Source organism: Panthera leo, chromosome C2 (genome assembly GCF_018350215.1).
Source record: "Panthera leo isolate Ple1 chromosome C2, P.leo_Ple1_pat1.1, whole genome shotgun sequence".
In the NCBI taxonomy this organism is placed as follows: Eukaryota; Metazoa; Chordata; class Mammalia; order Carnivora; family Felidae; genus Panthera; species Panthera leo.
This window is the reverse complement of record NC_056687.1, coordinates 15,904,091-16,048,269: the sequence shown is the minus strand read 5'-3', so window position 1 is coordinate 16,048,269 and position 144,179 is coordinate 15,904,091. Positions and strand designations below refer to the sequence as shown.

The 144,179-nt window shown below is 38.3% G+C and overlaps 2 protein-coding genes and 2 long non-coding RNA genes across 8 annotated transcripts in view; 1 reads left to right on the top strand and 3 right to left on the bottom strand.

Annotated features, from left to right (window-relative positions):
- The window catches only part of LOC122198477, a 267,549-nt gene extending 245,991 nt beyond the window's left edge, over window positions 1-21,558 (bottom strand). Inside the window, exon 1 of the long non-coding RNA XR_006193000.1 lies at window positions 21,516-21,558. This is a non-coding gene — a long non-coding RNA (uncharacterized LOC122198477). The remainder of the gene's footprint in view (window positions 1-21,515) is intronic.
- An 89-nt stretch (window positions 21,559-21,647) lies between these two features.
- On the top strand, window positions 21,648-41,516 carry N6AMT1 (N-6 adenine-specific DNA methyltransferase 1). 3 transcript variants are annotated; one of them, XM_042956138.1, is made up of 8 exons: window positions 21,648-21,787; window positions 23,729-23,815; window positions 25,551-25,641; window positions 25,997-26,095; window positions 29,632-29,715; window positions 32,741-32,882; window positions 33,939-34,059; window positions 41,454-41,516. In XM_042956138.1, exons 1-7 carry the CDS (start codon window positions 21,654-21,656, stop codon window positions 34,055-34,057), a joined length of 756 nt encoding a protein of 251 aa, XP_042812072.1. In that variant the 5' UTR covers window positions 21,648-21,653; the 3' UTR covers window positions 34,058-34,059; window positions 41,454-41,516. The 3 variants fall into 3 exon arrangements, with proteins under 3 accessions (XP_042812072.1, XP_042812071.1, XP_042812073.1); XM_042956137.1 differs by lacking the exon at window positions 41,454-41,516 and having other exon boundaries at window positions 33,939-34,563; XM_042956139.1 differs by lacking the exons at window positions 25,997-26,095; window positions 41,454-41,516 and having other exon boundaries at window positions 33,939-34,563.
- LOC122230335 lies at window positions 29,623-37,186 on the bottom strand. 2 transcript variants are annotated; one of them, XR_006207381.1, is made up of 7 exons: window positions 37,098-37,186; window positions 35,639-35,760; window positions 33,573-33,743; window positions 31,656-31,734; window positions 30,790-31,029; window positions 30,400-30,511; window positions 29,623-29,707 (listed from the first exon to the last, which is right to left on the bottom strand). It is a non-coding gene; the product is annotated as an uncharacterized LOC122230335 (long non-coding RNA). The 2 variants fall into 2 exon arrangements; XR_006207382.1 differs by lacking the exon at window positions 33,573-33,743 and having other exon boundaries at window positions 31,656-31,738.
- Window positions 41,517-71,345: 29,829 nt separating the features above from the next.
- On the bottom strand, window positions 71,346-133,119 carry LTN1 (listerin E3 ubiquitin protein ligase 1). Of its 2 annotated transcripts, XM_042954642.1 has the most exons (30): window positions 132,960-133,119; window positions 127,933-128,136; window positions 127,333-127,431; window positions 126,595-126,825; window positions 124,170-124,222; window positions 123,295-123,475; window positions 115,796-115,969; window positions 115,036-115,226; window positions 114,155-114,290; window positions 112,294-113,094; window positions 110,220-110,261; window positions 107,519-107,708; window positions 106,790-107,029; window positions 105,827-105,980; window positions 104,908-105,052; window positions 104,227-104,413; window positions 102,579-102,738; window positions 101,608-101,712; window positions 98,339-98,481; window positions 85,841-85,976; window positions 85,493-85,637; window positions 84,192-84,405; window positions 83,096-83,333; window positions 82,686-82,760; window positions 80,169-80,355; window positions 76,899-77,070; window positions 75,604-75,824; window positions 74,027-74,221; window positions 73,170-73,337; window positions 71,346-72,681 (listed from the first exon to the last, which is right to left on the bottom strand). In XM_042954642.1, the coding sequence occupies exons 1-30, from the start codon at window positions 132,999-133,001 to the stop codon at window positions 72,619-72,621; spliced, it is 5,292 nt and encodes a 1,763-aa protein (XP_042810576.1). In that variant the 5' UTR covers window positions 133,002-133,119; the 3' UTR covers window positions 71,346-72,618. The 2 variants fall into 2 exon arrangements, with proteins under 2 accessions (XP_042810576.1, XP_042810577.1); XM_042954643.1 differs by lacking the exons at window positions 71,346-72,681; window positions 73,170-73,337; window positions 75,604-75,824 and having other exon boundaries at window positions 74,136-74,221; window positions 132,960-133,085.
- Window positions 133,120-144,179: the final 11,060 nt, after the last annotated feature.

Below are 144,179 nucleotides of genomic sequence, written 5' to 3'. Positions count from 1 at the left end.
GCAGGGGCACCTGGGTGGCTCAGTTGGTTGAGTGTCAGACCTTGGCTCAGGTCATGATCTCACAGTTCATGGGTTTGAGCCCCGTATTGGGCTCTGTGCTGACAGCTCAGAGCCTGGAGCCTGCTTTGGATTCTATGTCTCCTTCTCTCTCTGCCTCTCCCCCTCTTGCACTCTGCGTCTCTCTTTCTCTCTCTCAAAAATAAACATTAAAAAAGAAAAATTTGAAGTTGGCTTTGCAGATAGTGCTCAAGAAACATTTATCAACTTTAGTCATCTTGTCAGTTTAGCAATTTTAATCAATTTATCAACTTATCAATTAAGTCATGCATAGTTTGTCACTCTTCTCCGGATACCAAGCATTTCCAAAAATGATTTGTTTATCAAATCAGATCTTCATACTGTGGAGACCCTACTTAATGGAATGAAATTCAAATCAGGAGTTTGTGTTATTTCTTATGGACAACAAAAGAAAATCTGCCTTTATTATCAATCTCTACAAAAATATGGTAATGTTCTAACTTTCAAGGAGCTTCACTTGAAAATTTACTAGAGTATTTATGGGAACAAGAAAGATGAACACCTGAACAGGCTGGAAAACGTATCGAGCACAAATGCCTGAGCTCATAGCAAAATGTTTGGCAAGAAAAAGAATGTTAATGTTAGTGTGAAATACACAGTGGATTCAGTTATTAATTTTTCCATCAAAGTTTTACTTCAAAAAACAAACAGTGCAGACTAGTTAGTGTTTCATAATGGAAAAAGAGCATACCTTAGGAACTAGTTCAGGGAGATATTTTAGTTACTTTGCTTTGTTTTTCAATTAATCATTTGCCTATTTTGTGCACTTCCTTTCCATGGGGAAATATTCTGAATCTGATCCGATTGTTTTTTTTAAGCCTATTCGTTGTGTGCAAAATACTTTTGGTATTTGCAAATTTACAAAATGTTCTTAACCCCAAGAGAAAACAAATAACTTAGAGAAAATTAAAACAAGTCCAAGTCATTAACTACATTTTTTGAAATCTCTCAAGTGTAGGAAGAATGTAGGTAGAATTGAACAATAGTCTGGCTTGGACCAGAACCTAGAGAAATCTCTGAAAACGTCAAAAATGATTTCATATGAATAATTGTGGGTTTTTTTCTTCTTCTTCTTCGGGACTTCTTGAAAAGAAGGGGATAAATTGGAGAAATGCATGAAAGAGGCAAGCTTATCAGAATTCAAATTTGGCTAGGATATTTTGGTATAATTAGCCTTCCCCAGTCCATCAAGTTTACCATCCTAGTGATAATTCAGTTCCTTTCAAATCAATGGATAGGTGCCATGCACGTACTGAGGGTGAATAGAAGTGTAAACAAGACTGGATTCTCTCCCACACAATTTTTTTAAGATGATGAAATGGGGTTAAAGAAGAAAAAATAATATCATAATGTTGTATACATTTATAATATAATCATATTACAAAGAGGATTTTCAAGGTCATCTCCTAGAAATCAAATGGAGATGAACTCTACTTTTCACCTTTTAAGTCCTTCCTATCCCTCCCGGGCAGTTTTGGTCCTACATCTGTTTCAGACTCTACAAAACTTTCTAACTTTCTTGTTGTTTATACCACAAATGTGATTCCATTGTAAACATTCCTTGATTTTAGTTCTAAAACCATGGAATGAGTCCCTTTTGCCCCAAGCAAAATGGCAGCATAACACACAGGGCAACAGAGCCTAGTGGCTAAGAGCATGGACTTCAAGAGCCAGATGACTTTGGTACAAAGCTCCAGGTCACCATTGGGAAAGTCACTCAATTCCCTAAGCCTTGGTTTCCCCATCTCCAAAATGGGAATGTTAATACTTCCTACCTCACAGAGTTGTGAGGATCAATAAGGCAGCACTGAGAAAACTATTGAGCATGAATGTTAGCTATGATTAATGTCTCATATAGGTATATCTATTACTGCATTCCTCAAGTATTTCCTGAGTGCCTAGTCCGTGTCAGATACCATTCTAGACTCTGTACCCTAACAGTGAATAAGATCGACAAGTTTCCAGACCTCAAGGAGCCTCCACTCTCATCTCAATAAGAAAATGGGTTCCGCTAGGAAAGAGTGCATCAGATACCATTTTGTATCTCCCAGGGTGCTTTGCACAAAAGAGACAATAGGTATTTGTAAAGGAATCCTAATGAGTGGAAGAAGGAAGACATGCTTCGACAATCTTGCTTCACCCCTGGGCAAATTAAGTAATTATGTGGACAAACCAATGGTATTCTGCTAAGGAGATCTGGAATCTAATGTTTTCACATTTCTTAAAAGTCAACTGCTTGGTATTTGAATGGATTACACAAAGTTTCCAGTGCACCATGCCATGTTTTGCTCACAAGGCAGAGGAATGTGTGGCAGGGAGCATACTTCTGGATTGTGGGGTTCAGCCAGGTGAGCCCAGATCACCTTGGGTTTCATGGCCATTCAGTCTGTATCATCTGACTGCCAGTTAAGAGGCTCGGCTTTGCTCTCGACCTTAGAGCCACAGGAGGCAAAAATGTGGCCAGAGTGACTGCGGGAGGCCCAGAGACACCTAGCTGAAGAGTTTCACTCCTTTAAGATTTGAATTACACATGTTCCTCAAGGACAGTTAGTAATGTAGCCAATTTAATTTTCATTCCCTCTTCACAGCAAATAAGAATCAGATATTTTCTTTCTTTAAAAAAAAAAAAAGAACTTTAGGAATTCTTAGTCTAATTACAAAAATATGTCTTGGGGAGCCTGGGTGGCTTGGTTGAGCGTCTGACTCTTGGTTTGGGCTCACGGCGTGATCTCACAGTTCATAAGTTCGAGCCCCAAGTCAGCCTCTGCACTGACAGCATGGAGCCTGCTTGGGATCCTCTGTCTACCTCTGTCTCTGCCCCTCCCCCACTCAGTCTCTATCTGTCTCTCTCAGAATAAATAAATAAACATTAAAAAAAAGGGATGATGTCTTTTTTAAAAAATATGTCTTATTCATTGCAAGAAACTGAAAGCTTTAACTTGACACACATACACACGTACTTTCTAAAGAGCAAGTTTTGAGAATTACGTAAAAACCTAGAGGGAACTTGCAGAAGTCAAGAGATTTGGGTTTTAGTGTTGACTTAAGTGAAATCTGGACCCCACTTTCCACATCTGGAAGATGGAGCATGAGGTACTCCTTCCACCTCTGTTTTTTTTAAAGTAGATATTAAATAATGACCTACCATGTCCCCATCTCTTCCATACATTATTTAAAACAACTTTATATGATAGTTACATTTTACAAGGAGGAAACTAAGGCTCAGAGAAGCTTGTTGATTTACCCAAGGCTACTGAATATGGGCAAAGGTGTGGTGTAAGGGTATCTCCTGACACTAAGTCACATCCTCTTCCTAGAAAACTACAGCTGCCTTTAATTTACTAGGATACAAAATGGCTCTGGGTTTGAGAAGAATGACCCTGACAACAAAACTTCATTGCCTACTTGACCCTTTGCCTAAGATTGGCTCTGCTCTGTCACTTACCTGTAGGAAATCTATGGTTTTCAACTGTGAGGTAGACAGGTTAGTAGGCTGAGTCTGAACTAGAGAAGGCATCTTGAGTTTCACTGACATTCACAGACATTCAAAAGATGTGCTCTCCAATAAAGAGGGTCTTTGTCTTTTTTCTACCTGTGCCTCACTGATTGTGGAGAAATGTAATCACAACATTTAGATCAATGTTGGGCATATAGATCAAACCCAACCACAACAAATTCCCAGGGACTAGCAGACTTATTGGCCTTGCCAATAAATGCTTACCCAAACAGACCAGAATGCCTCCTGCAGGAATCAGAATAGTAATATACAGAAAAGGCCAGCCATTTGGTAATCATTGAGAAGACACTGGATGCATAATGACTTCACCTTACAGTTGGACACCCAGAGTGAAATTAATAGGCTCCTACTTTTGAGAACCTCAGACTTGTCTTTGATCCCAAAGCATTTTCTAGTTCCTGTTCCATTTTCCACAGGGATTGTTCTACTCTTAACCCTGTTCTTGGGTTTCTGAGACACTATCTTCCCAAGCAATATATGGTTACTGCTACATTAAACCTTCATAAAATTTTTGGAATACGTGACTCTAGTCTTTACAACACAAACAGCTAAATAAAACTCTGCACAATCATTTTGTTATACTATATACCACTAACTTTTATATATCAAATAAGACTGAAGTTAATGGGGATTTGGCACATGGTCTGCAGATTACAAGGCCTGATTCATCATTGCTATATTATACTTTCTGTCACCCTTTTGGCTACTCCAACTGGCTCAATTATAACCATTGACAATCTTAAGAATTCAATACGATCTACCAAGAGGAGACATCTAGTCCATGACTTACCTATCAGCCCAAAGATTACTTCCAAGACCAATTCCATATTCTCTGGGAGTAAGTTTGAAGCATTTGGTTTTAATCCATCCATACCTTCACCATTAAGAAGCCAGATTTGGAAAAATGTGATAAAACCATATATAGAAAGATGTGTGGTGATTGTTTATGAAATAATTATAATAATATTTATTAAATATTATTTATTTATATATGATTTATAATGAATGTTCTCGCAGTAGGGTAAGCAAGCTTCTCTTCAGAGAAACTCTTTGGCCAAAAAAGTTGAGCCAAAGATTTCCAACCCCTGACTTATTTGAGGCACTCAGCCTTGTGGATTTCATTTCCATCAACAATAATGAGTTCTGCATGCCTTGGAAAAGAACAAAGTACTTGGGGGGCACCTGGGTGGCTCAGTCGGTTGAGCGTCCGGCTTCGGCTCAGGTCATGATCTCACAGTTTGTGGGTTTGAGCCCCACATCGGGCTCTGTGCTGACAGCTTAGAGCCTGGAGCCTGCTTCTGATTCTGTGTCTCCCTCTCTCTCTGCTCCTCCCCCGCTCATGCTCTGTCTCTCTCTCTCTCTCTCTCTCCTTCAAAAATAAATAAAAACATTAAAAAAAAAAAAGAACAAAGCACTTGGTTCTTTCCCTGAATTCTGACTTTCAGTGCACCTACTGCATCTAGCCTATCTGATGCTTACAGGGATCCTCCTTCACATATTTTAATTTAATGTTAACATTTCCTTCCCTGGCTTATTAACTGCTCTCCAGTGCAGGTTAACCAATGAACTCCGAAAGAGGTCTCCAGTTGCTCTGCAAGGGTGATGAGCAATTCTCACCCTGCACTTGAGCCAACAAAAATGTTGGGCCATTTTACAAGCAGCAGAAGTCCCAGAAGGCTACACGGTTCCATGGCATAATATATGCAGAAAAAATAATAAAAAGTTTTATGGCTCAGAGAGAGCCAACCGGTCTTAGTAGGGCCCCAAGGCAGGTAAATCTGGTATGTCCTCACTCAGCCTCATAACTTGACAATTTTAACCAAGAGTACTCAGGTTTTGAAGTGCCTGCTTTGCAAACATAAACAGTTCTGGATTTGGCATAACAACTGGCAAGAGGTCCTGCCTAAGGGCATTTATATCCAGTCGGTATCTTATCTAAGAAATCAGAAAAATTATTTCTTTCAAGTCTGAAAACTAAGTTATTTTAATGAATGGGCTGTTTTAATATCCTTGGCAAGCCAGGAAATTTACACTCCACTCCCAACGAGGAAAAAAACAAGGACATTTGCCGACGGAAGTCCCCTTGGATATAAGCCTCTGATAGCTGACTTCCATCCAATGCCAGTAGTCTTTGGAAAAGCTTTTCCTATTCCCTGATAACTTTCCTGTACATGTATCACAATGACATATATACACAGGGATATTATCAGGAAGTAGGGAAAGCTTTTCCAAGGCTACCGCTTCATAATAGGCCACTTGAGATGGTCGATACCTACACCACATGGGAGATACTGGGTGAGGCAGCCCTTACACAATAAGGCAGTGAAATGGGGATGAGGGAGGTTGATCCAAGAAATTACAGAGAAATCCTCCCACTGAGAATGACTTATAACATTTACTCACTTACTGAAATTTTAAAGTTGGAATAATTTCCTTAATATATCGATTTACTCATGCTGAAGGTCAAAGCATGATCCTCGTATCCTACATGATATTTGGCATTCTGAATATGGCACGAAGGACCCAGGAGGCAAAATCTGTCTTTTTACCAAATGTTCATCATTTTGCTTTTGCACTTATATAACCGTATATATGTATGTGTTAGGAACATATATATTATATATATATATATATACATATACATATGTAAGTGCACATATATATACGCATACCCATATATTGTACATATACATGATATATATGCATTGATATATATGTATATTTAATTCTAAAACATACACATATTCTATATATACAAGCATATATATTCCATATATATATATGTGTGTGTGTATATATATATATATACATATATATATATATATATTCCTAATACACATATATAGTTTTTTCCTCTCTGAACTCTAAGGTAATCATCACCCCAAATATAATTGCTTACAGATTCTGTCTAGTTTCCTAAGATTTCTTGATCTTACAAACATTAATCTGTTCCAGGAAATTACACTGGCTAGATGCCTTCATGAAACATTAACTGGATTTCAAAAGAAATTGTATTTCTTCAGGAAGAGAAAGATGTGATGTCCATGAAGACAGAAATACTCATACTATCTGCAGGTAAAAATGCATATGTATCCCAAATGTTGAAGCTGTTATACTGGCTTTCTCCATATTCCTAAACTATATAGAAATCAACCAATGGTCTAGGCATCTCTAACCTAATCACTCATTTGACAGCCTGTTCTGTTTTCATCCAGGCACGTCTGTGTTCCTGAGCCCAGAGGATTTAGCTTTTTCTGAGTGGCTTCAATTGGATTATTTTATCCAGGCAACCTGCCTCTTCTTTTTAATTCTAAACCTTCGCTGTGAGTATTCCTATATCAGAGGAAAAACATGTTTCGGCTGTTACAAGAAACATCACCTAAAATTGAGGCTTTCCTAGTAACAATGTCTTCAATTTAACACACACCTTTCCTTTCTTGGAAAAACAACAACAAAAAAACATGTGCAAAGATCACTTTCATCCACCACAGAAAATAATGTCTTTCCTCATGCAAAAATGCTACCTTTGAACTGCTAATAGTATTTCCCACATCCCTCAGGTTCTCCGTCTAGATTTTCTTTAAAGTCTGACTTAACTCACCACAATTTAACTTGAGATTGTGGAGATCAGATTCTAGGAGGATGGGACTATAAAAAATGTAGATAATTAGTTTTAAAATGTGTAAAATGTATGAAAATAAATCCATTAACTCAGCTGCATTGTTATACTCATTACTCAATAATATACATTTTTTTAATTTTTTAATGTTTATGTATTTTTTAGAGAGAGGGAGGGAGAGGCAGACAGAGAGACAGAGCATGAGCAGGGGGAGGGGCAGAGAGAGAGGGACACACAGAATCCAAAGCAGGCTCCAGGCTCTGAGCTGTCAGCCCAGAGCCTGACTCGAGGTTCTAACCCATGAACCTCAAGATCATGACCTGAGCTGAAGTCAGATGCTTAACCAACTGAGCCACCCAGGTGCCCCATTATTCAATAATATATTAATCAACATGGTAAATAATCTATATTATGTTAATTACATCACTACATAGAATTATCTGCTTAATTTTTTTTTTTAGACTGAGACAGCATGATGAAGGGAAAGGGAGACAGAGAGACAGAGAGAGAGACAGAGACAGAGAGACAGAGAGAGAGAGAGAGAGAGAGAGAGAGAGAATCTTAAGCAGACTCTATGCTCAGCGTGGAACCCAATGCAGGGCTCCATCCCATGACCCTGGGATCATGACCTGAGCCAAAATCAAGAGTCAGACACTCAATGAACTGAGCCACCCAGGCGCCCCTAGAATTACCTGTTTAGAGCAGCACTGTCCAATAGAAACATAATGTAACCCACAGGTGTAATTTAAATGTTTTCATTTCACATTCAAAAAGTAAAAAGAAATTGAAATTTAATTTAGTAATGTATTTTATTTAACCCAATTTATGCAAAATAGTATCATTTCAATGATAATGTGGTCAATATTAAAAAGTTATTAGTGAGCTATTTTACATTCCTCTTCATAAAATCCATGGTGTATTTTAGGCGTGCAGCACAAATCTCCTTTCACACTGGCCACATTTCCAGCACTCAGTAGCCCCAGGTGGGTGAACAGTGTGAATCTGAAGCGTGTTGAGCAGTAATGGACAGGTACTGTGTGCTCACTACCAGCTCTCCCAGCTTTCGATGTTCGAGTACATGTCAGAAGGGTAAATTAGCCAGTCTCATGTCCACCATGCCTGTTTCTTTAGAGACTTTAAAACTAGTGTCTAACGTTTAAATTGCTTTTAATTGGTGTTAGCTGTACCATGTGAAGAAAATGAAATCAGTGGTGATTGATGCACTATTTCCCTATTGCTGCTGTCACAAATTACAAACTTAGTGGCTTGAAACAAAACAGGAGTGCCTGACTGGCTTAGTCCACACAGCATGTGACTCTTGATCTCAGGGCTGTGAGTTCAAGCCCAATGTTGGGTGTTGAGATTACTTGCAAACAAAAACCCCACACATTTATTTTCTTCTAATTCAGGAAGTCAGAAGTCTAAAATGAGTTGGCAGGGCTGTGTTCCTTCTGGAGGCCCCAAGGAAGAATCCATTTCTTTGCCTTTTCCAGCTTCTAAAGGCACCTACAGGGGCGCCTGGGTGGCGCAGTCGGTTAAGCGTCCGACTTCAGCCAGGTCACGATCTCGCGGTCCCTGAGTTCGAGCCCCGCGTCAGGCTCTGGGCTGATGGCTCGGAGCCTGGAGCCTGTTTCCGATTCTGTGTCTCCCTCTCTCTCTGCCCCTCCCCCGTTCATGCTCTGTCTCTCTCTGTCCCAAAAATAAATAAAAAATGTTGAAAAAAAAATTTAAAGGCACCTACATTCTTTAACTTGTCCTCTTCCTCCAGCTTCAAAACCAGCAGCCTAGCATTTTCAAATCTCAACATCTTTGGGAGCCTGGGTGGCTCTGTTAGTTAAGCATCTGACTTTGGCTCAGGTCATGATCTCACAGTTTGTGACTTTTGAGCCCCGCATTGTATTGACTCACTACGGTCAGCAGGGTCAGTTCCCAGCTCACACGTGTGTGCCTCTGTCTCTCAAAAATAAACATTTTTGGGGGCGCCTGGGTGGCTCAGACAGTTCAGCGACCGACTTCGCTCAGGTCACTATCTCGCGGTCTGTGGGTTCAAGCCCCGCGTCGGGCTTTGTGCTGACAGCTCGGAGCCCGGAGCCTGCTTCTGATTCTGTGTCTCCCTCTCTCTCTCTGCCCCTCCCCCACTCATGCTCTGTCTCTGTCTCAGAAATAAACATTAAAAAGATATTTAAAAAATAAAAATAAAAAAATAAACATTTTTTATCTCAATATCTTTGTTTCTCTTCCCCCTTCTCTTTTTCTCTCTCTCCCTCTCAGTCTGACTTCTGTTTTCATCACATCTTCTACTCTGACTCTGCTTCTTCTCTCTTAGGAGACTTATGATGATATTGAACCCACCTGGAGAACCCAGCATAATCTTCCCCTATCAAAATTATTAATTTAATCACATATGCAAAGTCCCTTTTGCCAGATAAGGGAACATAGTCACCCATTCTGGGGATTAGGATGTGGATATCTTTGGGGACCTTTATTCTATCTATCACAATGGAATATGTCCTACTTAGGTCTATAGGCAGAATTCTGTCACATTTAGTAACATTTAGTTATAACACAGATCTGCATGTGACCAAAAAAAAAAAAAAAAAAAAAAAAAAAAAAAAAAGACCTATGTCCTAGATGAATCCCTGCTTATTTGAAGCAATATTCCACAAAAATAAAAATGCAGTATGACAAATATTAAACATATGCATTTGTTTTTATTCAGTAGGATTTGGCATTTTCTAGAAGCAATTTAAGCTGGAAGTTTGTACCTTTGGCCAGCCTCACCCAATTCAAAAGGTGCAAAAATGTTGAAGGATACAAACTTTTATTTGTAAGATAAATATGTTCTGGGAATGTAACATACAACATAATGATTATAGTTAATAATACTGACGTGTATATTTAGAAGTTGCTACAAGGGTAGATTTTAAAAGTTCTTATCACAAGAAAAAAAAATTGTGACTATGTGAGGTGATGGACATTCACTAACAACATTGTGGTGATCACTGCAGGGTTATATGGCAATTAAATCTCAAAAAGGGGAGGGGGGAGAAGCAAAGTAAATATATGCTCTGATGACTTAGGGAAAGTCAAGATAATAGGTACCTGAGTCAAGGCTGGAGAGAAAGGGTCTCCAGGTGTGTATTACCTACTTTTAAGCTGTGTTTCCAAATTTGCCAGGGCAAATCTTCACTCTCACTCCCAAGTAATCAGTGTCACATCTAGTATGAGTGAGCCATAAAGGTATACTTTCCCACAAAAATGTAATAAAGATTTTGATAGGACTCCTATTCTTTGCTAAATTTATGCCATAAAGTAGATCAACAAATATTTATGTCAAATCAACAAATATTTAATCAGAATATTATCAGGAAGGCATGGTATCCAGTTCAGAATATTCCATAACTTAACCTATAAATTCAACTTTCTTCAAATTTTTTTAAGGTTTATTTATTTTTGAGAGGGAGAGAGAGAGTGTGAGTGGAGGATGGGCAGAGAGAGAAGGAGACACAATCTGAGGCAGGCTCCAGGCTCTGAGATATCAAGACACAGCCTGAAGCAGGCTGTGCTGACAGTGGTGAGCCTAATGCAGGGCTCAAACTCATGAACCGGGAGACTGTGGCTGAAGTCGGTCACTTCACCAACTGAGAGAGAGCATGAGCCGCCGGGTTGGGGGAGCAGAGGGAGAAAGGGAGAGAGAATCCCAAGCAGGCTCCGTGCTGTCAGGGGCTGAATGTCATGAACTGTGAGATCATGACCTGAGCTGAAATCAAGAGTCGGAAACTCAACCGACTGAGCCCCCAGGCACCCCATAAATAACGTCTACTTTTTAAATTTCCTTTCATTATCAAAAATCAGTACAGGCAGAAAGGTAATTGACTTACAAACTCTTTATTGATCCCACCAGAATGCTGTGCTTCTAATGCCATCTCTTCAACTGAATCTTCTTCTGCGGTTCTATTGATACACTAGAAGAGAATACTGAACCAATAGCGAAACTTTTAAAACATTGTGTTCCTGAACTGCGTAGACCACCATCTGAATTCCCCACTGCACCTTTCCCGTGTACTCAGGCTTCAAATCTCCTGTCTTTGGAGGATGGATTAGTCAGCCACTTCCATAACAAAACATGGTAGACTGGGTGGCTTAAACAGCAGACATTTGTTTCTCACAGTTCTGGAGCCTGGAAACCCAAGATCAGGGGACCGGCATGGTTGAGTTCTGTTGAGAGCTTCCCTCTTGGCTTGCAGACGGCTGACCTCTCACTGTGTGCTCACATGGCAGAGAGAGAGAGAAGCAGCAGGCTCTCTGAAGTCGCCTCTTACAAGACACTAATCCCATCATGAAGGCATGCTGTCTTGTGACATAATATACACCTACTTATCTCCCAAAAGCCACACCTCCAAACGCCATCACATTGGGGTTTAGGTTTTCAACAAATGAAGGGGGAAGCAGAGAGGTTGCACAATTCAGTCCACAGGAGAAGAGACGCAAGATCCAGGCAAAGAAGACCTGAAGAATGATGGCAGGTGCTCCGGCAGACCTGATTCAAGTCCGCCCTTTAGTTATTCTCCAGCTCTCCTGGGGATTCCCCCAGACTGGGAAACATGATTACTGCTGAAAGCTCATTACTCGGGATGACTAAACGAGCCTCAATGTGTAACTCCAAAGGACGTTTCCACCCAAAAGTGTAGCTCTGCACTTGAACAGTTACATCCTGGGGGTGCCTGGGTGGCTCAGTCGGTTAAGCATCCGACTTCCGGTCACGATCTCATAGTTCGCGAGTTCAAGCCCCACCTCAGGCAGTCAGTGCAGAGCCCTCTTTGGATCCTCTGTCCCCTTTTCTTTCTGCCCCTCCTCCACTTGTGCTCACTCTCCCTCTCAAAAATAAACATTAAAAAAAAAAAAACTGTTACATCCTGAAATGATGTCTATATGGAGGTTGAGTTTTCTTGAAATGACATCTCTAAGGAGAAACCAAATGCCTAGGTAGCACTATGACTTTCCTACCTAATCTTACTCTTTAAAATATTTTCTCTTTTCTTAACATAGAAATGGATAGGGTACGGTTTCCCAAACCAGGAGAAAGATTTAATTTATGATTCCTAAACTAAAACACCACTGTGCTGTAAAGAGAAGTGAAGGATGAGTGTCCATGAAAATCATTTCCGTGAAAACTCAGTTTCAAAAGGACACTGAATTTCATTCATGATTTATCTTTAAGAGAAAGGAAAATATAATTATTAACCATAGAGATTAACTGGAATGGTTGTCTATTCTGTGCTTTATTCTGTATAAACACAATGTAATTATGACTTCTGTTGTAAATTTCAGTAAAGCATGATTTAATACTATAGCAAGGGTGCCATTAAAATGTGAATATTAACTTTCCAATAATTTCTAGAAATTGAAATGGAATCTGTTTGGCAATAACATGACATTTTGACACCAATGAAAATATTTTATGTAGTTATGTAAGCAATAAAAATAAATGTTTTATAAAAATTTATCCAGAAGGACTTATAACTAGGAAAAACAATCATAATTAACAAGATTTCATAAAGTACTCAGCAGCCAAAGATAACTTTTAGACCAGCTGAAGGTGATGAGGTCATTGCTGGTCCTAAGTTCATAAGATCTGACCACCTGTAGAGATTTTTTTAAAAGCACTTAAAAGAATTAATTTTCCAACTATGGACAGGCTGAGAGAGTCTCTCTCTTTTATGCGACCTTCTATTGTGCCAAAGTAATGGAATTGAATGCACCCTTCAGCTCTTCGAACAGCTGTTCCTATGGTGTAGGAGTAAATGTGTAAACCCTACCAGGACCAGCTGGAAAAAAGACATGAATCCACTATTTCTGAATGTATTATGGAGCCTAGATTTTGTTTCCAGGACAAGATGTGTCCAAAGCAACCAAATTTAAGAAGAGGGTTGTGAAATAACCCAGTGGATGAGTAACCCTCTTGACAATTCGACTGGCTGTAAATACAGCTTTACTGTACTGGCCAATGCTGTATTAAAGGGATTCTTTTCCACACTTTTAACTGAGGTCATTATAGCATGAAAATATTAATAGCAACATCAGAAGACAAAAAGCATTGTTGTCAAGTATAGATATGTTTTTTCTCAATGTGAACATCACTGATCTCTAAATTTCTAAAGCCTACTGAGGATTTTTTTAAGTAAAATAGTAACTATTATGATAATAGTGATAGTAAGAGGCATTTTATCAACTAACATGCTTATCTTTTAACTCTACCTTTAAGTATAATTTTAATAAAAATACTTAAAATTACCCTGTAAGTCTAACCATATAACAAAAACAAACAACAATATGTGTTATATATGCTAAAGATTTTATTTTGGGGGCACCTGGGTGCCTCAGTCGGTTAAGCGTCCACCTCTTGATTTCAGTTCAGGTCATGGTCTCATAGTTTGTGAATTCGAGCCCCACATCGGGCTCTGCACTGACAGCATGGAGCCTGCTTGGGATTCTCTCTCTCCCTCTCTCTGCCCCTGCCCTGCTCTCTCTCTCTCTCAAAATAAATAAATAAACTTAAAAAAAATTTTTTTAAGATTTTTTTAAAAAGAAACCTCTACACCCAACAAGGGGCTCAAATTCATAACCCCAAGATCAATAGTTGTGGAAAATCAAAAAGCTATGTCCTGGGTTAGGAGATTATAGGGAACACATTGCAAAGCAGAATACTGCTTTCTGGCCTTGCTGAAAACAGTGGGTCATGTTTCTCTTATCTAGTTAATATATATCTAGGGGTTAGGTACTGCTTGTGCTCATAAATTCCTTAGACCACGTTATCACATGGAATATTTTATCCTGTCTTAACTTGTTTTTCTGCACGTTTTCAATACTCTTTCTGGCACATAGCCCACTGACCTACTGCACATTGTTTCCCTGAATGTATGCTTAATAAATAAGGGAGCTTGAGAGCAGCTGGGGGAGACCTCCCTTAGCCTCCCTCTCACCTCGCTTAACTTGCATGGAGTCTTGAGTAATCTCTTCTGCCGTCTGCTGGACAAAGCCAAAAGCCAAACCCACAAATGGATGCATGCTGTACCGACTGAGCCAGTCAGGTGCCCCTAAAAAATATATTTTTAATTTGTCCTAATGTTTCCTTTAAATATACTTTATATTTTAAAGCAGTTTTAGATTTACAGCAAAATTGACTGTAAAATAAAGAGTTCTCATATACCTCCTACACACACACACACACACACACACACACACACACACACACACACACGAGAAACATTTGTTACCATCGGTGAACCTACACTGATACATTGTTATCACCTGAAGTCCATCGGTTACACTAAGGCTCACACTTGGTGTACATTCTAAAGGTTTTATCAAATGTATGTATGTATCACCATTATAGTATCATACAGGATAATTCCACAGCCTTAAAAATCTTCTGTGCCTCACCTTCATCCCTTTCTCCTCATTAACCCGTAGCAACTACTGATCTTTTTACTGTCTCTATAGTTTTGCCTTTTCTGGAATGTCATACAATTAGAATCATACCATATATATAACCTTTTCAGATTGGCTTCTTGTACTTATTAATACACATGTAAGTTTTCTCCATATCTTTTCTTGGCTTGATAGTTCACTTCTTTTTAGGGCTAAAAAATAGTCTATTGTCTGGATGTATCACTGTTTTACGCATCCATTTATCTACTGAAGGACCAAATAATCTTAGTTGCTTCCAAGTTCGGGCATTATGAACAAAGCTGCTATAAACATCAGTGTGCAGGTTGTTGTGTAGACAGAAGTTTTCCACTCAGTTGGGTAAATAAATACCAAGGAGTGTAATTACTGGATTGTATGGTAAGAGTATGTTTAATTTTGTAAGAAACCACCAAACTGTCTTCCAAAGTGACTGCCATTTTGCATTTCCACCAGCAGTCTAGGAGAGTTCCTACTGCTCCCATGGTTGTTTTAACTTGAGATTCCCTAATAACATATAATGTTGAACATAGCTTCATATGCTTATTTGGAATCTGTATAATTTCTTTGGTGATGTGTCTGTTCAGATCTTTTGCCCTTTTTCTTAATATGATTTTTTTCTTATTGTTGAGTTTTCAGATTCTCTGTATATGTTGGGTAAGAATCCTTTATCAGTTGGGTCTTTTGCAAATATTTTCTCCCAATTTGTCTCCTGGTGTGTTTTTGGTTTTTTTGTTTGTTTGCTTTTTTGTTTTTAGAGAGAGAGCACAAGTGGGAGAGAGGTGCATAGGGAAAGAGAGAGAGTATCTTAAGTAGGTTTCACACTCAGCATGGAGCCCAAAGCAGGGCTTGATCTCACAACCTTGGGATCACGACCTGAACCAAAATCAAGAGTCAGATGCTCAACGAACTGAGCTACCCAGGCACTCCTGTGTTAATAGTGTTTTGTAAGTGTAATGATCAACCTTGAAGGATTGATGCTTTATGGAAATTTAAAAAAAAATTTAGAATTCTTTGGTTGTAAAAATTTAGAATAATTTTTAAAGATGTACTTAATATTAGCTATTTTAGGCTTATGAATTATTTCACTAACTACTAGACTATGGTAGAATTAACTAACACCCCCTACAAAGTCCCCTTATATCAAGAGGAGACTTGTAATCAAGTTAAGATTTGGGCCACTCTTGGATTCATGGAGAGCTCCAGCTGCAACTTGTGGTTTCTACTAAAACACAAGCCATGGGATGCTTGGGTTGCTCAGTCGGTTGAGTATCTGACTCTTGATTTCAACTCAGGTCATGATCCCAGGGTTGTGGGATCAAGCCCCACATTGGGCTCTGCATTGAGCATGGAGCATGCTTAAGATTCTCTCTCTCTCTCTCTCTCTCTCTCTCTCTCTCTCTCTCTCTCTCCCCCCCTCTCCCCCATTCACACACACTCTCTCTCTCTCAAATTTTTAAAAATGCAAGCCAGGCTTAGGTGTGATAAGAACCTGCTAAATAACTGTTGCCAAAAAAAGGGAGAAGGGGAAGGGGAAGGGGAAGGGGAAGGGGACGGGGAAGAAGAGGAAGAAGAGGAAGAAGAGGAAGAGGAAGAAGAAGAAGAAGGAGGAGGAGGAGGAGGAGGAGGAGGAGGAGGAGGAGGAGGAGGAGGAGGAAGATATTACCTTTTATACTGCAAGAGGCTTGGACCAAAATCTTTTTAAGAGTAAACATCTCTTGTTACAATATGCTATTAAACTCTGTTGTCTCGGAGTAAAGTGAATCCTCACTAGGAAGATGAAATCAAAATGCCTAAACATGTGATCCTAATACCATACCGCCAAAACCACTAGCAATACCCCTAAAATCTAAAACATCTTTGAAATAAGAAAGCTGTACTGTAATATACCAGAAAATGCCATGAATCCTCATGTATCAGTGAGGGTTTTATTACATACAAAATCCACTCCAGTTTGGTTAAGCTAAAAGGAATTTATTACAGGATATCTAATGGGTATCATAGTCATGGGAGGTCTGAAGAAGATCAGCTCTCGGCTGAGCTTCAGGGAATACCTCTTAAAGCCACGTTATAGAACTGAGCTTGTGGCCCTGCCAGAAGCAACTGGCTGCTGCAGCTGTTGGCTCCAGACCCAGGCCACCTATGACACCATCCACGGCATCAAAATAAAGAAGCTATGCCCTGCCTCTCACCTATGAAGCTAGAGCTTTGAGAGCCCTGCCACAGTCATTGCAGGAAAATCAAGCTCCTCTACAACCTGTCTTGCCAGTTAAAATAACAGAGGCAACAGAAGTCAACCTCTACCTCAGCGTGTTGCCTGTGTGCCTTCTAAAACTCATGCAATGCTTAAAACCCAGTTGGTTAAGTGTCCGGCTCTTGACTTTGGCCCAGGTCATGATTTCACAGTTCATAGGTTCGAGCCCCGTGTTGGACTCTCTGATGTCCAAAGAGCCTGCTTCAGTTCTTCTGTCTCCCTCTCTCTCTGCCCCTCACCCACTAGTGCATGCATGCATTCTCTCTCTCTCTCTCAATCTCTCTCTCTCAAAATAAATAAATAAAATCTAAAACTCCTACGTTGTAAATGGTTAGTGGGACTTAAATCACATCCAAAACTAGAGCTTCAAGGAAATCTAAAAAATGTAGTTCTGAAGGTTCCGGCCTCAGTATTTCAGGAAGGCATACTAAAAGAAAGATGGAAAGGATATTCAGTGAGGTGATACAGTGTCCCATCTATCTTGAAAAGAGAGTACAAGGCATGTGATTGTCAAAGGAAAGCTGGGAGGGATTCCAGAAGAACTCCACGTGTAGAGGCTGTGGATGCAAGTTATTGGAAGGAATGCTGGAATAACTACCAGGGTGGCTGATTTCATCAACCCACAACCAGAGCAGGGACTGGAGCACTAGGTGTGAATGTTGGGCTGGGCCAAGCTCCGGAGGAGGGGGGAGCTCCAGTTTCCAAAGAGAAGCCACCGTATAGCACTATCTGGCAGCTAAACGCGCCCTCTTCTACAATCCCTGTGGCTGGCTGTGGTGCACATACCACCTTCACGCGTAGGCTAACCCAATCTCAACTACAAAGATGGGCACGCAACCAGAAAGTAAACATCTAAAGTAAGCAAATACCATGAAAGAGTAACATGCAAGCTAAGGAACAAAGGAAAGGTCACCAGATTAGAATTTATACAGCAAACACCTGGAAACTTTGAAAAGAGTATAACTGAAAACCTCAGAGGGAGGAGAACCGATGCTGCATTCATAAAACAAAAGATTAATTGTAAGAAATTAGAGGGGCGCCTGGGTGGCTCAGCCGGTTGAGCATCCGACTCTTGATCTTAGCTCAGGTCTTGATCTCAGGGTCATGAGTTCAAGCCCTGTGTTGGGCTCTGCACAGGATGTGAAGCCTACTTAAAACAAAACAAAACAAAACCCATATTAGAAAAAAAATGCTTACCAAATAAAAATCTCAATAGATAAGCCAAAAAGCACAATATATTCAACTGAAGAGAGGATATGCTAGTTGGAAGCCTGAATTTCTCTCAAAATGGCAGAATGGTATAATGGGTACTGTGGTGCACTACCCAGATTCCCCCTGGGGGCCAAGGCACCAGTGCTGCCACCTGTTGGCTGCTGGCAGCTCACAGGCAAGTCTCTCTCCAGGAATTGCCCTTGGGAAAGAGAGCTACTTTGCCCAGGGTTATGTCCTTAAGAATTTTGAGTCATTCCCGAAGTCCAGTAAACATTTCTTTTTTAAAAAAGTGTTTATTTATTTTGAGAGAGAGACAGCACTCACGAACTGGGCAGGGGCAGAAAGAGAGGGAGAGGGAGAATCCCAAGCAGGCTCCAAGCTGTCAGCTCAGAGCCCAATGTGGGGCTCAAATCCATGAACTGTGAGATCATGACCTGAGCTGAAGTCGGACACTCAACAGACTGAGCGCCCAGGTGCCCCTCAACATCTTTAAATGTATCGGGATGGGGTAGAGGGCAGACAGGGGGTAAACAATTAGAAAAACCTATGCAAATGACAGCATAGCTACTACTAGGTGTTGTGGGTTAAGTCACATTCCTCAAAAAGATATGCTGAAATCCTAAACTCTCCCCCACCCTGCCCCTATATACATATATGTGTCTTATTTGCAAGTAGCGTCTTTGCAGACGTAATCAAGTTAAAATGAGGCGGGTCCTAAATCCAATGACTGGTGTCTCTTATAAAGAAAGAGGCTTGGAGACAGAGAGACATACAATAAAAAAGTCTACTTGAAGACCAGGGCAAAAATGCCTCAAGCCACGAAATGCCAAGGATTACTGCCAACCACCCGAAGATAGAAGAGGCAAGGAAGGATTCTTCCCTAGAGGCTTCATAGGGAGTACGGCCCTCCCACCACCATGATTTCAGACTTCTGTCCTCCAGAAGTGAGAGAATAAATTTCTGTTTTAAGCCATCCAGTTTGTGGTCATTTGTTATGGCAGACCACGGAGATTCATATACCAGATGATTATTAGCCTTAAGGAAAGCAAAAAGTTGCGCAAGGACAAAAGTAACTGGTGTCATACAGATATCAGTTCCAGGGAGCATTTCTGTTCCAGGGAGCATTTCTACAGACAGAATAATGTAAAAATAAACAAACAAACAAATAAATAAATCATGATATACACTTATTGGGCAAATAGGGAGAGGGGACCTGGCTGGCAATTACATTTGTTTACTAGAGGCAGGAGAATCAAATGCTTGCCTTCTATCACGCAAACTTTACCTTCTATCATGGGAACAGATAATGCAAAAATTGAGAAATGAAGTAATATCATTATAAGCTTGGTATGCAGAGACGTGGATAAATAGCCAAAGAAAGAGCTAAAAGTTGAAAATGGTCACCACTGGAGCAAGACACGTGAGAAACTGGATACTGGTGTACGAGAGTGGACTGGTTTTTGTAAGAAATCATGGAGAATTATTTGGCCTATTAAATTATGCATGTATCAACTTTGATGAAAATAAAAACAAAATTAAGAAGGAAAAATAAGCAAAAATGAATAGACAATTCACAAAGAAACTCAAATAAACAGCATATAGAACACATGCCTAAACTTAATTAGCAATTAGACCATTTCCATTTAAAATAAATAAATAAGTAAGTCTAACAATATTAAATCAAATACTAAATCTGCCACCAACTAAGCACAATTAGTTTGGAGAGAAACCTGGAAACTTGAAAATGTTTAGTAAAATTGACAATGTGTATACAACACGATTGATCCACTCTGGCTTCAATCCTAGGAAACTTTCGTACAGGCCCAGAAAAAAACCATGTTTGACAAAGTTAATTACAGTGTTGTTTATAATAGTGAAAATCTGGGAAGGATTAAATGTTTACCAATAGATATTTATCCATTCCAGATAGGATATTTATATTTTCATGTAATACTCTCTCTGGCAATTAAAAGGAATAAACTAACTTTATATATATGAAAACATAGAGCGAAAATTTTGAGTGAAAAAAAATGTGAAGAACCATATGTCCAACCCATTACCAGTGAAACAAATCTGGTAACACACAAACCATATGCTGCTCATGATTATCTGAATGTAAAAGCATAAAAACATTGACTAGAGACATACTTGCTAAATTCATGAGAGCAGTTAAGTTGGAGGAAGGGTTACAAAATGGAACTGAAGGCGAACATCCACTTCAGCTGTAATATTTTAGTTCTTATATTTAAAAACTCTTTTGGGGCGCCTAGGTGGCTCAGTCAGTTAAGCGTCGGACTTCAGCTCAGGTCATGAGCTCACAGTTCCTGAGTTCGAGCGCCACGTCAGGCTCCCTGGTCAGCGTGGAGCCCAATTGGGATTCTGTCTTCTTCTCTCTGCCCATCTCCGTATCACACTCTCTCTCTCAAAAATAAATAAACATTAAAAAAACCAAAAACAAAAACAGTAACACTCTTAAAAACTCTTTTAAGGATGGGAAATCGGCTCTGCAGATTTTGATTTGCCAGTCTCCATAACCGTGTGAGCTAATTCCCTATAATAAATATTATATTTAACATACATATTAAATAATAACATATAGTATGATATAATATGTACTTAAAAAAGTAAAATAAAAACTTTTAAGGAAACATGAAAAAGTACTATTAATTGTAAATTCCAGGTGGTAGGTACTTAGGGTTTTAAAAATGTAAACTATATTTTTCTGTATATTTATTACTCAAATTTTAAAAACTAGATGTAAAAATGTTTCATTGGGAAATTTCAAAAATTGACTCAAAAAGAATGTAAATGCCTGAATAGCCTAATAACCTATAGAAGATGATCCAAAACATCAGAGAACCACCCACTAATAAAAACACTAAGCCCAGCCAATTTTATGGATGAGTTCTACCAAATGTTCCAGAAACAATGTCCTAACTCATCCCATGAGGATAGCATAATCAAAACAGAGCTAGATTATAAGCATTCCAAATTCAGCAGGGTATTAAAAGAAAAATTATCTTGCCTCAGTGAGGTTTATAAAAAGAGTGCATGTATGATTTAACATCAGGAAGGTTATTTTTATAATATACAACAGTAAAAAAATTAAATGAGAAAAAAACCTTAAGTGTTCAGTTAATGTAACAAAGGTAAAATTTAGTAACCATTATGTCTTTTTTTAATTCTTTGCAAACAAGGAACAGAAGAAAACTTCTAAATGTAGAAAAAAGAAAAAAACCACCCCCCTTAGTCAAAAACAATCGAGGATGCCCTGCATCAACTGCTAATCCATAAAATGAAACAAATTTAAATACTCGAAATAAGAAAGCAAATATCAGCAGGTGCAGATTATATAACTGTTCACTTACAAATTCCAAAAGCATTTACAGAGACTGCTAGAAAGAAGCCCCGATTTGCCTCTCCGCCTCCGAAGCCCCTCCCCCCCACTGCCGAGCTTGCGCACGCGCAATTTTGGCGCATGCGCGTGGGACGGAGAGAGAAGCGGGATGGCGGCGCCGGGTCTCCCGACGCCGCTGCACGGACATGTGGGCCGGGGCGCCTTCAGCAATGTGTACGAGCCGGCGGAGGATACGTTCCTGCTGCTGGACGCGCTCGAGGCGGCAGCGGCCGAGCTCATGGGGTGCGAGGAGGGCGAGGGTCCCAGCGGGAGAGGGCTCGGGCGTCCTAGAGAAGCGGTAGCGAAGGAGGGCCAAGGAAAGGACCGACGCTGTCTGCCGGGAGAGGAGGCAGTGTCAGCCCACTTAGCGAACACTGAGACCAGAACGCCGTTATTAGGGATTTGCCTGTAGATACATGTAATGAGCGTGCCAGGGATCTGTCTACTTTTGCCATTTGTTTTGGTCTCAGGAGCTCCATAGCTCCCTACCACGCTAGGATGGATCTTTTCCTTCCAGCTGTTAGTATGCAGAACACAAAGCCCTGGAGCGCAGCGATACTATAACACGTCCAAAAACCAACATTGCTTATTAATATTACATTTTTTAGTAAATGTTAAAAGCCGTGTGGCACTTAATTTACTCAATACACAGAAGCACCCTCGAGCAATGGAAGAGCACAAAAATGAAATGAAGTGAGATACTGGCTTGGGGAAGTATTTTTAAACCCATTGAAGAGCATGCTCTGTAGCAGTTGCCTGTTAGACTTGTGTGGCTACCGAACACCTGAAATGTGGCGAGTGCGACTGCAGAACTTAATTTTTCATTTAATTGTTAGAAATGTAAATAGCTACATAGCTAGCAGCCTATAGAATTTTTCCCAGCACTTTATAAATGTTAAAATTGACTTGTTGAAGTGCCCCCATAAATTTTAAGTAACATTAAAAAATGAATACCTATATTGTAATTTTTTAAATGAAAGGTATTTGAGTAATTAGATTTATGTAAAGATCAAGACTTGAAATTGGTTTTCTCAAGATGAAACAGCTGTTAGGCTTTAAAGATTTATATTGTGTTTCTTTATCTCTTAAATCTGGTCAGATATAAAATGTCCCAACTCTTATTAAACTAGCTTTTCATTGTAAACGATGGAACTTTTGGATTTACTGGAATATAGAACGGAAAAGTACTGTTTTTATAACTTGTCTTTTAGTCTTAAGATATCCCAGAAAGATTTACAAGCAAAGTATGCTGTGAAAGAAGTTGATTTTGTTATAAAGTGGGATTACTTCTAGTCTTGGAATTCTAATTGTTTATGAAACCATGATAGTTATTTTCAAATAAAAGCCGCCTGGTAAGATTCAACAGACCTTCCCACAGAATAATAAAGGTTTGTCAGATGATGTGGACGGTTCCAAAAGTTAGAAGCAGCTAGCATTTTTTGTTGGATACTTGAGGAGTTAGGTGCTAGAAAGTCTCCCTAAGTCTAATCAAACCCATTTCTGTGATGGAGATAATTGGTGCTTTTGATGCATATATAAGATCATAGGCAGGGAAATAAATTCAATTGAAGGATAAAATATAACAGTTTATTCAAAAGCATTTTAAAGATTATTGTTAATATTCTAAAACCAGATACTCTGGTATTTTCCCAGTTCAGCATATAGCTGTGCAAATATGGAATTTCTTTGCTGCTCTAAATCTGTTAGTAGAAAGGGGGAACTTTTTTTCCCTAGGATATGCTGATCAATTTATGAATGTTAGGTACTTTTAAATGATGGAGAAAACCTCGTTCATAAATAAATATTGTAATAACACTGACCCTGTCATTTTAGGAAATACTAAACCAGAAGTTCCTTGTGGGAAGGGCTGATGTCTTTCATGTTAATATTTTCAATACTCAGTTTTATTCCACAGTTTTTATGTAATGTTTTGTAGAAATTAATTGAAAGCCATCTATGTTATGAACTCAAATTACACACCCCAATTTTGAGTTAAATAGTACTAAATATGCAGAAAGCAGTGTCAGAAATTAGCATGTTTATAATTTTTTTTATATTTCCATATATTTGCAGACAACTGATGATGCTGGAGAAATATATATTAAAAGTAGGATGAGAGTAATTTTCTGTAATGTGTATTTTAATCTTACTACACTAATATTTATTTTATTTTGCTTTTTTTAGAGTGGAAATATGCCTTGAAGTAGGGTCAGGGTCTGGAGTGGTATCTGCATTCCTAGCCTCTATGATAGGTCCTCAGGCCTTGTACATGTAAGTGTAAGTATATCAAATTTATCCACATCCTCCGCTAAGAAATTCACTAGGGGTGTGACTACTTGAACGGAATCATTTTTGTAAATAAATAATATATATCTGAAAGGGTCTATTTAAGTGTAGTAAGGACTCATTGTAAATTATTCTTCCCTAAAAATTGTAACTGCATGTTCAAAACTGTTCCATCATGCTACATAATTATAGAGGCAACAAAACAATTTTAGGTCATTTCTAAATTTGAATTTTTTTTTAGGTAAACAGTCTGATTACTGGAAAAAAATGAAAGCTACTTAAATTTTTAAAGAAAATTTGAGAGTATGGAAACTATAAAGAAGAAAATAAAAATTACTTCAAAATTTTATCATGGTCCAAATGTGTTTCCCTCTTTTTTTCCTCATTTTCTATGTTCTTCATTTAATATTGTATCATGAATGTTTTTCAAAAATTCCTTTTAAATTTCATTTTGTGGGGGGTACCTGGGTGACTCAGTTAATTGAACATCCATCTCTTGATTTCAGCTCAGGTCCTGATCTCACGGTCATGGGATTGAGCCCCAAGTCAGGTTAAGCATGGAGCCTGCTTGGGATCCCCTCTCTCCCTCTCTCTCTGCCCCTGTGCTGCCTTCTCTCTCTCTCTCTCTCTCTCTCTCTCTCTCTCACTCACTCTCACGCTCTCTCAAAATAAATAGATAAACTTTTTTTTTTAATCTTAAGAAATATTTCGTTTTTGGTGGCTGCATAGTATTCATTGGATTTGTAATTTATTTATTTTTACATCGTCAATCTCGATGTTTTATTTTATTTTTTTTTAATTTTTTTTTTTTTTAACGTTTATTTATTTTTGAGACAGAGAGAGACAGAGCATGAATGGGGGAGGGGCAGAGAGAGAGGGAGACACAGAACCGGAAGCAGGCTCCAGGCTCTGAGCCATCAGCCCAGAGCCCGACACAGGGCTCGAACTCAAGGACGGTGAGATCGTGACCTGAGCTGAAGTCGGACGCTTAACCGACTGAGCCATCCAGGCGCCCCTCAATGTTTTATTTATTAAAGTTTATTTACTTATTTTGAGAGAGAGAAAGAGCAGGGGAGGGGCAGAGAGAGAGAGAGAGAGAGAGAGAGAATCTCAAGAGGATCCACACTACCAGTGCAGAGCCTGACACAGGGCTTGAACTCACGAACTATGAGATTATGACCTGAACCAGTATCAAGAATCAGACACTTGGGGCGCCTGGGTGGCTCAGTCGGTTGAGCGTCCGACTTCGGCTCAGGTCATGATCTCACGGTTCGTGGGTTCGAGCCCTGGGTCAGGCTCTGTGCTGACAGCTCAGAGCCTGGAGCCTGCTTCAGATTCTGTGTCTCCGTCTCTCTGTGTCCCATCCCCGCTCATGCTCTGTCTCTCTCTCCCTCAAGAATAAATAAAACATTAAAAAAAAAAAAAAAAGAATCAGACACTTAACCAACTGAGCCACACAGACGCTCCTGGATTCATAACTTAATAAATTCCTTCAGATGTGTATGCATGTATATTTTTCTACTCTTGCACATTTATGTCAATATAACAACCTTTTTCATTAATATGACAAGTCTTTGTTCTTTTCATTCACCATTATTAAATCATTTTCATTTTTTTCTAAATTTGCTTTATGTAAAAGCAGTGGAACATTTTAAAATTTTTCAGTAATAGATGTACCTCCGGGATGTAAGATACAGTTTTCTTTCTTTTCTGTTTATAGGTGCACTGATATCAACCCTGAGGCAGCAGCTTGTACTCTGGAGACAGCACACTGTAACAAAGTCCACATTCAGCCAGTGATTACAGACTTGGTGAGCTGTTAATCCTTGTCTAATAATAGTTCATTTCCTTTTCAGATAATGTTAAGATGATTTAGGTCAAAGAAGCTTGAGTCATAATTAACTTCTAATCCACTAAATAGTATACCCCATCATTTTCAAAGTAAATTCTTGATTGATGCAGTCCATCTTGTCCACAGTTCAAAGGGAATTTCTACTGGTTTGTATGGATCAGTCATCTTTTGGATAGAAGTGACAGAGAATCCAGTACAAACTTAAGTAAAAAGAATGGGTGGCTTCAGGCACAGCTGGTTCCAGGAACTCAAATGATAAGACAGGCATCTTTTTCTTAGCTCTGACCTTCTCTCTCTATTGGTTCTATTTCTAGGTAGTCTTTAATTTCATGGTAACAGGATACCTGCATGTCTGTATCTTATTCCTCAGCAAACAGCTTCTTCACCACCACCCACCCCCAACCCCCCTCATGGTAAGAAGCTCTTTCTATTCAGTTAGTCTGACAAAAGCCCCAGAATGAGTATTGCTTGGATCAACTTGGGTCATATGCCATCTCTCAATCTCTCACTATGACCAAGGAGGATTGAAATATGGAGATGACTGGTTTAGGCCCAGTGATTTGCATGGGATCACTGAGGTGGTTTTGCCCTTTAAAATTTTAACTTGTTTCTTTAATGTGTCCATAATTAGTATTAAATATGTTTTTGATATAATAATAAAACTTTAGAGATACAAGAAATTCAGAATATCTTTTTTTTAAACAGAGGTAGAAACTGAGGTGAGATTCATTTTTTAAAGTCACATAACTAATAAAGTGATAAATCCAGAATTTAAAAAAAATGTTTTTTTTTATTTTTTATTTTTATTTATTTATTTAAAAAAAATTTTTTTTAATGTTTTATTTATTTTTGAGACAGAGACAGAGCATGAATGGGGGAGGGTCAGAGAGAGAGGGAGACACAGAATCTGAAGCAGGCTCAGGCTCTGAGCTGTCAGCACAGAGCCCAACACGGGGCTTGAACTCACGGACTGTGAGATCATGACCTGAGCCGAAGTCAGACGCTTAACCGACTGAGCCACCCAGGCGCCCCAAAAGTGTTTTTTTTTAAGCTTTATTTATTTTTGAGAGAGAGAGAGAGAGCATGAGTCGGGGAAGAGCAGAGAGAGAGGGAGACACAAAATCCGAAGCAGGCTCCAGGCTCTGGGCCGTCAGCACAGAGACTGATGCCTGGCTCAAACTCACAGACCGCGAGATCATGACCTGAGCTGAAGTTGGACGCTCAACCGACTGAGCCACCCAGGCACCCCGATAAATCCAGAATTTAAATCCAGATCTTGGGAATCTAAATGTAGGTGTCTCACAACTTTCAGGACATGGCTCGTGGTAGCCCATGCCAGAGTCAGCTCTTCATGCTGACGTGTGGCAAAGAAAGAAGAGGTGAGCGTGAACATAGGTATTATGATCAATATACAAAACTCTACGTTTGTTTATATTCAGAACACTAGGCATAGATTATCACAATAAAATCATTGTTTTGGGTAACTAAGCTTACCTGTTTACAAAGTAGTACTTTTGCTTTGTTTCTTTTTTTAGTTTTAGAAGAAAGACTTTTTCAAATACATCGTATGCCTTTCCTTACATTCCTAAAACAAACTAAACATAACGACCTTTTACTGACTCAGGGCCATTAATATGCACATCATTTATCATCCTGTGCTGTGATAAAGAGGCTTATTCAGGTGTTTCTGCCTTCACGCTGAGGGGCTATAGCCTGCAGAGATTTGAGTTCTTATTTCCTCTCCTCCTCATCTTCTCCTTTTACCTGCTTTATGCTGTCTTATTTTACTGCTACCTGTTAATGGCATTTCCTCTCTCTCTTCATGTGCTCTGTGCTAGAATACCAAACAAGTGATTTAGTTAGACTTGTATTTAAACTAAGAGTTCAGGGGCTCTGAACAAGTACCTCTCATGAATAAATAGCACATGTTTTGCTATACGGTTTTAAAACTTCTTGTCAGAGGCCTCTTTGCTTACTTCCAAGTTCTTGGATCTGTTCTAATGCTCTGAGACCACACGAAAGCTGAATATGAGTGGGTGAGGGATGCCTGTGATTAGACTTTATATCAGTAATTTTCTCATTTAAATCCATTTTCTTTTAAACCACATTATTTTCCATGTTGTTTCCTTTATTTAAATCCATCAGTTTTTTCCTTCATTTAAAATCCAGTACTGCAATGATTATTAGTATATAGTACCTCAGGGCCATTGTAAACAATTGCAAAGCAAATTCTTTTCTAGTTTCCTTACTGAACATTTCTGGAAAATTACCTTCCAGACTTCTTTTTACAATGTGAGAAGCTTAATTTCTTTATGGAATTGAAAATAAAGCTCTCGGCTGTTTCAGCTGTATTTCCTCACTCTCCAGTGTTGCTCCTAAAGGGAACAGCAGATTAACCTTAGTCATCTTCTACCTGCAGACAAGGATGCATCTTCATTACTTTCCTCAAAAACGGCACTTTTCTCTTTTGAAAAGAATGGAGAAAAAAAAGTTACCTTACAACATCTCCTCAAAGACACTGTTCCAGTGTTCTCTTTGAACTACATAGTTAACAGGCTTAAAAATGATAAAAGTAGTATTTCTTTTAGAAACAGGGTAAAATGGAAGCTCTAAGGCAGTGTTTCATAATGTATGTAAATAATAGGCCAGTGATGTGCCCAACATTAGAAGGTATGGCTGAGTTTTAAATAACTTTGAATCATATAATGTCAAAGCTGTTTCCTCTTTAATTCTCTTTCAGCCATTGTCATTACATCCAGGAGAAGGTCTCAGCTTGTTGTTGTTATTTAACACCTTCTAAACACTTACAGATGTCTCTCTAATAGAGACAGATGGCTTGGGTCACTCTCAGCCTGGCAACAGTAATGATTAACTATAACCTTTTTTTTTAACTCTTATCTCATTTATCCTTGTAGTCATTTCTATTTCCAGAAAGTAATAGTGATTTCCCTTTACAGCAAATTTATTTAACAACGAAAAAAAGCCCATTTAAAGAAAAATAGTAAAAAGTGGTAAGTGCGTGTGCATAAATGGGGAAATTGCAAGAATGTTAATAAGAGAGCTAACACTTTGGACACTGCCGTGAAGTACCTCAGCTATTCCATCTCAAGAAACAACCTCAGAAGTCATGGGTGAGAGTCTGTACAAAGTGATAATTGAAGTAAATGGCTTTAGAGGTGAGAACCCACCCAGATACCGTGTTTTCACTTTACTGTGCCTGTGAAGGTGCAGGGTGACATGACCAGACACGATTTTTTTAAATACTTACTTAATTCAATCATCAGAGGAGTCAAAGGAAGAAGACTTTAAATCACATCTTACCCTGAAAAATACCCTAAAAAGACATTTTTATTTAAAAAAAAAAAAAGACATTTTTATTGTGGTTTCACAGAAAATTGGAACCCAGTTTAAAGATTTACAAAATGCCAAACAATTAATGTTTTCAGTGTCTCTTCCACTCTTTTCAGTCCTTTCTTTGGTCTCTAATTGTTCCAGCCAATACATTTATGAGTCATTAAAGAAGTAGAAAGTAAATATATATATATATATATATATATAATACATTACACCTCGATGATAGAAAATGTTTAAGTTACAGCTATAGCCTTAAAGTGTGTGCATATCTATGTAGAACATAGGAGTGCTCGCTTTCTTATTTAATCTTGTAAAAGTGAACCAGTGTGTAAGCATTAGCTGTTGAAAAACAGAGGCTTTCTTGAACATTTTCTGTTCATTCTGATAGTTTAATTTCATATTTTTAGGTAAATGCGTATAATCTTTATATGCATGAATGAAAATGTAAAAATATTAATCTCTATCTCTGTCTACATTTTTGGCCCTCTCACACATTTTTCTCTACATGGGAGGAGAGTATTTTTAAAGATATATTTATTTATTTATCTGTTTTAATTCCGAGTCCAGCTTAAAATTCTGACTATTGAACATTTAGGTCAAAGGCTTGCTACCAAGATTGAAGGAAAAAGTTGATCTTCTGGTGTTTAATCCCCCCTATGTAGTGACTCCACCTGAAGAGGTAAGACATGGAACAAATAATTATTAATGTTTTCAGCTATTTTCTTTATAAAATCAAATGAACTTCATTATGACATTAGTCAACTGCTGATTAACACAGACTGCTCTGATATTACTCACAATTGTCAATAATTGAGTATGTCGGGAGACGTAGGAAAGGAATCTAAAACTAATGAAATATAGTGACCCATATTCATCCTTAAAATTCCCATTGAAATCAGGCCGTGTGTTTAAATTTGCTCGTGTGTGTCTTTTATCACAAATGGCAAATTTGCAAAAGAGCATTTCTAATCATCCTTAAATTCATATAGTAATTATTTCTGAAAGTCTCAGTTTTCCTCCTTTCACAGGTGGTGGGGGAGGATTCTTATTTCAGGTAGGGAAAAGAAATCATCTTGGAACAGATGATTTGGAAAATCTTCAATAATGAAGAGGTAAATCAACCATTTCCCAATTTAAAGAGAGAATGGTCAAGGCAGACAAAGTTTAGTAATGGACTAAGGCTAGCTTAACTAAATCATGGTCTACAAATTTCTGGCAAGACTGTGAATGCAGAGGAGATTCTGGAAACATGGGGATGCAAACAGGCTTCCTTTCTTCCACATTCCCATGACTGAGCTATGTACTTGCTTCTCCTGAGCCTTACAGCTGCTGGGACATACAGATAATTGAGTGTAGACAGCACCTTGGGCTATTTTGCAGTCCCAACAGAGAGAGCTAGCGTCATCATTCCCATGAGCTGAGCTATTAGCTGGGGAGCAGAATCACAGTGCAGCACAATGAAGATCTCCTGGAGCCTAAAAACATATTTTACAAAATAAAACCTTAGGAAAGGAATTAAAAGAGAATATGGTCTCCTTGAAGACCTGAATTAGTGTTCTGGAAACCAGATGAAAGATTTCAGTGCATAGAGCATGAAGATAAAAAGAAGGAAATCATGAAAGTAAAAGATAAGAGACTTAGAGGTTAGATCCAGGAGATATAAAAATAATAGTTAAGTTTGTGTCTATAAAAAATTTTGGCTGTGCTTAATAGTATACCTAGAGACACGAGGTTAGGAACCTCTGGCTTGTACCTGTGAGCTCTGAAGGAACAGGAGCAGGTCTGGCAAGGCTCAGGTAGCAGGCAAACAGCAGACCACCAAACATGACTCCTCCTTGTAAAGGTGGAAACCCTCCCTTTGTGGCCTTAAGAATGTGCCTGGTGCCAGGAGACCTTCCTGTAAGAGCATTTCTAACGCAAGCAGATACACCTGGCTGAGCATCCCTGGGGAGGCGTATGAACAGGGTCTAGCACAGAGAGATCCTGGTCCATTCTGGAAGAGAATGACAGGAGACAGGCTTGGCACAACCTGTCATTCACCATGCACTCTGTCCACAGACCACTTTACCTGATAAAACATCCAGGGAATGGGCTCCACCAAAATAAAGGGGTAAACCATGGAAGAGGAACACATGAGCCCCAGAAAAAGAGGTGATTCTAGGAATGCCAGGAAGGGGACATCTCCAGGAGGAAGGAACTGATAAGTTTCCCAATATGATTAAATTTGTGGAAATTGTATTGAGAAGTGTATGGTAGATATGGGAATAATTTACGCCTGGGTGGCGCAGTCGGTTAAGCGTCCGACTTCAGCCAGGTCACGATCTCGCGGTCCGTGAGTTCGAGCCCCGCGTCAGGCTCTGGGCTGATGGCTCGGAGCCTGGAGCCTGTTTCCGATTCTGTGTCTCCCTCTCTCTCTGCCCCTCCCCCGTTCATGCTCTGTCTCTCTCTGTCCCAAAAATAAATAAAAAACGTTGAAAAAAAAAAAAAAATTTAAATTAGATACAAAAAAAAGTAAGTAAATGAACACTTTGGCTGCCCATCAATAGCTACATTAAGATATGCTAACTTTTCCATTATAAAATTGTAGACAGCCATTAAAAGAGTAAATTAGAACCATACCTGATCACATGAAGAGCTCTCCATAAAGTGTTGATAATTGACAAAAGCAAGATATGGTGCAAGAATGTAGAACATAATCCTGTCTTTGTAAAACGTGGACAAAAAGGAAAAACGTGTGTATATAAGATGAGGGAGGAACAGACCAGCAAAACAGTAAAAGGGGAAAGTGCAGTTCTTTCTAAGGCAGGTATATGAACATATTTCCCTTATTTACAAAATAATATATGTATATAGTTAAAGGCATAAAGAAATTTATTTTAATGGAGAAACATGCCATTTTATATGAATAAAAGCAACAGGCATGATTTATACAATTAATTTAAACTATAGATATGGAAAGAAAATAATTGTTAGGGTTAAAATATTTTTTGAATTCTTTAGTTTTGAAACAATATACAATAAGAATCTAATGATTTTTAATACTGTATGAACTCTCACGGGTTTTGCTTCTACAATAGAATTAGATTGTTACAGGAAGAAAATGCTTTGGTGAGCCTTTATATATTAAATGGATTCCTTAAAAAAGGTCTATACGATTCATACTTTAATCTAGAAGAGAGCCAGATGCAGTGGGGCATTTTGAAACTAACTTCCTGCAAAGTAGATATTTTATAATATAGGATCTCTCTTTTAGTTTCTTCCTGATTGTTCTATATTAAGTATAAGAATTACCTATGTCTATCAACATAAGCATTGCAGAAATAGTAACAGCTATTACTAAGCACTTGATATGTACAGGGCCCTGTTTTCAAACTTTAAATATATTTCTTCAGTTATTCCTAAAAATGGAAAAAAATAATTGTTATAATTTTACTGTTGAAACTATTGTTTTCCTGGTTTTATAGATAAGGGAGGAAACTCATAAAAATTACAAATTTACATAAGATCACATGGCTAGGAAACAGTGGGGCTCAGATTCAACTTTACTGTCTCCTGGACAGCAGTAAAATACAAACTGTATACAGTACTTGTTTGGTAAATGTTACTTGTCAAAAAGATTCTGTTTGTGATTCTAAATGTAACTGTTTGTGATTCTAAATGATTCTAAATGAATAGATACAAAAGTCTTTTCTAAATGGTCACAGGTGGGAAGTCACGGAGTAGAGGCTGCTTGGGCCGGTGGCAGAAATGGTCGAGAGGTCATGGACAGGTTCTTCCCACTGGCTGCAGATCTTCTGTCACCAAGAGGATTATTCTATTTAGTTACCATTAAAGAAAATAATCCAGGTAATACAGACCAGTTTATCTTTTAACCACTGACTGTGCTGAAATCATAATTTAATCATGTTAAAAAGTATAATTTATAAAGTAACCTGAAATATTGTCAATATAATCACTGACAACAGCTCATACAAACATAACATTCATCTTGAAAGGAGAGAGATTTTTAAGACATAGTTTTTCTTGGTTTTAGAAAGTACTGTTGTTGTTTTTTTTTTAAGGGGGGGGCGCATTTTTCCCTCAATTAATAAATTAATATTCAGACACAAAATCTGTAATTTCTTCTTTTAACACCTCATCCTGAATATTTTGAATTTTGTCTCCCCCTTGTAATCTTCATGCCCTTGACAAGTTGTGCTACGTAATGTTTTCAGGTGAAGTTCCATCATGAAAGCTATCTCATGGTATGGATGTTGAGATCTTGGTTAGATTACTGTGTAACTAAACTGACCTGAGTTTAGTTCTCTTCTTCTCTTTCTGTACACAAGTTTGATTTTTATCTTTACCTTATGTTCTCAGCCCCTTAAATCACATCATGATGACTAAGTTTTGTTTCAGGTTGTTTGTAGCTCCATTTTCTTAACTCAGTCTTTAGTATTATTTATTTACAAAAGGGAAGATGTTGCTTTTTTCAATGTGCCCAAAAGAGATAAGCTACTTCCTTCCACTGTGTACTGTCACTATACATTTGCCCACCTTCACTGACTTTTTTCATCCCAGAGGAAGCGTGTGAGGCCAAGATTGGAGCCAAGCAGCTGAACAAATCACTTGCTGTAATGACAAGTGTAGTTCATGTTTCTGTTGAGTTCGGAGTAGCTTCCACGGCAGGGCAGGGCCTTTCAGTCTGATTGAGACTCTCAGCGACACCTTGAAAATACAGAGTGCTCCCATCTGACTCAAGTCCATTTTAATAGAAATTTACTTGGAATACATTGTTTTCGCAGATGAGGAGAACTTGCAAATCGTCTGTCTCTATCATCTTATTAAACTGTTTAGTGATCATACCGTCTTCACCAGATGGTTTTAATTCGATTTTACCTTTTGTTTTAATTTTCATTTTAGAAGAAATTTTGAAAACAATGACAACAAAGGGTCTACAAGGGACTGTGGCACTTTCCAGGCAAGCAGGCCGAGAAGCCCTCTCAGTCCTGAAGTTCACCAAGTGCCGTGTATTGTGCTGAATGTGCGTATATTGATAATATAGATGATGTTGAATGTATGTATAAATATACGGAGAGAGAGAAGCGGAATATATTCAGCATGTTGTGAAACTGAAGTCATTTCTTGGTTAACAAGTATAGAATTGTCAGGTTATATAGAAGAAGGTAGAAGGATATAGCAGTCCCTTTTACCCAGGAATCAAGTCTATGGAAATTTTTGCATAAGTGCAAGTAAATGCGTATCCGAGATATATTATGTGTATTTTACATATAAAACCTGAATGTGAGTCACCTATCCAGCCACTAAACATGAGTTAGGTTTGTGTACACTGAACCTGAAGGGGTTCATAATGTACCATCAAGTGAAAAAGAGCAAATTACAAAACAGTATTATCCTGTATGTATAATTTTAAAAAACCAACAGAGAGGGCATGTCTATATGTCTATATAAGTAAGTCTCATGGGGAGCCTGGGTGGCTCAGCTGGTTGAGAGTCTGGTTCTTGATTTTGGCTCAAGTCATGATCCCAGCGTCGTGGGGTTGAGCCCCATGTTGAGTTCTCTGCTGAGCCTGGAGCCTGCTTGAGATTCTCTTGCCTCCCTCTACCCTTCCCCCCTGCTTACATGCTCTTTAAAAAAAAAAGAAGTCTCAGAAGGGAAATGGCAGGAAGGAACAGAGGGACTTTCACTCTTTTATGGGTTATTTGCACAACCCCAGTTACTTGTATAATTTTAAGAAGGTTTTCATTATTAAAAATTTTTTTAATTTACTTTCACTTGCTCATTGTCTCCATTCTATTTCTATTATTTAGAATGCCTCCAGCCTCCATGTTTCTCACTGGTCAGATTTTTCCTACCTTTTATGCTTTTGTCATATACTTCTATCTTCTTCTTGAATATATCTTGCAAACTGCTATACATTTTTTCTTAGATCAAGGAGAGTTGTATATAAACAAACTCACAGCTCTTAGGTTAATCACACTTTTAAAAGCTGACAAAGGGGTGCCTGGGTGGCTCAGCCGGATAAGCGCCCGACTTTGGCTCAGGTCATGATCTCATGGCCCGTGTGTCCGAGCCCCACGTCGGGCTCTGTGCTGACAGCTCAGAGCCTGGAGCCTGCTTCGGATTCTGTCTCTCTCTCTCTCTCTCTCTCTCTCTCTCTCTGCCCCTCCCCTGCTCAGGCTCTGCCTCTCAAAAATAAATAAAAACATGAAAACAAAATTTAAAAACTGACATGCATCTTTTAGGAAATGTCAAATTACCTTTACTAAGTTTAGGAACCTCTTCTTCCATAACTTCTATACCATTTAAAATAATATTTATCAAACTCAAAGAACAGGACTATAGGATCTGAGTGAGCAGAATCTAGAATTAATTTTTAATTCGGCTACGTTTAGTGTCACTTGGAGAAGCTTTTTAAGATTATAAATTCCTGAGCCCCACCACAGACCCGTGGAACCCTCTGCTGAGCAGACCCAAAACCTGTACCGTTTAAAATGTGCTTCCCCCTGTTACTTAAGGTAGCCCACCAAATTTTAGAACTACTGTTTTAAATAGCATTCTTATTTAATCCTTAGGACAATCCACAGAAGGAGTGAAATTACCTTTGATGTTCAGAAAGATTAAATAACTTGTTCAAAGGAGCTCAGTAGTGAAGGGTCAGGCCAGTATGGCAGCACTTAGACACAGGTCAGATTCCCAGATGATTTCTTTCCATTTGCTTGTGCTGAAAGCAGCAAAGATGCCAAATTAGTATTTACTTAAATCTAATATCTGAAAATCTATTCTCCTTCCCGGAAATAGTGCCATCTGAAATCTTACAGCCAATCTCTTGTATCCCAGGGGAAAAAAAAAGGTTATGAAAAGCTTAGAACTTTATTGTGAGCTTGGGGAGTGGGGTCTTGAATATTTTCAGATAATGCTTGAAACACTTTAAAATTAGCATAGAGGACTTCTGTCAGCTTAAATTAGAAACATAGAAATAACTTCAAAAACTCCCAAAACCTCACTTGTATAGTTGTTATGGAGTAAATTGTGTCTCCCCAAAATTCATATGTTGACATTCTAGGCCCCAGTACTTCAGAATGTGACTGTGTTTGGAGACGGGGCCTTAAAGAGGTGATTATGGTTAAATGAGGCTGTTAAGATGGGCCCTGATCCAGTCTGGCTGGGGTTCCTACAAGAACAGGAAATCCGGACATGGAGACACCAGGGCGGGGGGTGGGGGCCGGTAGGGACATGGAGACACCGGGGCGGGCGGTGGTTGGTGCTTGGACACAGAACAAAACCCTACAAGATGCAGTGAGAAGGTAGCTGTCTGCAAGCCGAGGAGAAAGACTGCAGAAGAAACCCAACCTGCCGGTGCTTTGCTCTGGGACTTCCAGGCTCCAGAACTGTGAGAAAATACATTTCTCCTAGGGTCATGGTGACTAGGAGACTAATACAATAATTAAAGACAGGGAAATACCTGCATTTCTACAAACAAGAGAAAACAATACTAGTGTGAAAAGTGGATGCTAAGTCCTGGTGGTCAGTAAGAACCATGGCCCTGAGCCTTCAGGAGGAGAGTTGCAAATCCAGCTCTTTTTGTGTCAAAAAGAGCTGTTAAATACAGGAAAAAAGAGGACCTGTAAAACCGCATCATTTGGCCCAAGGGAAGCAACAAAAAAAACTTAGTACCTTGAATGAAAAGAAAAACAGTAATAATCTATGAGAAATCAGACCCTGGGTCTGTGCTACCCTCTGCTGTAGGATTTAATTCATATCTATATGAGGCGGCAACATTAACGTGAAAAAGCTAACATTAAAATGATCTAAACTGTTGATCACGGAGAAGCTACAATCAATGAGAACAGAAGGAAAAATTAACAGAATTGGACACCTAAGGAATATAAACAGTGGAATTGCTACGTTCAGATTGTGGAATGTTTGACGTGTTTAAAGAGTTAACATAATCAAAGAAAAGCTCACAAGAAGATGCTGTTTGGAAAGAACAAATTGAAGTCAACTTTTAAAAATGAGAAATAGACACATGGAAGTGCATTAGTGTTAATTTATACTCACCAAAAATACACAGTGTATTTTAAAACTGTTAATATTGCATTCCAAAATTTAGTTGTAGTTCTTTTTTTTTTTTTCTTTTTCCTTCATACTTTCCCTCATTCCTTTTTCTGGGGAGAAAAAGGAATACAAATTGAGACAGGACTGAAAAAAGAGAAAAATTAGGACAGGACTGAAATGACTCAGGAGCAGATGAAGAGAAACATAGCCATGTTAGGAACCCTTATGAATAAATGTAAATCATCCTATGTGTAGTTGATTCATACGTGCACTAAAATTACTTTACATATAAAATAACACAATACATACCAATGTCTATATCCATCTGTTTTCATTTTTCTTTTTATGTAAACTTTGTATTGAGGTGGAACATACCTTATAGACTGTATAGTCTAGTTTGATGGATTTTTATAAAGTCAACATCCATTTATACTACACCCAAATCAAGAAACAGAACATTACCAGCATTCCAGAAGCTACACCAGATTTCATTCCCAGTCATGAATGGGAGATTTCCCCAAGGGAAACCATTGTCTGGCTTTTTGTGTTAGTTTATTTCTGCATAGCTGACGACTGTAACTTTACTGGTGTTGGTGTTAAACAACACAAATGTATTGTCTCCCAGTATCTTTGGGTCAGGGCCGTGGGTATAGTGAGCTGGATTCGCTGCTTAGAATCTCTCCAGGCTGTAGTAAAGGTGTTGGTCCTGGCTATGATCTCATCCAGGGCTCAAGGTCCTTTTTCAGGTGGTTATAGGACTAAAGCTGCTGTTTTCTGGCTGTCAGCTAGGGACAATTCTCACCTACAGGCTTCTCTCAGATCTTTGTACCATAATCACCTCCACAGTTCACAAAATGGCTACTTGCTTCTTTATGGCCAGCAGTAGAATTTCTCTACCTTCAAAACTACATGAGGGCCTAGAGGCCCTTTTAAAGGGCTCACCTGGATAGGACGAGTTCACCCAATATAATCTTCCTTTTATTTTTTTAAAATTATTTTATGTTTATTTAATTTTGAGAAAGAGCATGGGGGGCAGTGGGTGGGTGCAGAGAGGGAGGCACAGAATCCAAAACAGGCTCCAGGCTCTGAGCTATCAGCACAGAGCCCGATGCGGAGCTCAAACTCATGAACTGTGAGATCACGATCTGAGCCGGAGTCGGACATTCAACTGACTGAGCCACCCAGGCACCCCCCTTTTATTTTTTTTATGTTTATTTTTAAGAGAGCAAGAGACAGAGCATGAGTGGAGGAAGGGCAGGGAGATAGGGAGACAGAATCTGAAGCAGGCTCCAGGCTCTGAGCTGTCAGCACAGAGCCGCACGCGGGGCTTAAACCCACGAACTGCAAGATCATGACCTGAGCTGAAGTCATATGCTTAACCGACTGAGCCACCCAGGCACTCCAATGTTCCTTTTAATTAATTAATTCAGACTCCACTGTTGAGGGACCTTAATTACAACTGCAAAAATTTTTTGCCATTGCCATTTAATGTAACGTAATGACAGGGGAGAAATCAAGTCGTATCCACAAGTCCTACCCACAGTCAGAGCGTGGGGATAACACAGTGCATGTACAGCAGTCGGAGTGAACCTTGCAGGCCATCTTAGAATTCTGTTACGTTCCTTATACTATAGATCAGGTCTTCCTCCTTTGAACTTATGTCCATGAGTCATGAATTCTTTCACTCAATAGTGTTTTTATGAGATTCTTCTGTGCAGTTGTCTATGGCAACGATTTGTTCATTTTCATTTTTTGTATATTCATCCTTATTATTTCTATCATATGACTATATCAAAATTTATCTATTCTACTGTTGAACATTTGGATTCCTTCTACTTTTTTTCTGTTGTGACCACATTTGTATCTTCCAGTGCACATGCGTTTGCATTTTCTGATAAATATATACCAACAAGTTTATCTTACCTTAAATAAGAACAGTTTTTCCAGAAGTTATTTTCTAAAAATGAGAAGCAGAATTCCTAAAATCAAAACCCACCATGGACAGGATAAATAGCTAAAAATAGAATTAGTGAACTGGAGAAAAATTCATATAGTGCCACCCACAGAGACCAAAGGAAAACATGAAGGAGCAATAATGATTATGAAGGATAGAATGAAAAGGTCTGGCAAAACAAGAGTCCCGAAAAGTATGTAAGAAAGGCAATATTTGGAAAGATCATGGGTAATATTTTTCCAGAATTGACTTTTAAAAAAGAAGATAGATTCTAGAAGCACAAACAAAAAGAAAATATGCTAGACATATAGCAGTGACATTTCAAAACATCAAAGGCAAAGAGCTCTTAAAAGGTAATCAAGGAGGGATGGATGCCTGGATAGCTCAGTTGGTAAAGTGTCCGATTTCGGCTTAGGTCATAATCTCGTGGTTCATGAGTTCGAGCCCTGCGTTGGGCTCTGTGCTGACAGCTCAGAGCCTGGAGACTGCTTCAGATTCTGTGTCTCCGTCTCTCCCTGCCCCTCCCCTGCTTGCATGCTGTTTCTCTCTCTCTGTTTCTCTCTCTCTCTTTCTCAAAAATAAAAAATTAACATTAAAAAAAAAAGGCTTTAATCAAAGGGAAGGTATAACTCACTCTCCAGCAGGGGCTGGCAAACGTTTTCATCACTAAGATATTAGAACACAGCCATGCCAGTTCACTTATGTGTTGGGTGGGGCTGCTTTGGCCTCTAGTGACAGAATTGAGTAGTTACAGCTTACACCCCAGAAACCATATGGCCCACAAACCACAAAGTATTACTATTTGTCCCTTTAATATGTTTGCCAACATTGCTACAAAGAAACTATAAAGTAACAACAGATCTCTTGAACAGCCTCACAACAAATGAAAGCCGGAGGCTAGTGGGATAACATCCTCAAAGTGTTGGGACTAACAGTCTATCTATTTTGTTCCAACAAAACTTGCATAAATGAAGGTTTAGTTTTGTTGTTGCTGTTTTTTTGTTTTGTTTTTTTGAGAGAGTACACACAAGCGGGGGAGAGAGACTGAAGGAGAGAGAGAATCTCAAGCAGGCTGGTGCTGTCATCACAAAACCCAATGGGGGGTTGCGGGGGGGGGGGGGCTGGATCCCACGACTCTGGGGTCATGACCTGAACCAGAACTAAGAGTCAGACATTTAACTGACTGAGCCACCCAAGTGCCCCACAAATGAATGGTTTTTAAAAGTAATATTTAGAGATAAAAATGACAGAGTTTACCAACAAGAGATCTACAATAAAGAAACTTTTAAAAGACGTATTTCAGGAGAAAGGAAAAACATCCCAAAAGTCTCAAATGGAAGAATTACTGATGACAAATAAAATGGAAAATATGTATATAAATGCAAACAAACATTATATAAAATACTATTAATAATTATGGTGTGGTTTCTGTGGTTTGAAAATAATAACTAAAATACTGAAAACAGTTGCATATAAATTAACTAGGGCATTTGTTAAGGGTGAAAGTATTCTAAGTCCTCTTTGTATTATTGTTCAGGAGGTAAAGATATGACTTAATTTTGATATGCATGTGTGGTAGGCTCAATAATAGCCCCCAAGATATCCACGTTCTAATCCCTAGAGCCATGTGAATGTTACCTTATATGGCAAAAGGAACTTCACAGATATGATTAAGGATTTTGAGATGGGGAGATTACCCTAGATTATCCAGATGGGCCCTGAGTAGAATCACAAGTGTCTTATAAAAGACAAGAAGAGGGAGATTTTAAATCAAAAGAGGAGAGGGTATTATGATCATGCTGCTGACTTTGAAGAAGGAGCAAGGGACCACAAGCCAAGGAATGCAAGGAATGAGCTCTAGAAGCTAAAAAAGGCAAGGAAATGATTCTCCCCTAGAGCCTCCCAAGGGAGTCAGGCCCTGCTGACACTTTGGTCTTGGACCGGAGAAACCCATTTCAGATTTTTGGCCTCCAGAACTGTGAGAGAGTAAATATCTGTTGTTCTAAATCACTGAGGTTGTGGTAATTTGTTCCAGTAACCCTAGGAAACCAATACAGTATGGTCAGAGTTCAAGGGCAACTATGAAAATAGTAGAAACAGGAGAGGTAAGCAGCAAATTAGAAAGCAAAAAGCCTAATTAAAAAAAATAAGAAAAGGGGGCGAATCCAAAGGTAAAGTGATAGGGGGCGCCTGGCTGGCTCAGGCAGTACAGCATGCAACTCTTGATCTCAGGGTTGTGAGTTCGAGCCCCATCTTGGGTGCAGAGATTACTTGAAAATAAAATCTTTAAAGAAAAAAAAAAAAGATAAAGTGATATAATTTAGAATACCTCCATTATCCAAATAATGGAAGTAAGCTATGTAAATAGATATTATGATTGATTTTTTTTTTAATTTCAATTATAGTGATAATAAAAGACTTGAAGTGTAAGTACATTTTAAGACTGGAAATAGAGGGATGGAGGAAGATACATCAGATAAACCCACAAGGTGAGATAGCTACATTAATAGTTGACTGTACTGGGTTGAATAGTTCTCACCACCCCCCACCCCCGGCCCGCTCCCAATTCATGTCCAACCAGAACCAACAGTGCGATCTTATTTGGAAAGAGGGTCTCTGCAGATGTAATCCAGTTAAGAGGACATTAAGGTAAGGAGGGGGCAACATGGTAGAGAAGTAGGGGGAATCCATGCTTCCTATGTTCTCAAACAAAGACGTGTAGAAGCCAAAGGACTCTGAATACCAGAGCCTGGGAGGAAAAGAGACTGAATCTACTAGGAAGAAAATGGGAAAGCTGGAAAAAAGATAGGTGGGTAACTGCAAACTGGGGGAGATAAAAAAGGCTGCATGGGCACGGAGTGGAGGGAACCCCTTTGCAGAGAGACAGAGGGAAGAAGAGAAACAGTGGCTGGGAAAGTGCAGGACCCTATCTGGCCAGGAGAGAGGCCTCGGACTGAGGCTGAGGGGGATCCCATCTCTAACTGGGGGGCTTTCTTCGGACTGGGGCCGGCTCCCTGTTCGCGCCCCTGGGGAGGAGGGGAGCTGGGCCTGGGTGCGGTGGTAGGTCAGGGGCTCAGTCCGCAGCTAGAGAAAGCGGCTCCCTCCCGGCTCCCTCCCTGGAGGGCTGCGCGATAGCACAGAACTGCCTGCGTCTGCCACCCTGGGGGCTCGCGGGGGGCAGCGGCTCTGAGTCCACAGTAGGAGAAGTCGGTCCTCCCAGAAGTGTGGCGGCACAGACAAAGCCAGCCGGGGCCACACATCGCGCACTGAGAGGCGCTTTCCCAGCGCCAGAGCGCACGGAGCGGGACTTTGAATCCCAGCCAAGTGCACGGTCAGGGGAGTTGGCCAAGCGAGAAGGACCGACCCGTCTGCGCCCGCCGCACAGTGCGGTGACTCAAACGGAGTCCACCGGGTGGGCTCCACGGAGAAGAGACTGGGGATCACCATTCCATTCCCCACCCCCACCCCCACCCCCCACCACGACCAAGGCGGGGCCTCAGGGATCACTCCCGGACCCACAGTAGAGGTGGGTTCAGAATACGCCAAACCCCGCCCCCTTGCACTGGGTAACTGCTTACCCACCCGAGGGGCACCACCCTGCGGACAGCTCCTCCCGACCAGCCTCGCAGCATTGCCTGGATTAACTCTGGGTCAATTCTGGATATACAGATATATTCTCCCCCACCCACCCGCCCATTTCGCCTCCTTATCTCTTCCCTCCCCTAGGCTGGTTACTCAGGTTACATTTCTCCTCCTTATCTCTTCCCTCCCCTAGGCTGGTTACTCAGGTTATTGGTCTGTCTAAACAGACATATTTAATCCGTTGTCTTGACACATGTTCTACACCTCCTTCTTTACCGCCTTTCTCTCTGGAATAATCAAACCGTAGAGTTTCTCTGTCTGGGTAACCGTATCTTCGTTTCGTTTTCCCCGCCTCCTTCTTTATTTCCCTTTCTCTCTCTCCGGATTAAGCCTTTTAGTCTCTCTGCCTAGTCCATGTTTATTTTTTCTTTTCTCCCCCGCTCCTGTCATTTCTCTCTTTGTATGTTCTCTTCCATGGCACCGCCTCCACCCTCTTCTGTACTTGTAGTCGGTGTTTGGGGGTTTTTTTTAGTCTTTAGGTTTTTGTTTTTGTTTATTTGTTTGTTTGTGTTATTTTGTGTGTTTGCATGTTTTTGTCTCCTGTTTGTCTATCTGTTTTCCTTTACAGGGATACTCCAAGGAACAAATCAAAGCACACCTGGTGGAGGGTCCAAAATATCACTACGAGTAGGGCAATAAGATAACCAAAGTCACAACAACAGAGAGCAAGTAACAATCCCCGAGAAAACACCTCCTGAAGGGCCAGGCCCAGGACAGTGTATGACCTTCCTTTAATATAGCAGTGCTCACAGGTGTAGAGCACACAACAAGCTTTTAAAACGTGTAAGGGACAGAAAACTAGCCAAAATGACAAAATGGAAGAATTCTCCTCAAAAGAAATTCCAGGAAGTAGCGACAGCTAATAAATTGATCAAAACCAATTTAAGCAATATAACAGAACAAGAATTTAGAGTAATAGTCATAAAATTAACTTCTGGGCTTGAAAAAAGCATAGAGGACTGCCGAGAATTTATTGCTACAGAGATCAAGGGACTAAAAAATAGTCACGATGAATTAAAAATGCTATCAATGAGGTACAAAACAACATGGAGGCAGCCACAGGATGGATTGAAGAGGCAGAGGGGAGAATAGGTGAATTAGAAGATAAAATTATGGAAAAAGAGGAAGCTGAGAAAAAGAGAGATAAAAAAATCCAGGAGTATGAGGGGAGAATTAGAGAACTAAGTGATGCAATCAAATGGAACAATATTTTATCATAGGAATTCCAGAAGAAGAAGAAGAGAGAGAGAAAGGGGTTGAACATGTACTTGAACAAATTATAGCTGAGAACTTCCCCGATCTGGGGAAGAAAACAGGCATTGAAATCCAAGAGGCACAGAGAACTCCCTTCAGATGTAACTTGAATCGATCTTCACAACATATCATAGTGAAACTGGCAAAATACAAGGATAAAGATAGAATTCTGAAAGCAGCTAGGAATAAATGGGCCTTAACATACAAAGGTAGACACATGAGGGGAGTAGCAGACCTATCTGCTGAAACTTGGCAGGCCAGAAAGGAATGGCAGGGAGTCTTCAATATGATGAACAGAAAAAATATGCAGCCAAGAATCCTTTATCCAGCAAGTCTGTCATTCAAAACAGAAGGAGAGATAAAGGTCTTCCCAAACAAAAACTGAAGGAATTCACCACCACTAAACCAGCCCTACAAGAGATCCTAAGGGGGATTCTGTGAGTGAAATGTTGCAAGGACCACAAAGTACCAGAGACATCACTACAAGCATGAAACCTACAGACATCACAATGACTCTAAACCCATATCTTTCAATAATAACGTTGAATGTAAATGGACTAAACGCTCCAACCAAAAGACATAGGGTATCCAAATGGATAAAAATAAATAAATAAATAAGACCCATCTATTTGCTGTCTACAAAAGACTCATTTTAGACCTGAGGACACCTTCAGACTGAAAGTGAGGGGATGGAGAACTATCCATCATGCTACTGGAAGTCAAAAGAAAGCTGGAAAAACCATACTTATATCAGACAAATTAGACTTTAAATTAAAGGTTGTAACAAGAGATGAAGAAGGGCATTATATAATAATTACAGGGTCTATCCAGAGCTAACAATTATAAATGTCTATGCACTGAATTCAGAAGCCCCCAAATATATAAAACAATCACAAACATAAGCAACCTTATTGATAAGAATGTGGTAATTGCAGGAGACTTTAATACTCCACTTACAACAATGGATAGAACATCTAGACAGAGAATCAATAAAGAAACAAAGGCCCTGAGTGATATATTGGATCAGATGGACTTGACAGATATATTTAGAACTCTGCATCCCAAAGCGACAGACTATACTTTCTTCTCAAGTGCATATGGAACATTCTCCAAGACAGATCACATACTGGGTCACAAAACAGCCCTTCATAAGTATAAAAGAATTGAGATCATACCATGCACACTTTCAGACCACAATGCTATGAAACTTGAAATCAACCACAGGAAAAAGTCTGGAAAACCTCCAAAAGCATGCAGGTTAAAGAACATCCTACTAAAGAATGAATGGGTCAACCAGGCAATTAGAGAAGAAATTTAAAAATATATGCAAACAAATGAAAATGAAAATACAACAATCCAAACACTTTGGGATGCAGCGAAGGCATTCCTGAAGGGAAAATACATTGCAATCCCGGCCTATCTCAAAAAACATGAAAAATCCCAAATACAAAATCTAATAGCACACCTAAAGGAAATAGAAGCAGAACAGCAAAGACACCCCAAACCCGGCAGAAGAAGAGAAATAATAAAGATCAGAGCAGGAATAAACAATATAGAATCTGGAAAAACTGTAGAGCAGATCAATGAAACCAAGAGTTGGTTTGTTGAAAAAATAAAATTGATAAACCTCTAGACAGGCTTCTCAAAAAGAAAAGGGAGAGGACCCAAATAGATAAAATCATGAATGAAAATGGAATTAATACAACCAATCCCTCAGAAATACAAGAAATTATCAGGAAATACTATGAAAAATTATATGTCACAAACTGGACTACCTGGAAGAAATGGACAAATTCCTAAGCACCCACTCACTTCTAAAACTCAAACAGGAAGAAATAGAAAATTTGAACAGACCCATAACCAGTGAAGAAATTGAATCAGTTGTCAAAAATCTCCCAACAAATAAGAGTCCAAGACCAGATGGCTTCCCTGGGGAATTCTACCAGACATTTAAAGCAGAGATAATACCTATCCTTCTAAAGATGTTCCAAAAAAATAGAAAGGGAAGGAAAACTTCCAGACTCATTCTATGAAGCCAGCATTACTTTGATTCCCAAACCAGACAGAGACCCAAAAAAAAGAGAACTACAGGCCAATATCCCTGATGAATATGGATGCAAAAATTCTCAACAAGATACTACCAAATTGAATTCAACAGCATATAAAAAGAATTATTCGCCATGATCAAGTGTGATTTATTCCTAGGCTGCAGGACTGGTTCAGTGTTCGCAAATCAATCAGTGTGATACATCACATTAATAAAAGAAAAGATAAGAACCATATGATCCTGTCAATCGATGCAGAAAAAGCATTTGACAAAATAAAGCATCCTTTCTTAATAAAATCCCTCAAGAAAGTCGGGATAGAAGGAACATACTTAAACATCATAAAAGCCATTTATGAAAAGCCCACAGCTAAAATCATCCTTAATGGGGAAAGCCTGAGAGCTTTATCCCTGCAATCAGGAACACAACAGGGATGTCCACTCTCACTGCTGTTGTTTAACATAGTGTTGGAAGTTCTAGCACGAGCAATCAGACAACAAAAGGAAATCAAAGGCATCAAAATTGGCGAAGATGAAGTCAAGCTTTCACTTTTTGCAGATGACATGGAAAACCCGATAGACTCCAGCCGCTCTGGAAAACAGTGTGGAGGTTCCTCAAAAAATTAAAAATAGTTCTACGCTATGACCCAGCAATAGCACTGCTAGGAATTTACCCAAGGGATACAGGAGTTCTGATGCATAGGGACACTGGTACCCCAATGTTTATAGCAGCACTTTCAACAATACCCACATTATGGAAAGAGCCTAAATGTCCATCAACTAATGAATGGATAAAGAAGATGTGGTTTATATATACAATGGAATACTACTTGGCAATGAGAAAGAATGAAATCTGGCCATTTGTAGCAACTTGGATGGAACTGGAGGGTGTTATGCTAAGTGAAATAAATCAGGCAGAGAAAGACAGATACCATATGGTTTCACTCATATGTGGATCCTGAGACACTCAACAGAAGACCAAGGGGGAGGAGAAGGGGGAAAAAAGTTACAGAGGGGGAAGGAGGCAAACCGTAAGAGACTCTCAAATACTGAGAATAAACTGAGGGTTGATGGGGGGTGGAGGGGAGGGGAAAGTGGGTGATGGGCACTGAGGAGGGCACCTGTTGGGATGAGCACTGGGTGTTGTTATGAAAACCAATTTGACAATAAATTTCATAAATGAATGAATTAATTAAAAGTTAAGAGGACATCATACTGGGTTAGATTGGGCCCTGAGTCCAATATGACTGGTGTGCTTGTAAGAAGAGGGAAATTTGGATGTAGAGACGCAGCTATGGAAAATGCCATGTGAAGATGAGGCGGAAATTAGTAGTGATGTGTCCTCAAACCCAGCAGTGCTAAGGATTGCCAGCAACCACCAGAAGCTACAAGCAAGAAAGGATTCTTCCTGGGGCACCTGGATGGCTGAGTTGGTTGAGTGGCCAATTCTTGTTTTGGCTCAGGTCATGATCTCATGGTTCGTGGATTGAGCCCTGAGTTGGGCTCTGCGCTGACAGTGTGGAACCTGCTTGGGATTCTCTCTCCCTCTGTGTCCCTGCCCTTCCCCCACTCATGTTCTCTCTCTCTCTCTCTCTCTCAATAAATAAACATTAAAAAAATAAAAATGAATGGATTCTTCCCTAGAGGCTTCACAGAGAGCATGGCCCTGCTGACACCTTCACTTGGATCTCTAGCCCAACAGGAGTCTGAGAGGATACGTTCCTGTTCCTCCAGGTCACCTGCTTTGTGGTGCTTTGTTACAGCTGCTCTGGAGCCTGCTTCCAATTCTGTGTCTCCCTCTGTCTCTGCCCCTCCCCCTCTTGCACTCTGTCCCTCTCTCAAAAATGAATAGACATTTTAAAATGTTTAAGTAAATGATATAAACTTCATACATTTGCAAAATTTAAAATCTGCTTCTGAATAATTGATAGGTCAAACAATAATGGCACTTTTTAAATTACTGAATGATAAGAAAATTTCAGTATCAGAATTTAGGGAATGCAGTGGAAGTAAAATTGAGAAGGAAATTTACAGCCTTAAGTGCTTAAGAAAATTTATTTTAATGTTCATTTATTTTTGAGAGAAAGTGCAAGGGGGAGAGTGACAGACACAGAATCCAAGGCAGGCTCCAGTCTCCCCGCTGTCAGCACAGAGCCTGACGCAGGCTTGAACCTACAAACTGTGAGATCATGACCTGAGCTGAGGTCAGATGCTCAACCAACTGAGCCACCAAGGCTCCCCATTAAGTGCTTATTTAAAAGAAAAGAAAAGAAAAGAGGAGGGGAGGGGAGGGAAGGGAAGAAAAGAGGAGGGGAGGGGAGGAAAGGGAAGAAAAGGAAAGGGGAGGGAAGGGAAGGAAAGGAAAGAGAAAAGAAAAAAGAAGAGAGGAGAGGAAAGGAAAGGAAAAGAAAAAAGAGACCGAGAGAGAAAGAAAGAAAGAAAGAAAGAGAAAGAAACACTCGGAATTAATATACTAAGTATCCAGTTTGATAAGTTAGAATAAGTTCAGGTAGAAAATGGGAACTATAATAAAGATAAGTACAAAAATCAATTTTAATAGACAATAAATGTCAAAAGGTGAAATTTGAACAGGTGAAAATCTGTTTATATTGATACAAAGAAAAGGCACAAATGAGAAGATGATATTATGAACACTTTGATGCCAGTAAGTTTTTCTTTTATTATTTGTTTTTTGAGAGACGTAGTGTGAGGCAGGGGAGGGGCAGAGAGAGAGGGAGACACAGAATCCGAAGCAGGCTCCAGGCTCTGAGCTGTCAGCACAAGGCCTGACGCCAGGCTCAAACTTGTGACCTGTGAGATCATGACCTGAGCCGAAGTCGGATGCTCAACCTACTGAGCCACCCATGTGCCCTGATGCCAATAATTTTTAAATGGAGATGAAATGGACAACATCCTAGAGCAATGGTTCTCAAACTTCAGCCCTCACCTGGAATCACCTGGGAGCCTTGTTAAACCACAAGATTCCTGTTAAAACACCGTTGGAATTTCTTATTCACCACGATTTGAGATTTGTATCCTAACAAGTTCCCAGGTGTGGTAGATTTAAATAATTGTCCCCAAAGATATCAGGCTGTAATCCCTGGAACCTGTAAGTTAGTACCTAGATGGAAGGGTGAATGTTCCTTTATAAGGCTAAAGATGTATTTAAAGGATCTTGAGATGGGGAGACTCCTGGATTATCCGTGTGGGCCCTAAATGCAGTCCCAAGTATCCATACAAGAGGAAAAGGAAGATACGACCAGAGAGGAGAAGGTTCTGTGACCATGGAGACAGAGATCAGAGTGCCTGGAATGCCAGCAGCAACCTTGTCTGGAAGAGGTGAGAACAGATCCTCCCCTAAGGCCTCTGGAGGAAGCATGGCCATGTTGTCACCTTGATTTTGGCTCAGATTTGAAACTGATTTCAGACTCCAGGGCTCCAGAACTATGAGGGAATATAAATTGTGGGAAGCCACCACATTTATCATAATTTGTTACAGCAGCCACAAGAAACTGACATACCAAATGACATTGATGCTACTGGTCTTGGAGGAAAACTAATGAGAACTAAGAAGCCTGAATAATTACATGCTTATTATGAACAGCCCCTGAAAAAAGTTTAAAAGTTCAGGCACAGATGGTTTTACAGGTGAGTTTTTCAAAATTTCCAAAGAAAAGATTATTTCAGTTTTATACAATTTCTTCTAGAGAATCGAGAAAGAGCGCCTGTAGTAGCAAGGGTAAGCTAACGCTGTAGCAATCTCCAAATCTGTATGGCTTAATGAAATAAAAGTGATTGCTTGCTCAGATCACGGTCCAGAAAGGTTGGGGGGAGGGGGACAGCAGAGCTCTGTTGCAGGCAATTATGCAGGAGCCCAGAATTGCTACTCCTGTGACACCGCCGTCTCTAACGTGAACTTCCAAGGATGGGGGATGACCTGTGGGAGGTTTTTATGGGCTTGTTTTCTAAGTGACTTCCCTCACTTCATCCTTAATGACATGGCCAGAACGCTAACATGACCCCAGCCTAATTACCAAGGTCCGCAAAATTAATTTAGCCATCTCAAGAAGGAGAGGAGATGGAGGGCTGTGGTAGAGCAGTAGCTAGCAGCTGTGGCTCTGGGGAGAAGTCTCCTGCGTTGTTCTCTGTGACTCAGTCCTGCCATGTCTGTGCTTCCCCTTGGCCACATTTGACATAGGTGTTACCTGGTGCCACTGTCACATACAGCACATAACCTCTAAGTCACCATGAAGAAGGAAAAGAGAATGGAGGATGACCCATGGGAGATTTTTATGGGCATAGCGTACATCCTTTCTGTTCACACTCCAATAGTTAGAACATCTTAGGGGCCAAGAAATTTTTGCCATCGGCTCCCTACCCACCCAGGGCTGTTCTAAGGCACATTCAAGAGTTCAAGAGTCACAGGGGTTTTGTTTTGTTTTTGCAGAGGTGGAGGGAGGGAGAGGAAGGGGGAGGGGACACTGGGTTTCTTTGACAATAGATTTCCTCAAACAATAGGTTTCTGATCCATTTGCTGACAGTCCCTTGTGCCAAACATGACATCCAACTTATTTGTTCCTAGGCATAGTTCTCAAGCCTGCTTTGTAACTTACCTTTACACCTGTGCCTTTCTCTCAATTAAGTGGTGGAAACTGGATGGGAAGATAGCACTCTTGATCCAGTCTTAATAAGACTGTATTATTACTTACTATTTGAGATCTAGAGGCTTTTCAATCATTCAGTACCTTGCATTTTTAGACTCCCTGTGACTTTCCATTATTTCCTGTAAACCAGTATGTTTTTTCCTATAACACTGCCAAATGTAGTCAACGATCAACATACACTACGGTCACAGTTTACCAACCTCTTCTCCTAAAGCTCAGCTGGTACTTAAATGTTGTCAATCACAGTTTTATCCATTATTTTGCCAAAGTACAACATAGGTTACCATCTATTCGGTTTCTGTTATTGTTTCTTCACCTTTCCCTAGCCCCTAAATGACTAACCCAATATGACATCTCTTAGGATTTTATCAAAATGGCAGTCCACTTCAATGTACCAAGTTCTTTATTAGTGACACACAATACAAGTTTTTTATTGCTTGTTCATTTTATAGTGTAACATGTTTGTCTAGGGGTGGAGAGTGCTCTGTTCCACTCAGAGACTCAGGGTTCTTCTATTTTGTACCACTATCACATTCAGCTTTTAAGTAAACATGGTTAGGGAAAGAAAAGAATGGTAGATTATGCGTGGGAGATTCTTATGAACCAGAACTGGAAACAGCTTAACTCACTTCACATTCCATTGGCCAGTTTTCAGTCAGATTGTTACCAATAGCGTATGCCCAAGAAGAAGAGATGATTCTTTCCCAACTAATTGTATGAGGCAAGTACAACCTTAATAACAAAACCAGATAAGGATCGTATAAAAAAAAATAAAACTTCAACAAACTAAGTCTAGCAGTATATATAAAACAGATGATACACCATGACCAAGTTGAGTTTATCCCAGGAGTGTAAACATGGTTTAATAGAAAAATCTATAAATTCCATTTATCATTCTAATAGATTAAAGGCCCCAAATCCCCCACCACATTATCACCTCAACAGATGTAGAAAAAAAATTTTTTTTTAATTTAATACTCTTAGAAAACTAGGATGAGTAAGAACTTCCTTAACCTGATTTGACCTTTATACCAAAAATTACGACAAATATTCTTGAGGAGAAACTCTGGAAATATCCCCTTTAAAAATCAAGAACAAGACAAAGATGCCACCTATCACCACTCCTATTCAACACTGCCGCTGGAAGTTCCAGCCAGCAAAATAAGAAAAATAAATGAAAAAGGATAGGAAACGAACAAAATTGAGATTATTAGCAGGTGATATGATCAGTTACCAAGAAAACCCCAAAAAAGTACAGAGAAAATTTTAGCAATAATAAAGAGCTTAGTGGGGTGGCTCAGTTGGTTGAGCCCCCAACTTTGGCTCAGGTCTTGATCTCACAGTTTGTGAGTTTGAGCCTCGCATCGAGCTCTGTGCTGACAGCTCAGAGCCTGGAGCCTGCTTCAGATTCTGTGTCTCTCTCTCTCTTTGTCCCTCTCCTAATGCTCTGTTTCTCTCTCTCTCTCAAAAATAAACATTAAAAAAAATAATAAAGAGCTTAGGAAAGTGGTTGCCTATAAGATCAATACTCAAAACTTATTTGTATTTCTATGCACTAGTTCACCAAAAGAAGAAAACTTGTTTTAATAAAACCATTTACAATGAAAAAATAGTCACTGTGAAGTGAATCTAACGTACACACAAGACTAGCATGCATACATTTTAAAAATTTGATTAAAAGACATTTTAAGGACTTAGAGGGGTTACTCAAGAATGTTCAAGAATAGGAAGACTCGAGGGATGACTGGGTGGCTCAGGTGGCTCAAGAGTTAAGTATCCAACTCTTGGATTTCAGCTCAGGTTAGGATCTTGTGGTTCATGTGTTCAAGCCCCACATTGGACTCTGCACTGACAGTGCAGACCCTGCTTGGGATTCTCTCCCTCCCTCTCTCTGCCCCTCCATTGCTCATGCTATCTCTAAAAATAAATAAAACTTAAAAAATTTTTAATAAAAAAATGCTTAAATGACAATAGAGAAAAATTACCATAATATTACCATATTATTAGGAAAATGCAAATCACGACTCAAATGGGATCTCATTTTAGAAAACTAGGAAGTCTGACAATCCCAAGTATCAGTGAAGATATGTGACAAGGGAACACTTACTGCTGTTAGAATGTAAACTGGCTCAACTTTTCTGCAAAGCAATTTGGCATTATCAAGTAGGGTGAAAGATAATAATACTGTATTATCTAGAAACTCCACTTCTAGATATTGATACTAGAACACCAACGGGCATATACAAAAATATTTTACAGCAACAACAAAATACAAAAGCATTATCCATAATAGGAAAAGCCGGAAGCAACCTTGACCAAATTAACTGGTCCAAAAAATGGATAAATTAATAGTGGAATATACCAGTGAAAATGAGTGAATTATTCATCAACATAAATAAATTGCACAAAATATTAAACAGAAAACTCAGGTTGCAACATATATCAAAAGATATTTAATAGTAAAAAAATTCATTTATGTATTGCTTAGAGATATATACATACATATGGTAGGCAGAATGGTGTCCATGCCTCCTACTCCCTGGAACCCATGGATATTCCATTACATGGGGACTTTACAGATGTAAAGATATGGACCTTAACATAGGGAGGCTATCTTAGGTCACCTGGGTGGACAGACTCTAATCACACGAGCCTTTGAAGGCAGAGAACTTGCTCCAGCCTCAGCCTGAGAGATGCAGATTGAATTAGATGCGCACATGAGGTATGAGGCTTCAAACATTGTTAATTTTTTTTTTTTTAAGCTGACTGGTGACTACATTAATGTTCATGTTTTCATTATAGTTATTTATTCCTGCATAACAAAGTGCCACCACCACCACCAAATAGCAGCATAAAACAACGAATATTTATTTTGGAGGGTCAGAAATTTGAGAGCAATTTAGCTGGGTGGTTGAGGCTCAGGGTCTCTGAGGTTATAATAAAGTGTTCAGCTAAGGCTGCAGTTATGTGAAGACTCAAATGGGCATCAATGATCCGCTTCCGAAATCATTCATATGGTTGTTAGCACAATTCAGTTCCTTGGCTTTGGACCTCTCCAAAGGCTGCTCACAGCATGGATTCTCCCAGAGCAAAGAATCTGAGAGTGAGAGACCAAGATGGAAGCTGAGATCTCCCATAACTTTATCTCAGAAGTAACATAACATCACCTCTCTTGCATTCTGTTGATCATGTGAAGCCCTCCAAAGACCCCATTACAATATCAGCTCAGCATCTGGAACCTCATTATCTTGTTTCTAACCTATAGCACCTAATGGCCCTATTCTATTTTTTTTTTTTAAGTTTATTTATTTTGAGAGAGACAGTGTGACTGGGGGAGGGGTAGAGAAGAGGGAGAGAGAGAGAATCCCAAGCAGGCTCCATGCTGCCAGCGCAGAGCCCCATGCAGGGTTCAAACCTGTGAAGCCATGAGATCATGACTTGAGCCGAAACCAAGAGTCAGATGCTTAACCAACCTAGCCACCCAGGTGCCCTGGCCCTATTCTATTTAAGGTATGTGTAAGTCATCATAAGTATGCTCAAGCAGAGGACCCAAGACGAGGTGACGGGCACATTTAATACAGCACCAGTGTAGAGTGGGGCTAAAAACTCAGGACTAGGAGTGGAGGAGACCCCTCAGGTGTGGTTCCTCAACTATACCAAGGGCAACAACTCTTCCTCTGTAGATCAGTACAACTAAAGAGACCAATTGTCTGCCTCCCCCACACCCAGCGTTCAATGCTGGACCGAGCATACAGTAAGTGCTGTGAGTATTACTGGTCAAAAGGAGAGAAAATGGGAGACACAATGGTGTCACTGGTCCAGAGCAGTTCTGAAATTCAGCTGGGCAAATGTTTGAACATCCTCAATTTGGATTCAGTGCTACTGTGGCCCAGATATGACTCTCCATGGCTCCTGGTCCACCCGTCTAAGCACTTGGTTTGTCCTCTGATTTCTTTTCTTTGTCATTAACGGTAGCATGTGACTGCATCTGAGTAGTTTTCTCAGGCTGGCTCCTGCTTAGGGATGTTTAGAGGTCCAAAACCTCTTTTCATTGTTGGTATGTTCTTCCGTCCTTTTCAGTCCAAACTATTTCCACTGATATAGTCCTCCTTAAAATTTTAAGGTCTTCCAACAATCTTTTGGGGGTTAGCTCCATTAGTATATAACACACACAGAAATCTTTTCAAGATAACTCCACTAAGAACCTTGGCTTGTGCTGCGATGTCTTAAAGTTAATGCCCTCAAGCTTCCTAGAGGCCCTATTATCTGCATCTATGAGGCACATTTGTAAAATCTTTAGAGGGCCTTCATTCTGACTGAACATGCTCTGAGGCAGCATCTTTGATCTTTCTGAGGTCTTAGGAAAGAATATTATAGTCATACCTTTAGCTTCAGGCCATGGTTTCCCGAGCATGACCTGAATTTGATTTTTCCTTGAGATGGCGAAGTAGAAACAACTTTTTTACCACTGTCCTCAGACATCTTTACACTCCAACCAGATTGGCCTAGCTCACTGGTGTAGGCAGTGGAATTGGCCAGAAAGCCTCACACTTCAAGTAAAGAGTGGGAAAGGAGTGAGATATAGATGACCCCTCTCCGTGGTCACTGGGGAGGCTTGCTTGTTTCTAAACCTACAGCACTCAGCTGCTGTGGGTAACCACAGGGGTGCTTTCACAAACAAGCTATAATAAGGCTCTGGGAGTGAACGCCCACATGAAGGCCCATCGGCTCCAGTAAGCCAGTACTAGTGAAGGTTCTGAAGGACACTGTACTGTCGAGAAATGTAAAAGATCTAAACTTTTGCCATACTTGCAAGGTGACTAGCCTGACTCAGTTTCCCTGCTGGCAGAAGAAAGTATCTGGGTCAGAGACAAAGAACTTCATTGCTCAGCACAGCAATTAGTGTGCGCATCAGCGTATCTTCATCAGTTTCTCCTTGCCCCTGAATCCTATGGGAGCAACATGGATGGACCCAGACAAAAACCTGCACACACAGTGGGGTGCATTCTAGGAGAGAAACCCTGAATTTAGGAAATCCTAGTTTTTCATTATGGGCATTAAGCATGCCTTCCCTTTGCTATGGAGAGGCACCATGTTTCTTTAGAGCTCTTTGCTCCAGAAGTGTCTTCTCTTTGCTTTGGAGAGACTATTCCAATCTGCCAAGGATGTTCACTACACACATATTCTTGAAAATATAATCTAGAGCAAAGGTAGTTTGTGCCTTGCGTGCAAGACATGAAGAAATCCAAGAGACCAATGAAAAATTGTCTTCCAGGGGCACCTGGGTGGCTCAGTTAAGCATCCGACTTCAGCTCAGGTCATCATCTTGTAGTTCATGAGTTCAAGCCCCGTGTTGGGCTTTGTGCTGATAGCTCAGAGCCTGGAGCCTGCTTCGGATTGTGTCTCCCTCTCTCTCTGCCTCTCCCCTGCTCACTGTCTCTGTCTCTCAAAAATAAACATTAAAAAAAAAAAAAAAGAATTCTCTTCCAACATGCCTCTTCAGCCAAGAGGGGGTTAAGACACCAGGGACTATAGCAGTAGCTGTATGTGACTCATGAGACATAGCAGTATCACAGTTTTGTGGCAAGAGACCTGGACACAGGGTCTTCTGGCACAGAAGCTATTTCCCATGCATGACCCTGCCACAATAGGGTAATGGTAGGCGTTCTGTTAGAAGGATGGGTTCAGTCCTATTTTTCCAGATGAAGGACACCACAACTAGGTCTACACCAAAGCAGGTAGTTCAAATGGGTGAAGAACAGGGAAATCAAACTGTTTACCATTGCCAGAATTCAGGACACACTAGTGAGACTCCTGCAGCTTGGTGGCCCTCCTGGAGCCTTCATTTGTAGCTTCAGGGTGCGATTCATGTTTCATTGATCTAGTTTAAGGGTTGGCACATCACAGCTCACAAGCCACATCTGGCCCACCACGTGTTTTTGTAAATACAGTTTTATTGGCCCACATGTTCATTCACTTACCTTTGTGATACACTTGCAGAGTTGAATAGTTTCTTGTAAAGCCTAAAGTATTTACTATCTGGCCTTTTACAGGAAGTTTGCCAACCCCTGTACTTGGTACTCAAGAAGGAAATAGAGCAATGCTTCTCACCCCTTGCTGCACACTATGATCTCCTGAATATATTTCAAAATGTACTGATGCCAGGAGTGCCATCACAGACCACTGAATCGGTATCCTGGGGAACTGACAATTAGTATCTTTCCAAAACTCTCCATATGACTCTAATAGGCAGCCAGGATTGATAACCACAGGATTAAAGGCTCTGGGAAGGGATGCCCATATCCTTCACAGGTGCAGCGATGGCTGTAGAAGTCTGGGCAACTCCACTGTCTCAGAGTAAAATAAAAGGGGACACTTTACACTGTCGAGGACTAGGCTAGCCCTAAACTGGCCCCAAGGATACATATATTGGATCCAAGAAGAGAGCCTGAACCAACGGCCATGAAATCCCTTGCTCTGTAACTGAGCATCTCACCACAGTAACTGCCATAGGAATCAGAGAATTGATAGTTGGTGGCAGTCTATACTCTCAGGAGGGAGGCATAGCCTGTGTTGATGGGCTAAGTCAGTCCTTGAGCGCCTGGTGGACCTATTCTGTTTAAGGTGCAAGTAATCATTAGTGAAGTATGCCACAGCTAGGAGTGCTGGTAATAAAGAATCCGAAAGTGAGGATGTAGACTTTTGAGAGCTGATCATAAAAGGCATTACAGCTTCTGCTTTACTATCTTGGATCACTTTCTCTAGAGTAATCCAGAGTGTGAGGACGCTCGAATGGCCCATGGAGATGTCCATGTGGTGAGGGAGCAGCGTCCTGCCCACAGCCATGTCAGTGAATCATTTGGAAGAGGACCCTCCACCCCCAATCATGCCTTCACATGATGACTGCAGGTACAGCCACAAGCTGACCTCAGTTTCATGAGTCCAATTCAGAACTATCCAGATAAGCCATCCTCAAATTCCTGACCTACAGAAACTGTTAGACAATACATAGCTGTCACATGTGTGTTGTTTTTACCTGCTTCTGTGTTTGGGGGCGCCTGGGTGGCTCAGTCGGTTAAGCGTCTGACTTCAGCTCCGATCATGATCTTGTGGTTCATGAGTTTGAGCCCCTCGTCAGGCTCTGTGCTGACAGCTCAGAGCCTGGAGCCTGATTCCGATTCTGTTTCCCTCCCTGCCCCTCCACCCCCACCTCAGAAATAAATAGGGGCGCCTGGGTGGCTCAGTCGGTTGAGCGTCTGACTTTAGCTCAGGTCATTAACTCACAGTTCGTGAGTTTGAGCCCAACATCAGGCTCTGTGCTGAAAGTGTGGAACCTGTACCCTGCTTTGCATTGTCTCCCTCTCTCTCTGCCCCTACCCCCTCACGCTAGCTCTCTCTCTCTCAAAAATAAACATTAAAAACATATTTTTAGAGAAATAAATAAAACATTTTTAAAAACCGCTATGTTTTGGGGTATAGTAATAGATAATAAAACCATCAAAACAAACAGGTTTCTATTCAGTGTTGAGCTTTTTAACTTAATTTGTAACTTGCACAATATTGTCAGATGTTGAATCTTCAACAGAATGAATTTCCAGAAAGTTTTAGTTCCTTGAACTGAATTTTTAAAATTTTGAACCAACTTTGGCATTGATTTAACTGATCTCTTTTGACGTATCTGATGACATTAATAGAAAACTGGCACCCTTTAACTCCAAAGATCTGCTAACGAAACACATCCACAATTATAGCTTTGCTTTTCATATGTGAAATCAGAAAAACTAGAACAGAAAATGAAATTATTTTAGAAAAATCACTTGAATTGCTCAAATGAAAAGTCATGCTTCCCAAGGTAATGTATAAATGTATTTTCTGCAGTACCATGCGATAAAACCATGGTCTTTGAGCAGTCATCTTAAAATAATCATAGTTTTGAAGTAGATGGTGCTATTTAGTGGATTTGCTAAGTGCTGCTGTCTCCCTGGCTCCTATGGTGTATGGTAAATGCCATTTTCTTTCATTAGTTTTCTGACCGAGTGTAAGTAAAATGCAATCAAAATGTAGAGGACTTGTTAGAAAAGGTTTGATGTTTTTCGGGGACATTCACAGTGAATTACAACAGAAGCTCAAAGTCTCAAAAGTATCTAAAGCCTAATTTATGACAGCAGCAAAGAGAAAAGGAACGCACTGCTCTGCTGAAGTACATTGTTTAATATCAGCTGGAGCGTTTATACCATTTAGTTAGTATAAAGAGTGTGTGTGTGTATAAATTAACTACAGGCTATTTGATGGCACAGCACAGTCTGGATGTAATCCTAAATTATATAGTCACCTCAACCAATCTTAAATTCACTTCTGCTTCATAGCTTTCTTCAAAAGAACACCGTTTTTGGCATAACCCTGCTCCATCAAAATCTGTATGTGCGTTCTCTTCACCGTGGGGCTTTTCGTTATGTCCACAAATTCTTTGCCACTCCTCCCTTCGAAAGGTGGAGCCTACTTCTGCCCCCCTTGAGCGTGAGCTGGACTTAGTGATTCATGCCTTAGGAGGACAGTATGCCAGAGGAAAAACAGTACCACAGTGAAGTAGAAATCATAACCACAATGAAATCCATGTAGAAATTTATTTCAAAAAGTGAAAATAAAATAGCCAAAATGCTTCCTATATTTTTGAAACAAAGAATAAAAAATCCTCACTTTTAGATAACTGGGCCAAATTAACAATCATTGAAAATTGTAAGGTGAAAAAGCACCACATATCACCACTTGTGGAATATAGTTCAAGAAGTATATAGAAACACATCCCCCAGATGCATCTATTAGAAAAAAAAATAAAGAAAAGTAATAAGTAAACATTCAACCCAACAGGTTACAAAGAGTATAAGGATAAACTATCAGAAAGTATAAAGAAATAACAGAATTAATAAAACATAAGAGAATCTGAGCAGTTAAAACAAAAACGTGTTCTCTGGGAAGATTAACTAGATAGACCTCTAATAAAGTAGACCAAGAGAAAGGAAATGAGGCACAAATAAATATTAGGGATGAAAAGATCATATTTGCAAATAGAGTATAAATATTAAAAACCTTAAGAAAATACCATGAATAACTTTATAGCAACAAATCTGAAAACAGATGGATAACTTCCTAAAAAAATAAAACTTGTGAAAAACTACAACAAACACTTTAAAGAGTCTCTGACATTTAAAGCCATTGAATTAGTTGAGTACCTGCCCATTCTCCTTTCACTCCATAAAAGCACCAGATATTTTATAGGTGAGTTTTACCAAACATTCAAGAACCCTAATGTTTTAGGGTTTTTATGATTCTAGTATATCATTGATAGCAAAACCAAACAGAAACAATGTAAGAAAATTATAAGTTAATCTCACTTATGAATATAAATACAGTACAAGAAAGATCATGGGTTGATTTTATTTGTGAACCAAGATGCAAAATTTGAAAAATTATTTTTAAAACTCACAAATATATTATTAGTAATAATAGCATTGATCAAGACCAAGTAGGCTTTATCCCAAGAACACAAGAATTGTTCAACATTAGAAAATCTATTTATGTAATCCACCTCAAGGACAGAGGAAGGCAAAAACAAAAAACAAAATCCTTGCATTTAAACAGATGTAGAAAAAGCATTTGATAAAACTCATCATCCATTCAGGACTTTAAAATATAAGCAAAGAACAGAAAGAAACCTCCCAACACACAGTACGTACCCCAAATCTATACATGTATATCGTGGTTAGTACTTGAAATATTCCGTCATAAAGCTAATCAAGAAACAAGGAAGACTGCTCACTGAGAGGTCCTGCCAGCACAGTGAGACAAGATGTGAAATTCTAGAGGCACTGTCCTCAGAACTACTGGCAAGTTGGCTAGGACAAAGCTCCACATTAGACAGGCGTGAGGAGGTGTTAAATTAAGGAAGGCGCTTTCCAAAAATTTAATTAATTATAATCTTGTGACAATTAACTACAAAACCACAGCTAGTAAGACATGTCAAGATGTATATTCTTCTGTTGATAGAAAATATAACCTTTTCACTTTCAATAAGCTGTCAGTTCTGTCATTAGGGAAGAATTTAGCTCTGACAACAGAGAGTTCTGTTTGATTTCTCTCTTTTCCAGCAATGGTTAGAATCCTAGCGACAGAGCCTCTGGAAGATCTGGCCCAAGTAGTAAAGCGATTTATTCAACATTTCCTAGCACCCTAACTTGACTGGCTCACCTAGAAGACAGACAGTGTGACATGCTATTCGTGACAGATCCTCTAGCACCAAATCTCAAGTTAAAAATATTTTTCAATCTCTATAAAACTATCGACACAGATCTGTCGAGTCTGGTATGGGAACCTGCCAGCCCACCTTACACTTGTCATCTGCCAGAACAGTGTCATCAAATTTTATTGCTTGCAGACCTCTAAACAAATTTTGGGAAAGTATGTACCGCTTCACATAGTCTTAAATTGGTAACTAACATGTACCATCATGAGTTTAAATAAGATAGCTGCCCTAACAATTTGATCAGCACAATAGCAATCTGATTCCACGCCCCAGCCTCCCACTATCATCTCTAAAATAATACGAGAACAAACTCTTGAACAGTCAGACGTTTAATTAACATCGTTCATTGGGTCAGAATTTTTATTCCACGTTCCTCACAGAATTATGGCATACTTCAGTGCTTAAAATATTTTTATTTATCCCTCTATAATACTATACTGTAACAACATATGAATGTAAATTGAAATTCAAAAAATTAACTGTGACCGGACTAAAGGTATTAAAAATAACTTTTTTGTAAGTTATTAACTAACTACTAGAGCACAGATGATAAAAACATGAAGAGAACAAAGACTAAAACGACAAAACAGGGAAAGATCTAAGACACAAATGTTACACATGTTTCATGGTGAAAAGTCCTCACTCAGTAGGGCAGGAGAGAGAGAACGGAGCAAAAGTGCCACTTGGAGAGCTCATGCATATTCATCTCTTGTCCTTCGCGCTGACTGTAAAGTGCTCAAAACTAGCCACAGCGTCACTGGCCAACCCGGACCGTGCAGTGGAACCACAATTTGAGAACGGTGAAGCGACAACTAAGAAACCTAGGCCCAGCATGATTATAGAGCTTTTTATAACAGCCCTGACCTGCTAACTTCTGGACTTCATTTACAAGGAGAGAAATTTCTTGTTTAAAGCACATTTACTTCGGATTTTTTGTCATTCAGAGACAAACCTCATTGAGTTCTCAAGGACTTCTCCCCAAATGAAAGAGCATCAACATCCCTCTAAAAAGCAGATCTTGGGGCGCCTGGGTGGCTCAGTTGGTTAAGCATCTGACTTCAGCTCAGGTCTTGATCTCGCGGTTCGTGAGTTCGAGCCCCGCGTCGGGCTCTGTGCTGACAGCTCAGAGCCTGGAGCCTGCTTCAGATTCTGTGTCTCCCTCTCTCTCTCTCTGCCTCTCCCCTCCTCATGCTCTGTCTCTCTCTGTCTCTCTCTCTCTCAAAAATAAACATTAAAAGAAATTTTTTTTTTTAAATAAAAAGGAGATCTTGCTCTAGTATCCAGTCTTGTGTGTGGATGTAAGGTCTTATGACTCAACAACAACAACAAAACATTTTTAAAACGAGCAAACAATTTGTATAGATATTTCTCCAAAGAACATACACAGATGGTCAATGAATATACAAAAAGATGCTCAACACCAACGGTCATCAGAGAAATTCAAATCAAAACCACAATGAGACACCACTTCACATCCACTAGGATGGCTATGACTGAGGAAAAAAGCAAACCAGCATGTGTTGGTGAGGATGGAAGATTCTGGAACCTTCATACACTGCTGAGAATATAAAATGTGGCAGCTGATGTGGAGAACAGTTTGGTGTTTCCTCAAAAAGTGAAACATAGAACTACCAGCGATTCTACTCCTAGGTACATACCCCAAAGAATTGAAAACATGTACTTATAAAAATACTTGTACATGAATGTTCATAGATGCACTATTCACATCAGCAAAAAGGTAGAAACCTACTCTTATTGCCCATTAAGAGAAGAATGGAGGGGTCCCTGGGTGGCTCAGTCGGTTGGGTGTCCAACTTCAGCTCAGGTCGTGATCTCGCGGTTTGTGAGTTCGAGCCCCGCGTCGGGCTCTGTGCTGACAGCTCAGAGCCTGGAGCCTGCTTCGGATTCTGTGTCTCCCTCTCTCTCTGCCCCTCCCCTGCTCATGCTCTGTCTCTGTCTGTCAATACTAAATAAAGGTTAAAAAAATATTTTGTTTAAAAGAGAAGAATGGATAAACAAATTGTGGCATACATATGCTATGGAATCCTATTCAGCCATAAAAAAGGAATGAAGTACCGATTTGTGCGACAATGTGGATGAGCTTTGAAAACATGCCAAGTGAAAGAAAGTAGACACAAGGTCACATGTTGTACAATTCCATTTATATGAAATATCTGGAAGAGGTAAATCCGTAGAGACAGAACATACATTGGTGGTTAGGGTAGGGTGGGGAGTAACTGCTAATGTATTAAATGTTACTAAACCAGCCATTTAAAAATGGTTAATTATATGCGTCTGAATTTCACTTCATTTTTTAAAAAGTAAGGCTAGCAAAAACGTCTATAGAACTGACAAATCTATTAGGAATAAAAGAGCCTAGTAAAAGTGAATAAAAGACTGTTCTACAGCCAGTAACAAGTAAATCGGAACCAGTTTTAAACCTGTTTGATCATGTGTAACTTGCCTCAGTTTAATCTTAATTGATCACTGACAACTTGTATCAGAAGCCATTCAGTGACAGTCTCATACTTTGAAGGTCAACCAATCAACAATAAACTTATCAGTAATCTGCTGAGAGCCACCTGACCGGCATGTCTTGCCAGAATAACTATGTTTGTGAGGCTGACATCAATTTTCTCCACCTCTGTAACCAACACAACAATCCCTGACTCAAAAGCCTCATATGAAATTAGCAGTTGGTTACTCAAAATGAAAGGTCTAACCAGCATCACTCTCCCTTTCCCAGTTCTTGCTTTAGTTATCAGGTGGTAATCTTGATCTCTTCTTTGGACAATTCTCGCAAAATTACTTATAATACCTCACTTGACAGAATTCCAATGGATTCTTGGACCAACAGGAAAGATCAGTGGCTTCTTGAGCCCCACACTCCCAATAGTTCTCAATTCTGTTGCCAGATGAGTTTCTCAAAAACAATCTGAACTTTGGGCAGTTTCACTGAGTTCTTATAGCTGAATTTATTTCATCTAAGACTTCTACTAAACAAATAGATCTTCATATGATAAGGTACTTATTATACTTTGTTTTGTCCACATGATAATCAGACCTTCTGATTTAGAAGTGAACCATTTGGTAAAGATTTTTGCCATTAACCTACCTATGCTCCCACCGCTTGTTTTCATCATTTTTGTTCATCTATTCATACAAATTTATACAAAATTTTGTATTATGTGTTGTTTTGCCCCTTATTGTCTTGTGTGTGTTGAATGTATAAGGAAGTGCTTCATAGGGAACAGATGGAGGCATAGGCTAAGACTCCAAATCAATATAAATTGGCCCTAAAGACTAATGGTCCATTAGACTGATGACAATTGGCTGCTAAAATGATTGGTCAAATTTTGCCTTGGGTCATCTGTGAAATCTTCATGAGTATTCCTCAAGGCCGGGCAATTTGTAAAACAAGTTCACTTTGTTTAGTCTGTATCTCAGGATCATCAGTGTTTGGGGTCACTGATCACCAGCTCCTCCCTATTCTCCGCTTAGCTGGGCAACCCCATCTACCATTAACAAACACCCTTTGATAAATGCACTGTCTTTTTCTTGTCATTGATTTGTCTACGGCAAAGGCACAACCTCCTCCTGACAGTCTTCACACTACAATTCTAACTCTTGTGCTTCACTTGGCAAAAGTTTGCTACAAAATGACTCGCATTACTTATAGCCATTATAAGGACCTTCTCATCAAAATTAATATATTCAAAGGAGCTCTAGAAAAATTGGGGGGGGGAGCCTAAAATATGCAACAGTCAACTTTTGATTGATATGTGGAGGCCTCAAAAGGAAACAGTGACTCACTGCCATTCAAACGTTCTGAGACCGCCCTCCTGGCACCTTTTTTCTACCCAGTTTTATCTTTACCATCCATTCAAACTTTCTATCCCTCTGCACCTTCTTTTACCTCCAAAAGAAGTGCTCTTTTGCTCAAGGTTCTTTTTAGGGAAGATCAATTACATCATATCATAGCCCTTCAAAACTACTGGGACAGAATGCAGATCTAAAGAAACTAATATTTGATCCTTAGCCTGGAATCAAGTAGAGAGCTATAAGAAATAAAGGATTTTCTTAACCTTAAGAAGACAAATCTGCTGTAGAGTTCAAAATTTTATAGATATTGATTGTCCTGGAGTCTGTACCAACCAGTTCACTTAATTATTGGATACTCAGATGGGAACAAAATAGCTAAAAGCAGCAAAACCAGGGTGCCTGGGTGGCTCAATCAGTTAAGTATCTGACTTTGGCTCAGGTCATGACTCACGGTTTGTGCATCTGGGCCCTGCACTCGGTTCTCTGCTGTCGGCATAGAGCCTGCTTCAATCCTCTGTCCGCAACCCCCTCCTCCTCCACTTGTATGCGTGTACGCTCTCAAAAATAAACATTAAAAAGAAGGCAGCAAAACCAACAACAAAAATACCAAAACTAGGAGATGGTTTAAATAACCCAGTTCTTCATAATTCAAGGTCTGACCTTGAAAGGGAAAGCAAATAGGAAATGTAGTACATAAGGCCATTCCAAGAGCCTCTCCTTTATGGATGGATTGGACAAAATTCAAAATTATAAACAAACGATGAATTAAATAGCAGATTCCGGAAACTGACCCAGGAAAAATTTCAACCAATATTCTGGGGTATCTTCAAGAACTAATTTGTAAAGGCAGATGGGCTTGTCCTTTTTTTTAATTTCAAAAATGGATTTAAAAATGCCAATTTCAAAGATGTCACTTAACATTTCAAAAAGCTAGAATCAAAACAAATTTCTGGCCCTCAAGATGTTCTGTGTTCTATAAGAATTAGAAAGCTATGATTAAGGATACCATAAGCAGAAGGGCCATGGGAAAAATTAATGTCCTATGGCAGCTAAAAACAGGGCAACTATCCAAAATCTCTCTGGTAATGCCACTCCAGTAGACATTAGCACTTCAAACTTTCCCAACCTTCTTCTAAACTAGGAAGACAGTCTACAAATAAAGGTGGGCGACAAAATGCAGATATGGGTCACTTTATCCACTAATAATTCCACAGAACACCAGATCCCTCAAGAGTACTACAACCACCCAAAGTGTGGAAATGTCTAAATCTATAATGGTTAATCTGGGACCAATATCAGGATACAGTACTTTCCTCATGACACCACCACGTAATAGATAAGGTTCTATTTAATGAATGGAACTGCCAGGTAAAATTTGCAGCAGGATTATTTTTTATATATGATCAAATTATGGCTGATTTGGACATATAACCATACCGTGTACGTGTGATTCAAAAAATAACCAAATGATAAGCTATGATCCCAGAATTCTTACAGGCTAAAGACTTTCAAGACATAGGTGAAGGCGAGCCTGGGTGGCTCAGTTGGTTAAGTGTCTGACTTTGGCTCAGGGCATGATCTCACGGTTCATGGGTCCGAGCTCCACGTTGGACTCTGTGCTGACAGCTGAGACTGGAGCCTGCTTCGGATTCTGTGTCTCCCCCTCTCTCTGCCCCTTCCCCACTCACACTCTGTCTCTCTCAAAAATAAACACACACAAAAAAGACATAGGTGAAGTATTTGGAGAAGTCCAGATTGATTCATCTTAGATTATCATAAACCTTTCTTTTTTGTATGTACATGTAAAGCCAGGCCTGCACTACAAATGTCCTATGCAACAGCCACTAGCCACACATGGTTACTAAGACTTGAAATACATCAAGTGTGACTGAGGAACTAATTTAAAATTTATTTAAATTTAATTTTAAATTTCAATAAATTTAAACTCCAAAATGGAAAGTGATCCAGTTACTGGAAAACTTTTAAGTAGATTTGGAAAAACTAAGGTATGTGAATTTACTTTAACTGTAAATTTTCTGAAATCTAAATACAGATCAATTATTTCTGATGAAAATTTCACATCTGAATTGAAATGTACTGTAAATTTAAAGTACACACCGGATCTCAAAAATTTAATAACTAATTCTTATATGGATCACATGTTGAAATAGTATTGTGGATGCTGAGTTAAAATGTGCTATTAAAAATTAATTTCACCTATTTCTTCTTACATTTTTTTAATGTAGCTACTAGCTAACTTTATTTTAATTTTTAAGATTATTTTTATTTATTTTTGAGAGAGAGAGAGACAGAGCGCAAGTGGGGAAGGGGGAGAGAGGAAGGGAGACGCAGAATCCGAAGCAGGCTCCAGGCACTGAGCTGTCAAGTTCACAGCCAGACGTGGGCTTGAACTCGTGAACCGAGAGATCATGACTCGAGCCAAAGTTGGATGCTCAACCGGCTGAGCCACCCAGGTACCCTGCTACTAGCAAACTTCAAAGTAACATATATAAAGGGGAGCCTGGGTGGCTCAGTCAGTTAAGCATCCGACTTCAGCTCAGGTCATGATCTCACAGTTCAAGAGTTCAAGTCCCACACTGGTCTCTCTGCTGTCCCAACGAGCCCACTTTGGATCCTCTGCCCCCACCCCCCCACCGCCGCCCTTCCCACACTTGCACACATGCCTTTCTCGCTCTCAAAAATAAACATTTAAATAACAAATATATAAAATAACAAATATGGCTCCCATTATATTTCTATTCGATAGTGCTTGATCAGTCCATACTCTAAGGCAATCAACTAGGGGTCATTTTGCCAGCCAGGGCACATCTGGCAATGTCTGGACATTTCTGGTTGCTACAGCTGAGATGCTGAACTGGCATCTAGTAGACAGAGGCCAAGAATGCTGCTTAACATCCTACAATGCACAGGGAAGTCCCCCAAAGAATTATGCACCTCAAAATGCCCAAAGTACTGAGGTTGAGAAACTAATTGTTTGTTCTTCAGCAGCATGGCATACATAAAAACAAACAAATACCATTGTCTCTTAGTAGCTTATCCTTGGATCCAATAGCTTATTTTCTTACATCAGAGAAACTGGAGCCTAGACTAAGTTGTTGAAGACATCTTCACATTTGTACTAAGTTCACCTTTAAGTCTGATTATCAACCATAGCTCATATCACAATTTGCTGAAAGCCTACCCCTTAAGATCAAGAATCAGACAAGGGTATCTGCTCTCAACACTTCAACACTGGAAGGTTCTAGCCAAGGCAATTAGGCAAGAAAAAGAAAGAAAAGGCATCCAGATTGGAAAAGAAGTAAAACTATCTCTATTTGCCAGTGACATGATCTTACATATAAAATTCACACATACACATAAACCTATTAGAGAAAATAAGTTTAGCAAGGATGGATGGTAGAAGATCAATATGCAAATTAAATCTGATGGTACCACATAAAGTATATTATCACTTTCTCTTTCTCATTTTACCATCTACTGGTTCGGCTTTCTCAAATCCAGAAATGAAGAGAACCCATGATCCTGGTTCTGCAGTTCCAGAAGGGTCAATGCCCAGAAAAGACATTCTGAATACTGCACTAGTAAATTCTTACAAATACTGCTTGTTAATGGGTTTGGTTTTAAAGAATGAAAAGGAAGACTACCACCTGGATATACGATACACCACGGTCTTTTAGAATACTGTAACTTACCAGAAGCCAAACAGGCTCAAGTGAACAAACCTGTGGTCTTTTATAAGGTCTCTTTTTGTAAGTCTTTTATAGGACACATCGCACTGTTAAAAATAAAAGAGGAAATCAATAGCCAGTATATATTTGAAATAACATATCAATTTAGAATGCCACAGATACAGAGGTTTCTTAATTTCCCCGGATACCCCTAATAAAATCTGGATACGAATTACACACATTATTTGATGCTTCGGTGCCCCTCAAAGAAGTTGCTATCCTTAAAAAAGAAATCCACAGTAAACAACAACAACAACAATAAACATTATCAAAGCTATTGAATTAGCAGCCCTCCATGCTAAACACCCAAAGTCTTTTTGAGCCCGAAGTCTTTTTGCAAGGAACTTTTATAAAACAAAAAGACAAATTCATGGAGAGGTTCAAGCATTCTGTCACAAACACACAAAATTTTTGCTTCAAATTTTGAAACAAACAAACTGAGAATAATTGAGTTTGAAGACCTTAAGGATAAGATCTGGCAAAGCCAGAAGGGCCACCTGGTTACACAGATAAAACTTAAGATGGGCACTTGTCAAATTCTTCCATAAATCAACTTATTACAGTGAGGACAAACTAGCCACAATAATAAGCAAGAGAAAGGGAGTACTTGGACTGCAGAGAATACGGCTCTCCAAGGAAAGTCTTGAAAGAACAAGAATAGAGGACTTCTTACCTACTCTTCAAGATTAATTATAAAGCTATTTTTTCAAGAATAAAGAATCTGTGTAGAATTAACACAGATAAGTAGGCCAATGGAACAGAATACAGAACCCAGAAACCAATTCACACATGAAAGAGGATTTGGTAATATAAGAGAGGAGGCACTACAAAGTTAATGGGGAACAGGCATGCTATTTGATAAAGGATGCCACGAGAACTGGTTATCAATATGGGATAGGATTTGTGCCTTATAACAATCGCAAAATTTAATTTCAGGTGAATCAGGCATATTTTGAAATTTATATCTTTTGAAACAAAATAGAATTTTCTTTTAACTCAGGAGAGGAATAAATTTTTAAAACGTAACACAAAAAAGGCTCAATCATAAAGGAAAAGGATGATAAATCTGACTAAATTTAACTGCAAAATTCTATATAATTAACGACAGACCACATTAAAATGAAGCCACATACTAAAAGCAGCCATGTAATAGAGAAAATCAGGTATATAGATAATAAATTCACAAATGACCAGTAAATATATGAAATGAAGCTAAGGTTCCTGGTAGCCAGGGAAGCAGAAATTAAAACAAAAAGCTACTATCTCACAGCTCTGACTAGAAAATTTTAAAAATCTGGTAAGACTAAGTAGTGGTGATAAGACAAGAAAACCAGAATTCTCTTAAACTGTCACTGGGAGTGCAAACTTGCGTACCACTTTGGAGAACAATCTGAGAATATCTAAAGTCAAAGAGTATACATATCTACTACCTAAAAATACATTTGAGGGACGTATGTCTGGAATACCCAGCACATCCACATGAGCAAATGTTATCAAGAATGTACACATGCAGCACGGTTCTAAAAAGCAAAAAGTTGTAATTAAAATGACCATCGTTGGGGGAACTGGCAGGTAAACTAAATACAACAGTTAAGTGAAAAAGCTTACAAAAGATTACATACAACAGGCTCTCGCAAAAAAAAAAAAATTAATAAAACTGCTATATAATTACTTATGGATGCAAACACATGGTAAAGTATAAAATCTTAAAACAGGAAAGGTCACGCCAACTTCAGAACAGATTAGCTCTGGGGAGGGAAAGAGGAGATGGCATCGGGGAGGAGTACAAAAGAGGAATATTTTATTTCTTTAAAAATCAGAAGCAAATATGGCAAAATAGTTTGTGAAGAGTACAAGGGCATTTATATTATTACTCTGTATATTTGAAATATTTTATCATTAAAAAGAATCTTAATGGGCACATATGGTATAACAATAAAATAATAACATTAATCATTCACACCACAAAAACTTATCAAGTAATAACATTAATTCTTTAAGCCACAGAAACTTATGTACATACATTAGAGCATGTGATAAGAGTTAAAAATAAATTCTAAAATTTGCAATTTACATTAGGGTTTTAAATTAATAATTTTGCTAATGGGCTTTGAATCTCATGCAATTTTTTAACGTCCTTATACTAGAATTTTAAGGGATGCTCTGCAGAGTTGTTAAAGCTATATAAACAAAACTTTAATCAATCATATTTTGTATTTCAGTCTTATTTTTGAAAGCCTTTTCTGTAGTATATAAACAGTAACAAGCTTTACATATATTTACAAGTCTCAAAGACTAAGAGTCCTAAGTATGAAGAATAGGTATTCCACTTTATTATAGTGATTCACCAAGAGCCTGATGCCCTAAATACAAATGTGGAAAAACAATGCTCCATTATTCCCTTTTGTGTTCTTCTTGAGGTTTGGATCAGAAGCCAAGAAGTACCAATACTGGAAAAGTTATAAACAAGGTCTTATTATAAAACCATTTTTAAAGGAAAAGTGTGTAACTTTCACAGAGGAGTAACACAATCCTTTGGGATTACTATGTCAGAGAGAGACGTAAAAGAATATTTTAAGAAAGGGGTTAAGTAGAGGTAGTACAATTTTGCTATCTGTTCTTCACTTACTGACTCCTTGAGTCTCAAGGCTATAAGATAATAAACACTACAGAGAAAAATCCAAGAGACAGATAAAACTGGGTAGGATACTGCATCTACAAATTCAACTCAAGAGGGTCCATAACTCACGCATAATACTTCACTCTCGACTATAATACTCTGACCACATTCATTCTAGTTCAATAATAACCATTTTACCCAGTTGATGGTAAGCAGTGATTTTATTTAACATGACTTGCTTTTTGCCAATTAAACATTTGCAACAGAGATGATCAGCTGATCTTTCAAGGAAACTTGCTACTAGATATGCTAATATTTCCCGTGTAATGGAAGACTGCAAAAAATGATTCCAAGTTCCAAACTTCCACATGTTTATATCTTGGGCACAATTTTTTAAGGGTAACAGTGCTGTGGCAAAAGGCAGGTTTCCACCTACTTCATTTCAGCCCATTAAACTGAATTTTACTTAGTACTAAAATTATTAACTTGTACTTCTAAAGGCTGGAAAAAATAAGCTCCCCCAAATCTCTAATTTAGTGTCATCTTGGCCAGTAAGAACAGCAAAGTTTGCTTACAAAATTGAAAGCCTCCTGCAACATTTTATAATTTTTTGTTTTTTCCACCAATGTTAAATTTCAGAAATACTTATTTCTTCCCTCTCAATAGAGGGATAACTACCACTCTGCTTCCTGAATGAAATAATCTAATTTTTGCTTCTCTCAAATTCATATCCTCTGGAGACTCACTCAAACTGAGTAATAATAAAGTCACTGACAGATCTGCAATTCAAATTTCATTAATACATGGAAATTCTTCCACAGCAAAAGGTCAGTGCCACGAATTTAATTTTCTGAATTTCATAACCCTTGATAAGTGGAGACACCTTACTTAAAGTTCGGTTTACACTCTTTGCTATAGGATTTCAAAGCATGCTTCAAATAGCTTATAATAAGCTATATTAATAGCTTAGCCTCATTTTATCATTAAAATAATCTACAAATATCCGAATACTAATTAATTTTGTCATAACTAATAAATAAGTCTTAAAATATCTGTAGATAGAAATCAACCTTCTCCATTCATTTGCGTCAGTTGGACTTTTAGAATATAGATGAACAAACTGTGTTTTTTAGTTTAATATAGTTGTACAGTGCTTTCACAAATTCCAATTCTGTAATTTAGGGTTTTTCCGTATTTATTTTTAAATATACAAAAAGATTAAACTATTAATATAAATATTTTCTCTCAAATATGTAATATTCTTATGTAAAAGAAAAGGTTTCCAAACATTTACAAAGCAATCTAAAGGTAAGTAAACCTGATTTAGGATCATTACATGAACCAAAATAATTTTCCAGAGAAGATCTCATTTAAAAGGAACGCTCACTGGCCTCCTCACATCAATACTTCAAGGTGGATCCAAAGCCACACTCTGCTTGATTACTTCAGGGATCACTTCCAATGGAAAAAAATTTTCAGAAAAAGGTCTCACGACAGAGTGGACAAGTGGATTTGTTGCTAGACGTAAACCATTTGTACTGAAAAAGAAAAGGTTTTGAATGTCAAAAGAACTTTTAAAGCTGTTGTATTACATATACATCTAAAGTAAGCTTAACAATGATAAAGTGGAAAAGGGAGAATACCAAAATTTTAGCTTCCTCCATTCATCTCCAAGATCAACACAACTCAGTATTACTTCCAAAGGCTATAGTATGATGCTTTCTACCTACACACACCCACGGAGACATGTGAGGAAGACAAGACCTCCTTATGAAGCAACTGTACACGGCTGATGATTAAAGAGAGCAAAGAGCTCTGATGCCAGCTGGCCCCTGCTTCCAATTTTTTCAGTCTCATTTATGCTACTGGTCTCAGTGAACTACTAATTATCTTTTGCAGATTTTGAAAAATCATTTTAATATTAACTACATTTAAGAGTTTAACATTGTTTTCTTTTCCAAAACTAGATATCACACATATAAAATATACAAAAAATATAAATAAGCTAATTTCTCTTTGGACTTACCAAGCAGGCTGAATGGAACTTCTTCTTGCATGTTCTACAGGCTTTTTTGGGAAGAGAATAGTTGAAACCATGAATGACTGAGAAACAGATCATGCAATCTTCAACACCCTCAAAACGTTTGTCTACATTATTTTTCCATAATGCTAGGCCTTCCATAATGCTTCCATTCTGTTAACAACAAGAAAAGAAAAATAGAGTAAACATGCCCTGAAGTGCACCAAAGTTATTTTTATTCAATTTCATAAATTTTAAAATTAAATTTTAATTTGGAGAGGAGAGAATCTGCTTGGCTATCTTCACACCTCCTGTTTTCTGAATGCTGGTTTTTAAAATGACCTCCCAAGTTTCAGGAACCAGATATAATTTCTCTTCACTAAAGACAGACTTGAAAGAAAGGCTTCTGCACCAACACATCAAGCTTTATAGTATCAATGTGTAAACAACTATAATTTGTTTTAAAAGTCAAAGATCTTTGAGTAGTGGGATTTCCCTAATCACAGAAGGACAGGTGAAATCTTAGACTAAAAGTAGCTCCAAAGACATTCATCAGTCTGGTATCTTACAAGAAGATTCCCTCTCAAACAACTTCCGTAACACTACATATTGTTCCAGGTCATCCACAATGCCAATGGAGTAGAGTCAATCCCTCTCAAACACCAGGAAAGAGATTGTAGAACCTTAAAAATTAAAACAGCTTGGCAGGTTCAAGTCATTTAGGCATATATGTGTGCTGATCCAAGGAAATACAGTGTATCGGTTTCAGCCTCAAGCAGAAGGGATGTATTTCAAGTTTGCCCTTTCAAAGAGCAGGTCAACAGTGCTCTATCTGGGAGGTCAATGTGGACACAGACACTTACTTGATGGGTGAGGTAAGTGCTCAACTGCAGCATCCAGTTCCGCCACTGCTGAACAGCCACTCCCACTCTCTTCCCACTCTCCACGGTTATTGAGCCCAGTGGATAATTTGAAGGCAGCTGTATAATAAGCTCAATAACTATGTCCTCAATAGCGTAAGTAGCCATCACTTCTCGAGTAGTAGCCCGAGCTTTAACCTGCAACATGGGAAAGGTAATACTTTCTTGCAAATTTCTTTCTTTTGTTCAAAAAACATCTTGATAGGATAGTCAGTCTTCATTCAAAGACAACACAGGTAAGCACGTTGGTTTATTAGACAAGAGGTATTTAGTAAATAGGTTTATATTTTAAAGTGATTTTCATGAAATTCAAAGTCAGTTTCAAAGGAAATTCTGCTCATAAAAATGTATGTTTTAGAATATTTGGCTTATCACATAAGTTTGTGAACAGACCAATGACAGAATGAGTTTTTAATTATTCCTTTTCTTCCACACAGGGTATCAAATATCACTTCTATTTCGAAGTCTCCCAAGTCTTTCTCTGCCATTGCATTCTCTTGAGCTTTAAAGCCAACCGTCAACTGTTGGACTATTTCCACCTACTAACCAGCTACAAGTTCAAAAAATCACCACAAATTTTCTAACATTCCTCTCCTTTTATGGAACAGTCCCATTGATACTACCTCACTCAAGTCCTCCTTGTTACTCGTGATGTCTACACCAGTGGTATCTCCTGGCTATGCATTTGAAGCCAAGCTCCATGCCAACAGCCAGTACTATACGTTGCAGTCAGAGCAATTTCACAGATTAGAACTCTGACAGCGTCACTTGCCTCAAAGGAAAGTTTTCAGTGGCTAAATAGGACCAAATTATTTTAGACTATTATTTGAGGCCTTTCCCAATATGGCCTAATTCATCATGGAAGCAGCTGGTTCTCTATTTACTTTCAGGAATCCTACTGCATATGAATACCGGCTTACTCGTCATTTCTTACGCAGTCACAGAAATTACATTCTCATCTCCAAACTTTTTGCTTTTGCAATGCTGCTGCTTCTATATTCAATCCCTTTCCCCTCATTGTCTTGCCCACTTCAAAGTAATCTTTCTCCATAAAGTTGCATCCAATCTCTTCAGCCAGATGAACCTCTCCCACTCTGATCGCAGAGCACTCTTCCTCTTAATGAGCCACATTTTAGTTTCCAGTGCAAAAAAGATTATCAGGATCACGCTTTCCCCTTTATCAGATTATATGTGATTACACAATAAGGATCTGGCCCTACTAAACCATTCATTTCCCAAGTGATGGACACACAGTGCCTGGAATGGTTTTCCAATATATATTTTGAATGAACCAACGAATGTTCAAAAACTTTGATGGGGGTATATGAAATCATAACACTGTTTTTGACAATGACAATGACAATGACAATGAGATTTGACACCTAAGAATCAGAAAACAAAGTAGACAATTTGTATAATTCTGAACCACTGGTTAATATTGTGATGATATACACTACAAATGGCAGACATAATCAATATTCAGACAGCTTTCCTGGAAAAAAATTCAAGATAATACTAACCGTCATGCCATTAAATAGTTGTGTACTTGTTTGTACAGAAGAAATTTCTTGAAAAGAAAGAACACTGCTGACATACTTGCTTGTAAATCTATCTACAATATTGAAAACACGCTTCTCACTACTATTCCACCACAGCCTAACCATGGCAGGTAAGTCTTTTAATGTCATATGATAGACTGAACAAGCCAAGTGTGGGATATGGTATGGAAGAGTTGCTGTTTCTGAGGAAAAAACAAAGTCTTAGTTAGTAACAGGTATTTCTTACATAGAATAACAGACTAGAACATCATTTTTAATTCCTTAACGCTAGAGCCAGAGCTCATAAAATAAACATACCAAAGAAACCAGAACTCTGGAGCATTAGCTTTCTCTCATACGTTCAAAGTGAACCATTAGAATGGCAAAAAAGAAGCAAAAAGAAGGAAGATTCCAACTGACAACGAAAACGCTGCCTAGAAATAGCATTCTGTATTCCACATGACAGATCACAAAAGAAGAGGAACATTCATATTTAAAAAAAGAGGACCCCCACCCCCTGCCCCCAGGGGTGGAAAAAAATTAAATAAAAAGGAGGAAAAGTTTAAAGACTGTCTTTCTTATAAATTATGAAAAGGAGTTTGGCCCCTACACTTTCCCCAGAGCTCACTGATGTGTTATACAAAAATCCTAGAATATCCACTTCAATACTCGTAAGACATAGTACCCTCCTCAGATCTCCAAGGCATTTAAAAAATTCCAATTGCAAGGACACCACTTAAAACACTATAGTACAACTAGATGCATGTATATCTATCCCCTCAGCTAAAATCTGAGCTCATGGAGTGAAAGAAATAAATTTCATTCATCTTTGTTTTCCCAACTGAAGGCTACTTATATATAAGTATATATTATGCTTATAAATATAGACTACTTACTCATAAAGACTTATAAGACCACAGACTTATTTAAGACTATAAGACTTATCTAAGACTATAAGTCTATAAGACTACTCATTTATAAGTATATATTATTATTTTATAAAACATTATCATATAGTTGCTTACAGAATATTGGCTTACAGAATAAAAGATAACAGTCTCAACAAACTAGGCTTCAAAAATGTAAATTCTTACCCTTACCCACAAGATCTAAGTGTATGTCCTATTTAAATGAATGTGGAAAATCGTGTCTTTCAACATTCTTGTGGCCACAACTCACATTTGGGGTTATTCTCCAAATTTGCAAGAATAAAGCATAATAAATACAACTCAATATGGACGTAGTCTCCACGAAAAAAACACAAAGACACGTCTTACCTCTAATACTCAACTGGAGCTCTTCCGTAAAGAATGTTTTAGGCTCCTTATTAGAGAGCTCAATAGCTGTCTCCGCATAAGTCGGATTTTCTGGCATCAGCCTGAACAGGTGATAGAGCAATTTATTCAAACTTTTTGTTTTTCGAAGGTACATTGAATACAGTGCCCGAAGCTGGTGGGGAGTAAAGAATTTTTGTTAGTAAACCCAATTAAACCAAGAGAAGCAGTAGAGAAGAACAAACCAAAATAGAATAGATTGTACAACACAATGAAAAAGGCATTAATTTGAACACTTAGAATTACATAGAGGAGTCCTACAAAGTATGTGCCACATTCGTACTTTCCAAACATGTCATTTGATGGCACTGCTCCCTTTCTTTCTTCACAAACAAGCAGAAGTTTTCACTATCCCCTCATTATTAGACATATGCTTCCAACATCTTTCTCAAACTATCTCCCTGTTAGCAAGTTCACCTCTACTTGGAGTCTCTCAAAATCTACTCCCCACTCCCCAGGGGATTTTCTCCCTCTCCCTCCCAAGTCTTCCACACACCCCTTCTGCACCATAGGCCTTTATCTTTCAAAATCCTGGTTAAAACTAATCCCATTTTTATGACTGACCTCACACCATATCAAACACTCCACCAGCTTTATTCACCATAACCAAAAAGTGTAAACAATCTAAATGTCCATCAGTGGATAAATGAATAAACAAAATGTGGTATACTGATACAATGGAATACTATTCGGTCATAAAAGGGAATGTGATACTGGGGCACCTGGGTGGCTCAGTCAGTTAAGCGTCTTGGTCTCAGGTCATGATCTCACCGTCTGTGAGTTTGAGCCCCCTATCAGGCTCTCTGCTGGCAGTACAGAGCCTGCTTTGGATCCTCTATCTCCCTCTCTCTGCCCCTCCCCCACTGGTGCTCACTCGCGCGCGCTCTCTCTCTCTCTCTCTCATAAACACTGAAAAAAGGAACATAATGCTGATACATGCCATACATAGCATGCATGAATTTGCAAACATCATGCTAAGTGAAATAAGTCAGACACAATGAAAGACCACATATGTGAAATGTTCACAATAGGCAAATCCACAGAGATACAACATAGATTGGTGGCAGCCAGGGGCTGGCTGGAGGGTTTGAGAGGAAATAGCATAGTTTGCAAATGGGTAAAGGTTCCTTAATTCAGGTGCTGACAAGTTCCAAGATTAGATGGTGGTGATATTTACGCAATTCTGTGAATATAGCAGAAATACCAAACTGTACACTTTAAGTAAGTGAATTTGATAGTATGTGAAATACATCTCAGTAAAGCCATGAAACACACATATGCACATAGCTTTGTTCCAGTTCAATCTGGTTCACTGGGAGTTTTGTTTGTAAGAAAAAATTTTTTTAAAAAACCAGGCTTAGGACTGGTAAGCTTTTTTAAAAAAAAATCCTCAGCTTGTTTTAGAACTTATCTAATTAGTGCTATTAACATCAGTTATTCTGGTTTAGTATCTACAGCTCAATTCAAGTTCCAGGCTCAGTACGTGCTGCTCTACAATTCTTTGTAGAGCTTTCCCTAAACATGTAGGTCAATGGTTTAATGAAAAAAGTGATGCCTAGTTCTTTTCTTTTCTTTTTTTTTTTTTTTTAAGTTTACTATTTATTTTGAGAGAGACAGAGAGAGTGCGCGCGCTCAAGTAGAGGAGGGGCAGACAGAGAGGAAGAAAGAGAGAATCCCAATGAATCCCATGGGTTCGATCCCATGAACTGTGAGATCATCACCTGAGCTGAGATCAAGAGTTAGACACTTAACCAACTGAGTCACCCAGGCACCTGTGCATGGCCATTTTCTAAATTTATGAATATAAGACAATAAGAACAAAATTCCTACACGTGGAAGCCTCACTTTCCTCCAACTTTTTAGAGATCAACAGTATTTTAAGAAACAAATGTAAAAGCCCAACAAGGAGTTCTTGAACTGTATCACCAGCAAATAAAACGATCTCAAGTCACAAACATTAAGTGGCAGGCTTGAAGAAAAATAAAACTACTTTTTTAAAGTTTATTTATTTATTTTGAGAGAGAGAGAGAACATGCAGGAAGGGCAGAGAGAAGGGGAGAGAGAGAATCCCAAGCAGGCTCCACACTGTCAGTGCAGAGCCGGACATGGGGCTCGATCCCATGAACCACGAGATCATGACCTGAGCTGAAACCTAGAGTCAGACGCTTAACCTACTGAGCCACCAGGCACCCCAGAAAAATAAAACAATTTAAATATCTAGATCACTGTTGCTTCTCTGATTTGACTTTCCCCTTAGATATAAAAATAAAAAGATGCATTTGTTCATGTATTTGTATCAGGATCTGAGCTATCAGCAACAACATAAATTATAACTTAAGAAATCTGAAAAAAATCACATTTGAAAAGAATGCCATATTTAGTCACATCTTAAATAGGAGGTAATAAACTGTCGGTTATTCGTACTGTCAAAAAGCCACTGTTTATATTTAAAAAGTCCTAAGTTTATTAAACTGACTCAATCAGTATTTGATTAAAACTTTTAAAATGGGGAACTGCCTAAAGAGTGAAAAGGAAAAACACACACACACACACACACACACAAAACTGTAGTAGATTTTTCCAGCTTCCCTCCTAGACAATGAGGTCTTACTTCCTAAACATGAGACAAGAGAGACATCTAGTGGCTGCCAGAATTTGGGCAAAAGAGTTCTCAGATATTTTCACCAATGAGAAATAATAGTTTGAATTACACAGGTAACATTTCACAGATCTTTCTCTAAACACTGATTTTCAAATAAGGTATATTCCCAATGATGTTTTGACTAGAACCTCCACAAGAGTCAGAAGCTAACCAAAGAAAAAAACCAGCAAGATAGAATTCTTTTGAAATTATTACCATGGCAATACAAAATTAAATTATATAACTCTTGTTCCCTGCAATAAAAGGACTTGGTGGCTACATTCAGTTAGAAAAAAACTGATTCAAGCACATTCCAGAGATTAATTACTTTTGCAAAAACTGTGTGTGTTGGCGGTGGGGGGGGGGGGGCGGGAGGGGGAGTTGGAGGGGAGATCAGGAAGTAAGGGACAGAAATAAATTTAGCAGAATATCTGAAGTTAGCCAGATAAGATTCGATTAAAATGTGAGGCATTTCCCCGTTTTTCAAAAGGAGGGGAAACAAAGGGTTTAGGACAGTAACAAAGAAACACATAGAAGACAGAACTGTCAAAAGTTATTGTATCTTTATTTACCTGAGATGAAGCAGCTTTGAAGAAAGTAAGTATTAATTTCCAAGTGAGGAGATATCCCAGAACATAGCAGAAGTCTTCACTCAGTGGCTTAATAGTAACTATCTGTCCAACAGGAATACACCCCAAAACATTTTCTAGTAAGTCCTCTTGAGTGCTAAGAAGAGACATCAGCGCTGCTGGTGGTGACCTAAGAATCAATGGTCAAACACCACAATTTCCTCCATAACTTGTCTTTTAAAAAACTGATGATTTCCCACAAACCATTTTTGGGTTCCTGGGTGACTCAGTTAAGCTTCCAACTCTTGATTTCGGCTTAGGTCATGATCTCACAGTTCACGAGTTCAAGCCCCACATCCGGCTCTGCACTGACAGCATGGAGCCTGCTTGGGATTCTCTCTCCCTCTCTCTTTCTGCCCCTCCTTTGCTCATGCTTACTCACACTCTCTCTCTCAAAATAAACAAACTTAAAAAAAAATTTTTTTAAGTCCCCCTTATAATTCAGTTTTAACTTCTAATTTTGCATAATGGCAATTACAGAATCTGGGAGACATAAAATGTATGAATGTATATAAAATACATAAATATATACTTTTTCATATTTATTTAACAAATACATAGGATGTATATATATATATATTTTAAAGTTTCTTTATTATTTTTGAGAGAGAGAGAGACCACGGACAAGGGAGGGGCAGAGAGAGAGAGGGAGAGAGAGAATCCCAAGCAGGGTCTGCGCTGTCAGCAAAAAGCCCAAAGCAGGACTCCAGAGATTATGACTTGAGCCAAAATCAAAAGTCAGACACTTAACCAACTGAGCCATCCAGACACCCCTCAAATACATAAAATGTAAAAATAAAACATAAGTTTTGTATTTATAAACATGTAAAATATTTTTCATATTTGTATATTTTAAAAATATATGAAATATACTATAAAATATAGGCTCTAGAAGTTAGCATTTAAAAGAAAGACCCTTTTAGAAAAGATATATTTCAACCTTCTGTTTTATGGATGGGGAAAAAAAATTCACACAGCCACAAAGGCTAAATGATTGGTCTCAAGTCTGTCAGCTATAGGAAGGGGAATGATGAGGGATACCAACTCCTACCAGGTCCCTAGAAACGCATAAAAGCATAAGACGGTATATGTCTTTTCAGGAAAGTAAATTCAATATTCAAATTAACTCATGACAATGAAAGTTAATTTTCTTCTTTCCTAAACTAGTGCACTCTTTAACACTTTCGGATAAACTTAGGAGATTCTCAAAAAGTGAAAGAGTTATGTATATCCTCTCAAATTCTGACACTGTAGTTCAGTTCTCTCTCACCTCTGTAATGTTTCTTTCCTTGTGGCCTCCTTTTCCCAGCCCATAAACACAGGTCTTCTTCAAGCTTCTGCCCTTAGGTTTTTACCTTCAACACCACCATCCCATGTACCAACCCTTCTCTATTCCACACCGACAGTGACTAGATTTGACAAATACCAACTCAGATACCTCTCCACTTTCCACACTGCCCTCCATGTACTGTTACTGTTTCTAGGATGGTCTCCACGTCTGCTTGCTTCTTTGTATAATTTGATTCATACTATAGCCAGAATCAGCTGGTACTGTTCCCATCTTCTACCAAATATGCCCCCAACCCCAGAAAATGTAATTTGTAAGTCCCTTTTATTATCTTAAGTACCCTTCCAGCTTTATTTTCCACTATACCTTCCCTGACTACTCCACATATTCACTCACTTATCCTTTTATTCAGCAAATGATCGGTATTTATGGGTCTGCTTTAGGCCAGGAACGATTCTGGGTGCTATGAATACAGTCGGGAACAAGAGACGAAATTCCTGACTTCACAGAGTTTCTACTCCAGTGGAGGACAATAAAAAATGTGTTGAGTGGCAACTACTCAACACCCCCAAACATATCCTGAATATTCATGCCTTTATGCCTTTGCACGTGGTATTCCCTTAACTTACATGGCCTTCCCCGCCCTGCTGAAGTGCTACCTAACTTTAAAGATCCAGCATCAATGTCTCCTCCTCCAGAAAAAGTCTTCCCTGCTGGTGCACAGCAGCTGTCTCTCTGACAGCCTGCTGCCTATCCTCTTCCATACCACCTGCCACACACCGGCTACTACCATAGAGGAATACTGTCTATAACAGATTATAAGCTTCTTAAGGACAAGAAGGATTACTCAGCACCATAGTCTCCCGTTAGCATTTAATTACTACTCTGTGTAAAGTGGGTGCTCAATAGATATTGGAATTGATACAGTTTCCACACCTATCATGTGGTCAAAGAAAGTTTTGCTAAAATGTAGCAAATTGAAAATATAACTTAGGAACAATTAAGGAGAGAAACTATCTTTCTGGCTGAATTCTAGATTTCATTTATATCTTACAGAGAACTTTAAAAGATATATTGAATATATACTCTAAATTTCGAGCTTTTGCATTTATCAATCTTCTAAAGTTAGGAGGTAGAATATATGAATTAAAAAAATTATTTAAAAAACTTACAAGGCTGGTTCTTCTTCTTCATCTCCGTATGACTTCAGATTATCCTGATCATATTGTGGTAATTCAGGCATCAATCTGCGGGTCAGAATATATTTCATATTATATTAAATTGTTCATTGTTAAATCATGCTCAAGAGCAGAAAGACCAATACTTACTTTGTAATGAGGATATTTTTAAATGGTTGTTTTCTGAAATAACCAACAATGGCCAGGACTATCTAAATGGAAAACTGTGTATGGAGAATAGTGACCTACATGATCAAAACTTTGGCATCCCTGTTATTAAAATGCATGATCAAGTTTTGTGTTTTGTTTTTGGTTTTTTACTTTGACTTTTTAATGACTAAGAGAACTAATATATTCTATTTTTTATACCACCACCACAATAATTCAATTGGAAGAATTCTTACTTGTATAGCATATGGTAAACAGCAATTTGCACAGGCCGAGCTCTGTAGAGGAGTAATGGGGCCAAAGTATTTAGCAAAGTCTGAAGATATTCTGGTAAGTTTGTTTTTTGGCCAGCAACCAATTTTGAAGGGAGTTTTTGACTCAATAGCTGGTCCTTTGGGATATATGTTAATGTTTCACACATGGGCTTCAGCACTGCATTCTGGAAGGATGTTTCAGAAGTATCTTTGCTTTCTCCTGATGACAAAAAGGAAAGAAATATGCACATCCCAACACAAAGTAAGTAATACAGCTTGACTGATTCACAGAATGTCAGATGTCATTATTTAAAAAATGTTTATTTTTGGGAGAGTGTAAGTGGGAAAGGGGCAGAGAGATATGGGGACGGAGGATCCAAAGTGGACTCTATGCTGACAGCACAAAGCCCAGTGCAGGGCTTGAACCCATGAACCACGAGTTCATAACCTGAGCTGAAGTCAGACTCTCAACTGACTAAGCCACCCAGGCTCCCCCAAATGTCATTTAAGAAAATGAAGTTAAAAATTGACAAACATTAGTACTGTCCTAGCTAGAAACTGTCATTTTAACAGGTGATCATAACTGTTTAATAACTTCTATTAAAAAAGAGAAGTTTGGGGCTCCCGAGTGGCTCAGTCAGTTAAATGTCCCAACTCTTGATTTCGGGTCAGGTTATGATCTCATGGTTAGTGAGTTCAAGCCCGACATGGGGTTCTGCACTGACAATGCAGAGCCTGCTTGGGATTCTCTCTCTCCCTCTCTTTCTGCCCCTAGCCCACTTGTGCTAAATAAGTAAACTTAAAACAATTAAAAAAAAGAGAAGTTTGAGTTATAAATAATCTATTCATGTTATCCGAATTACTATTATTTTAATGCAATAGACTTTGGATAATTTGTTATTTTTCAATTCTTGACTGTAAAGCAGAAGCATATGTGATGCTTCTAGATGCCAAGCTTTTTCTCAGGCTCTTTTCTTAACTATTCTGTACTGTTTGAGTTAAACATCCAAAGTATTTGTTTTGAAATTTTCAACCAGTCATTTGCAATGAATCTCACTATGATTCCCCTTCCACTTGCCTGTAACAGTCACCAAAAGAGGTAAAAGCAAATTGTGGATGCCTTGGGAAAAAAATTCTTTCCATTCACTGATTAGATTCACGGGGAGATTGCCAATGGTGTCCAGAGTTGTGGAATCAAAAAAAGCACTGAGCTCACAGGCCAAATCACAGCTGACACAGGCAAACAGTTGTACAAGTGGAACAGAATACAGTGTGTGATTCTCCCTTGTTGTCTGAAGAAACAAAAATATAATAGGTAAGCAGGCGTCTGCCAGAACACCACACAACAAGGCAACAAAGAAAAGGCTCTTTCATTTCTCTAAACTTTAAAGTAAAAAGCAGCTGAAGTGTAGAGTCTCTGGAGACACACATTTTACATCAAAATAGTTTTTTTTTAATTAAATACTAAGAATTAGAATCAATCAATTTATTCTGAAATACTCTTTTTTTATTTCTAAAACTATGAAAGAAAATATCAATTACCATTTACCAAGTAAAATATATTAAAAACATTTATAATCTCAGGAGCCTAACTAATTGGGCATTATTAAGTCTACTTTAAAACAAGTAAACTGAGGGGCGCCTGGGTGGCGCAGTCGGTTAAGCGTCCGACTTCAGCCAGGTCACGATCTCGCGGTCCGTGAGTTCGAGCCCCGCGTCAGGCTCCGGGCTGATGGCTCGGAGCCTGGAGCCTGTTTCCGATTCTGTGTCTCCCTCTCTCTCTGCCCCTCCCCCGTTCATGCTCTGTCTCTGTCCCAAAAATAAAAAAATAAAAAAAAAAAAAGTAAACTGAGGCTCAAGCAGGTCAGATTTGAACACCCTAAGCCACACACACAGTAGCAAACGCAGGGGAGATTCGGAACAGTCTAACCCTGATGAATTGCTTTGTGTGTCCGTAAACATCACACTTGCTTTGTGTCATAAAAACAACACTAATTTCCCTGAATTTGCTTTATCTTTAACTTATTACTGACACAGTACATTTTATGAATAATTTAAGAGTCAAAAAGATCAAAAGAATAGTCACGAAAGATAAAACCTGCAAGGGCTGCACTACAAATACTACGTTAAAATGAGCTGATGGAGAGAACACTTTAATAGCAGGGGATTCGGTCACTCAATGATACTGGCAGACATTAAAACTCTATCACTTTACTGTTCTATCAAACGGTACCTGGTGACAAATATATCTTTAGTGTTTAAATGTTTGCAAAAGAGCTAATTACTATCATTACTTGAAGAGTAAGATTAGTAATTGGTTCTAGTATACAGATATGCATGAAGACCCAACAGAGGTGATGACACATCGAGTTAATTTACCTCCAACCAAGCCAACATGGAGCACATGATGAAGTCCCATTCACTCTCTGCCAAAGGAGATGAACAGTATTTCAGGAACAAGGAAAGGAACCGGATTATTTCTATATTCACACCTAGTATCTCTGGACTTACTTCTGATAGATTACTGTGATAAAGACAAAAGCAAAACAAAACAAAAGAATTATATGCACATTCAATTAGAAACTATTTTATCTTAAACCTTACTTATAAAAGTCTGGTTTAAATGTTTCCCATCTTGTTACTGTGCAAAACTGTGATTATAAGATACGCAATTCTAGATACACATTGTAATGGGGGGTGGGGAACATAGTATAAAATATCACCTACCAACTGAAAAGAAAAACATCTTCATGATCTTTCTTCCAGGATATTAGAATTTTTAATATACCATGTAATAGCTCCCCATCATCTATGCTTCTGGTTTGCAGACAAGAGTTGAAAATGGCAAGATGTCCAAAACCTCCTAAAGTAAAATTCAAAATGAAAATTAACCCACATCTATCTATACATATTGCCTTAAACAAAAGTCTTGTCTTACAGATGTAGAAATTATTGCTTTCTCTGATAAAACTGGTGTTTGAAAAAAACTAGGGATGATCACTCTCTTCTCAAAGGATAAACAAGTAGGACACTCCTGTTAAGGCACAAAGTTGTAAAAAAGTATAGAACAGGAGAGACATCACCCAGGATGGTGACATAGGTTGTTCCTGACTTTGCTCCCCCTCACAAGAAAAACAGCCAACAGCTATTCAAGAACAAGACATCACCGAGAGACTGCTATGGGTTTGAGGCTGAAGCGCCCCTACACCTCTGAGACCAACACAATATGCATTAGGAAGGGAAGAGAAGCAGCTCTACCCTGACTGCGTTGCCCCTTCCCAGGAGAGTGCAGCACCGTGTGGCACGCTCTGCCCTGAGACTCTGGCTCCTTCGGTAGGAAAGGAGAACCCAGTGGGGAAAACCAGCACCCCTCATTTATTGTGAGTTGCTTTGTGGGAGCCCCTACTCCGATCTTGCCCCACTGGGACTGCGGGGAGTCTGTGACAAAGAATGGGGAGGTGACTGTAACAACCAGCACATAGATCCTGGCAGACCAAGTTCACAGCTGCATTGCCCAGTTGTAATCCTCACCAGTGGCTTTTCTTATCTGTAGAACCAGGACAAGGGTGCACTCTGACCAGTGAACACAGCGGGGTACAGATCTGCCTGATTCTGATCCTGGAAGTTTTGCCAACCGCAGAGCCCAGTTTACCCACGCCCAAATAAGCAGCTGAGTCACAGCCCCACCCACCATGGAGCATCTTCCGGCCCCATCAGACCAGAAGGGCCGGAGACAACTCCTGAAAGCTGTGTGGCCCGATGGCACTCGAGCCAAGAGGGGGCTGAGCAGGGCTAATCGCCCCAGAGCAAAGGCAGTACTGTGCCCTGAGGCTTCCCCTGCTACACACAAGCACAGTGATTAATTCCCAGACAGGCTGAGGGTAGCCCCTGGCCCCTGCCAATCACAGAACGTGTTTGGGAAACCTAACAGTTTCCCTAGAGTAGCCTAAAGCGGCCTCTCTCCGTCCCAGCCAGGCAAGGGAGTGGAGACGTAGCCCCACACGTGGAGAGTCTTTAGGCCCCATCTGACCGGAGGGCTAGCAAAAATTCCTGAAAGCTGTAGAGCACAGCAGCACTACAAGTGAGAGGCGGGCGAGCAGAGCTGGTAGTTTACAGAGCAAAGCCAGTGGCCCTGTTCAGTCAGGGAACTTGAGATGTACTTCTGTTTGGGTTAAGGCAATCAGAGCCTTACTGGCTTCAGAGCTACTTCTGCCACTGTGCCCAGGCAGAAAATCTTCATTATGTAGCTCCACTCTTTGCCGAATACAGCCTTCGGCCGGTATGACCAGAGAACCTACGCAGAGCACACGGGAAGCTCCAGAACCCGTCCACTGGGCTATAAAAGGTGACACCTGGACAGAAAGCAGAAGCCGCGGCCTCCCCCATCTGCAGGGCGTCACCTCCTAAGGGAATTCTGTGCACATTCTTGACAATTCAGGTCCCCCAGCAGTGAGCTGCACAGACTCTGGACTTTGTCCTGCTGCCCTGCCAGGGCAGGAAAGCTAATTCACAGCCCAATCTGCTACGAATACAGTACCCAGTCCTAACTATCTAGTGAGTCTGACCAGAGAATCCAGGCAACTACAGGACCCTCCTACAGCCTCAGGTACGGAACCAAGCTACAGTGCTGTCCAACTGTTCTCCCCAAGCCTGTCCTCAGAGCTCAAACAGCCTTGTCCAAAAGCAGACTAACAGCAGGCTCTACTTACAAAAGGACGGTGCCAGCAGACACACCTGAAAACCCAAACTGAGCTGACTGATAAAGAACGCTCTCTGCCACAACCAACCTACAAATCATAACGTTTGCAAGAGGAGCACAACTGAATGTGCAGATACCACCGTAAGGAAAAAAAGGATCACAAATAATCAGATAAATCTGACACCATCAAAGGAAACTAGTAAAGCTCTAGCAAATGACCCTCAAGAAATGGAAATCAGTTAAACCGGCAGACCAAGAATTCAGAATAATTCTCTTAAGAAGGTTTTCAGCAAATTACAAGAAAAGACAACTAAACAAAGTTAGAAAAACAATGCATGAACAAAATGTGAAGTTTGATAAGGAAACAGCAGCCATCAAAGCAAACAAACAGAGGGGCGCCTGGGTGGCTCAGTTGGTTAGGCGACTGACTTCGGCTCAGGTCATGATCTCACAGTTCGTGAGTTTGAGCCCCGCGATGGGCTCTGTGCTGACAGCTCAGAGCCTGGAGCCTACTTCAGATTCGGTGTCTCCTCCTCTCTCTACCCCTCCCCTGCTCATGCTCTGTGTCTCTGTCTCTCAATAATAAATAAACGTTAAAAAAAAAAATTTAAAAAACAAAACAAACAAAAACACCCCCAGAAATCCTGGAGTTGAAAAATACAGTAAAATGAAATGAATTCAATAGTTTCAAAAGTTGACTGAACTATGCAAAAGGATCAGACACCTTGAGAATAGGACACTGGAAATTATGTAGTCAGAAAAGCAAGATGAAGAAAGAAAATGCCTATAGGAATTATGGGACACAATGAAAAAAGAAAACAACTACAATATTCACATTATGGTAATTCCAGAAGGAGAAGAGAAAGGGACAATAAGTGTATTTAAAGCAATAATGGCTGAAACTTCCTGAACCTGCAGAGAGAAATGCACATCCAGATCCATGAGGATAATTACTTGGTAATAAATTGAATGTGAACAGGGTTACCCTCAGTCATATCATAATTAAATTGTCAAAAGTCAAAAGAATTTTAAGAGTAGCACAAATGATAAATTTTATATAAGAGAACTCCCATTAGAGTATCAATGGTTTGCTCAAAAGAAACTTTTCAGGCCAGGAGAGAATGGGATGACATTCAAAATACTGAAAAGAAAATGAATGCCAACCAAGAATTCTATGCCCAGCAAAGCTGTCCTTCAGAAATAAAGAGACAGAAAGTTTCCTGGATAAAACAAAAGCAAAAGGAGTTCAATACCATCAGATCTGTCTTACAAAAAAGGCTAAAAGGAGTTCTTTGAGTTGAAGTAAAAGTACACTGGTTAGCAACATAAAAACATAAAAAGGTAGCATAAATCTCGCTGGTAACGGTAAATAAATAGAGTTGAATTCTACAATATGACAACAGTGGTACATAATTCACTTACAACTCTAATTAAAAGGTTTCTTCTTTTTTAATATAGTAAAAACGTGGCAGCTGGGTGGCTCAGGTGGTTAATGGCCCTACTTCTGCTCAGATAATGATCTCACAGTTTGTGAGTTCAAGCCCTACATCGGATTCTCTGTCTCCCTCTCTCTCTGCTTCTCCCCTGTGCAGTCTCTCTCAAAAATAAACATTAAAAATAAATAAAATAAAATAAAATATATTAAAAATAACCATAACTACAATAATCTAGCAATTATATAATATAAAAAAAACTGCAAACTGTAACAACAATGGTAAATTAGCAATGATTCTAATTTAAAGTCACCAGCTACATTAGCCCCTAAGAGTGTCAGCCTGTTCTTTGAAGCCAGCCATTGACTTCTCCTCTCTAGCTATCAAAGTCCTAAATGGCATCTTCCAAAAGAAGGCTGTTTTGTCTACATTGAAAAATCTATTATTAGTATAGTCACTGTCATTAATTATCTTAGCTAGATCTCCTGGATAACTTGCTATAGTTTCTATATCAACATTTACTGCTTCACCTTGCACGATTATATTATAAAAATGGCTTCTTTCTTAAATCTCATGAAGCAACCTCTCCTAGCATCAAACTTTTCTTCTGTGGCTTCCTGACCTCATTTAGCCTTCTTAGAATTGCAGAAAGTTAGGACCTAAAGGGAATGTTGTAGCTGGTTTGATCTTCTATCCAACCACTAAAACTTCTCCACATCAGCAGTAAGGCTGTTTGCTTTCTTATCATTTACGTGTTCAATGGAGAAGCACTTTTCATTTCCTTCAAGAATTTTTCCTTTGCACTCACGACTTAGCTGCTTGGTGCAAGAGGCCTAGCTTTCAAGCCTATCTTGGCTTTCAACATGATTTCTTCACTAAGCTTAATCATTTCTAGCTTTTTTTGTTTTCTTTTTTAATCATTTCTAGCTTTTGATTCAAAATGAGACACGTGACTCTCCTTTCACTTGAACAGGCAGAGGTCCTTGTAGGGTTATTAACTGGCCTGGAATAGGCAAACCGAAGGAGGAGGAGGGAGACAGGGGAATGGCCAGTTGGTGGAACAGTCAGAACATACCACAACACTCATCAATTAAGTCAGATGTACTTACATGGGCATAGCACATGGCACCTCCAAATAATTACAATACTAACATCAAAGATCACTGATCACCAGAAAAAAACATAATGAAAAAGCTTGAAATACTGCAAGAATTACCAAAATATAACATATAAACATGAAGTGAGCAAATACTGTTGGAAAAATGGCACTGATAGACTTGCTTGATGAGGGTTGCTATAAGCTTTCAATTTACAAAAACAAACAAACAAACAAACAAAAAAAACCCCCCAGTATCTGCCAAGTGCAATAAAGCAAAGTGCAACAAAACAAGGTGTGCCTTTATATCAGACAAAACAGACTGGAAATGATAAAAAGAGATGAAGACATTATAATGATAAAAGGGTCAATTTTTCAAGAAGATAGTATAATTCTAAATATTTATGCACCCAACATTGGAATACCTACATATATAAAGCAAAAACTAACAGAGCTAAAGGAAAAATACAGTAATACAGTAACAGTTGGGGACTTTTAATACTGCACTCTCAACAATGAAGATAGGTTATCCAAAGAATCAGTAAGTAAACAGTGGACTTAACACCAAATGGACCTAACACACATAAAAAGAAGAAAACAGACTCCTATATCCTAACATATATGTATTTATTTAGAACACTTATGCTTCTGTTCTATCCAACAACAGCAGAATACACATTCTTCTAGGACAGACCATAGGCTGGGCCACAAAACAAGTCTCAGCAAATTAAAAAAAAACCCTGAAATCATACCAAGCACTTTCTCTGACCACAATGGCATCAAACTAGAAATCAGTAACAAGAAGAAAATTTGAAAATTCATAAAGAAATTAAACAACACTTTCCTAAACAACCAATAGATCAAAGAAGAAATTAAAGCAGAACTAAAACTTTGAGATAAACAAAAATGGAAACACAACATACCAGAACTTGTGGGATGCAGCAAATGCAGCCCTAACAAGGAAGTTCACAGTAATAAATGCTTACATTAAGAAGCAAAAAAGATCTCCAAATCAACTACCTAACTCTATGACTTAAGGAACTAAAAAAAGAACAAACTGAGCCCAAAGTTAGCAGAAGAAAAAAAAAAAAAGATTAGAGCAGAAATAAAAGAGAGAAGAGAAAAATAATAGGAAAGATTAACAAACTAAGGGTTTTTGAAAAGAAAAAAAAAACTGACAAACCCCTCAACAGACTACCCAAGGGAATAAAAAAGAGAAAGGACTCACATCAACAAAATTGCAAATGAAAAAGGAGACCTTACAACTGATATCACAGTAATTCAAGGGATCATAACAGGCTACTATGCACTACACATGCCAACAAATTGGACAACCTAGAAGAAATGGAAAAATTCTTAGAAACATACAACTTAACAAGACTGAATCAGGAAGAAACAGAACATCTGAATAACACTAATCAAAAATGAAGAGAAGGCCAGGACCAGATGGCTTGATTGATTGAGAAGGCCAACTATTTAAAGAAAAATCAACACTCATTCTTCTCAAACTCTTCCAAAAAATGGAAGAGGAGGGAATACTCCCAAATTCCTTTTATAAGGCCAGCATTATCCTGATACCAAAATCAGGAAAGGATACTACTAGAAAAGAAAACTACAGGCAAATGCTCCTAATGAATACAGATGAAAAATTTCCAGTAAAATACTAGCAAACTGAATTCAGCAGCACATTAAAAGGATCATTCACCATGACCGAGTGGGATTTATCCCTGGAACGCAAAAATGTTTCAACATATGCAAATCAATATATATATCACAGTAATAAAATGAAAGAATCATATGATCATTGCGATACACAAAGAAAAAAGCATCTGACAAAATTCAACATCCATTCATAATAAAAACTTTTAACAAATTAGGCACAGAAATAACATATATCACAATAGTAAAGGATATATATGACAAGGCTTCAGCTAACATCATATTCAATGGTGAAAGGCTGAAAGCTCTTCCTCTAAGATAAGGAACACGACAACAGTGCCTGCTCTCACCACTCCTTTTCAACATAGTACTAGAGGTCCTTGCTAAAGCAACCAGGCAAGAAAGAGAAATAAAAGGTCAGAATTGGAAAGGAAGAAGTAAAATTGTCTCTTTACAGATGACATGATTTAATATATAGAAAATCCTAAAGACTCAACCAAAAACCTGTTAGATCAATGAATTCAGTAAAGTTGCAGGATACAAAATTAACATACAAAAACCAGTAACATTTCTATATATAAAAACAACAAATTTTCTGCAAAAGAAATAAGTAAATTAATCCCATATACAACAGCATCAAAAACCAAATATTTAGGAATAAATTTAACTAAGAAAATGAAAGTCCTACTTTGAAAACTATGGGATATTAATGAAAGAAATCAAAGACACAAATAAATGGAAAGGTATCCCATGTTCATGGATTAGAAGAATTAATATTATTAAACTATCAATACTACCAAAAACCATCTATAGATTCAATGCAATCCCTATTCAAGATTCCAATGACATTTTTTTACATAAGTAGTAAAAAAACACTCCTAAAATATATACAAAGCCACAAAAGACCCAGAATAGCCAAAGAAATTCTGTGAAAGAACAATGCAGGAAGCATCACATTTCCTGAAATACAGTATAATAGGGCATAAAAACAAACATACCAATGAAACAGAACTGAGAGGCGAAAATTAACCCAAGTACATATGACTAATAAATGACAAGAGATCCAAGAATACTCAATGGAGAAAAGATCGTCTCTTCAATAAATGGTGCTGGGATGATAGGCTATTCACATGTAAAATAATAAAACTGGTCCCATATCTTACATTACTTGCAAAACTAACTCAAAATCAATTAAAGGTTTAAATATAAGACCTGAAACTATGAAATTCCTAGAAGAAAACAGGGGAATAAAGCCCCTTGACATGGGTCTTGGTAATTAATTTTTGGATAGGACTCCTAAAGCACAAGTAACAAAATAAAAAAACAGGCAAATAAGACTACATCAAACTAAAAAGTTTCTGCACAGCAAAAGAAATCATCAACAAAGTGAAAAGACAATCTACCAAATGGGAAAAAATATTTGCAAGCCATATATCCAATAAGGGATTAATATCCAAAATATATAAAGAACTCCTACAACTTGAGAAAAAACAGCCCATTTTAAAAAGGACAAAGGACCTGAACAGACATTTCTGCAAAGAAATATATTTCAGGCCAGCAGATATATGAAAAGATGCTCAACATCACTAGTCACTAGGGAAATGCATTAAAGCTACAATGAGATATTACTTCACACTTACTAGAAGGGCCATCATCAAAAAGATAGGTAACAAATGCTAGCATGGCTGTGAAGAAAATGGACTCTGTGTGCACTGTTGGTGGGACTGTAAAATGATACAGCCACTATGGAAAACAATATGCAGCATCCTCAAAACATTAAAAATAGAACTACCATATGATCTAGTAATTCCATTTCTGGGAATATAGTTAAACCTCAAATAAGGTGGGAATTAGGGGCACTGATCTCCCCACCCCATGCTCTTGAAAATCTGCATATAACTGCTGACTCCCCAAAAACTTAACTACTACTGTTGACTGGAAGCCTTACCAATAACATTGACAATTAACACATATCTTACATGCTATTTGTATTAACTATATTCTTATGGTAAGGCTAGAGAAAAGAAAATGTCAAGAAAAGCATAAGGGAAATACATTTCTAGTATTGTATTTATTGAAAAAAACGTGTATATAAATGGACCCACACAATTCAAACCCACATTATTCAAAGGTCATCATATATCCAAAGGAAACAAAAATGCTAACTCCAAAAGATATCTGCACCCCCATGTTCACAGCAGTATTATTTACAATAGCCAAGACATGGAAACAACCCAAGTGTCCACCAATGGATGAAGTGGAAAAGAAGTTGTGGTAGATATATATAGAATGGAAAACTATTTGGTCACAAAAAAAAGAGGACATCCTGCCATTTGTGACAACATGAATGAACCCTGAAGACATTATGCTAAAGTGAAATAAGTCAAAGACAAATACTATATAATCTCACTCATAAGTGGAATCAAACCAAACCCAAACTCATAGAAAAAGAGATCGGACTGTGGTTACCAGAGGTGGAAGATCAGAGGAGAGGGGGCTTGGAGGAAAGATGTTGTAAAGTTACAAATTCCCAGTTATGCGATAAAGAAGTACTAGGGATGTAATGTACAACATGTTATATGATATATAGGAAAGTTGGTAAAAGTTAATCCTAAGAGTTCTCATCACAAGAAGGAAATTCTTTTCCTTTCTTTTCTTTTTATTATATCTGAGAAAATGGATGTGACCTGAACCTACCAAGGTAATCATTTCACAATATATGTAAATCAAACCATCATGTTGTGCATCTTAAATTTACACAATTATGTACATCAATAATTTTTCAATAAAACTGAAAAAAAAAGTATAAAATGTTAAAAAAACACAAGTTTTGGGGCACCTGGGTGGCTCAGTCAGTTGAGCGTCTGACTTCAGCTCAGGTCATGATCTCGCAGTTTGTGAGTTCGAGCCCTGCGGTGGGCTCTGTACTGACAGCTCAGAGCCTGGAGCCTGTTTCAGATTCTGTGTCTCCCTCTCTCTGCCCCTTCCCCGCTCATGCTCTGTGTCTCTCCATCTCTCAAAAATGAATAAACGTTAAAAAAAATTTTTTTTAAAGAAACCACAAGTTTTCAGCATGGCGAGGGTCCAGGATGAAAGCAAAAAGAGGTAAAACTGGAGAGATCAGTTGCCCTAAGACTGTAAAATGTTCAACAGGCCAAACTAAGGACTTAGGTTTTTATCCTGTAGGTAAAAGGGAACCAAGGAAGAAAAGGGGGAAAAATGTATAATGTATTTAATCCTCCTTTAAAGGCAGAGGAAGAATTTTTTTTTTTTAATCTTCCTGGCAAAATAGAATAGGCAGCTCAAGTATAATCAGAAACAATGGATTTTCTAATAACTAAATAGTGAAAAGTACATTAGCTAATTCTGTGTCATTACTTTGGCTGAAAGAGCAAACCCAGTTGTCAAATCTCAAAAACATTCCTCCTCCTCAAGGGCTTCCACAGCTAGGCACCTCGTGGTCTGTGTGACACTCAGCCCTGTCTCCTGCCCCTGCTTCCCCTGTGCCATCATTCGGTTAGTTATAACCTGTGCGGGAGAAACCACCCGCACTCCCATTAGGTATTTCTTCTCCTCTCCACACAGCCTGTCCAACTGCATCCCCTGTTCCACAGCTGCAAATCCCAGCCTTAAGCAAACGCAACTATAAAGCTTACTGCCCTAAAAATTTGTTTTTGACATCAGCTGGCCCTAGGTGCCATAAAGTAATTCTTTTTGACAAATGTTTGTCGATAGGCATATTCTTCATCCACTACTTCAAACTTTCATTACCTTCTTAAAATCTGTAATCCAGCTTCCACTCATCAAATGATTGAGCCCAAAGAGACATAAAGCTAAGTAAGGAACACATGAAGTTCCCTATGTTTTCTTTATTCACATCTGCCCCCCGCCCCCACATTTCTCCTTAACTTCTCTCAGAAGAAAGTCACTCCACCTACACAAGGTCAGCATCTTCTAACTAGATCCCATCCCTCTCATCTCCTCAGTGGGAACTATCATCAATGACTCTGTCTCTATTTTCTATTCCTCCTACTCTACACCTGTTTTCCCTCTGACCTTGAATTCGCCTCCAGTTCTCACCTTCTTTCTACATCCCTTTTCACCGAACACTTAGAACTATCTGGCTCTATTTTCTCACCATTCTTCATTCCCGTAATGCCAAAGCTAATGGACACTTTTCAGTCCTGAATTTTATTTGAACCTCTGTGGCATTTAACAAGGGTGATGGATACTACCTAAAACTTCTCTGCTTCTCTTTATCTGTGGCCCTTATTCTCAAGTCTCCATCCACCCATACACCCCTTATATTTACGTACTGGTGTTCCCTTGATATTCTTCTCACTCTTCACTCTCCCCAGACAAGCTCATTCTTATTTATAAATTAGACTACCACCTATATGACGTGGCCTTTGAAAGGAGTATTTCCATCAAGTCAACAGACAATCTCCATTGGAGTATTATTCCATAGTCACCGTAATCTAATGTTTTCAAATTTTAACACTGGCTCCCTGTATACCCCTGCCCTATCTTCCTCCCAACCTTCAAGTCTCCTTTAAAGGTTCTCTCATGCACGGTTTAAAAAACAACAACAACAAAGGTTTTCTGTGAGGCCTAATGGTATTTCCTTCTATCCAATTAAGATATAGAATCACAGAGCCATGCCAATTCTATTTCCTTAATCTCTTTCATTTCCAAATCCTCTCTTCCATCTATACCTTGATTTAAACTGTTTATTTCTCATTAAGTCTATTCCAACAGTTTCTGTCTTATAACCCAAATCTCATTTCCCTCATATCCACCTTTCACAGTTATCAAAATAATTTTTTTTGAACGAGAGAGAGAGAGAGAGAGAGAGAGAGAGGGAGAGAGGGAGAATCCCAAGCAGGCTCCATGCTCAGTACCGAGTCCAACATGGGGCTCAATCTCATGACCCTGAGATCATCACCTGAGTCGATATCAAAGGTTGAATGCTTAACCAACTCAGCCACCCAGGTGCCCCTCAAAATAATTTTCTTTTTTTTTTTTTTTTTTTTTTTTAATTTTTTTCCAACGTTTTTTATTTATTTTTGGGACAGAGAGAGACAGAGCATGAACGGGGGAGGGGCAGAGAGAGAGGGAGACACAGAATCGGAAACAAGCTCCAGGCTCCGAGCCATCAGCCCAGAGCCTGACGCGGGGCTCGAACTCACGGGCCGCGAGATCGTGACCTGGCTGAAGTCGGACGCTTAACCGACTGCGCCACCCAGGCGCCCCAATTTTCTTTTTTTTTAATGTTTATTTTTGAGAGAGAGAGAGAGAGAGACAGAGTGCAAGTGGGGGAGGGGCAGAGAGAGAGGGAATCACAGAATCTGGAGCAGGCTCCAGGCTCTGAGCCGTCAGCACAGAGCCCAACGCAGGGCTCGAACCCATGAACCACAGGATCATGACCTGAGCTGAAGTCAGATGCTTAACCGACTGAGCCACCCAGGCACCCCTTACAATAATCTTTCTAATGAGATAGTCTTACTACTCTCCTACCTAATTTGAGCCCACAGCTCCTTAGTGCCTACCTCTTAAAGTCCAAACTCCTTAACCTACAATGTTAGGCCTTTTCCCTACTATTTTCTCAAAATTCAGCTTCTTGTACATCCTAACACCGTTTGTCCCCAGCCTTCTTCCTGAAATGCCAGCCAAACGGAACTCTCAACACTTTTTTGTTTCTGTGTACCTGAAATGCCCATCCCCAATTATATCCACATGGAAAACTATCCTTCATCACTTATATTTTTCTCTTTGTGAAATCGCCACTGATGCTGCAAAGCAGAACGGGGAAACTTGTTTTCTGCTGCTTTGACACACAGGCCATTTTTCTGATACATTGGTTATCACGATATAACTTTATGTCTGTCCTTTCCACAAAAGGAACTGCCACAGAGCCATGTTCAGTAAATGTTTATTAAATTAATAAACAAACTAACTAATAGAGTACAGAGTGTCCAAAAAGGTTTAAAAAACAACGAAAGCTATTCTCTGTGTTACCTTTATATGTTCAATCAGTGGTTGACTAGGGAGAAATTGAAATTAAGCATAGCTAAAAATGCTATACATGGAAATAATTAGAGGACACTGGTGGGTTTTTGTTGATACCTGTGGTTTTAGTCTTCCCTAAGGCTGTAGCATTTCTGTACTGCAAAGTGGTAACAGCCACTCCCCAAAGACACCCATACTACTGACTGTCAACGTGTTATGTAGCAAAGTATAAAGTAGGAATAAATCAGCTATAATTCAATTTACCTCTTCTAGATCTGGATTTAGATATTAAGCAATAATTAAAGAAATATTTATTATCAGGCACTAACCATTAGTACTGCAAAGATCTTCCTTAGTCCAGGCCAAAAGGGGAGGTATACATTGAGCAATGAATTCTTTCTTGTCTTCTTTTGACAAAAATGGACAGAGACTTTGAATGGTATGCATATTGCCTTCCGTTAGTGGGAAAAACCTGTTTAAAGGAAAGGAAAAGTATGAATTATATTTATCCTAAATATGCAGTTATTTCAGAAAATTCCTGCTCTTCAAAATATTCAAGAAGACTAATAACTCCACTGTATAAAATAATTGTATAGGAAAAAAAAAGAAACTATGAAAAGAGATTGACAGCTGCTGATTCTTAATGATGAGATTGTGGATATTTTTTACTGCTTCTCTTTTTTACATGTTTCTAATTTTTATTTATTAAAAAAAATTTTTTTACTGTTCATTTATTTTAAGAGAGAGAGAGAGAGAGAGAGAGAAAATAAGCAGGAGAGGGGCAGAGAGGAGGGAGAGAGAGAATCCCAAGCAGGCTCTGTGCTGTCAGCACAAAGGCCAACGCAGAGCTCAATTCATAAACCGTGAGATCATGACCTGAGCTAAAACTAAGAGTCAGACGTTTAACTGACTAAACCATCCGGGCAACCCCCCAAATGAACTATTTCTAAGTGTACAGTTCAGTAGTGGTAAGTACATTCCACCTGCTGTGCAACCAATCTCCAGAAGTCTTTTCCTTTCACCAAATTGAAACTCTACCTATGAGGGGCACTTGGCTGGCTCAGTCTATACAGCATGCAACTCTTGATCTTGGGGGTTGTGAGTTCAAGCCCCACACCAGGTTCTGAGATTGCTTAAAAATAAAATCTTAAAACAACAACAACAACAACAACAGAAAACAAAACAACTACCTATGAAACAAGAACTCCTCATTTCCTCTCACCTCAGGCCCTGGCAACCACCATTCTACTTTCTGTCTCTCTGAATTTGACTACCTTAGGTATCTCCCAGAAGTGGACCATATAATATCTGTCATTTATGATTGGCTTATTCTATTTAGCATAATGTCCTCATGGTTTATCCCTGTTGTATCATGTGCCAGAATTTCCTTCCTTTTCAAGGCTAAATAATATTCCATTGTATGTATATACCATATTTTTGTTTATCCATTCATCTGTTGATGGGCTTGTGGGTTGCCAGAAGTTTTCACTTTTACAAAATCACTTCTTTTATAGATTCTGGGTTTTTGTGCTTTGCTTAAGATCTTCCCCATATCGAGATTATACAGAGCTTCTTAATTTCCTTTGATACTTTTATAGGTCTGCTCTTTACATTTAGCTTTCATTTGGACTTCAGTCTTGTGTATAATGTAAGAGAGAGGCACCTCACTATTTTTTTCAAACATATCCAATTTTCCTAACATCATCTAATATTCACTCACCTCACCGATTTGTGGGTTTTATTTATTTATTTATTTATTTATTTATTTATTTATTTATTTATTTATTTGAGACAGAGACAGAGCACGAGTGGGGGACAGGCAGAGAGAGAAGAAGACACAGAATCCGAAGCAGGCTCCAGGCTCTGGGCTATCAGCACAGAGTCCGACGTGGGGCTTGAAGCCCTGAACAGCGAGATCATGACCTGAGCCAAAGTTGGATGCTTAACCAACTGAGCCACCCAGGCACCCCACTCACCTCACTGATTTGAAAGGCCACCTACATCAAAAACTAAATTCCCAAATATGTATGGCTCAGTTTCTGGATTCTGTGTCTTGATCCACTGATTTGTCTATTCACCAATTTAATACTGCTTAATTATTGTATTAGTAAGACAATTCCTTTTCACTTTTATCTTTCAGAAATTTCCTACCTATTCTTGAGCATTTTTTCCTTCAAATGAATACTGTGTTTAGAGCAGTTTGTCAAGTTTTTCAAAATATATTGCTGGAATTTTTATTGAGATTGCATTGCAATTACAGATTGATACAACCATTTTTACAATTTAGCTTCCTACCTTTTTTGTAATCTTTACTAAAATTTCATAATTGCATTTTTGTTGTTCAATTTATTTCTAGGTATAGTTTTGTTGTCATTGTGAATAAAATCTTTTTTCCCATGACATTTTTAATTATTACTACTGAATAAGAAAGTTTCTGATTTTTCTGCCAAGTATATATATCCATATTAGTAATTAGTTCTAATATGTCTCCAGTTAATTCCCTGTTACTTTCATAATCAGAAAAATTAAATTATGCTGAATAAAAAAGCTAATATCGAAAGATCATATGCTGCATGATTCCATTTATATAACTTAACTAAATGATAAAAAGAACAGATTACTGGTTGCAAGAGATGAGAATGGGAAAAAGAAAGGTGGCCTGGCTGTGAAAGGGTAACACAAGAGGTCCCTGTGGTAACACTGTTCTGTCTATTGGTCTGAGGTGGCGTCACACATGGGATCTACACAGAACACACACACAAATAAGTACATGTAGACTTGGTCAGTGGATTGTATTGATGCCATTTTCTTATTGTAAAACTGTATTAAAGTTATGCAAAACAGTACCACTGAGGGAAACTCAATGAAGGGTATATGGAATCTCTTTATATTATTTCTTACAATTGCTTGTAAATCTATAACTACCTTAAAATAACAAGTTTAAGAAATTTTTAAATAAGAAAAAATTGAAATTTATTTCATGATTTTAGTGTACAAGATCATATACATATCATTTCAGAATTCTTCTTGGTAAACCAGTAAATTCAAAATGCCTCTTGGTAAATTTCAACTAAATGTTTAATTTGAGGTTCAGCCTCTCTTAATATGACCAACTCTAGAACTCTAGTATGCCCAACCCCACAATCTATTTCTTTGTCTTAAGAACACATTTATTGCATTTCTAGAATATATTTCAATAGGATGATCCTTACTAAAGCAAAGGATAAGTAACTTTCCCTATCACTTCCAAACAGCAAATAAAGTAACAGAAGAAGGATATTAGGGAGAGGTAAAAGAAAGATTTCTACCAAAAAGATTTCTGGGGAAAAGAGAGCAAGTTAACAAAATGCTAACTTTTTAAACCAAGTACAAAATTCCACAACAAAATATTATAAAGTTTAAAATGCTTATATGAGAAGGTGTGTCCCAAACCTAAAATAATTTAAATTGTTTTAAAGTCTTTAATCTCATTTCCTTGAATTTCCGCATTTCTTAAACCTTGTTTCCTTGACTGATATAGAGATTATTCATTAGTTGGGCTTGCCAAAGTGACCAAATACAGCAAATTACAAAGTATAAACATTTTAAATCAGAATACCCTTCTTTTCTCCTATAATGCCGTTTTACTTCATCAGATGAAACACTTCGGGAAAGGATCAACTTAGCAATAATAAGAGACCAAAGGGTGCCATTTTCCATGGATCTAAAAAAAGAAAAAAAAATCCATTTTCAAAGTGTTTACAATTTTTACCATTTATCTGGATTCCTTTTACGGAATTAAATCAATCACCTTGTGAGGGTATCAATTCACCCAGGGCTTTTGCCCCCAAACAGCTGCCATTACTGAAAAGACTGGGAGCCTAGCTTTCCAACACTCCTTTACAACTGGTACTGAGCTCTCATCCCAAAGCCCTTCAAATCCTAATAGAGGAGAGCAGGTTTGAGGATCAGAGATGGTAGCCGGAAAAAGGACATATCCCAGAGGACACCGAGCCTGGTTAATGCTGAAGAACCAAGGAGGTATTCATATCTACTGGGGGAAAGTTCTGAGTGTCCTAGAGTATGTAGATGGAGACTGCAGAGAAAGGCTCAGCCTGGGACCTCTGATAAGGCAAAGCATATTCAAAACATCACAGCCAAGTGAAAAACAAAGAGAGGCAGTTCAACACGGTAACTTCAATAAACTCCCGTCAATTAAGGGGAAGGTTTTGTGTTTATAATCTTAAGACATATCTGTAACAACATGCAAAGTATAAGGTTTGAGAGTAGCGGGAAGGATGGATCACAGATGACAAAACAACTTCTACAAGGCTTCTATTTCTTTCATTGTCATCTGCCCCATTCCTCAATGTAATTTATGGACTTAAGAACACAGGCAAAGTTCAAATATCTCCCTAGATGAATAAATCAAGTACTCAGAATCCACAAAGTACTTATTATTAAGAACTGGGTTTAATTTAAATCAATCCTCTGAAAGATTAGCGTGAAGTGAGCTTAACATTTTACAGAAACAAAGGCAAAAGCCAGTAAAACAATCATATAAAAACGGAAGCTGAAAGGGATTCTTACCTGTTAAATAGCAGCTGTAAAAGGCCAGAGGTATTACCAAGTCCACATAAGTTATCATATGTAATATTCATCTTTTGAAGCATTTCACAAAATCCAGTTAGAAAAATAGGGGGATTGTCTAATTCTTCATACCACTGCAGTGAATAGAGCAGTTCTGCAACTACAGAATGGACAACACATTATCAAGTGGACTCTGTGAAGGAACCTTTTGATCATTTTCATTTCACCGTCCCATTTTCAAATACTGCTACGCCTGCCAGTCTCAAAATATTTGTGAACTGATTTCCAAATCTGCTTTGAGATGTTCAGTGATAACAAAAACTGAGAACATTTGTCTGATACAAAATGCCACTCTTCTCCCAAATCTTATTTGGTCCCTTTTCTAATCAGTGAACAGTGTGACAGGCCTAAGTTACCAGAGATAATGGAAGAATCTCCTACTCTTTTTGCCACAGGTGGTAACAAGTTACACACAGGACAAACAACTAAGGGCCCCAAGACCTGAGATGAGAAGTTCAAGCCAATGTGTTAAGAAATGGGAAACACCATGATATAGTAAACAGGGCATGGATCTCGGTGAAAGACTGGTCTGGACTCAAATTGAGCTGTGTGCATAGTTAGCAATTAGAGTACTAAAATCTAGCTCAGGGACTGCTGTGAGAATTAAATGACCAAGAATCTCTCAGAAAACCTAGCACATCATAGGTTTTAACACACAATTATCACAACTCTGTTTTATAAAGCCATTTATGGACTTTGGAGTCAGAAGACTTGAGACCTGGTTCAAAAATCTAATCCTATCCCTTACAAGCTAAGTACCTCTAATCAAGTCAAGCTAAGAAAACCAGGTAACAAAAACCATAGTAATAATATCTGACAGGGTTGATAAGAAGCTTAAATACATAATGTTGTCAGTTTGTAATTAGTAACACACGCCACAAAAACACACTATTGCAACTGCAGGCTAATCTCCTTGCCCTTTACTGCATGTGGAGTTGGCAAATCAAGAAGTATTCCAGCTTTCTTCCACAGGGCATATATTTTCCTCTAGTAACTATGCTACAGCTGAAGTTTTACAAACAAGACTGACGGAGAAATTATGCAAAACTTCTACCCTTAACACCATTTTGTTTAGGTCACACTGCTACTTACAATTCTACACCATTTCCTGGAATGGGGGAATTTTAAGTCCTACATCCCCACGGGATTCAACATTTGAACCTCCACTTGCCAGGAAAAAAATATATATCTACATACATACCTATGTATCCCTATCAACACGAAGGTATCGTGGTTTAAATCACAATCCATGATGAAACACTAAACTCAACCATTTTCTTTAGGATTATGTGCCATAGGACCTAGTACTGATGTCTCGCCAGCTTAAGTAAGTGATCTTATAACAAATTCTGCTCTACAGCTAACAAGATTATAGAAAATTTCAGTATGTTTTCATCCGATTTGCAATTTACCATTCGTCATTTAAGTAACCTCAAGTTTCTCATCACTACAATAGTTAATAGGAATGGAAGATTCTTGATTTTTTAAAGATTTAAATTGCAGAGGAATCAAAATTATTTCAAAATTATACTTAATACAAATTATTTCAAAACAATGCTATTATATCTGAATGCTCATATATACTTACTTATTTTCTCAAGCTCATTATTTTCTAGGACTATTTCCTTTTTCAGTGCAACTAATATCATTTTGCTCAATAATGCTGAAGTACACAAATGGCTGGGAAGTTTCTTTGCATCTTGTTCTTTAAAATCTGTTTTGAAACACTCATAATTCAAACTCAATCTTCCTTCTAAAAGAGGTCTATGCAACCACTGTAAAAAGAATACATTCAATTATATACAAAATCATTAGATATTCTAAATTATTTACTATCTCTGCAAGTAAGACAGGGAACAAAAATGAAGTTATCAATCTTCACAATGTTATTAGAATAACTTCAAAAATGAAGTTATTACTAGTTTATCAATAAAATCACAGAAGCCTAGAAGTTTGGGTTTTGCTTCAGGAAATTATCAACATGTGTATTTCTTTAAGAGTCCTTCAGGACAGAACTAGATCTAATTCACCTCGTACCGTGGCAACTGCCAGTGTCTCACAAACAACAAACATCCAATATGTGAGCATTCAGAGACGTAAAGGCAAAGCAAGATACTCGTTTCATTTACCTTTTTTTCTCCCAAGGATAAAACAAAAGATATTCATTTTGTTCAATTTTTTCCCTTCTCCAGAATAAAATTAAAATGTTTAAGCTTGCATGAAGTTCAAACTTCAGAACGAGATAAGCACTGTCCAATCTCAAACATACCTGCATTGGAAGAGACTGTCTCATCTTTTCCCATTCACTGTTGCTTGGCATTACACTTTCAATGTAAACTCCCAGAAGATTAGTATCTTCACTTTCTAGAAGCATATTTAGCAAGTCATCAACAGCACACAAGAGGACTTGAAGACTGAAAATAATGTAAACAATGTGACAATCATGGTTATGCTATGACTAACTTGAGCACTCTGGTACACACTAAATACTATGGCAGGGAACACTTTACCTGAACAAAAAGACCACTAAAAATGAAACTAAGCAAGTCCTTTACCCTGTATCTGACATACACACCATCAAATTGGGGATTTAATACAACATTTATAGTTTGAAATTGAGTGCTGCTTCTGTACCAGAATGAAGGGAACTTGACCTATTTTGGAAAAGGTATTTCAGAAACACAACTACCTCATTATATGGGGGGAGAAGCCATGATGATCAGAAAAAGATATGACCCAACCCTAAAAGTCTCTGGATGCATTCTCTTCGTTTTCACTTTTATAAATGGATTTAGGTATGTGGTGTGAAATATATTTGCAATTCAACATCTTAAAACAGAGGCTACCAGAGCCCCAAAATTAAACAATGAAGAATAACCACGATGTGTGGTAGTCATGGGAGGTTATGGTTATAATCCATACCAGCTCACAAGACACAGTATAGCACTACGATCACGTCACCAGCATAAATTAGGAGTCCAGCAGATATAACAAATCATTCTTGAATTGAGTTTAAATTGATGATCATTAAAACAAATTCCTTTTGGAAAAATATTTTTGTCTGGGTCTTCTCTTAGAGTCCCGTAGATTTATTACGTAACAAATCATTTTTCATAGACAGGCTGTAATTTAAAGACAGTGATCAGGTATTGAAGAGATACTGTGCAAATGAGTACAAAAAAAGTTACCTTTTGATATCCAAAGATGAAGACTGAACTTGGTTCTTCAGCCACAGAGCAGACAAACATAGGAAGGTACTCTGTCTACATGTACTGCCAGTTTGGTGGGTCAATAAATTCACACCAGAGAGCCAAGTATTTTTCAGTTTACAGACAAGAAAGTCTAAAATCAAGATGTCAACAGTAATTTGTAATCCCTGCGAAGCAACTATAACCAGTACAAAATGTATGAAATAGCTCAATGCAGACCTGAGATTTTTAAAGTACCGTTAAAAATGGAAAATATAAAATTACCATTTAATTGCCAAAACAAAATAACTATGTCATAAATATGCAATAATACAAACTAGCTCATGCTATACAAATGTAAACATGTTAAGATTTTTAAAGTTAGCTCTTTTCTACTCTTATTTAAAAGAGCATTGTCCTTTTAGAGATGTGAAAAATATTACACCTTTTCCGAACAGAGTAGTATGAAAGAAAGGGTTGGGGAGGAGGGCTCTCTATCAATACTAGTGTTTTTTAAAATGCCTTTCATAATTAAGTCTCAACATATAAGGCAATATAGTCCTTACAAAGGCAATTTCAGTTTTATTTTGATATATACCAAGAGTGAATAAGAGAAGGACATATTAATATACCCTCCTTTATGAATGTGGAAACTGGAGCATCAAGAAATTAAACAACTTGCCAAACAACAGTTCCTAAGTGAAAGGGCTAAGATTCTAACTCATCTACCATAGCCCCTTCCAAAACTATTTCTTTGATATCAAGAAAGAATTTAGACATAAGGTCTACATATACCTTTGACTTGGTTTCTAAAGCTGAAAGTGTTTAAGATTTGTAGCCCTCTACTCAAAATGCTTTCAACTTTCAAGTACATTATGATTCAATTAATAAAGCCTGGGCACTTACACTATGAAGGTCAGAGCCGGAGATTCCCAACAAAACATTTGAGCAGTAGGCTATTACCTGGCAAATGTGTTTTTTCTTTGTTCTGAGCACATAACTGAAAGAGAGTTAATAATAAGTCTTCAGAGGATGGCATTAGCAAGCATCCTTTTGCTGAGCTGAAATAGTTATAGGCCACATCACAGATAAAAGACACTGATGAATCATTATTTTCAGCTTCTGACAATTCCTTTACTTTGGATAAAGTTTCATGAAGTTTAACAATAATTCTTTCAACATATACTTCTCCAATCAAGTAATCTAGAGAAAAAAAGTTCACACAAACAAAAAATTAAAAAATATTAACAGCGTATTTTTTAAAATCTTACTTTGGGTTAACAACCACTTAAGTCTTTCCATGTGTTTAAAAAAAAAATTATGTATTAGACAAAAGAAAATTGTATCAACAAATCAATCTGATCTCTCACATATAAAAGCTCTCATGTAAAAGAGCAGTTTTACATTAAGTTAAAAAAATAATAAAAAAAAGCACAATGGTCTATACAATTAGTGAATAACTTTGCTAAACTCAAAACCCTTTAAAATGTAAAACTTTTTAAAAATATTAAAATGTCTTCCAAGTCATGCTACAAGGCTTAAATATTTAGGGTGCTTACAAAATTAAAATAGCTGCATGAATTAAGTCTTGTTATTCTCAACCAATAACATACAGACTTTGTAACATGGAATCCCTTCCAAAAGTGAAGACTTTATTGCCTACTAAAAAACAAAAGCCCTATTTTTGCTTACCATTTTTAACATGTTGGGATAATACCAAGCTTAGAAGAGCCCATCTCTCCGAGAAGTAAGAATCAGAAGATACTGTGGATTCCAAGTCTTTATGACAAAGATGATCTGCCAGGGTTACCAATTTCTCTCCAAGGATATCTCCTTTTAGCCAAGGAGTTACTAAAGCATGTTTATCTGAACTAGAACATGCCTAAAACCATAAAATTAAAGCAAAAATTTTCAAGATCAAAAAGCATATCTGCCTATACTACTTGTACCATATTACCTCCCTTCATCATCATGACCCCAATACTAGCCCCCACTCCTCCTCAAGTTCTAAGGCGGCTGATATTGTCCTGTTCCCCACTAAGCCTTGCTTACATACATTTTCAGGCGTTTTTTCAGGCTATTTTCCCAACCATAAATATTCTCTCTCTTCTTTATCAAAATCCCATCCATTCTCTGAGAATCATTACAAAGCCAACCTGCTTTATGAGGGCTCCCCCATCCACTCAAGCCCAAACTCATAACTGCTTTTCTCTGAATTTCTAAAGCACTTACTGGATTTTATTATTATTTATAATGTTTCATCTGTGTATGTCTTGTTTCTAATGAGATTGTAAGTTCCTTGAGAGCAGAGACTGTCTTACTTCTTTGATACCTGCTATCAACACTGCAGATATGTTCAATGAATAACGAACGGATGAACTTTGAAGACAGATTTTTAAAATGTTCTATGTATTAAATTTTTGTTCATTAATTTTACTAAAATTAAAGAACAATTAATATTTAATAGTGGTAAATACTTCAATATGAACAATGGGACATATTTCCCCAAATTCTCTGCAATAGTAACTGGGGCCAGATAGCTAACAGCAACTGGTTTATTTTCATGGGGTGGGGAAGCAAGAAAAAAAAAACAAAACACAAAAAACTGTAAATCCACCCCCAAAAGCATGCTGATCCATGTTCCCAGAGCTTCTTTTGCTTTAAGGGCTGATAAGAAAGGAATTTGCAACTTGGTTCATTTCAAAGCAATCTGGAAAAAAAAAAACAAAAAACCAAGTGCGGATTGGGTAGTGCCTAAAAACTGTCCTTTATTAAAAAACTGTAGGTAACCTGGGCTTTTATTTTAGCCCAAGCTTTGCCAATCTTCTGGCTTTATGATCCTGGACAAATCTCTTAACCAATTTGGGACTATTTCCTATTTTAAAAATGAAGATTAACCTAGAAAACCACTAACGTCCTTTTCTGATTACAAAATGCAGGTTGTTTTTAAAGAAGCTGAGTTTATGACTCTGATCATAAAGTATAAAGTTGCATAAAAACAAAGAAATCTGGAGTTTAGATGGCTATAATATGGTTTTCCTAACACAGTTTACTAAGTAAAACCCATTTATTTTATTGAATCTAGGAAATAAACTTTTGAGTAAAATGTCTCTCAAATTAGAAAGATATGATGTACAATACTCATTTTAACATATCCATAGAAAGAACCTCACCAGCTTTAAGGGGATGGAGACATCAGTTAGTCATGGAAGTACAGGAGGCAAACACTGGCCATGAACTTCTAAATACTGCCCAGGAAGAAAATAGTCTTCCCAAAGGTTAGGAGTATTTGAGCTAACCAGCAGGCACATTCCTAAGTTGCAAATGGGTATCAGTCTTCTCTTATCAAATTACTAACTCCCTTTGCTCTAATTCTAGACTTACCAAGTAGATTTCTGATAATTTTGCTTTTCATGTAACCTGCCTATAGAGAGAGAAGGTACTGGGTAAACTAATATAAATGCTGTACTTCATATGTTCTATTTCTCATTGAAAAACAGTAAATTAATATTCTGTATTTATTTTGTAAAAATAAACTATTGAGGGAAATAGGGAGTCACTGTTCAGCAGGCACAGAGTTTCAGTTTTGCAAGATAAATTCTGGAGACTAGTTCACAATGAGAATATACTTAACACTACTGAACTGTAAACTCAGAAAGAGTTAAGATGGTACATTTTGCTATGGACTTTTACCATAATTTAAAAAGAAACTTGTAAATTATGGAGTTATCTGTGTATGTGAATTTTAAAAATAATAAAAAATGCTAAAAAAGAATTTTAGGTAACTTAACAGTGCAAAAAAATCCCCCCATTTCTATGGTTGAAAAGTGTTACATCACTTACATCTTCATTGGGGAAAAAATACTTTAAAACTTCTAAATTGCTTATGTTCCTTGATTTCTTTTCATTATTTTCATCACTAATTTTCTTATTTAGTCAAGTGGCAATCAAAGTCTGAAAGATTTTAATTTGCCTGTATAGTATTCCAAAGCAGGACAAATTTAATTTCTGAGGTGTTCGAGCCAAAGCTAAAACCTCTCAATCTACTTCTATAGAAGAAAAAATAACTAGGATAAGAGTAGAAACCTGTAGTCTTAATTTAAAGATAACCAAATATTTAGTTCTCCTGTTGTTATCTTCCCAGGAAGATACTGGATTTACCAGAGCCTTTTCAGTCTTTGCTGATATTCCTAACCAGAAAAATAATACTACAGAAAGGTAAACACCTAAGCCTAAAGCCTTCCCAGGTTATGGGAAGAAAGTTACAATAATAAAGAAGTTCTCTAACACAGACACTTGACCACATACCAGCATGTGAATATGACTAGTTTTAACTTCTCTGTACTCATAAATGCAAAAAAAGGAGGAAAAGGAAAAAAAATCCCTAAGATACCTTTTCAATGACCTGAAGAATAGAATTCCATTTCAGATTCCCCTGAAAGAGAAAAAAGAGTTAGAAATAAATTTTTAGAAGGAATGAAGTCATTATGTAATCACAAAAAAGGCTAAAACATTTCTAGCTACTCCAGCTTTTAAAAGTATAGACTAGGGCGCCTGGGTGGCTCAGTCAGTTAAGCGTCCGACTTCAGCTCAGGTCACGATCTCACGGTCCGTGAGTTTGAGCCCCACGTCGGGCTCTGGGCTGATGGCTCAGAGCCTGGAGCCTGCTTCCGATTCTGTGTCTCCCTCTCTCTCTGCCCCTCCCCCATTCATGCTCTGTCTCTCTCTGTCTCAAAAATAAATAAACGTTAAAAAAAATTTTTTTTTTAAAGTATAGACTAAGATGAACTATTGGGACCTTATCAAAATAAAAAGCTTCTGCACAGCAAAGGAAACAATCAGCAAAACTAAAAGGCAACTGACAGAATGGGAGAAGATATTTGCAAATGACATATCTGATAAAGGGTTACTATCCAAAATGTATAAAGAACTTATCAAACTCAACACCCAAAAAACAATCCAGTGAAGAAATGGGCAAAAGACATGAATAGATACTTCTCCAAAGACGACATCCAGACGACTAACAGACACATGAAAAGATACTCAATATTACTCATCATCAAGGAAATATAAATTAAAACCACAATGAGATACTACCTCATACCAGTCAGAATGGCTAAAATTAACAAGTTGGGCAATAACAGATGTTGGCAAGGATGTGGAGAAAGAGGATCTCTTTTGCACTGCTGGTGGGAATGCAAACTGGTGCAGCCAGTCTGGAAAACAGTATGGAGGTTCCTCAAAAAAATAAAAAATAGAACTACCCTATGATCCAGCAATTGCACTACTAGGTATTTATCCACGGGATACAGGTGTGCTGTTTCGAAGGGACACATGCACCCCAATGTTTATAGCAACACTATCGACAATAGCCAAAGTATGGAAAGAGCCCAAATGTCCATCAATGGATGAATACATAAAGAAGATGCAGTGTGTGTGTGTGTGTGTGTGTGTGTGTGTATACATTACAATACAATGGAGTATTACTTGGCAATCAAGAAGAATGAAATGTTGCCATTTGCAACTACGTGGATGGAACTAGAAGGTATTATGCTAAGTGAAATGAGTCAGTCGGAGAAAAACAAATATGTGACCTCACTCATATGAGGGATTCAAGATACAAAACAGATAAACATAAGGGAAGGGAAGCAAAAATAACATAAAAATGAGGGAGAGAAGGGGCGCCTGGGTGGCTCAGTTGGTTAAGCGACCAACTTCAGTTCAGGTCATGATATCGCAGTTTGTGGGTTCGAGCCCTGCGTCGGGCTCTGTGCTGACAGCTCAGAGCCTGGAGCCTATTTCAGATTCTGTGTCTCCCCCTCTCTCCACCCCTCCCCTGTTCATGCTCTGTGTCTCTCTGTCTCTCAATAATAAATAAATGCTAAAAAAAAAAAAATTTTTTTTTTTAAATGAGGGAGACAAAACACAAGAGACTTAAATACAGAGAACAAACTGAAGGTTGCTGGAGGGGTGGTAGGTGGGGAGATGGGCTAAATGGGTAAGGGGCATTAAGGAGGACACTTGTTGGGATGAGCAATGGATATTATACATAGGGGATGAATCACTGGAATCTACTCCCGAATCATTGCACCATATGCTAATTAACTTGGATGTAAATTGAAAAAAAAAAAAGTATGGACTAAAATACTTAGCCTTTCATTGCCGAGCATTTGTCACCTCACCATACTTACTCAACACCTACCCATAAGCCTCACACACTTCCCCATCACAATCAAGAATATACTGCTTAAAAAAAAAAAAAAAAAAAAAAAAAAAAAAAGAATATACTGCTTGCCTGTGCTTACTTTGTCAGCACACAGACTAAAATTGGAAAGAATATACTGCTCTTCTTTAAACAGTCAAGAAACGACTCAAGAATAACCTCCATGCAGGTCTCATTCTACTTACTTATAATTAGTGTAGCGATGTAAGCCACTATAGTTTAAAGAGATATACAACAATAATACCTCAATGAGATCATCCAAGACATACTTTCTTTCCATATTATTGTCACAGCAACAGAGGGCACTGTACAAAATGTCCACCAAGAAACCAGCATCCTTCCGTTGATCTTCATTTAGCCAACCTATCAGTTTCTGGTATAAAAACTGTACAGCAGGATTTTTTTCTACAAGTCTGGCTATTTCAAGAGGTTTGGCTTTGACAATACTCTGTTTTTCATCACCTAGTAGCATTTTAAATACTTGGGTTGAAGAGAAAGAGCTGAGCAGAGTAGAAAGAAACTTTAGATGTTGCTCTGACTTTTGCTCATTGACATAATTAATACTCATCGCTGCTAGTTTACAGACCAAGTCTTCCAAAGGTTTCTTCCTTAGTGGCGATACAAGGTCTGAACAATTATGAGAGAGAGAAAGTTCAGTCATTAATTCAGAGCCTTCACTGTTTTCGGAGACACATTTTTCGTTCTCTTTATTACTTTCAGGCAGCTCGTCAGCAAATCTAACCTTACCAACTTTTTTTTTATTTGACTTCAGTGAGCTCTTCGGCTTCTGAAGGACCTGTAACAGGTTGGAAACACCTGACACGGATTTCACATCAGCTTCTGGCTCATTGATTTTCTCCACACAGATCTCTGACAGTCTTTCCCAAAAATTCAGTAGTACTTTGTCCAAACTGTGAGCTATTTTATCATCTTTTTCCACATCTGCTTTGGCTTCCCAGGAACTTAAGGTTTCTGCTAAATGGTTAAAGAGCTGCCCATCTTGCAATCTTGGGTCTTTGAGAACTGCATCAATAAAAGGAATCAACTAAAAGAGAAGGCAGAAATATAAAAGTTCAGTTTTCAGGGGAAATAAAATTTAAACAAAGTATTTGTAAAACATTATAAAGTTCCACATTTAATAACTGAAAAACATGGATGTTCCCTCCCAAAACTCTGAAGAGTTAACTTGAAGATCATTTTCGTATCATACAAAGAAGTTAATGATTTCACTGCATTCCCCTAAATTACTTTTTATGATATAGTTAACCAAGATTATTGATCATTAACAAATAATAGTTTTCTTTGCATTTTCTGAACTTAATCCAATTTTTTACTTTTTTCTAAACCAGTGTGAAAGAACCCACAGAATTCGGAATTCTTTTCCTTAAATTACAAAGATAAGTTAACTGAGACATAAACTAGGATCTAGGCTTATATGATTTCATTAATTTCCTAACATAAGGAACCATATTCCAGAACTCGCTCTCATCACTGGTTCTAAAAACCAAGCACAATTGTTCACACACAAAAAATAAATGTAGTTGAATATTTTAGAAGTAGCAAGATGATTACTGCGTAATTTATACTTAATATAAAAGATCACAAATGGGGTGCCTGGGTGGTTCAGTTGGTTAAGCATCCGACTTCGGCTCAGGTCATGACCTCATGGTTTGTGGGTGTAAGCCCCATGTCAGGCTCTGTGCTGACAGCTCAGAGCCTGGAGCCTGCTTTGGATTCTGTGTCTCCCTCTCTCTCTGCCCCTCCCCCACTCGCGCTCTGTCTCTCTCAAAAATAAAATAAAAACGACAACAACAACAAAAAAAGATCACAAATAGAATCTTCAAAATTATGTTTTGTGTTGCGACTCTATAAAAGTTAAGGCTTGCACATCCAGAGACTAATTAGTACTCAGGCATTATGGTATTATTCTAGCAACAACGGTACAGAATTTTTATTTGTATGGTCGGAAGTACACATTACTCAATTTGTAAATTATAAAAATGAAATTTTTATAAAGCCTAATTTAAAAACGGCAACAAGATACAATGAGCTTGATACTTTGCAGTCAGTGTGCAAGGGCATGATGATTTCTACATTATAAATACCTGATCACTGATGAGCATCTCTTCAATCTCTTCCTCACCTAAGTTTTGCTGCATTATAAAACGTAAGCATTCAAAAAAAGCTGATATTACTGCTGAGCACTCTGAAAAGCTGGTTTTGATTCTCTCTGTTGACAGCCTAAGAAATAATAAACAACTACAGCTTACTCTTTCACAAAACAATAAGCAACTCAGAAACACCAAAATAAACACATGGAAAAGGCATCACACCAAAAGAAGAGGATTTTTTAAAACAAAATTCTTAAACTAAAAACTAAGAACAAAAGGAACTTGGAAAGGTGTGGAAAAAAGCACATTTTCAAATAGGTGTCAAAAAAAGATAATACATATTTATTTTCTAGTCAGGAACAAGTCCATCTGCAAATTTCAAAGAGACGACTTAACCAAATAAAGCTAATAGTGTAGGAAAAAACAGTTCTGTAAGCATTAATAAAAGCGAGTGTCTTTTATTAAGTTCAACAAATACACTGAAATAATTTTTTTTAATTGTGACTTTAAATAGCTATCATATTTAAGCTTATGGAAGTTTTAAACTCTTCACTGGTTCATTTTTACCATTTGGACATTTGTATTTATCAACATACCAAAAAATGCTCATATAAAAAAAAGTCTATTTCAATCTAAGGCCCTTACGATAGTCATTGCACTTTCTGTTGTGTATGACCACTGAAGCCTTGAAAGTACCCAAGAAAAAAATCTCAATTGAAATTCTATGAAAAGTTTAATTGAAAGTGTTTAATGAACAACAAAACAATTTGGAGAAATTTAAATAAGAAAGACCATAATGAGTATATCATTTTACCCATTTGTGAAACCAAGAAAAATCTCTTCTGCTCTAAAGATCAAGAATTGAAACTCCTTACCCTACAACTACAGAGGTGAGGAAATTTTTGAAGAAATCCAACTTTGGATCTGTAATGGACTGAGGGAGTTTGCTGATAAATGGCAAAAGATAAGGATATATGATGGTAGCCAGACCCCGACCGCCTTCACGAACCACAGCTGACAGCTTTGGAAACACACTTTTTTTTGCATTTACATGAAGCCAACAGTCCTAACCAAAGAAAAGATGGTAAGAATAATTAGAGATCATAAAATACTTCTCCCAATTTAGACACACACAGGCTGTCAAAAGTAAATATCAAGTATTCTACCTAAAGAGGATAAAATCTCTCACCACCACTGAAAACTAAACTCGGAAATTTTAAGAAACTTATTACATATGGTAATCATGTACCCCACATAGCGAGGACAACATTGATCAGAAATAATTATTTAACTTAAAAGATTTATATAAAAGCTGCTTTCCAAAAAGGACACTAATATCTAATCTTAAATATAAGAATCAGATAAACTGACTTCACTGGACTACATAAAGTTTAAAGAATAATTGATACTGGCTGGCTAAACTGAAAGTAAAACAAAAACTCTATGCTAATTTTATGGTCAGTTTAAGATTTATACCAAGTTTTGGATTAAGTATTTTATTTCCAAGAAAGCATTTTCCAGTAAGTTTTAGGTATTATCATCTGATAGGCTCTGTCTCACATCATATCTAAGGCTTCTAAAATACAAACTAAGACAAGTATCTCAAATGTACTAAATGTTACCTTTCTTACGCACCTCAATAGTTGTAAGTGTATAAAGTACAGCTTCCCAGAGAGCCGGGCATACAATGGGGTCACTGTCATCAATGCTAAGTAGAACAGATGGGCTCACTTTGGATGCTTCATCTTTCATCAACTGTGGAATACGCTGGCACAAAGCAGAAACTAACTCAAAATAAGCTGAGCGGATCTAAAACAAAAAATGAAAAGCTGGATTAAATTAAAGCCTAGTAGAGCTATGATAAGATTTTTAATTTAATAGCTGTTAGGTTATGCATACTAACCCTCCCATTAGTAAAACTAAAAGGGCTAGAAAAAATATCTTTAAATCTTTCATAGGGTATCAAATGGCTGAAAGGACATTAGGAATTACCACATAAAAGTGAAGGCAGAAAGAATTCAACTTTCGATTTCTCTGGCTGAAGCAAATACAAATCCTCTCTAATGGCCAAGGCGTTCACCTGGGCCTCATATTATTCCTATTAATATACTAGGCCACACCAAGTTAAATACAGCCAAAGAAAAACTAAGAAACCATGAGTCACTATCAGCAGAAACAAAAGATGACACAGAGATCTGAGACTTTAAATCTTAGGGTTTATCAGTTACAAATTCCTTATCAACAGTTCTTATTATATTTAAAGAAATACAAGTTTATAGAAATCTGAAAGGAAAAGGATCTTAGAAAAAGCACAGATGTGAAAAAGTACGAAGCACAATTCCTATTCCTAAAAACAGGCAGAAAGACAGATGATAGATTAAAATTCAATTTTCAGTTTAAGAGCAGAGAAAGTGAACTGAAAGTACAAAAGAAATTATCCACCAAGAAGCACAGAAAGACAAAAAAAGGTAAAAAACACCAAGGATAGTGTAAGAGACAAGATAAAGAAGGTTTAACATATATTTAAACAGAATCCCAAAGGGAGAGAAGAGAGAACGAAGCAAAGGAAATATCTGAAAAGGTTAATAGCTGAGCATTTTGTAGAGCCAGTGAAATACACCATTCTACAAATTCAGGAACTCCAACAAATCCCAAGCAAGATACATAAAAAGAAATCCACACTAAGACACAGAATGGTGCAACTGCAAAAAACAAAACAAAACAAAACAACACAACAACAAAACTCCCACAAGAACAAAGAGTAAACCATAAAAGTAGCAGAAGAAAAAGACAAACTACCTTCAAAGGAAGGACAGTAAGACTGAAAGATGACTTCAACGACAATGTAAATCAGAATACAGTGGAATATCTTCAAAAATAAATTAACTGCCAATATTCAATCCTGTACCCAGTAAAAATCTATTTCAAGAATGAGAGTGAAGGAATGCCTGGCTGCCTAAGTCAGCAGAGCATGAGACCCTTGATCTTGGGGTTGTAGTTTGAGCCCCACGATGCATGTAGAGATTACTTAAAAAAAAAAAAAAAAAATCTTTAAAAAAAAAAAAAAGAGTGAAATAAAAACATCTTCTGATAGAGAAAAAAAAGACCATCATCAGCAGACCAACACAAAAAGAAATTCAAAGACGCCTTCTGTATTGAAAGTAGATGACTCCAGAGGGAAGGTAAGAGATGGAAAAAAGAATAATGAGCAAATAAAGCAACAAATATGAAGATAAATCTAAATGAAGATTGAGAATACAATAATAATGTTTTCTGGGATTAAAAAAAATACACATACACATATATTTAACCCCACAAAGTACTTTATTTCTGCATATTTTATATAAAATATTACCAAATGATGTTAGCAGTGTATTTAAAAAGATAAACACATAGCATGACTAGGCTGGAAAATAATATGATCATTTAAACATGAGAAAGGCAATCAAGAAAATTTCATCATTATTTTATGACAAAAATACTCAGCAAACTAAAAATAGAAAAGCAATCTTAAACTTTATGAAATCTACAGCAAGCATCATAATCAAAACATAAGAGTTTACAACTATTTCCATTAAAGTCAGGAACAAGAAAAGGATGCCAGCTATCACCACCTCCCTCAACATGGTAGTGGATGACCTAATTCACACACAGATAAGGAAAAAATAAAAAGAATTGGAAAGTAACTCAAACATGTAGCTATAATCATAGCAAAATAACAGGCTATAAAAAATATTCAAAAAGATGTAAACACTATCAGAACAAGAGTTTGGGAGAGTTGCTGAATATACAATTTACATACAAAAGCATAGTATACATCTACCAGTAGAAACAAAAAAATGTAATTAAAAAACATAGTGACTGTCACAATAGCAACAAAACCATAAACACGTTCAGGATGGAACATATTATAAAAATAGTACTCTGAGATGAAAAGGGCCTAACACAGCCTAAAAATTTTGGAAGAAGAACAAAGTTGGATGGTTTCTAGACTTATTATAAAAAAATAATAACTAAGAGAATATGGTATTGGTGTAAGGATAAACATATAAATAAATGGAACAGAATAAACAGTCTAAAATTTAAATCCAAGATATAAGGTCAACTGAATTTTGACAAAGGTGCCAGAGTAAGGAAAAGACAATCTTTCAACAAATGGGATACTTCTATGAAAAAAAAATTAATTTGACTCTTACCACTACATCATACACAAAAATTAATTCTAAATGAACCTAAACTATAAAACTTCTAGAGTAGAGAAAATCTTTGCAAACTTGAGGTAAGCAAAGATTAAAGATAAGAAATCAAAAGCAAGAACCATAAAAAATTGACAAACCGGACTTCATAAAGATTAAAAACCTACTCTCTAAAAACCATTAACAAAATGAAAAGTTTAGCCACAGACTAAAAGAAAACATTCATGATTCTTTATCTGACAAAATACTTATATCCACAATAAGTAAAGCACATTCATAACTCAAAAATAAAAACCAAAAACTCAATTTTTAAATGGGCAAAAGAGATAAATAAATAGGTAAGTGAGCAAAAGAATATTGAGTAAAAAGACTGATACACTGATCTTCTTACCAAGAACAATCATAGGTTCTGGGAATAAAACGCAAGAAACAACTGAAGACAAATCAAAATATGGGAAATCAAAATATGGAGTAAGCAATCCACACAAACAGAGCTTGCATTCTGTGCAGCTGTGCCTGGAAGGTGGTTTCGGTCACCACCGCAGAGGCACAGGGACAGCTACAACTCCAATAAAAAGCCTCGTTGGAGGAACTGGAAGAACCAGAAAGAAGAGCCCAGGGTAACCAACGAGGCAAGAGAGTGGCAGGAACTCTAGGAGGGAGCGAAGGGAACCCCTACATTTCTGTGTTTATGGTCTAAAACAACTATAGTTGACTCTTGAACCATGCACAGGGTAAAGCGAAAGCAGTTCGAAGCTAAGGCGGAAAGAACTGAGCTGAGATCTGAGATGCTGTCCGCAGCAGGCATGACAGTTTGCAGTTAGAGTCTATCCAAGTTAACGGTCTACCAACACAAAAATATCAACACCCTTGGGAGCAATATAAAACAATCCAGTCTCTAAAACATAACTTTCAGAGTACAGGCCAAGTGTCTATGAACAGGATATGATCTAAAATTACTAAAATATGAAGTCAGGAAAACGTGATCCCATTTCCTAAGACAGTAACTGAGATCAATCCCAAGAAGAACAGATGTTATTATCAGACATGAACTCTAACGTAGCTATTAAAACTACACTCCGTGAGGTAAAGGAAAAGAGAACAATGAATAAAAATAAATAAATAAGAAATAGAATGTACAACACCAAGAATCAACCTTAATGTAAATAAACTATGGACTCTGGACTTCATCATTTATCAATGTAGGTTCAGGGGTGCCTGGTTGGCTTCAGTCTGTAGAGCATGTGACTTTTGTCCGGGTTGTGAGTTCAAGTGCCACACTGGGCATACAGCTTGCTTAAAAAAATGTAGGTTTATCAATTGTTACAAATGTAGCATTCTGGTAGGGGATGCTTATAATGGGGGAGGCTAGGCATCTGGGAGGGGAAGGGATGGGAGGGCATATATGGGAAATCTGCATCTTCAATTGTGCTATGAACCTAAAACTGCTCTTAAAAAAGTCTTTAAAAAAAAACAACAGGAAAATTCATCAAAGAAATAGAAAATAAAAAAAACCAAGTAGAACCTTTAGAAATAAAAACATATTAAATTCAAAAGTGAGCAAAAGACTTGGACACCTCAAAAAGATATACAAATGGCCAAGAAGCATGTTAAAATATGTCCAACATCATCAGCCATCAGGGAAATGCAAATTAAAATCACAATGAAAAATCTCTACCCCAGAGGTCAGTAAACATTTTCTTTAAAGAGCCAAACAGTAAAATAGTTTAGGCTTTGTAAGCCATATGGTCTCTCTTCCAACTATTTAGCTTGCTTTATTAGCATGAAAGCAGCCACAGACAATACAAAAAACTATTTACAAAAACAGGTGTGCCACATTTTGACCCATAAGCTGTATATATCCTTTGCTGATCCCTGAATCCCACACCCATGAAGATGACCTAAATGAAAACAATTGATACAAAATAAATCTCATACACTGCTAACAAAAGTACACAGCCACTTTGGTAAATAATTTGACACTTTCTTACAAATTTAACATATATGTACTCTATGAACCATCAATTTCCTCCCCTTGCCCAAGAAAAATGAAAATCCATGTCCATAACAGAGACTAAACAATAAAAAGGAATGGACTGCTGATACATGCAACAATGAATAAATCTTAAAAACATTACAGTGAGCAAAAGAAGCCAGAGACAGAATATGTTTGGCTCCATTTATATGAACACCTGTATGTCGGTAGCAACAGAAAGCAGGTCACTGGTTGCCTACAGTAAGGGGAAGGATGACTCAAAGAACCCATTTTTGGGTGATAAAAATGTTTAGTATCTTGATTGTAGTGGTTACATGAGTATGTACATGTAGATGGGTAAATACATTGGTCAAAACTTGTTAAACTCTATGCCTAAAATGGTTACATTTTGTTGAGTAAATTATACCTCAATAAAGTTGGTTTAAAAATTATTCTAGGATATTTTTTATATACCTGAATACACTGGGATACGACAGGTTCATCGTAACATCAGGCTCAATAACTTTATAAAGAGAGCAAGCTTCCCCAAATCATTCACTTTTTTGAGGAATTCAATAAATTTACTGTAATTTATAGGGAAGAATAAAGTCACATATTCTACGAATTGAGGCAGCCAGATGCCCAGAAGAATGAAGTTCTAAAACAATTTGGTCAATCTTGAAGATGAAGACAAAAAAAGTGATTCACCTGAGCAGTTATCAGGATACATCATAATGTCACGTTAACATGTGATATTAAAATGGAATGGATACAAACTTCTGGTACTGGCATAAGAAGAAACAAAGACCAATGGACCAGAAGGCAGAGTTCAGAGACAAACTTATGAACATATGGAAATTTAATGTACCATATTGGCAGGACCACAAATCAATAGGGAAAGAATGAATAGTTCACTAGGTGATTTTTAGGAATACTGACTCACTACACATGAAGAGAAAGGTGACTAGGTTATCTACTTAATGCTGTATAAAAAAAGGTAGATTTATTAATGGATTAAAGACTTCAGGGGCGCCTGGGCGGCTCGGTCAGTTGAGCGTCCAACTTCGGCTCAGGTCATGATCTCGTGTTTTGTGGGTTTGAGCCCCGCGTTGGGCTCTGTGCTGACAGTTCAGAGCCTGGAGCCTGCTTCAGATCCTGTGACTCCCTCTCTCTCTGCCCCTTCCCTGCTTGCGTTCTCTCTCTCTCTCTCAAAATCAATAAACCTTAAAAAAATGTATTAAAAAAACAAAGACTTCACATGAAAAGTAAACGTATTAAAAAAAGATATAACTATTAAAAATACAAGAATGTTTTTCTGGCTTAAAAGTGGGAAAGGCCTTCATATGGCAAAAGCGGTGATTTTGATTACATGAAAATTACAATGTCTTTCTAAAGAGGATACAGGAAAGGTAACAAAGTGGGAGATTATTTGCAATGCCTAAAAACAACAAAAGGACAAGTATTTAGGATACACAAAGAACTCTAGTAAAACAAAAAAAGAAAACTTCAAAAGAAAGGGGAGAAAGACATAAACAAGTAGTTTATAGAAGAAACACCAAAATTCAAAAAGCTTACAGAAAGATCCTAAAAGTCACTAGTTAGCAGAGTAATGAAAAAAAAAAAAAAATTGAAACCCTATTAGACTGATAAAAATTAGGGAACTAAGGATTCTGGCTAGGATATAAGGATACACAGGGCTCATCAGGCAATGATGGTTGAGTGTAGAGTAAGGCAGCCATTCAAGAGAGCAATCTGGCACCACTCAGAAAATTAAGTATGCATATCCTCTTTGACTCAGCAATTCAAAAGCTAAGAGAATTTCAGAAAAAGAAATCCTTGCAGATTCAAAGGCGCATGAATGAAGATGTTCACTGCTGCACTGTCTGTGACAGCAGGGAGTTGAAGGCAATCAGTGCATCTATCACTGAGGGAATGCAGAGGTAAAACAGAAGGGATGCGCATTTCTTAATCCTACATAGTATTTAGAAGGCCTGATCAAATACTCATATAAGGACATGATAGATTTAAAGTATTTTTGTACTTTTAAAAAAGTACTGAGAACTTGGGGCACCTGGGTGGCTCAGACAGTTAAGTATCCAACTCTTGATTTTGGCTTAGGTCATAATCTCACAGTTCAGCAGATGGAGTCCTGCATCAGGCTCGGTGCTGACAGCATGGAGCCTACTAGGGATTCTCATTCTCTCTCTCTCTCTCTCTTCCCTCACCCCACCCAAATAAATAAACTTAAAAAAAATAAAGTTAAAAAGTACTTAGTTCTTAAAAAGCACAGGTAAAAAATACATTCCAAAAGGCGGTGATGTACCCAATAGGGAAAGTGTTACAGAAGCTTCATTCAGGCATGACTTCTAGTGCTGTTGTCTTTGTCAATGTTAATGAATCAACAATATCTATTAATAAGATGTCTTTACAGAGACACACATAAAACAAGGTTTCTTATTGACCAACTGACAAAAATGTTGTGACCAGAGACTCACAGGCACCCAATCCTATATTTCCCCTAAGAGTAATGCTGCAGTATTCACTTAATCAATATTCATGGGTTCTTCATATAAGCTAATTACCATGAATAAGAAGAATCAACTATACATACAAAAGGACATACACTAAGCAGATTTAGAATGGTTAGCTAGCGGAGGATGGAGAAGGAGACAGAGACATAAGAGAAAAAAAAAATGCATGAAATTAGAAGACCTTCATGCACACCAACAATTTTAAAGTACCATGAACAGAACAGTGTGATAATACAACTCTGAAGTCTAAATAACTAAATAAAAAAGTGAAAATACAATAACATTGCAGTAAAAGAGGCAATTCAGTCCAACCACAAAGATGGGTTTGCAGAGTTTTAAACATAAACAATAAGCATAAAACACAAACATAAACTAACAAGATCAGGGTGGAAAAAAGGAGTCACAGATGTTTACAATAAAAGATTAAGATACCTGAGGTATACTGTGTTTTCCATATTTCCAAAACTTATTCTGTGATAAAAGAGACTTAAATTTTTCCTCCAGAGAATCAAGCTCATTATCAGGTAAGAGGCAAAGCAATTTTTTTAATGCCAATAAGGAACAAGTTACAACCCGATGGAATTTAGCTTCTCTTTCTTCCTCTGGAACCGTTCTTCATGTGAAAAGAAAATAAACATATATAAGAATTGAGCATAAGCCAAACTACATACTTGGCACTTCTATTTTAAATGTTTTATCATTAAATATGTACCAAAGTTGCTTTATTTTTATTTCTGCATTCTATTTGTCCTGTGCCAACCCTCCTCCCTTAAATTGAATCACATATTTTTCAACTAATACAAGGGGAAAGTAGATGAAAAGCTGTGGCTTGAAAAAAGTGGGCAATATACTGTTCTCAGTAGCAAGTAATAGGATGAGTCTAGGGAATGGATATCAGTGCATCTAGGATTACTTGCCATTAGGGACTCCTAATAGTTTGACTAGTACGCAAAAGTAAATGGGTGATTTTACCACTCTCAACAGAACTATTCAGAGTTCTTCCACTAGTTCAACCGGACCTTAAAATGATTCCTGCTAGGACAATCAAAAGGTAAATGTGGGAAAAATATAAAAACATCTCTTTTTAAAGAACCAAATGTGTAATGCCCAGATAATTCAAGTTAAATAGCAAGATAACTGCCAGTAAAAACACTTAAAATAGCACCTGGCATATAGCATTATAGTAAGTATTTTCATCTCTACTTTAAGAATCCCTTTTTTAAAAATGTCACATTGAAATTACCATCTTGTTATGGATGAGCGAAGCCCATCCTTAACGTGAGTTACATAGATATAACACAACTTACTGTGGATCACTGAGTGTATCAGGTGTTTCTTTTATAAGATGATCCTGTAGCACCTACACAGGAGGAAAAATCCCATGAGCCTTGAGATTTTATTGAACTGTCAATGGTGAACAGTTAGAGCATAAACCTCGTCTTACTTAAAAGCTCTTACCCCTTCCCTGCAAAATTAGCAAAATTAAGCAGCAAAACTAAAAGGTTTGAATTTTACCTATTTTTCTTTCCCTATGAATCCCTAAGGTTGACTGGGGTAAGAAAGAGAGGGTACTTCTGAACATTTCCAGTACCCATCAAGAATCTTCCCCTAAATACTCCTGGTCTCTTGTCTCTCCATTCCTCCTATACACAGCAGTGAGGCAGAATTCCCGATTAGTAAGTTTGAAAGAGAAATTCAGGCTGTTTTCCTCTCCTCTCTTTTTGAGCATCTCCCTGCGCATAAGGGAGAACACACATTGTGCTCTGTTCCTTATGGAGGAAAGTCTAAGGTTCCACTCAAAGTGGGTAAGTCTGCCTACTTCCAGCATGCAGTACTAGAGAACTCACTATTCTAGTATCGCTTTTATCAGCAACTATAATAGCTAACATTTACTGAACTTTTCCATATGCCAGGTATTGCTTTGAGCACATTTCATCCATTAACTAAATTAATCCTCACAACTGCTCGATGAAGTACAAGTTAATTTCTACTTTAATAAAGAAATAGAGGCACAGAAACTTACCCAAGGTCATGCATAACTAATGACAGAATGTGACAGAAACCCAGAGCCCATGTTCTTATAGACAGTATGACATAATGCCTATAAATCTGACATTTTGGTCTCAATGGCCTAACCCCTCTCTAAAAAACTGATTTTGAACTTAGGAAAGTTCAAGCCCAATATCTGTAAGAAACTGTGACATAACCAACTAACGGAAAAATAACGCAGGAACTAATCCACATATTCAATGATCAGTTATCCATCCATAACAAAGCCAAGAAACAAAAAACCAACCAAACAAAAAACTATGAATAGCCGAATTGGTTGTCTCAAAAATCCATTTTCTTCAACTCTTAGTGTCCAAACTCATGACACTTCACTCTCACAACACTTATCACTTGATATTTCAAATATACCAATGATTCTTGGGTTGAGAACTCCCTTTGAGAATATGATTAAAGCTATAAACCCTCTCCCTAGAAAAACAAACTTGGTAAACTTGAAAAATGAAAAATGGAAGAACCAAGAACTTAAATGGGGAACTAGAATGCACATGTGTGTGTGTGCAGGGGAAGAGTTAGGTGAAAAGATCAGATAGGTAAGCCGGGACCAGACCATGCAGAGCCCTATAGGCCAGGGTAAGAAATCTGGACATGTAAGCATAATGGGAAGCCACAGAGAGGCTGACTAACTGAAATGAGGGATGGTGTTTAAAAAAGACACAGGGTGCTATGGAAACACAGAAGTACTAAATAAAGGAATGAATGCCAGCATGAATTTTTTTAAAATCCTCAATTTCCCCATCATTCATAGTACGTCTACTTTTATTTCTTGAGAGAATACTAATGAACTCAGTTGTCTGGTTTTTCCGACCCATATATTAGGAATAGCAGATAAAGGGAGAAGAAATGAAGGACAGTATAAGATACAAACCGAAAGCCACAAAAGTTATGGCTGATATCAGTCTTGCAAAAGTGTTGCAAGAACCCTGGCCAAGTGTTGGAGAAACTTTCATATCTGTTAATGACAATATAAATGTATATGGCCTTTTGAAGGACAATTTATCAATATAAAAATATTTTTTAAATGTTCTCATCCTTTGACCCAACATATATGGTTACTAGAAATTCTACTATCACTCCGACAGGGTATGAAAATATCTATTCAAAAATGTTCTCTGACGCAGTATTTGTTGTAATAAAAAACAGGGAAAACCCAAATGTATAATATAAAAGGAGTTAAATAAACTGTTGTACATCCATACAAAGGAATTTCAGAAAACCAACAGAAAGAATGAAGTATATCTGTATACTTGTATTGATATGGAAATATGGGGAAAAATAAATTTAGATTTATTTTTTAGGGTATAGATTTATTTTTATTTACATTTATTTTTAGGATTTAAATTTAGATTTTTTTTTAGATGTACTCTTTTTTCAGATTATGGATCATAAAGTATATACCTAAATTTTTACGTAGTATGACTAGGATTTATAAATTAAAGATGAAAAATTTAAATAACTTAGAAAGATCCAATCCAAAATGCTAATTATGTTAAAAATCAAAAATGGTCAATTTTGTTAAACACCATTTTTGAAAGGCAAACTTCCATTAAAAATACTTCACTTACTCGTTCCTTTATAATGCCAGGCGAAAGAGCTGTTGTTATAATATGCCTATATCCCTTAAATACTTGAGGAAAAAAATACAGAATCACTCCAAGAACTTACACTTGTAATTTCATCCTTACAAAATGCTATGGCTTCAGGTTGCTTGCTTGGAGGGAAAGCTGCTTCAAAGGCATCTTTTGCTGCAGATGCAGCTGGTGTGTAAGTATCACACTGAGCCATTAACCAATAGCCCATTAAGCTTTTTAAATAAGGAGCCAAGTGTTTCTTTACTTTAAGGATAAGCTTTTCAAAAGCCTGCTGCGTAGCTTCTCGAACCCGGCGATCGTGATCCTATTGAAAATATAATATGGTTTAAAATAGCTCTAACCCATAAAAACATATACAGACATTTCCAGATATGCTATGATGACCCATTAGTAAGAATTCACCTATGTGCAGAGCTAAACTAAAATTAATTATTATGTGAAAAAAATTGATTAATCTTTCCTTTTCCCCTTCTCGCAATGATAAAAACTATTCAAGATAGACTATTCAAGGTTAGGCCTTCAATATTAAGCAATTCACTCTCATTCTCTTCCAGCAAATATACAATGAAGTTAAACTGTCAGAATTTACTATAACTAGAAAGTATCTAGGTAATCCGCTAGTAATCACATAAGTTTTGAAAACCCAGACTTCAAATACACTTTATACAACTTAACATGATCCAAATTGCATAATACTGACATAACATTTTATACTCCTCACCAAAAATGAATCATGTACATGTAATAGTTCTCAAGACTTCAATCAAAAACTGTACAATGAAATAAACTAGTGTAAGTTTTTAATACTTACAAGTGAAATTTTGCAGAAAATTCTTGGCCAGTATGGAAGAACTCCTTTTACGACTTCTGTGTCTCTCTCTGTACACATGGTTCCAAATTCCTGCATGGCCTGAAAGTAAATTAGCAACATTACTAAGAATCAACTGCCATAATATTGGCTATTCATTAGATCTTTTCTGTGCTAGAAACTTAGTATGTAACGGGAGAATGCACTGCTTCTGTTTGTGCCATATGGGACTAATTTGAAGGGTTCCTTCACAGCATACTATGATAGAAGCTTCTCAATTTTTTTAAAAAATAAGATATACACAAACAAAAAACTCAATTTAATATTATAAGGTCAAATTTCCCATTCTCTAATGGGAAAAACTGCACAGCCAGAATTCCAAAATGGTTCAAATAAGTGCAGAACAACAAACAAATTTGTAATCCACAAGATAAATGGTAAACTAAGCTTAAGTCTACGTGTCAGAAAAAAGGACAATTGTAAAAGAACTTATTAGTGATAAATGATTGCTCATTTTGCTTTACATAAAATATACCAATTGACACGTTGTTCTAACAAAAGAATTTTCTTGATCATTTTTATAAAAAACAACATAAAACTTACTTTTAACTTTGTTGTGACATCTTTCTTAGAAAGTTTCCGCAGCACCATTCGGAAATCAGAATCTACAAGACTGTCAATTTCTTCAGCTCCCTGAATAGCAGGAACATAGCCGAGGTCATTCTGTGACGTTCCAAAACCAATAAATCCAGGCACTGTTCCCTGTTCTTTGGCAAGGAGTTCTGCAGCTCGGCCACTGTTTGAAGGCTGATAAGAAAGTGGGGGGCGGGGGGAGATTCAGAGTCTAGGAAGAGTTCAAAATTTAATTTTGAGTTCTTATCCTTCACAATTCCCAGAGAGGAACAAGCTTTTATTTGAGTTTTGTTTGCTAGTTTTTTTTTTTTTTTTAATAAAGCCTCTTTTTAAATGTTTTTTAAAATTTATTTATTTTGAGAGAGAGAGCATGAGTGTACACGTGTACACACACACACACGCACGCGCGCACACACACACACACACACACACACACGACTAGGGGAGGGGCACAGAAAAAGAGAGAATCCCAGGCAGGCTCTATGCTGACAGTGCAGAGCCCAATATGGGGCTTGATCTCGTGAATCAAGAGATCATGACCTGAGCTGAAATCAAGAGGCGAAAGCTTAACTGACTGAGTGACCCAGGAGCCCCAAGAACTTTTTATTTCCTAGCCTAAGATTTCATCCACTGCAATGTTCCCATCACTAAGAATCTATTAATAATTATCCTAGGAACCATTTTCTGGTTTGCTAAACATCAGAAAAATGTTTATTAAACTGGATACAATCCATTAGTGGCTCATGATATTAACTTAATGGGTCAAGACAGCATTTCAAAAAAATAGAATAAAATGTTAAAACTCAGAATGCATCACATACAGTAAGAATAAATACTACTTTATAAAATTAATTTCCAAATTTGTATAAAGAGTATATACACACAAATGTGTACTATGTAATGATATAAAATTGATTCATAAATGAATTATATCTTTTCATCCATTCAACAAACATTTATTAAACAATCACCATGGGACCAATCTAATGATAGCTATTTCTAAGACTAGGAGTTCCTTGAGGGCAGACACACTCATTTCTACATACCCAAAGTTACTCTAACTTCTTTGAGCTATAATGGTCACAAATTATATTACTATGGACATAAAAATCAATACAATGGTCAGGATATATGATACATTCCTTTGAACCATAGCCTGTGGTTTGTTAAATCGATACACAATATAGTAGCTTCCTAGTACAAAAAGTTAATAGATTGATTGCGATAAAGAAAACATTTAAGCTGCTAAAGAAACTAACATATCCATTGTTAGCTAATAGAAAAATGCCTCAGTTCAATGTCTAGCATGACGTTACAACCCACGTATTCATCTGTTCCTGACCTCTCTAAAAGAATGGCTGAAAGGTGATTCAATTTGCTCATACCTAGCAAAAGTGTGTTTGGGAAACTCATTTGTCAAGGAATAATCTCGGCTACTTTCTAAACTGAATGACCAGAAATGAAAATGATAACATGAATTACATTTTTTTTTCAAAATAGTAGCATTTAAGACTAATTTCAAAAAAAGTTCTCTATTTTGGAACTTTATTAAAATGAACTAACATTATTCAGTTCGCCTTTCTCAATATTGGTACATCAATAAAGAGCTACAAAGGAAGTTAGTGAATTATAATACAATGTTGAAAACTAAGTATGATGACACTGGGACATCAGAATTTTATCTATAATACCATTTGTAAAGTTTTATTCTAAAACAGAATAATGAACTAGTATAAAAAACTAGTTAATACTAAAAGCTAAAGGAGTCAAGGCTAAATTCTTAACTGACCTGAAATACCAGAGCTGCTAGAGGTAACTGGGTGAAGAAAGGTATGAGATTTCCAATTTCCAATGGTAAAGTAACAAATTATTTTTAAAATAGGCTAATTGTGTCTTTTTATTCAATGTTTACTTTGAGCTTAAAATAGTTACTGTTTCTTATTACTTCCTCTACTGTATATTAAATGCTTATACCCATAGTTCAAAAATTAAGAACCTTGATTTTATTCTTTATACTACATGCGCTTCATTTTTTTTTTTTTTTTATTTACTGAGAGAGAGAGAGAGAGAGAGAGAGCGCACATGAGCAGGGGAGGGGCAGAGAGGAAGAGAGAAAATTCCAAGTAGGCTCCACGCTGTCAGCAGAGAGCCAGACGCAGGGCTGGATCTCACAACCGTCTGTGAGATCGTGACCTGAGCCAGAACCAAGAGCTGGGCTGGTCGCTTAACTGACTAAGCCACCCAGGCACGCCCCTACTTCACTCCTTTGTGCCTGTCTTCTAGAGGTATCTGAGGTGGCAATCCTGACTCTACAGTTTAAAGGCCAAACTCTGGAAGATTTACAAGATCTTTCAGCATCTGGCCTCCACGGCGTATCTCCCAACACTCTTTTCTTCCCTTGTCACAGGTCCTCCCCTCCTCTCCCAATTTTGCTGCCACCACTGATGTTCCAGTCCCAAAGTGAATTCACAGTTCTCTGAATAGGTTATGCCCTTCACAATCTGATATTTGTGCAATCTCTTCTCTTTGCCTGAAAACCTTTTCTTTCTTTCCATTGCCTGACAAACTCTTATTCATCTTTCAAAACACACTCTTGTTTTCAACCTTTGTCTCCCGCAGGTCAAGTACCATTCTTTTTCTGTTCCACTGTTTTCTTTCTACTCACACCTGTATCATAGTTCTTTAATATATTATAATCATTTGCTTACTTATAGGTCTCTCATCAGACTCACAGTTCAAGAATAAGAAACATCTATCATCTTTGAACACATGGCATTCAGTACGCAAAGTCTTCTGTTGAATGAAAGACTGCCACTCTGAGGTTCAAACCTCAACTATGCAACTTCCTGGCTAATGAACGTACGTAAATTAATTTCTCTAAGCCTCCGAACCATTATCTTTAAAATGAAGAAAAAAAAATAGCAACTAAGCTGTTACTTGGGTTACTGTCAAAATTAAATATAGTTTTTAAACTATTAAAATTGATTGCAGCAAGAAATCAACAAAGGATGCTAAAACAATTAAGTGAAAGTTTGTGAGAGAACAGGTTATTCTCAGTCTCAAAATACCACTCCCAGTGTTATTTGCTAATAGCCAGTAGAAAAAGATACTCTTATAATGGACATCACATTAACCAAGTGATTAAATAACATCACTAATAAGACACGCAAGCATCATGTGCACCCAATCCACTGATGATGCTACATCACCTATGGAGCATTCCTATCAAAAATTGTTTAACCTGAATCTAATCAAAGGAACAATTAGACAATTCTAAATTAAGTAAAACAAGGGGCCTAGAGTTTTCCAGACTGTCCCTGTTATAGAAGAACTACCCTCAGAAAAGAAGCAGCAGCAGGAAAAAAAAAAAAAAAAAAAACCAAACACGGGAAAACTACCTAGAACTAAACAATAACTGAATGGAATCATTCCATCCTTGATTGGACCTTCGGTGTTTTTTAAAATGCTATATCTGATAACAAGTTATAGAGAACATTATTGAGATGACTACAGAAATCTAAATAGTGTTCTACGTTATTAGATAATAGTATTTTACCGAAGTTAAATTTTCCGCATGTTGTAATTGCTCAAGGTTATGTAGAAGAATGGTATTTGTTTAGAATATACCTGCTGAAGTACTTAGGAGCTAAGTGTCATGATGTATGCAACCAGTTCTCATATGGTTCAGCAAAACACATATATTTAGAGAGAGAAAACAAGTGTCACCAAATATTAACAACTAGTGATTCTAGGTAAAGAACATACGGCTTGTCACTCTAATATTTTTGCAACCTTCCCTCATATTTGGAATACTTAAAAAATAAAACAAGAAAATTATTTAAATAAAAAAATTAAAATCCAATGAGAATGCAAGTGTTTAACGCAGTACCCGCACAAGGCAAGTCACTATTATTGTTGGTACTATCTGCCAAAGACTAAATGACAGATCTAAGACAATGTTGTACTGATATCACTAGAATTTGATCAGAAACAGGGAAAAAGCACTCCCAAAAATTGGACTGTGCCATAACAAACCTAGTACCATAAAAATACATTATGACATCCCTAATCATGTAGGTTTAATCCACTTGTGGGTATTCTTCAAACAGTATTTAGCTAGCGTCTACTCTATGCCAATCCTCGTCCTAGGCTCCTAGAACAACAACAGCCTTCATGAAAACACCTGACTTCATAATACTTACATCCCAGGGAAGCAAGACAGTAAATAAAGGGAGACAGTAAATTACACGGTATGTGAGAAGTCCTAAGTGCAAAGGAGTAAGATAAAGCAGGAAAGGAGCACAGGGAGTGGGAGGAGGGCTACAATTTAAAACCAGGCGATCATGAGAGAGCTCAATGGGGTGTCTCCGGCAATATTTGCAGCCACCTAACAAAAGAGCGTTGGGGAGCCTGCCAGGCAAGGTCAAGGCTCGGTGACGAGGTCAGTGTGGCTGGATGGAGGGAGCGAGGAGGAGGACGTTGAAGATGGTGCCAGAGACAGGAAGGGGCCAAAGGCAGGCCACATACCATCGTAGGGGATTTGGCCTTTACCCCGAGGAATGTGGGGAGCCCCAGGTTTTTGAGCAAATGGGCGACATGAATCGAGATGCCCCGCACACCAGGCTCACTTTAAATGCTTCCTACCCAACTCCCTTGTTCCTAACGCCACTCCCCCACCCGAACCCCTGCTACCCCGGCCAGGTAACCTTCCAGTTGAGACAGACACTGAACCATTTCTTAATGGAAACTGTTGGGGTCTGTGCTCAGGCGGAGACAGCTCTGGCATGGACCATCTTTTCTCTCGCAAATCCCCAATCTCCTCGAAGGCAACCCATCCCGCTCGTGGGGACGCACACACAACCGGGAGGTCACATTCGACACGCAAACACACGCCTCCCCACAACCGCGCTCCACAAGCCCTCCGGCCGCGCGCGTGGTGCAGCCAGCCGCTTCGAGAGAAGAACTCCTCCCGGTCGGCCGGGCCACTTCGCACTCACCCTCAGGTTCCCCTTGGTCCGCTGCTTGTTCTTCCCGCCCATGGTCGCGGTCTCAGCCACACTCCCAGCCTGCAGCTCCCAGGTTGACACCGCCGGGCCACAACTTCCGGCCCCCAGCGCCGGAAAAGGACCCACTGGAGCGACTTCCCCGGCCCTCCCCTTCCGCCACCCACCCCGCCCTCCCGCCTCCTCACTTCCGCTCCCGCCTTCCGCCGCGTCCTTGACCATCCGCCTTGGGAAACGTCACAACCAGAGCCACGCCTGGCCGAGTGACGTCATCCATGCCCAATAAGAGGCCAAGCCGAGCACCGATGCTCCAAATCCTGCCTTTCGCGCTGTCCGGGGGCTAGGTTTGTCCCCTATTTAGTGGGTAGGAAACTGGTGTGAGTCACGAACGGGGCATTTTTCTCCTATGGTAGCAGAAGAATGACATGGCCGTGGCTGTGGAAAGATAGCAAAATGTTAAACCTTCTAAAATGCAGTCATTAGCATCACCTGGGCATTTATTAGAAATGCAAACTGTCAGATCCACCTCAGGACTATTGAATCAGATTTTGCATTTTTTAATGTTTATTTTTGAGAGAGAGATACAGACAGAACACAAGTGGGGGGAGGGGAGACAGAGAGGGAGAGGGAGACACAGAATGGAAGCAGGCTCTAGGCTTGGAGCTAGTTCAGTCAGCACTGAGCCCCAAGCGAGGCTTGAACCCGCAAACCGTGAGATCATGAGCTGAACCGACTCAGCCACCCAGGCACCCCCAGATTTTGCATTTTGAACATGATTCCCAGGTCTTGTTAAATTTTGAGAAGTTAAAAAAAAACAAAACTTGAGAAGTTATGCTCCAGGTAATATTCTCTAAATCCCCCCCCCTTTCATATCAAAAGTTAAGTGCAGTTTTTTGGAAGTCTATAAAAATTTGAAATGTACAGATCTTGTACTAAATGATTTTGCTTTTTCATTGTTGCTAGTTATTGTATCTCATGTCCACACATTCACCCCTTTATACAAACTATTTCTCCTTTATTCAACTGGCTTCCTGTTAGACTCCATCAACAGTGGGGACTAGAACGATACTGACATGAGAAGCGACTTGCTCCGTTCTGTTAGCATCAAACCAGCAGCACTGCTTTCCTCCAGCAGCATCAATTCATTTAGGGGCAGTTGGTTTCACTCTGCATCTTTTTCTTTTTTCCAAGAATCTATCACCCTTATTGTGCACCTCAGGAGTACCAGCAGTGGCAGCCAGGCAGGAACCTTCCTCTGAGACGTCTGATTCCTAGTTCCGTGGGACACTTCCTCTGAGCTCCAGACTTCTCTAAATATAGCTTATTCTGTAGACTGGAATTCAGAACCAAATACTTCACAAGATTTTAGCACAAAAGTAAAAAAATTTAGAAACTGTCCCTAAAAAAAGCAAAGTGAAACAAATACACCTGTATATCAACAAAGTTGATGGCTTTGTAACACAAAGAGGAATTATTTCAGTGGACTCTAGAGCACATTTATTTGACTATATATCTATATGGAATATACCTGACAAAAACACTTAAAAAATTCTTAAACTATATTCAGTAATTATAATAGCATAATAGTGTCAGTACTATTATTGTGAAATCAAATCAAATAAGTAATTATTACAAAGATACACGGAATTCTGGAAAGTGATGAAAATATTCTGTATCTTGATTGAGGTAATGGTTACAACTATGTGCATTTGTCAAAACTCATAGAATTCTACTTGAAAAGGATGAGTTTTCATCTAAATTCCTATCTGATTTAAAAAAGCAAATACGTAATTATGTTAATGCCATTGGGAACTAAGAAAAAAAATACAAATATAAAATGAAAAGGTTTAAGATAGGGGTGCCTGGCTTGCTCAGTCAGTAGAGCATGCAACTCTTTTTTCTTTTTCTTTTTCTTTTTTCTTAGACAGAGTGTGAGAGGAGGAGGAGAGGGGCAGAGGGAAAGAGAGAATCTTAAGCTGGCTCCAGGTCTAGCACTCAGCCTGACGTGGGGCTCAATCCCACATGACCTGAGCCAAAATCAAGAGACAGGAAGCTCAACCAACTGAGCCACCCAGGCGCCCCAAGCATGCAACTCTTGATCTTGGAATTGTGAGCTCAAGCCCCGTGTTGGGTGTAAAGGTTACCTAAAAAATAAATTTAAAAAATGGAAAAACAAGGCTTGAGATAAAATTTATACCATATACAAAAGACCCACTGCCAACATCATCCTCCATGGAGAAAAACTGAGAGCTTTTCTCCCTAAGGTGAGGAAAACAACAAGGATGTTCCACTCTCACCACTGTTATTCAACCTAGTGTTGGAAGTTCTAGCCTAAGCAATCAGACAGCACAAAGAAATAAAAGGCATCCAAATTGGAAAAGAGGAAGTCAAACTTTCACTCTTTGTAGATGACATGATACTCTATGTGGAAAACCCAAAGACGCCACCAAAAAACTTCTAGAACTGATCCATGAATTCAACAAAGTCACAGGATATAAAATCAATGTACAGAAATAGGTTGCATTTCTATACACCAGTAACGAAGTAGCAGGAAGAGAAATGAAGGAATCGATCCCATTTACAATTGCATCAAAAGCCATAAAATACCTAGGAATAAAACTAACCAAAGAGATGAAGAATTTATACATTGAAAGCTATAGAAGGCTTATGAAAGAAATTGAAGAAGTCATGAAAAAATGGGAAAACATTCCATGCTCATGGATTGGAAGAACAAATATTGCTAAAATGTCAATACTACCCAAAGCAATCTACATATTCAAAGCAATCCCAACAAAATAACATCACATTCTTCACAGAGCAGGAACAAACACTCCTAACATTTATATGGAGCCAGAAAAGACCACAAATAGCCAAAGCAATCCCGAAAAAGAAAACCGAAGCTGGAGGCCTCACAATTCCAGACTTCAAGCTCTATTACAGAGCTGTAATCATCAAGACAGTATGGTACTGGCACAAGAACAGACACATAGGTTAATGGTACAGAACAGAGAACCCAGAAATGGACTCATAAACATATGGCCAACTAATCTTTGACAAAGCAGGAAAGAATATCCAATGGAATAAAGACAGTCTCTTCAGCAAGTGGTGCTGGGAAAACCGGACAGTGACATGCAGAAGAATGAACCTGGACCACTTTCTTACCCCATACACAAAAATAAACTCAAAATGGATGAAAGACCTAAACGTAAGACAGGAAGCCATCAAAATCTTAGAGGAGAAAATAGGCAACAATGTCTTTGACCTCAGTTGCAGCAACTTCTTACCAGGTATTTCCCTCCAGAGGCAAGGGAAATAAAAGCAAAAATGAACCATTGAGACATCATCAAAATAAAACTTCTGCACAGCGAAGGAAACAATCAGCAAAGCTAAAAGACAACTGACAGAATGGGAGAAGGTATTTGCAAAAGACATATCAGATAAAGTTAGTACCCAAAATCTATAAAGAACTTATCAAACTCAACACCCAAAAAAACAAATAATCTGGTGAAGAAATGGGCTGAGGACACGAATAGACACTTTCCCAAAGAAGACATCCAGATGGCTAACAGACACATAAAAAGATGCTCAACATCACTCATCATCAGGGAAATACAAATCAAAACCACAATGAGGTACCACCTCACACTGGTCAGATTGGCTAAAATTAACAACTCAGGCAACAATAGATGTTGGCCAGCATGTGGAGAAAGGGGAACCCTTTTGCACTGTTAATGGGAATATAAACTGGTGTACCCCTCTGGAAAACAGTATGCAGGTTCCTCAAAAACTTAAAAATAGAGGGGTGCCTTTGTGTCTCAGTAGGTTAAGCATCCGACTTTGGTTTAGGTCATGATCTCACGGTTCATGAGTTTGAACCCCCAGTTGGACTCTGAGATGACAGCTGAGAGCCTGGAGCCTGTTTCGGATTCTGTGTTTCCCTCTCTCTCTGGCCCCCAACCCCCGGTCATGCTCTCTCTCTCAAAAATAAACATTAAAAAACATTTTAAATACATCTTTATAGAGACACACATCGGAACGTACAGATAAAAAGATATGATGTCTGGGATTTGCTTCAACAAGTCCAGTGGAGTAAGGGGTAGGAGCAGAAATTTGAGTGTATCTATAAAATACTCTCTAGGTTACTGATACCATACTTTCAGACTTTTTCTCGTAATCTTCCTTTCCTTGGTTTCCTTTGATGACTCATTTGCCTCTACGGAGCTTTCAAATATTGAATATTGGAGTCCCTCAGGATTCCATTCAGGCCATTTGCTCTCTTCATCCATAGTCTCTGCTTAAGAAATTTCATCCATATTCACAACTTTTCTCCCAAATTTATATCCAGTCCAGACCTACAGACGCAATTTCTATTGGAAGGCTTAGGCACCTGGGTGGCTCAGTCGGTTGAGCAACCAACTTCGGTTCAGGTCATGGGTGCTCTCTCTCAAAAATAAACAGTAGAAAACATTTTAAGGGGTGCCTGGGTGGCTCTTGATTTTAGCTCAGATCATAATCTCATGGTTCATGGGTTCAAGCCTCAAACTGGGCTCTGTGCTCACAAGGTGGAGCCTGCTTTGGATCCTCTGTCTCCCTCTTTCTGCCCCTCCCGCCCCAAAAGTAAATGTTTAAATTGTTTTTTAAAGAATTAAAATAAAAAAGGGCTTAATTTGAAGTCTTTTGGACACTCAAATTCAAGCTCCCCAAAGTGGAATAATTTTACCCCCAAACTTGGGTGTCTTGTATTGTTTATCTTGGTAACATGCACCACAGTAAATCCACTTTCACAAACTACACTTTTGGAATAAACCTTCCTTTTCCTCTCTCCCTTTCCCTCTGTTCAATAACCCCTCAGAATCCTAACAACTTAACCTCCTAAGTACCTCCCAAATGTTTCTGCATTTCAAACTCCATCACCATCTCTACTGTCTAAGCCAAAAATCATTCCTTGGCAATAGTCTCCTAACTGGTTTATAAACGTGCATTTTCCCTCTTCAATCTAGGATGCATGCTGCAGCTAGAAGGATTTTTTTTTTTTAAATAAAAATGGCCTATAAGATCATGCATCACATGGCCCCAGCCCACCCCTCCAACTTGTCACGCCACTCTGTTCATTACTTGTCAATCACAAGCCCCACTAGCCTACTTCATCTCTTAGGCATGTCACAGACTTTCCATCTTCAGGGTCTTCACTAAGGCTACTCTTTTGGGGTGAAAGTTTCTTTGCCACTCCCTCTGTCCAAAATCCCCCACTCTTCCCAAGTTCAACCGGGTCAGGTTCTGTTGTATGCATTCTCATGGATCGCTCTACTTATCAAACGGAAAGAAATAGTAGTCTCAATAGTTGTCAAATGCCTTACTCTCAAACCAGAATACAAACTTGATGAGGACTGGGTCCACTTTTATCCATTCCAGAGTGGGTAAATAGTTATCGAATAAATAATAAGTATTAACATAAACTTAGGGGAAACAAACAGCACTCAATTACTTGATTGCTGATTCTGTAGTTCCAACTACCACAAAAATATATTAAAAACAAATAAGTAGTATAAATATTGGAAAATACGCCATTGGAGTATTGTTGGCAAATTATGTCTGTCTATTTGAAAAACACAAGAATATTAATAAAAGAAGTACTCAAAAACACTTTACAAATGCAGTCAGATCTCAAATAAATATCCAGTATTAGTACAGGTATTGATTTGACTAATAATAATGGGAAATATAATGGAAAAAAACAAGAATAAAATAATGAAATGTGTATTTCCTATGTGGGGGGAAAACATGAAAATTTACTGAGAAGCATAAAATATAAAAGGAAAGATATCTGTTTCTGGCCTGAAAAATGAAATAATGGGAAAAGACAAGTTCTGGGCTCATGCTGACTTTCTAGCCCAGCTCTTCTACTTACTAACGGTGCAAATTTGTACATCTTACTTAACCTCACTGATCCTCAGTTTTATCACCTGTGAAGTGAGATAATACTACATCCACATACTATATCTATCAAAAGGATTGCTGTAAAGAGACAGTCCTTGGAAAGGCACAAAGCCAGATAAGCATTTTTTTAAAAATAGGTTTATTTATATATTTTGAGAGAGAGAGAGACAGAGACAGAGACAGAGACAGAGAGAGAGAGAATCCCAAGCCTGACCGGAGACTCAATCTCATGACTGTGAGACAAATGCCCTATGATTCTCCCATAAAACAAACAAACCGAACAAAAACCAGGTACCACCTACTACTACCCTAGAGTGGCCTGTCTCTTCCTTCCCTTGCTGCCCCCCCCCAGTGGGAGTTTACATCTGGAAAGTTCCCAAGGTTTTGAAGCAACAGAAAGCCTTCTCAGTTGATACCCCAAAGAAAGAAAACCATAAAGAAAACTACTGATGGATTTAAATACATTAAATTAAAAAGTGTTTTTTTTCCTATGTCAGAAAACACAAGTAGACAAATGAGGAAATCTGCAACATTAACTGGGGGCTAATATGCTTACTGTTAAACAAATTCTTACAAATAAGTATTTAAGGCTGCCCAGTTAAGTAAAAATAAGTAACACATAAACAGGCATTTACTGCAAAAGATATATAATTGACCCACCCTAAGAGTTAAATGAAAATAACATAAAATGCAGATTTTTCATCTATAAAATTGATAAAATAATAATAATCAGTGTTGACAAAAATCTAGAGAAAAGGAAAATTCAGAACAATTGCAATTTTCATTTGTTAATCTTTCACAAGTACAATTTAACAAGACAAATCCAAGGCTTAAGAGTGAATTTCCACTTTTGGAAATCTAAGGTGAAGAGAAAATAGATGCCCATACTTTGTTGATTGGAAAACAAAAATAAAACAAAAACCAAAAAAGGTTAAGACCTCATAACAGTGAATTGCTGAATTGCAGTACACTCAGCAATACAATTCTCTTTGACAATGTTGTTGAAAAATCTATGTCATTGAGACATCTAAAATCTATTTTTTAATTATTTTTTTTTTAATTTTTTTTTTTTTAACGTTTATTTATTTTTGGGACAGAGAGAGACAGAGCATGAGTGGGGGAGGGGCAGAGAGAGAGGGAGACACAGAATCGGAAGCAGGCTCCAGGCTCTGAGCCATCAGCCCAGAGCCCGACGCGGGGCTCGAACTCACGGACCGCGAGATCGTGACCTGAGCTGAAGTCGGACGCTTAACCGACGGAGCCACCCAGGCGCCCCTTAATTATTATTTTTTAAAGTTTCATTTATTTTTGAGAGAGAGAGAGAGAGCGCGAGCGAGTATAAGCTGGGGAGGCACAGAGAGAGAGAGAGAGGGCACGAACGAGTATGAGCTGGGGAGGGGCAGAGAGAGAGGGAGACACAGAATCTGAAGCAGGTTCCAGGCTCCAAGCTGCCAGCACAGAGCCAGACGCTGGACTCAAACCCACGAACCAGGAGATCATGACCTGATCTGAAGCCGGATGCTTAACCACTGAGTCACCCAGATGCCCCAAAATCTATTGTTTAATGAAAGAAGGCAATACAAAACAGTATGTGCAGTATAATTTAACTGCTTAAAAAAGAAAGTAACACATGGGCGCCTGGGTGGCTCAGTCAGTTAAGAGTCCTACTTGATTTCAGTTGGGGGTCATTATCTCAGCATTGGTGCCGTTGGGCCCTGCATCAGGTTCAATGCTAACAGTGCAGAGCCAGCTTGGGATTCTTTCTCTCTCCCTCCCTGCCCCTGCCCTGCTCACGCTCTCTCTCTCAAAAACTAAATAAACTTAAAAAAAAAAAAAAAAAAAAAAAAGAATATACTACATATACACATAAGTAAAAAATATATATATAATAGAAAATGTCTTCTTGGGGGCAGACTTAGGGTGGGTTTTATTTATTTTGAGAGAGAGAGAGAGAGAGAGAGAGAGAGAGAGAGATGGAATGCAGGCATGTGCCAGTGGGGGAGAGGGGCAGAGTGTGAGGGTGAGAGACAATCCCAAGCAGGCTCCACTCTCAGTTCAGAGCCCAAGGAAGGGCTTGATCCCACGACCCTGGGATCACGACCTGAGCAGAAATAATGGTTTGAGGTTCAACTGACTGAGCCGCTCAAGCGCCCCTTAGGGTGAGTTTTATATCCAGTTATGTCTACATTTCCTATAATGATCATCTTTTCTAATAAAAATGTATTACATACGCATTTATATATGGGGGTGGGGAGCAAGACAGAAGAGATTTACAAAATCCAAACAGCCAAATGTGGGGGGTAGGGTGAGGGGCTGGAGGTGGATTAAACCTCCATTTAGGTAATTCCCTGGTTAAAATCTGGAGACATGGTGGACCTCGACTGCACACCGCCCGGATCCCAGAGAGCATCGTTCCACCAATTCTCCCGGCTGCGGCAACCTGGAGACACCCAGAAGAAGAATGCAGACCGATACCTCTTTTCCCAAAGATAGTTAAGTGTTAAAAACAAAACAAAACAACAACAACAACAACAGCACCCCATCTGGCAGCACGGCCGCCCCCGTCTGGCTGCGAGATCCCCAGCAGAAGGGTGAGCCCGCAGTTTAGGACTACAGCCCTGGGTCCAAAGCCTCCGCCCACAGCCGCAAGGCAGCGCTGGTAGCTGAGGTTCCGCGACCGGCCCCACGGGCTCCCACACTCACTAAGGTCCCCGACACCGGGCTAGCAGTTTCCAGGCAAGTGGGTAAAAGGGTGGGGCGCCTGCGCGAAGCGTCGTTAGGTCCGTGCCAGCCGCGCTCCAGGTGAGCCGCGCGCTCCAGGTGCAGGGTCAGTGGAAGGCCACGGTGTCGGTCAAAGCCCCGGAGCATTTGAAGGCCTCTGGGGATCTGGGTGTCGGCAGGTAGCCAGTCGCTCGCCTTCCGTGCTCCTCGAAGGGTTCCGACTTTGATGTTTGATGTTTGGTGGGGATGGCAAAAGACGTGCCTCCCTCCCCCCTCCCCCCCCCCCATCCTGCCGGGAGCAGGTTGCCAAATTGTGCTTACGCGCGCGGAAGGCTTATTGTGTCCCTTTGCAGAATTTTTATGGGCTCAGCTGGTTCTAAATAGTTGTAATCGCTGTTGTAGGGGGTGGGTGCCTAGGAAGCAACACGCATCAGTCCTGAAGTGCCATAAACTCTTAGCTGCCTTGCAGTCTTTATGGAGTTTCACGAATGACATATTTTTGGGTTTCTCTCATATCCTACTCTACAGCTTTCATAAAAAAAGGTCTGGAAGTTTTTATATTAGTGCTAAAAGTGGTCATCAGTTCTGCACAGCAGCAGATGTAGTTTTGTGTTAAAATGAAGTTTATCAAATTAATGTGCAGATGACAACAGTGACTTTGACTTTGTTAGTGCAAATTCAACTAGGATTGATGGGATTAATTTTACAATCCACAATTTTTTTAAAAAATTACTTAAGAATTGTTTGTACAGGAATTACTTTTACAAATAAAAGTGGACATGTGGACAATGTTGACTGCCCACACTTTTATTTTCTAATAATCCTTTGAACTTTTAACCTTAGTTTGATTTGGTACTAATAGTTTCTTTTCAGAATTTGACATTATTTCTTTGTAGATTATGTCCAGTTCAAGATATAGATCAAATTAATACAGTGATAGATTGTCATTGTGGAATAAATGTACAAGCAGTTTTTCCTGTTAAGGATGTTTATATATCAAGTATGTAATCATTGGTAATAGTCTAAGGAAGCCATGTTTCCTATGCCTCTAACATTTTTTACTTAAAAAAATTTTGTAACATTTTTGAGAGAGAGAGAGCACGTGTGCAAGTGGGGGAGGGGAAGAGAGAGAGGGAGACAGAATCTGAAGCAGGCTCCAGGCTCTGAGCTGTCAGCACAGAGCCCTATGTGGGGCTTGAACTCACAAACCGCAGGATCATGACCCGAGCTGAAGTAGGCTGCTTAACTGACTGAGCCACCCAGGCATCCCTCTTGCTGTCTTAATAATCTAATGTCTAAGTTTGACAGAAGGTCTCAAGGAAGAGAACTTATAAAGCTACTTAATTTCATTGTTTGTATGTTACACTTGAGATTATCTGTACATAGAAATGTGGTATGTAAATTAAAATAATGTACAAAGACTGAAAAAGTTTCAGCATTTTGGTCCTGCTAAAAGTAACTGCATCATCTGGCCCCTTTGAAGGCTTCTAGGGATGTCAGATCCTTTGCTCTATAGGCTTTTTCATTCACATCTGGAAGTGACTGGAGGACTCACTCTACATGAACAGCTGGTCCATCTGACTGTTGTGACAGCAAAGGAAGGATTGGTATTTACAGGGCAACTGACACGACAATGGGCAGTAGGGGTGGAATCTGGAGAGGTGCATAAGAGTTCATCCAATATAGGCCCTGTGCTATAAATACCTTTCTAATTCTTATTTGTGTTTGTGCGAAGCAGACTAAAACATCTTGGACAAATCTGCCATGATGACCACTCTGTGACTTGAAGCCTTTTTGAGCGCAGGCCATCTTTCCCCATTCTTTCTCTTGGCCTAACTACACCCTTAGGTAGATCCTTGGGGCATAACATCTTTGATGTCCTCTGGAGATACAACTGTTCTCAGGTATTTCCTCCTGAGTGTCCTGCAGCATATACTCCCAGCCTCCAGGGCTGTAAAAAAGTAGGTCCTAGGAAAGCTGGACTTGTGGAGATGCACTCATGTTGTGGCCATCCAAGACACGCTTCTGTCCCTTCTGTCCTTAAGTCCCCCTAATAAACCATTTCTTGTCAAGCTGGACTCATTGGCCTTCAGTCTTAGGGCCTTGGTTTTTGGAGGTCATTTTGCATACACCTCCCTTCCTTTTACAGAATGGTGTTTAACCACCTTTACATTTAAGATCTACTCACATTGCCTTGTTAGTTCTACTTTATTCCTTCTGAATTCTACATAGTATTGCATCATATGTATCATATTGCACTTACTGATTCACGTAGTGATGGGCACATAGGTTGCCTCCAACTTTTTACTAAGATAAATAATGTATTGTGTCTGCCCCCGCCCGCCCCCACCCATTCCTCTAACCAAGTTTGAATCTTCAAGGAATACTCATTGCATGGTACTGACTGGAGTGCTGGCAGCTAGTAAGTATTATTTGATAAATATTTTGGGAACTGACTTATGGAGGGCCACAAAAACCAGGTAGTGTGTTTATTTGACTCTAGGTCAATTGCTGAAACTAAATTTATAGAAAGCCATTTCCAGTATGAAAAATGTG

Excerpts from the sequence above, each read along its gene's own strand:
- N6AMT1 (XM_042956138.1), top strand. The coding sequence starts at position 21,654 with ATGGCGGCGCCGGGTCTCCCGACGCCGCTGCACGGACATGTGGGCCGG. Across the intron at positions 25,642-25,996 it reads AGCCAGTGATTACAGACTTG|GTAGTCTTTAATTTCATGGT; the intron begins GTGAGCTGTTAA and ends TTCTATTTCTAG. Across the intron at positions 29,716-32,740 it reads TAGTGACTCCACCTGAAGAG|GTGGGAAGTCACGGAGTAGA; the intron begins GTAAGACATGGA and ends AAATGGTCACAG.
- LTN1 (XM_042954642.1), bottom strand. The coding sequence starts at position 133,001 with ATGGGCGGGAAGAACAAGCAGCGGACCAAGGGGAACCTGAGG. Across the intron at positions 128,137-132,959 it reads GGACCAAGGGGAACCTGAGG|CCTTCAAACAGTGGCCGAGC; the intron begins GTGAGTGCGAAG and ends CTTTCTTATCAG. Across the intron at positions 107,709-110,219 it reads TTCTTCAGGTCATTGAAAAG|GCATGTTCTAGTTCAGATAA; the intron begins GTATCTTAGGGA and ends TTATGGTTTTAG.